Source organism: Coturnix japonica, chromosome 5 (assembly GCF_054131305.1).
Source record: "Coturnix japonica strain WE chromosome 5, WE-NBRP24, whole genome shotgun sequence".
Lineage (NCBI taxonomy): Eukaryota > Metazoa > Chordata > Aves > Galliformes > Phasianidae > Coturnix > Coturnix japonica.
Window position 1 is genome coordinate 47,485,096 of NC_140667.1, and position 140,730 is coordinate 47,625,825.

Genomic DNA, 140,730 nt, shown 5'->3' on the forward strand with positions numbered 1-140,730 from the left:
TTTACTTCCCTCACAAATGCTCCCTTAAGGAGTGGGGTAGTTGTTTCTATTGGACTTTTGGATAGATTTGCAGTAAATGATGTTATGAATGTAATGGCCTGCAGTTCAGTTGCCTGAATGCCTGTGGGTTTGCCTTTTCAGTTAGCCATTACAGAAGTATAAATTATCTGTGAAGATAGGCAGGTCTACTAATTACTTTGGTGAAAAATCTCTGGTCTTTAGTTTTTCCATTAACCAGGTCTATCCATATCCTATCCTTGCCTTCATGAATAAAGAGGTAAGGTCTTAATTAAAGACAATTAAGTGTAGAATGTGAGGTGCAGGTTTTATTCCTCTTACAGCCTTCCTTAGAGTAAAGTTTGGCATATATTGTGGCAACAAGGAGTCAGCAAAGATAGCTGCTGTATCCCTTGCCAAACTAGATAGATCACCCTGGATGGTTGATACTAAGTTACTCCAATTAAAAATAACCATGGCACTCTCCCAGAACAGAAGTGAACTTGTAATCTAGATGACTGGATTTTAATTAGTGGAAAGTGAAAGTTGAGTTGCAGTCATTATCTTCTGTGAATTACTAAAGCCAGAGCTTCTTTGATAACAATTAAAATATCCAGATAAATAAAACTATCTCCCTACATTGTTGAATGGCGATTTTTAGGTTTATCACAGGAGTAACTGTGGCTTTCTCATCACTCAAAATGAAGATAGGGAGAGTGGTTTGGGGTTCAGTTGCAGATAAGACTGGGGCATAGCGGAAGCCAGGTGAAGCTGCTGTTATGATGTGCTTGGTCTTTGAGGTTGTCTGACTCAAAGGCTGTTTTAATACATCTGTTAAAGCTGTTATATTAGCAATAAAGTTAAAATCCTACTCGATGATGGTAGGGGGAAAACTGTACAGGTAGTAAAGATCTGTTTGAGAAACTTTATATTCCAGTGAAATGTGAATTTAGAAATCAAATCTATTTGATTTATTTCAGTATAAATATCTAAGTAAGAAGCTGCTGATTTTGGTATTTTGTAGTGTTGTAGGTTCCCCCAGATTAAAAAAGAAATGGCCTTTCTATTTTTGGCCTCCAGAAATGACTAAAACATGCTGAGTTTTGTAGTCTGTGATTGCCTGCCAGAGATGTCAAATAGTGCACAACCAAACAGTGCTGGATGAAGCTGGATTAATCTTTCAGATATTATTCACTGTTTCTATCCAATATAGAATTAATCAGTGATTTATTTTTTTTTTCTCTGGTACATCTTTCTCGTGACCTTGGCTGAGATTCACTTACAGCAGATAGAGCTAAAGGAAGAAGTCTTAAATTTACAGTGCTTGTGCTTGAAAACGTTATGCTAAAAGATGTATCCAGAAATTCATCAATATCCGGTATTTAAGACTTGGAGGGAAGCTCCAGGGAAGTGCCCAGCAGGCTGCCTGCTGTGTGTGCCTGGGGAGGCAGCCGGGGCATGTCTGAAAGAATGAATTCATTTGTACTGCAGGGGGTGGAATGCAACTGCCAGCAAGAAACCCCACGATCCCCGGTTGTTAGAGGGGACAGAGCAGCCAGCTGATCACTGGAAGTGCAAAGTAGGGTGAGTGCTAGAATGACGGAGATTGTATTTGCTCAGCTCCCACGCTTGTCCTGCTAAATCTGTGCTCTGCCTCAACAGATGGACTGTGTAGTCTGTTCCCTCCATGAGCTGTGCCCAGCACTCCAAATTGGGAGTAAAAAACGTGAACCAGCAGATCTGCACTGAGTTCCACTGTGCTGCGGTGGAAGTCAAGTATTTTAAATTAGAGAGAGCACTGGAAGTGATTGGTGAAATGCTTTGAAATAATAGGTTTACAACTGTTAATTCACTTTATAATTACTGTAATAATAATAATAATGCCAACCTTCTTAAATATTAACGTTGATGCCAGAGGTACATGTGTAGGGGAGATCTCAGGCTTCAGTTCTAATTAGCTGCTTAACAGTATACTGTCAGCGTGAGATGTGCATTTAAAAGAACAACGGTAGGAATCTGAAGTATTTGTCTGTGCTGAGAACAGATAAATTGAAGAGCTGAATCCTGTTGCTCTTAAAACCTGCTGACTTCTTTTCATCCTGTTCTTTGCCTGGTGTAGGGAACTTTCTCCCATCCTCCGTGCATAACTGCCTGATTATATGGTGCCCATACAAAACATTGCTGGGAGGAAAACACAGGGCTCTGTGGGGGCTGTTCTGAGTGTTTTGTTTGTGACCTTTCTTTCGTTCCCATCTTGCTATTTTAATTGCTGTACACCAAGAGTTGAGGTCCAAGGAGGCAGCAGAGCTGCTCCTTCTCCTTATGCTCTGCTGTTTGTGTAAATGGAAGTTAATGCCAGTACAGTTTTGTGATACTTTTGATCTGATAAACCCTCGTCCATAGTCCTTTGCAGCACTTTTCACCAGTGTTGGCTGTTTGCAGTATCACAGCATGCAATGTGGTAGCATCTTAAACCTGATTTTAATGATAAACTTTTAAGATGGGAAGGGAAGTGTGTTTTTGTTTTGTTTGTTAATGAGCACAAGAGCCCACGTTTTCCCAGACAAGTTTTTCAAAGCATACTGAACAAGATGAGCCTAGCTTTCACTTCATTCATTCAGGCTCAGGCTCTGCTTCATTCAGTCCCTGAGTTCTGCTGTCATACCTGTAGGACCAGTTCTTATTAGGGCCTAAACACAGCCAGACAAGTAGGGAATGTTGGAACACTTTTCTTTCGTATTTTGCCCTGTATAAATCTACAGGGAAAGCTCTCACTAAAATGGATGTGAATATGAATTTGGGAACATTATTAGGAGGATCAGAGGTATCACCAAATGATATCTGTAGAGGCAGCTCTGCTTGTGTTCAGCCAAACAAAGATGCTTTTGGAAGCCATCCCAGGCAGGAGAGTTTGTAAAGTAACTGCATCTACTTTGTTTGAAGTGATAGCCAGGTGCCAAATGTTTCTTCCTGGCAGTGACTCATAAAGTTTTGACATGGATGCCACTTGGGGTAGGGATATGATTGTTTCAGGGGATGCTAAAGAGAATTATTCTGACCTACGGCAGGAAATATGTCCTCATAATAGGGCTTTTTAGGCTCTGCTACTGTCTTTGATAGGAAATGGTGGCAGTTCCATTCTGTGAGTCATTTAGCAGTGGATGAAGGAAAAGAACAATACTTGTAAGGATATCAAGGGGTGAGAACCACCCATCAAGCCATTTAATCTTCTCTTGCTTTGCTTGATGGTGTTTTTTGTTGTTTTTATGTGAATGGTATAATTCTGTTTTCCTTTCTAAATATCTGTGCCTTTTTCATCTATTTGGTAGATTAGAGTGCTGTTAGCAGAAGGAGCTTTTGAAGGTGCAGAATATGCGTGTCTCACATTGATGTCCATTTTGTCAGGCTCTAAGTGTTGGCTTCTATAATCCTTCCCAGGCTTTATCTTTCCACAAGTGAATGCTCATGTCTAGTATCAGCTTTTGTCGCCATCAGGCCTGAGCTATGTCATGTTACCCTTTATTTTTTATTTTCTGTTTTGCACCAAAGTGAGTCGTCCCATCATTTTCCATGTCTTCTTTGGGCAGTAGCAGTCTCTGAAGCAATTTGTCTTTACCTGTAAGTCAGGTAGAAGGTTTGCTACTGACAGACTTCCTGTCTTTGGAAGTGGTTTCCAAACACTCCTCAGAAAGGTGTAAACCTTGTTGGTGAGCAGAGTGGTGTGACTCATTAACCAGAAGTTCAGCTGACAGTCAGGCTAGCAGTTTACAGCAAGGGTGTGTGCTTGAGGATAGCGAGATGGTCAGGGCAAGTACATTCTACAGTAATAGAGGAGTGAGCAACAAAGCAGTGTTTTCCCATTGCAGAGATTAGGAAGCTAGGAAAGCAGCCTAAAATGCCACAATCATCATGCTAGAGCTTAATGTTTTGATAATGTTTTGAAAGGTTGTGGGTTCTCCATAGGTTCTAAGCTCAAGTCTTGCTCTCACAGCGCAGCTCACTAGCTGAACTAAAAGCCATTGGCTCAGCTGGCCAAGTGGGCTTGTCTCTTATAGAGACCAGCTAACAAAGGTCAGGCATCTCTGCCACACTACAGTTAATGCCATCAGGGATACTTGTGGTGCTTGTAACATCACATTATAAGAGCGAAGGTTCAGTGTGTGTCCCATTGCAAAGGGTGTCTCCTACAGAGTCACTGCATCAGTGTCAGATGTGTGTCTGAGTAAAACTTCATTGTAGCCTAAAAAAACAAATGGAACTTGGTAAGGCCGTAGTCTAACGCAGGGATGTGGTTGCATTCTTCTCTCTGCTTTTGTTTTAACAGGGAGCTTGCAGAAGATTTGTTTGGTATCTGAGCAACCAGCTTCTAAAGCATCAAATACCAAGCAGTAGGCAGGAAAGAGTTCTTTCGATTCTGGAACAAAAGACTTCCGAATCCCCTTGCAGCTCAATGCCCAAGCTTTGGCACAGTGCGCTACCATTTCTCCATGCATGAACTGCAAATGCTGAAAAGGTGAATGTGTGCAGATCCAGACTGCCAGCTGGGATCTGTCACCTCCTGAAGTGAATGTTCAGTGCTGCTTAGCATCCCCTAGAAAGCACAGCATTCTGCAAGCAACACTTTTCCCATGAGTCGGAGGTGGGCAGAGCCAAGTTCTGCATTACTCCTCCCTTTTGCCTGGCACTTTCTTGTAGAAAGTTACTGCCTCGCTGTCAGGGCAACAAAGCAATTTGCTCCTCCTTTCTTCACCTCCGTCATTCAACAGGCGTGGAAATAGAACTAGAATTTAGAGTCTTGCTAATAGAACAGAGCATGGAGAGTTGTGACTCTTTTCTGCCCCCATAGGCTAAGCCAGGCAATAGGGAAAGATGTTTGCATGACAGCTCTCTGACTTGTACAAGCAAAAATGTTTGTAGGGACAGCATAGACAAGACTCTTGCAGGACAAGGACAAGACTGCTGGCTTGTCTGTGTGCAAACCATCACTTGAGGAAAAAGCTCAAGCTGAGGAGCTGGGATTGTAACTGCTTTGTGTACTCAGTAAACTGGTAGGGGAGGAGATGTGATGGTTGGTAGCTGTGAAGGCATAGCTGATACCACGTGGTACCAAAAGATGAGGACCTCGGGTTCTCACAGCATTCATGTTGTGGTGCTCAGCCCCATGGTCTGCCTGGCTGTACAGAGCTCCAGCAGTACAGCTACTTCTCAAGTTCTCCATAGTGGAGGCAACCTGGACAGTAGGTGCCCAACCGCAGCTGAAGTTTTGTCCTTGAAATATTCTATCCAGTGAGTGAATCAGCAGCTGACTCACTGGTCTTGTCTCTCAATAACTCCTTACCTCATGTCTGTCTCAGAGGGTGTTTTTCTGCCCAGGCGTTCTTGGTATAACCACATCCCCAGTGCTGCTGCTGAGTCAAATCTTGGTCATCTGAAGAAGGCAAACCTGACAGCATGCTGCTCTTTTCCTGTTAGCATGTTTCCCTTTCTGGCATTGGGAGTTCAGTGATGGTTCTCGTCACACTGCTGGGGCCCAAGTGTTTGCTGTAGCTATTGCTGGCAGAGGTCTGTCCATCCATCTCACCAGTTCCCTGCTGTCGAGTGAAGCCCTGTGGTGTTGTCAGTACCTTTCCTTAGCTCTGTGGTTCTTAAGGTCCTCACATACCTCCTGCTGGGCAAGCTCGCAAATATCTGTGCTGTCCTGTCTCCTTGCAGATACAGTGGCTTCCCAGCTCTAAGGCAAGCAGCCACTCAAGTCACCTCTGTGAGTAGCTCAAGACTGTTCTGTCAGCCTGCTGTTGACTATAGTCCTGCCTGTACAGTCATTAACAACAAACTGAAATAAGTCTGAGCTTTTCCATCCTTCTGCCTTGTCACTTTGAGTCACTAACTCATAGCTTTCCTTGTTACAGGAGTGGGAGAAAGCATGGGAGCGCTAGCAGATGGTTTTGTAGGAAAGGACGTTCAGAACTCAGCTGCTCAAGGGACTCGATTCTCTCGCTTACAGTGAGTTAGAAATTACTTACAGTTTTAGGCTTTGTTCTAAAATTCTGCTTTGAATATTTGACGCTGCATTAAAAAATATAAATGTGAAATGCTATAACGTGTTTACTGTAACTTGCACCATTAGAAGAGTTAACAGCAGGATGACAAAAGAGCACTCCTACATTGAAACAGTAATTACTACCATGGCTGAAGGGGCAGAAGGGCAGTTTTGGACAGGGAAGCTGTGTGAACAGAGAGAGTGTGAGCATGCTCAGTCTTCCAAATTGAACCAGAGTCTGAGGATGCTGCCTGGTCGCTGGTGTGTGAGAAGAGATGGGAGGATGGGCACTTTGCCGTCTGAGCCATTGGGCTGCAGGAGTTGAGCTGTGGTGCTGGGGCTGAGTCAGAGCCCAGCGGCTCCCTGGCGTTCTCTTCAGAGCTGGAAGCTGCTGTCTGTCTTTGCAGAGATGTGCAGCCAAGCGCTTTCTGCCTAGAAGTAATGGCCTCTCTCTTTCTTTGGCCTCCTTCCATTGCTTTTAGCAGAGGAACCTAAGGGAAAGTTTGGCTGGCCTGGTTCCCTGCTCACCTCCCTCCTGGGGTCTGTGGAGCTTTCTGCCCTTGTGTTGGCCCTGAATAGGGAGCATAGGGAAGGGCAGGTGGGCCCATGGTCCTGCCTCATGTCCCAGCTATCTAGGTGTTTCACTGTGATTCAGGGTGAGTTGCATCAGGCCTGAATTTTGGGGCTGAAATGCTTCAACTGAATTTCTTTTCGTAGCAGTGAACAATCTCTGTTGTTTTGGGTTTATTTTTATGAGTGTGTGCTTTTTTGTTTCCTTGTTTGCAAACTGTTGTATTTCTGTTTCCTGCTGTGACTGATGAAATGTGTTTTGCAAGAGAGGTCTGCTCCTTCCGTTCCCGTGCTGCTCATCTGTGCATACCTGCTCAGTGGAAGGAACAGGAATAAACCAGTGCAAGCTGCAGCCTTGCAAAATTATAGATGTGCTTCTTGTATTTGACAGTATGTGATGATTTGATGTCATCCTAGCAAGGAACTGGCAATTTATTTCATACACAGAGGTGAAAGAGGGACCACTGGAGCCAGATGGGAATTATCAGGGATCAACCTCAGAGTGCTTCTGGCACCAACAAGTGATGGAAGTACTGCCACTAATCAAGGTGTTAGGTCTGCAAGGACCCAAGGAACATAAGAAGTTGGTCTGCAAGGATTTGCAGTTTAAAAATTAAGCACAAGGCTTGGGTGCCTTGTTTGTTTTGTTAGGGGCATTGATCTGAAGATGGGTGATGCAATGCCCAATAATCTGCTGATGTCAATAGGTCTGTTACATTGCAAGTCAAAAACCTGTACAACTTGAATGCTAGACATAGGATAAACAGGGATTAGGAAACAAACCTGGCACCACATCCCATTTCTTGTCACTGTCTTTACATGCCTTTGTAGTGGGTTTTTGTCCTTCCTACTTTCAGCTTCATTTTCAAAGCAGTCTGTAGCTGCAGCCCTGCCATAGCCACAGCCTCTGCATGCAGCTATCTGTGCTCAGCTTCCTGTTCTTAACTTGATGCCTGTCTGGTTCAGTTTGCAGGAATCGTCCACACGGAGGAGCCTGTTCATTAACAGCCCTCTTTCTCTCTGAAACTGTCTGAAATGCTCATCTATTTACAGCAGGTTCTCACTGTGCTGTGTTAAGTGGGTTTAGAGCGTGATATTCCATAGCTGTGCATCTTCATGAGGGGAGTTATTTTCAGGTGTGTAACACCTGTGTCTTCTGCTGAGTGGAAGGCGCTCCTACCTGCCTATGGCATAATCCTGCTTGTATGGCAGAATGGTACATCAGGGAGTTGTATTAAGGCAGATGTTACAGTAAGGGATATTTTTAAACTATTTAAACTGCCAAGTTTTGTGCTCAGATCAGTTTAAGTTCTTAGTAGGTTGGATAAAAGAAGACTACCTATGATTCTAAATCCACCTTCTAACCAAGTTGTACACAGTCAAAATAGATTTGAGCTCCTTTGGCAGGTGCTGGGCAGGCTAAATGTTGTGACTCCCGAAATATTTAAAGGAGTTGAGAGAGGACCAGAGAGGAGTTGGTTGCAAAGAGGAAAAAAGCAAATGTAACACACTGCTTCTCTCCCTTTGCTTTCAGAATCAGACTATTTCAGGCCTTCTTAGCAAATAAAATCAGTTTGTACTAAAAGGTGGGTAGCAGAGAAATGTTTTTTTTCCAAAATGTAACATGTGGGAATTATTTATTATCTTTCCTCGTTGTGTCATGATAGAAAGCCTTTCAGAGGAACTGGCTGTAACTGAGCTTTTCAGGAATGCTGGCTCTCTATACGGCTGTGTGTGCATTTGAGAGCATTTCCCACAGATGAGCAAGATGCCTTTTGTGCCTACACTGATCTGTGAGGTCACACAGAAGAGCTTATGTCCTTACCCATGGGCTCCTGTGGCGTTAGGACCTGGTGAATCTTCTTACCCACACTCTGTGGTCAGCTCTCTGACTCTGGCACTGGCCGAGCCCATCTGCAGAGATGTAACAACCATCCCAGTTAGCTTTATTAAGCTCGACAGTGGTGTTGCAACTGGCAGTAATTGGCAAAGGATGACAGCAGAATTGCCAAGAGACAAAGAACAGAATGGGCTGTGGAGCCTCATCCCAGGGTCCTGGTGGCTCAGGACCAGAGTGCTGGCAAGTCGCTGCGAGGAGAGCTGTTGCTGCTATTGCTTGCTCTGTGGCCAAACAGAGGACTTCTGTTTCCAAAGCTGAGAAGCCCCAGCCTCTTTCCAAGCTGTGACTGTTTGAAAACAAGCCTGGACCCAGCTGGGTAAGTGATCTGTGCAGTCACCGGTGTGGTTTGTCCACACTGCTATATGAAGCATACCAGACACATTGGCAAGGCACACATGGTGAGATCTGTCACTGACCTTCAGCAGAGTAATCCCAGCATGGGTTCAGCAAGGCAGTGACAGGCTTGACTTCTGTCCTAGATTAACAGGAGGGGCACAGCAATTAGCTGACTTTGGACCCATCGCACTATATTGAGGGGGGAACCCATTCTGTTTGCTAAAGTAAATTAGTCTACTAAAGTGAATTACATGAAAGCTGGTGGGAGGGATGCAGGGAGTCACAGGGGCAGGAAGCTTTGAGTTGTTCCATCAGTGGGCTCACAGTGAGCACAGGTAGGGCCAGCTCTACATTACTTACACAATAGGATTTTTTTCAATAGAATCCAGGTGGTGGTAAGGTCACATCCTGCCCTGCTGCTGTGCTGTTCTAATATGTAATTAACCTCCTGGCTAAGAATCCAGAGCATCTTTGAGCACTCAATTCAGCTAACCAACACCCTGTGTTTCAATGTCTCATGATGCCTTTGTCAGCAAGGTTGGTAAACCTTTCCCAGCCCCCCCATCCCTGCCTCCTCCCTGGCCTGCAGACACTTCCCATGTGCAAATTAGCACTTTTCATTGGTCTTGGTAGAATTCCACAGCATTATTCCAAAAGCACAGGAGAAAATGTACTCCAATGACAAATTGAACAGCATGGAATTTTTTTGTTTTCATTAAGCTGCTGAGAGAGGGATAAGTTCTTTGGATTTTTGTATTTTATATCAAGGTAGCTGAAGAGAGCGTAATTAGAGCTGTTATGTGCTTTCCAACGTGGGGCCTGAATCGCGTGGTTTCCCAAGGAACACTTGCTCTCCTAGGAAACATTTTCGGTGCCATCAGTTTAAGAATAGCAATCTTCTTCCTTACATCTCACCTTTCAGAAGTATGGCTAATCTTTTAGTGTGCATGCAGGATTGAAGGGGTTTTTTAAGATGAAATCCTGCTCTCCTGCTGAAGGAAGAATAACTTATAGCACCTTGCTCTGCAATTTATTTGTTAGAATAAATAAATATATGCTTTGAGTATGGCCTCGTAGCCCTCAGTGCATCAGTTCTGTGATGATTCTGAAGGGAACTGCGCTGCTAAAATAGTTCAAGTGGTGAATTGCTCCTTGGCTACAACTTGAAGCATCAAAACAAAACCCTACAGTTTCAGTGCTGCCTTCCAACAATAGAAACAGTGCTGCAACTTGGGGGCCTAGGAGATTTCCATCATGGAAATGGTAGAGCCAGCATAGCTCACTCCCGCAGAGCAGGCAGGGGCAGTGCCAGTTTTACAGGAGCCAAGCGGCGTTGCTGCCCAGGATTGTGTAAAGTTTGCAGAGCAACGAACTTAAGGCTGCACTCTTTGCTTGGGACATCATCTTTGCAGCTTTGCCTCTAGAGGGTTTTTCTATCTGGAGCACCTCCGAGGATGTTTTATGTACCTTGGAGCACCACATAAAGGATGAACCAAAGCCATTACCTCTTCCTGGAGGCAGGTACTGGGAGCTGGAATCTGCATGAAAAGCTGCCAGATTGCCACATCCAAGTAAATGCCTCTGACTGGGGCAGATATTGGCCCCCCTGCCTGCCCCATGCCAGCCTCCTCATTGCCCTGAAGCAATGGCACTTTGCCCTGCAGCTGGCACAGAGAGCTCTCTGGTCCTGGCTCCTGTGGGGGCAGGAGCAGCTCTGGGCAGCTTTGCTCTGCTCCTGCCCTCAGCATGGCTCTCCCCAAGGAACAGAAAGAACATTGCAAGGAAGCCAACCTCTATTTGTGCCTGTTTTAAGATACAATTGGCTCAGCTGCATATCCCTGCCAGCCTTGTTTAAGGAGGTTTTGATAGTATGTCTTCTTTCTGGTTTTGTGTACAAGATTAGGAAGTTTTCATCTGTGCCTTTAAAAAAAGCCCACATCCCTGCCAAGATGTATTAGGAGAGCTGCTAAAAAGGAGTCATCCTGTTCCAGGACTGCTCGGCTTATGTAACAGGGAAATCCTAACTAGCAGATACTCCCCCTGCGTGCTGTCAGCAGGCACGTGCCAGTTCCGAGTTTTCAGCTGCTTGACTGATACTTTGCTGGTTTATTTAGACATATTTACAAACGTATTCTCCCCCATATCCATTTGTACAGCCTGTGTAATGTTATTATAAAACACGGTACAGACCTCGCCTCACCACAAGGATCTTTAAATAAAACGTATTGTAAAGTGCCAGATAACAATTGTTTTAAAAAAGACAGTTCCAATTAAAGCAGGTACTTGGCTGCCGGGACATTTCCAGCACGAGTCTTTCCGCCAGGTGAGCAGGAGCTCCCCTTTAGCTCTCCAGCTTCAAGTCCAAAGGCTTTAGGAAGTGCGGCAGAGGCAGATCATCCAGAGCCTCAGGGAAGTGCTCAGGTGCAATGGTCCTGATCAAGACACGCATGGCTCCGACGAACAGCGATGGAGGAGCCAGGCCCACCAGGCACCGGAACCGGCTCTCCCCCAGCAAGTCCTGCCAGCGCTGCCGCTCGTCCAGCAGTTGTTGCTTCATGGAGAACCGCAGGTCCTGAGGCACGAAGAGGAAGAGGCAGTCGAGGCAGAGCAGCTTGGCACGTATGTTGGCCGCCGGCGCTTGGCCCACCTGCTGCAGCAGGGTGTCCATGGGGGTGTTCCCTGTGCTGTCACAAAGGCAGGGTGATGCGCCGTGCCCCAGCAGCAGCAGCAGGCACTCGGGCCGCACCATCTCGCAGGCCAGGTGCAGGGCCGTCTTGCCGCCTTCCACGCGGCTGCAGCCCCGACGGTCCAGGTGGGCGACGCGCTCGGCTGGTGGGAAGGCCTGCACAGCTTTGAGGATGCGGAAGAGGATGCGGACGCGGTTGTAGCGGACGGCCATGGCCAGGTGAGGGGCCGAGCCCTGGCAGCAGCTGAAGCTCTGGCTGGGTACAGCCAATGCGCTCTGTGGGAACTTAGCGAGCAGGTGCCGGGCGTAGGGCTGGTGGTCGTGCACCAGGGCGTACAGCAGCGCCTCGGAGGGCGAGTAGAGGCTCACCTTGCCCCCGTCCTCCCAGTGGAAGACCTCCATGGTCCGCATGTCCTCCAGGAACCAGACGGGCAGCAGGTCGCGCACGGCTTGGTAGAAGGCAAAGGACGATTTCTTGCACTGCTTCTGCGATTGGGCACTAAGGCCGCCGACCCACCGCACGCTCCAAGGCATAGCGGGGGGCTTCCTCCCGGCCCGGCCAGCAGAGACCGCATCGGCACCGACCTGCGGGAGCGGAACAGCGTGAGTAGCCGGGAGAGCGAAACACCCCCCTGCCCCCCACGTCCCCGGCGCTCGGGAACCCGGCTCCTTCTCAGCCCCCCTGGTTCCCTCCCCCCCGCCGCCGGTTCCCGGTTCCCGTCTCGGTGCCGCTCACCTCCCGCTCAGTTCCGTGCCGCCCAGTCGCGGAGGGGCCGGAGCGCGGCGCCGCCGGGGCCTTTTATCCGCACCCAGCGCCCCGGGCGGTGAAGGTCGGTCAGGACCCGGGAACTGTCCATCCGCAGACCATTGGTGGCCGCCCCGGACCCGCGAGCGCCCATTGGCTGCCGGCAGAGGACGGGGCGATGCAGCGCCCTGCGTCACGGCAGGACAAGTTCCAAGAAACTTGGGAGGACCGGGAGGGACGGGGAGGGGACAAGGGCGGGGATGGATGGAGAGCAGGGGGCGGGGATGGATGGAGAGCAGGGGGCGGGGATGGAGAGCAGGGGGCGGGGATGGATGGAGAGCAGGGGGCGGGGATGGAGAGCAGGGGGCAGGGCCGGCAGTGATAGAAATGACATCCCAGCGTGGTTCTGGTGTTACGGTGATGGGCTCGTTGCAGTCCCGCCTGGGTTTAAGCACTTTGGATTAAGTAACTGATCTTATTACTTATCTGGCTATGAGAAGGGCTTATCGCGGGATCCTTGGCACATGGGGAAAGCTCTGCAATGGGTGTTGTGCGTTACCTGCAGTTTTCACAAGGAACATATTGGCTGGTGACTTAATGGGCACAACTGTGGGTGTCATTAAGGGCAATATCAGAATAGCCAACGTGAACGACGGTGCTGAACGTACTTAATGTTTAGCACTGCTCTGGAGCAGGAGGCAAAGAAAGGGCGATTAATGCATCCCTCAGTTCGGAGCAGGCTGAACCATGCAGGTGTCAGGCTTACTGAGCTCGTCATGTTCACCAGTTTCCCCTGTTGCAGGCTGAGGACCAAAGGTCAGCAGCATTTGGACACAGCCCCCAGGCCGTGCTCCTGTGTGTTGCTCTGCTTCACGGCTCAGCTCAGTGTGGATCATTGCCACAGAGCCCTGAAGCCCCATAACCCTGGCCCAGTTGCTTTGTCTTTGGTAGGATGGGGTCAGCTCCTTCCTGACCCACAGTGTGATAGAAAACTTGTCACCTGTGATAAGTCAGCCACATTCATCGTTTCTGTAACCAGCACAAAAACGCAGCTGAGAATGAATTTAACCCTGTCTGCTACAGAAGGGGGGGCTTAAAAGCCTGCCTGTCCTTTAGAAGACCAAAGAGGCTGGGTGCCTTTTGGGTGAGCTCTGTTGTATAAGGGAGTGGGGTCCATGGGCTCCTGGCATCCACCAATGGCTCTGGCCTTCAGCTCGATACTGCTTGTTAAAAATATTGTCCCAGCTGTATTAATATGACCAGACTGGATTGCATCTGAGCTGAACATTGTGAGCCTAAGGCAGGACATAAATATAGAATCAAAACAGCCTGACATAAGAGTCATCTGTCCTCTTCTGTGCGAGAAGTGAAGGGGAAGGAGGACAAGAGCGTCCTGGGGTGGTTCTGGGGCACTTCCATGCATTGCCCTGAGCCTTGGTCAGCCCTGTGCAGGGTCCTGGGGCACAAACTACCCTGGCATGCCCCTGGTCAGTGTCTGTGCCACAGGACTGTGCACTCAGCACATTTTTATCCCGGGGTTACATTTGCCTAGACAAAGTCTGCAATCATGAATGACTATTTGTTTGATGTGTTTGCCTAACAGGATTACCCTTATCGTAATGATAGAGCAGCCCGGCCTTGGCACAGCTAAAGCCAAGGGCTGGGGGGAGGGATGGTCGAGCTCCTGCCTCTCCTGCTGATGCCCACTCCTTCTCCTGGCCGGGGACCTTCTTGCTTTCACCGCTGTTCTCCCTGCTTAAAGCCAGCCCGCCCGCACCAGGTCCAGCTGCTATTTGCAGAAGCAGAACCCACCGCCTACTTCTTGCTGGTTCCCAAACAAGCAGGATCCTCTATTTATAATGTGCTATAATTGGCTCAGATGTAAATTGTGGTTATCAGGCTGCCGGGGCCCTCAGGGATGCTGATGCTGCAGGGTATGGAGGTCTGCAGTGTGAGCTGTGTGCCCACAGACCCCAGCTTTCCGGAGCACCCTCTATTTGTCAGGGCTGTGTGGATCTGCTTTTCTAGATGAGTTTTGGTAGCACTGAGGCACTGCAGAGCCAGGAAGAGAGAGATCTTCCCACTGCTCCCTTGAGATGCTTTACACCAAACCCATCGTTTCTAAGCCAAGGCTTTTATAGCAGGGATGTGAGCTGGGCTCTGCGGCTCCAAAATGACCCACTCCATCACCAGGTTACTGAGTCGCTTGGGTTCACTACATTTGATGTAGCATCTGTTTGGTCTTGATGGGCGTGTGGCCATTTTCAGCCCACGAGGGATCAGGCTGTTGGGACTGCAATTGCCCCGACCTCATAGCTGGACACAGGATGAGGTGCTGGGGTCTGGGAAGAGGCTGTGGCTCTCCCACTTAGAAGCAAGTCCACGTGTTGTCATGCTCACCCCAGGCCTGCATTTGGGCTGCTGTTGCTGTCTAAATCCTTCTGCAGTTAAGAGCTGTAAAACATGATGGATATATGGCCAAGCAGGAGGATTTAAAAAGAAAATACTGGATGCTTTGCATATCTTTGAGGGCTTATTTTTATTCCCATTTGTTCGTTCTCTCAGCTCTTGGCTGCCATCGGGTTTGCAGAAATAACAAAGGGGGGGTGAGGGAAAGGCCAGCGCTCTGGGGGGCTCCTCCTGTTGGTGGAGGAGGCTGCAGGCAGCTCCAGCAGCACCTGTGGGCTCCATCATGCACATCGGAACAGGAAATCTGCTTGCTTCATGTTCGAAAAAGAGGATTGATTTATCAGCCCAAAGCCCTTTTGCTGTGAAGTGCTGCTCAAAAGGAATCTTCCTTCCCCTTTCATTCCATACAAACGCACTCAGAAGTCTCCTAGCAGTGCCTGGGGCTGCTCTGCTGCCAAGAAATCCCCCGGCTCTGTTGATTAAGCCTCCGTGATATTTCCGGTTTCTCTGTAATTGTTTTCTAATGAAATTTTCAAATCCGAGTATAATCAGGAGGTTGGAGCACAGTGAGCTCCCAGCAGGGCTCCTCATTTGGATGCTTCTCTTCCTAAATCAGTGCCTGTCTTCTGTGCAGAGATGAGAAGGTAATTTTCTGCGTGTAGAGACGTCCACAGTCCAGGTGGCAATGTCTTTTACCTGCAGGGTTCTGCACTAACACCGTTCTATGCAGCTCTCCATTGCTTTTGCCACTGAAATGATCATTGCTGTCTGATCAGATTTGCCTGTTCGTTCGTCTTTCTGTGGGTTACTGAATGGTTGAGGGATTACGGCGTGGTTCTCCCTGCCAGAATTCCCCAGTGCTTTTGCATATGCATGTTAGAGAGAGGCTGTTGTGGAATGCTGCGCTGTGCCCTGAATTTAGCCACGGGCTCACGCTCCCAGGTATTGCCTGCATTCCATGGCATCCTTTGCTTCCTGCTGTGCCTCCAGCCCAGAGAACAGAAACACAAGAGAGCTAAAATGGTTACGTAAAGAGGAGATGAAATGGGTGACAAAACCAAAATAGCTGTAAACAGGAGCCCGGTATAAATAGCGAGCTGAGAAACACCCGAGCCCGGCTGCTGCATGGCAGAAAGGTCGGCTGTGCTCCCTGCCCTGTCCTGTGACCCTGAGCAGTGCTGGGCACACGTGGGGGCTGTGGCACCTGGGCACAGTCTCAGGCTCCTTCCTTATGAATGTCACAGCAATGGGATGGGGCAGGAAAGGTTGTGATGCTGAGTTCTGTACAGCTCCAGGGGTGGAATTTTGTGCCAGCAATAGAACTTCCCAGAGTTTCATGTGGCTCATACAAAGGCAGGCCTTGCTCTTGCAACCCATGTGCTTTATGGAGCAGAAAAAACCTACAGCTTGGCCAGCATTCAAGCACCTTTCTCTGTTGTCCTTGTGATGTGTCAGATAAGGGTTCAAGGTCTTTGGTTGCTTGCATAGAATACAAGCAGCTTTTCTTAAGTTGCTGCTGGTATCTGTGAGCTCTGAGCACTGCTCTGTTGTTCTGACTCTGGTAAGTAAGACGAGAGAAGTGGGAGGGGGCCACTGTGTGTGTGCTGTGTAGTACGGCCCCCAGCAGATCCCAGCATGTGCCTGTGGCTGTGCCCACGCTGCTGTGCTCTGTGGGGTCGTGGCCGAGTGGGGAGATGGGGACAGCAGGCTGCAACTGTGGTCGTGCTCAGGGCGATGTCATGTTCTGGGGACTAAAATAGATGTTCTAATTTGCACTCTACTGCAAAATAATTTTAGTTATCCTACTCCGAATGCTGGATCTTTTTCTGCCTTTTTAATATGTGTAAGGTTCATCTTCTTTAGCTATTTGAAGCCAGGATAACCAGCAGCTCGCTTTCGTTAAATGGGGAGCGCGCTGTAACCAGCAGAGCTTCTTCCTGAGGTCTGCTCCGACCTGCCTTGCTGCAGGAGCAGCGCATCAGCAGCCGAAGGTTCCCCCCTGCAGTAAATGTGAGGCTACTGCAGGTGTAGCACGAGCCGGGCTGCATTCATTGCTGTGGATTTTCATGCTAAAGAAAAAACAAAGGCAGGAAAAGAGTGACTTGCTCCGCTAGAATGCAATGGCTCCTGTGCTGCCCTGCCTTGTCGCAGTCAGACTGCGTAATAATTTGGTCCTCCAACACATGCAGCCCCCTGACCACTCGGTGGGATGCTGGCACGGCCCAGTCTGTGTATTCTCATGCAAAATCCAACAAACTTGGCTTAATCAGGGTTTTCAATCTTCTCCTTCATTGCCTTCTAATATACCCTCCTAACAATTAACTCCGGGTGCTGGGAGAACGCCAAATGCAGGGTAAAAGACTTGGTTTTTCTTTCCCATAATTAAATGTCATGTTCACTGCTGTCTCTCCCACTTTATTAAGTATCCGGGCATGGTCTAACGCATCCGTTGGTGGATTTCCATAGGGTCTGTTTGGAGCCCACCTCCTGCTCATCTAACGTGGGGGCCCTAACAGGGAGGAAGCAGCTTTCTAATGCTGTTCTGGGAAAAACAAGCTTGCAAAACCTCTCCCCTGTCTGCGGATGTACTGTGACAAATACGTTTTGTGCCACCAGGTGCTGTGACAAGGCATGGTGGGAGGGGACAGCTGGTGGGGCGAGCTGAGATGGGACTGCTGCTCCCCAGCTCTCTGAGCCCAAAGGCACCTCATCTCCTATGGGACGACCTGCCTGGGGGATGTTCTGCCCCTGCCTTCCCCACCTCCCTCCACATCTCTCTTTGCTTTGGATAAACAGCCCTGAAAAGGGAGCCTTTGTTTCCAGCCGCATCAGGGGAATGGCTCCTAGTGGCACCGATAACCCTGTTTGCAAACAAGAGGACAGGCCTGACTACAAACAGGAGGCTCACAATGAATTGTTTCTCTTGTTTTCGGCACTTTGCGTGTGAGATGTGTGACCCACTGCACACAAGGAGCCTGAGCATTGGCCTGCCTGGGAGCTCAGCCCTTGGTGACAGAGGGGTCCTTCCAGTTTGTGCATATCTGTGTCTGGGCCACGGACACCCCTGCTATGTTTGTCCTCAGGTGGCCAGTAGATGTGGGTTTTCTTTGTCCTTGGGGTGCCTGCTGAGGACCTGAAAATCATAGAATCATAGGATCATGAAGGTTGGAAAAGACTTCTAAGCTCACTCAGTCCAACTATCCACCCATCCCACCATGCCCACTGACCACGTCCTTCAGTGTCACATCCCCACACACCTCTGGGCAGCCTGTGCCAATGCATCACCACTCCTTCTGAGAGGAGATTTCTCCCAGTATCCAACCTGTGGACAGAAGTGCCATGTGCATCTGCACAGCGGTGCTGGGACAGCTGACCCATATAGGGGTTGGCTAACAGGGGCTTCAGGCTTGTATAACATCTGTGAGAGGACAGTAAGTCCAGTGCAAGGGAAAGCAATGCTCAGCAAGCTCAGGCTGGGGTGTGTGTGCTTTTATTTCTACCTCTGGCTGAAAACTGTTGGCTAAAATGCAACTAAAAAGCACTGCTGGTATTTTTTAAGCCTGTTCAAACTGCCATGAAAAATACGACCATTCTGTTCTTTTATAACCTCTTATAAGCCCTCATTTTTAGCTCGCGCTCCCCAGATCCCATAAAATAAATGGGCAGAAACGCCATAAAAATGAACAAAATCCTCAAACGTGGCCAATTCATATTCCAAGCATCTTATTAAATACTTATTAAAACCAAACCAGTCCCACTCCTTACATAAATTTGTGATTGTTTAGAAATCTGTAATTAATTATAAACTATTGGAAACAGCTTCACAGTGGAACGACCCTATGGCTGCTCTGAATGTGAACTGCACCCATCTAGGCCAGGGCTGGAACCTGCCTTTGGGAGGAGAGCTGGAGAGCTGTAAGCACCAGTGCTATCTCACAGCAGCCTTCTCATTCTAGCATGGATTCTCCCAGCAGGATGATGGTGTATGAAACAGCTCCCAATGAGGTGAGCACAGAGCTGGGCTCTGCTTTTGGGTTCCAACCAACTCGGATAGAGAAGCAGCGTAATTTGCTGGGCAGTGCTCAGCTGGGGGGCACAGCTTTGGAGCCTATGGAACCAGTGGTGGGGGATGTTTCCCAAAGTTCAGTCCCCCAGGGGCAGTGCACAGAGGCTGTCACAGGATGTGTGACTCATACTTAATGGGACTGAGCTGTTTGTGTCATTGTTGCTGCCTCAAATGGCTTGGGAAAGTTTCCCTGGGAGAGACCCCACTGTTGCCAGCCCTCTTGCTGCTGTAGGGTTCAGGAGGTTCCTCCTGGGCAAGGCCTCCTAGTTTCCCCAACAGAGATAGCCATGGTGGCAAGAAACCAAGGAGAGCTTCTCTGCCTGTTTGCTGGGGAAGGAGACATCCTGGGCAGTGATGTGAAATTGGATCTGTGTTGTTCTATGGCACAGGTCTCACTTTACTTGCCTGTTTCCAACACACTGAGCAGGCAGCTGTGTCTCATACTGGGCTCGTCCCCGAAGCCAGCAGCTTTCATGCTGATCTGAGCGCAGGGATGGGTAACAGCCCCTGAGGCCCTGCAGGCACTTACCCCTTACACATCTCTTCTGTCCCTGGTGAAAGGGAACGTAAGGAAAGCGGCCACCCCCTGCTGTAAGGCAGCCCTTTGCCTGAGCAGCTCCTGTGGAAATGAAGTGTCATTCCTCTCTAGGAAAACAGCAGCGAGCTCACTGCAGAGCTTCAAGGTATGGGGAGAGAAGGAAATCAAGTGACAGCAATGACAGCATCCGTCACAAGCTGAGTCAATCAGCAGACGCCCTGCTTGCATTTCTTTACACTCAATAAGGGTTGAATTTTTCTTGTTCCACTCCTGTTGGGTGCTCACATCACATACAATGCTGCACAAATGCAGATTCCTGCCTCGTGTGTAAAAAGAGGCGAATGGTTTCAGCACAGCTGGTTCTTGTAAAGCTGTTCTGGCTTTAAGTATTCAAGGATCCTTTCTGAGCCCCAGGACCTCCGTTCCCAGTATTTAAAAGCTTGGCTTTCATTTTAAATTCTACTCCAGCTCTCAACTTTTAGCTTGTAATTTTGCCCCAGAAAACATAGAAATTAGAAGACATTCCCCCCAAAGAGTATTTTTTACATCACTTGTGGGGTTTTTTTTTGTTAACATCAGGGAACACCTCCCACAGTGTCAAGTGGGTGCTGGCTATTGCTTTCAGAAGGACTGTCTTGCTGCTTTAGGTGCATTGCTTTGAGGCTGATGTGCGGCTGATCTGGCCCTTCCAGCAACAGCTGAATGCTAACAGCTGAAGGCTTAACAGTAATATGCTTAGTGTAATAAGATTTATTATTTTAAATGCCTGATTAAGTGCCCTGGGGGCTGGAATCCTCCCTCTTGCCGAGGCACGGACAAGTGCCCTGATACAGGTGAGTTCATTCCTCCTCCAGTAGATATTGGTGTGTGTGTGCAGAAAGGTGCTTTGCTCTGTGCCCGTCACCCTCTGCTCTTGGTGCTGCTGTTGGTTGCACCACGGGCTCCACTGAGTTGTGCCCTTTGAGCTGCACAGCTGTGGTTGATTGATTCATCCAGCCTCACATTTGGGCTTTACCTGAGGGCAGCTGTAACGTAGAGCACCTGGGCACTGTGGGCATTATGCAGCCATCCTTATGCACCAGGTAAGTGCATGATGCCCTCAAGGTAAGGGAACGGGCCATTGCTCTCAGGTGGGAAGGAAAACACACTTCCAGCCCCTGTGAGTTCCCAGCCAAAATCTAAATGTCATCTTGATGATAAATACGCTGTACTTCATGCCTGCATCTGTGCGCTCAAACTGTACTGGAGAGCTGGAACAGAAATTGAGAAGGGAATTTAATATTCACATTCAACTGGTGATTCCCTTAAGGGAAATTTCCTCAACTTGTCTGATTCCCCGAGGAGATGGAATGCCCACAGAACTCATTCTGCGAGTAATGATCAGATGAAATGAGGTTCTATCCATGGCTTAGGAGACCTAAGTAGGCACTAGTTGAATTCATATAAAAGTTTTCATGAGCAATAATGGAAAAGTGCCTTTGGAAACTTTTAATTGGATAAAATGAATTGAAACAGAAAAGCGTTTTCCTTCTCAACTTGTGGAGTTGATAAATGATAGAATCATAGAATCATTAAGATTGGAAAAGGCCTCAGAAGTCACCCAGTCCAACCCATCCCACCATGCCCAATGACCACGTCACTTAGGGCCACATCTCCATGGATGGTGACCCCTCCACAACTCTGGGCAGCCTGTGCCAATGTGTTGCTACTCCTGACTGTGCCCTCTAAGGCTTGTACTGAAGGGAATGCTCCTCCTTTCCATGGTCTTTGCCCCTTCCTGTCAGATCTCCCACAGGAGCTGATTTAAGTTCTCACATCATAAGAGATGTAGGAAAGTTGCCTGTTGTCTTGGAAACGCAGGCAGCTACTTTGGGGAATGTGGATTATGAAGGGCAAGCAGGAAGGCAACCAAATTCAGATTCAGTGTCCCAAACAGTGTATGTTTGGGTCATGTAGGGATGACTTATTATTAGCATGTGATGGAAAATGCACTGATTTTTTCCAATGTGCTCTGCCCTGAGCAGCAGAAGAGCATGTGGAGTGTTGGAGTGGGTGAAGGAGATGGGCGAAGTTGGTCCTCATGTGGAAGTGGGTGCAAATCCCAGCAGGCTCCAGTCAGTGTCTGAGCCTGGATGAGTTTCCCCTCAGCAAATGCTCATGCTGGGTTACTCTGCGTTGCAGTCATCATTTGGTGACAGCCATGTCCAAAACCACACAGGAAAAGGTTTTTTTTGAACAGAATTGTTAAATGGCATCTGGGGGAAGGCCTGTAAGAGGCCTGTAGTCTTCTGGCTGGAGCCATCTCTCCAAAGCTAAATGGGATAATGCCCCCATCATTATCCCAGGGAGCGGTGCACTCAGCCCCCTGGCAGACTGGAGCAGTGAGCAGCAATTGCTTTGCTTCTAACCACCGCATTGGTTGCATAGCTGTAGTGTTTCCTTACCCCAAAGAATTTGCATTTTAGAGGTTGGTAACCATTCGCTTCAATTTCTCCTTGCTGAGAGGAGAGACGTCACTTGTTGCTTGCTGATATGAAATTCAGCAGCCTGTGGATAACACACATTTCAGCCCGAGATGCACAGAGCACTGAGCAGTGACAGGCACTTGGCTGCCTTGTTTTTTTTTCTTCCTTAATTTTTCCCAGTCATCATCGTTGCTTTTTTTTTGTTGTTGTTGTTAAAATTGATTTAATAATTTCAAATCCACTAGAGGGCAACGTGCTCTGGTGTGGGAGAGGGAGAAGCGAGGAAATGGCACAATGTGGGCTCATGGCCGTGGGGACGAGCAAAGGGCTGTGGGTGGGATGGGGATGGCAGTGGTGGGGCAGGAGCAGCTCCCTGGTGCTCTCTGGTTTGAGGTCCGCTGGTTTTCACTTTTTAGGGATGTAAGAGTTAGCAAATAGTCTGTGCTTAGCTGCAGCAGCTCGGGCAGAGCAGGACAGGAACAGCCCTGTTGGAGGTGGGGAGAGGTGAGGGTGGAGGTGGGCACTTATCAGTTAAGTACTCAGGGTTTTGCCAGCTGTGGGGTCAGAGCTAGTGAGCTGTGGTGTGGCTATAAGATGTGTAAGCTCTAAGATATGCTTCCTTGGCTCCAAGCTGAACCCTCTTGCTCTGCTGCGAGCACTTCCCCTTCCTCACAGTGTTGTCTTCCTGCAGCGATACTGTCCCGCACCTCGTATCCCAAACACTGCTGTGACTGAGCAATGTGACCTTTGTTCATAGGAGAAAACGTGAGCAGGAGGACAGCTGGAGCCTTTGTTTACTCCAGATGCAGTTTCCCCATTCACAGCCACCTCTCCACCCAGGTTTCATTGGGATGCACTGCTTTCCCACTGCACAGCTCTGCTCCTGGCCGGCACCTTGGCAATGATCTGAGGGGCTGGGAGACTCCTTCAGAAGGCTGCCAGGAGAGCCATGGTTCTTCTTGACAGTCTTCACAGTTAATTCCAGTTCAGTGCATTGTGCCGCTTTATTTTCCTTCTGTGGTTTGTTTTTCTTTACTTTCATCTCCTCCATATTTGGCTGCACAGAAATTTCTACTTCAACCCAACCTGTGGGCTTCTGACAGACAGGTTGATTTACGATCTACAGCTGGGAGGAGTAGTTAAGGTTCAGCTGCAAGCTCTGGAGCTAAGGTGAGAGCGCTGTATTTCAGCCTAGTCCTGTTTTATGATCTTGGGTATAGAGAGCTGTGAGCAGAAGGCACAGTGAACGCCCACAGCTCTGCAGTGCTTGGCTGATGTTCCCAAACCCACCTCCCCAACCACTTTTGTGCACCAGACGTGATCTGTTGAGTTCAAGGGGCTCAGCAGGGGATGCTGCAAACTACGTGCATCCCCCTGGGAGTGAGTTCCATGTTGGAGAAGGGAATGTTAGGTCTGACCTCTCCCTGGGCCTAAACTAAAGCTGTAAACTACTGCTGTGGAGCTTCTTGGAAACAGGCCCAGATGGAAATATGCCCAAATTTCTTAAAAATCAATGAAGCAAGAAGGTAGTGTGAGATCTTTAGAAGATAATAAGAAATGCTGTTTCCATTTCAGAGCGATGCAGTGACTCTTAGCTTGCAGGAGCCTTTGCACAGCCTTCTCTTGTCCTTCCCCTCTGCCTTTCTATAGGCTTTTGTGGGAAAAGTGGCCAAGGAAACTGCAAGCACTCCATGGAAAATTTAGAAACAGCTCTTTTTGAATGAAAACTGCACGTGTAGATGTTTAATGGCGGGGACAAACCTTGCTGTGTTCTCCAGGAAGACTTCACTTGGTTAACGTTTGTGAATGAATCATTGCCATTAAGAAGGAAGGGCTGCTGCTGCTGCTCCTGTCCCTCCTGCTTCCTCTTATGCCGCTGCCTCATCCCCAGAATATGCACCGCTGATCCCTGCAGCAGCTGCCGGCTGGAAATTCCCCCTTTTTGCCTGGCTGGGGCGGTTGTGCTGCTCATGAAGAAGCGCAGCTGAAACGTGCTGTGATGAGCGGAAGGGAAAGGGGAGGGGGGTGGAGCGCTGCTGTGCCTGAGGGCAGCAGAGCAGCTCAATGGGAGAGTCTGCTGGGGATGTAGGGGAAGAAATGCTCAGCTGCAACGCCAGCAAGGGAGAAGTGACCCACTGCTGGGCAGCAGGGGCTGCACGGGAGGTGGTTGGGAATGTGTGTGAGAGTTGCAGGGAAAACAGCATAGGAATACGCTTGGTTTTTAAGGGGGACTTGGGGCTATTCTTGAAGCCCTGATTTCCCAGGCAGTACTGGCTCTGATGGCTGACTGCCTTGTAGATTGCTCTGAGTGTGTTAATTGATTTCTTCTTTCTTGTGATTTCATTTTATGTATGTGCATTTTCACCAGACAGCTCTGAGGTCAGGGGGCCACGGCCCTTCCTTTCTGACCTTCATCATTTCAGGGTTCCGGACCACTCTCATTCCCTCCCTCCTGCCCCCAAAGAGTTAATACAGGAATTAATTGTAGGCTGAAGTAATTCTGCTGCCTGGGCTTGATTTAGCTTGAGGGGGGGGGGAAAAAAAGAAGAAATAGGAAGCCAAACAGAAGAATCCCAAACGTCATCCCCCGGCTGAATTCCATTTTCTCTTCTGGTTGAATAAAGAGGGATGCTTAGAGAAAAGTGAACCTTGGCAGAGAGTGTGCCAGCACAAGGAGGGCTGTGTGATATATGATAAACTGCGGCCATAGTGAGCCGGGCGGTTTAACTGTACTAGCAGGCAGATGCAGAGGGGTGAGAGGATGTGAAGCCACACGCTGTGTGCACTCACACACAGCCCTGCTGCCCATAGGGACACAGCTGCAGTGACATTGGGCCCCTCAGCTCCCAGCTCTGCTGCTTCCTGCCCACGGGGCCGTGCTGCAGTGCTGTCCTGGTGGGTGGTGAGGTGATGTGACCCCACTGTCACCTTGTCTGGGTGGGGACAGGTTTTCTGTCATGTCCACCTTATAGTGGTTTTTGTGCTGTCTCAGCATTGAGGTACTGGCTGTCACTGTGGGTGTCTGCCTGATGTCCATCTCCACAGCCAGTATGAGGTATGGAGCTGAAGGTCCATGAGCCATCTCAGCCCCAACCCCCATCTCTTTGGGATGGGGACAGTGTGAAGCCCATTTCTGCAGCTGGGCAGGGCTCACGCATTCTGAGCATCACTTCTATGAACAATGCTTGATATCATTGAGGAAAAATGCTTTATTTATCTTTCGCTCATTTTAACCCAATCTGAAGCAAAGGCTTTGCTTATGTTGCATGGTGAGGAAGTTGTCCAGCAAGGGCAGACACGGAGGCTGTTGGAGGATGTTTACTCAGATTGCTGGCGCGGAAGGGGAGTTTCCTAAAGAGGGATGTGGGTGCAGGGGACATCTCCAGCTGTCATTTGAATTTCCTCTGTGTAAATGATGGGTCTCTGCCTTTCAGGGACAACGCATGGATGCTGGACATGCATTTTGCAGTTGTGACAGAGTGCTGTGAACAAACTTGTGCCTCCAAACCTGCTCCTTGGACTCCCTCTTGGCTCTCATGCCACAGACTGGGAGGTGAGGTGACATCCCACCTGCCGTGGGGCTCCTCCATTTAACAAAAGGCAGGGAGGTGGCAGCATTGAGAGGGACTCCTATCACCTTCAGTGCTGCCTGCTGTGGTGTGTACCCTGTAAGAGATACAGGGTGGGCACTGCAGTTACCCTATGGCTTCTGGACATTCTCCCCTGTACCAACTTCTGTGGGCTCAGGGGTTACATCAAGCCTGTGCTTGTGCTTCCTCCTGCTTCCCCTTACTGACAGGCACCTGGTTTCCATCCATAGGTGTAGTTTTAATGTGTGCAGGGGCAACGTTAGGCTTGACTTTATGCTATTTTCAATTATTTCCATGCCAATCATTAGACCTCTTTCCACACTCTGGAAAAGAGAGATGGTCGTGAGACTCTTCATTACATTCTGTAGATTGCCCATACAGCATATGTTTACAATGAATTTATAGACCCCTGTAAAGGGGCTTGCATGCATTATGTTTAATTAATGCAGCAGAAATTATATCATTATAATAACTGCCTGGCCTTTAGATGTAAAAATCAGCGCCAAGGATTCCCAGATGAATCATCCCTGATAAGAACCAGAAATGACACAGGCCATATATTGTATGGCGAATTTGTTTGGATTGGTACCTTTAGGGTATTCAGCCTTGCCAACTCTCTGTGGTGCTGACACAGTTTATTACACATTTTCATTTATTAAGAGATTATTTGACTGCAGTTTGTTGTTTTATTGTACAGCAGGTGATAATTTTACACTAAATTAACTGTTACATCTCTTTTAGGAGAAGGCCGAAGAGGTTTCTTGCTACAAAGCTAAATACTAAGTAAAGGCTTTTATTCGCTGAGGGGGTAATTTGTCCTTGTGCATGGGGCTTGGCTAAGGCTCTCACCTCTGCTTGTTATTGGTCTATATGTGTTCATTGTTTGGGTTGGGGCTGACGGGTCTTCAGATTGCATCTATGTGCTCATGCTGAGTGGATCCCTGCTTGAGGGCTTGGTGAAGGTGGGCTGAGGCACCCAGCAGGTGACAGTGGGTCAGAAGAAAACACGAGCACTCCTGGCATGGTTTGTGCTTCAGGGAGAGAATAAAGGTGCTGTTTCTGCTCCTGGCTTAAATGTTTGTTATTCAAACAAATCCAGAAAATCATCTTGAAGCCTTCTTATGAAAACAAAGGAAATAAACACCTGCAGAGCCATCCCCCCTTTTCCACAGAGATGGATAACTTTGGAAGGAAAAATATTTATTGAAAAGCCCTCTTTGCCATTTGAAATAGATTACAGATGAAAGTAATTTGGCTGTCCCTTAATGAAGTCCATTACAGCAGGCTCGTTTCATAGCCTGTCTCACGCAGATACTGTCGAGCTAAGCTTTGTGGTGGGAGATGGGAATTCCACACCAAATTGAATCGGAGGCTGAAGCAGGAATAATTATTGCTGCAAATTATTAAAGCTTTGCCATATTGAAAATTCACAGCATGCTTATAATGTTAACTTACTGTTAAGGAGAAACATACTACAAAGCTAAAAATAGAGGAAAGATCAGAACCACGTTGCTTTGATCACAATTCCATATTTAAAGGAAGTTATCACTGGCAAAATAATCCCCTTCCCAACTGTGCCATGAATTACCTTTGGTTAATACCAACATTTCCTCTATGTGGAGCGCACCAAGGGGACAATTAGCAATTAAAATCCAGGGCTGGGTCGACTGATGGTAAATAATTTAGATGAGGGAACCCCCAGTCATACGTACACACTCACCTTCTTATTTATGCCTATTCTGAAAGCAAACCCTCACCTTCCCCGGTGCTGGTGTTCCTTTGGCTCAGTGGATGCCAGCACTAACAGGTCCTGCTGCACAGTGTGCTTGAGAATGAATCCCTTACTGCAGAGCTAAGGAAAGCTGCTGCTGTTCCTCCAGCCACCAGCAATAAAAGAGATGAGCAGAGTTAGGAATGAGTTCCAAGCGAATCCTTTGTGCATGTCTTTTGTGCACAGCTAAGGATTTCAATGCGTTCGATCCTCTGGATGGAGGTTTCCTTCAGTGCACGTGTAGGGGGATGCTGTCATGCACCTGGAGTGGACCCCACAGCTCCAGCAGCCCCTGACTGCTGCAGTCCGGTGTCATACTTTGCCCTAATTTTCAGCTATTTCATACCCAGAGCTGACACATGACAGTGCAATGTGAGCTCATGAAGCCCTGGGAGGCCCCAGTGGGGGCTGTGGGAAGGGCTGTTTGGTGCTACAGGCTGGGGGCCGCAGGCAGTGGGGTGGATACAGAAACCAGTCAGGTTATCTGAGATATGGGTGCATTCTGAGCTACCCCAAGCACCACACCAGGTAATTTCACTGTTCATAACAGCAAATTGCAGTCTCATTTTTAACATCCAGTGAAATAAATAGAGCCACTGCTGTTATCGTCAGCAAAGATGGAAAACCCTAAAAGGACACCCCGTACAACGTGATGCTTGCAGGTTGTGCCGGAGCATACGCTGTTATGTTACACTTCTTCCTATGTAGCATCCCTGCAGCCTGTTCAAGGAACTGTAAGTAAAACCTGAACTTCTGATAACCATTTTACATATGAAAAACTTGATTTTATTTGACAGCATAAGACTTGAAGATGAGGCAGGGGGAAGAACACAGAGCAAAGTATATTTTACTAGTAGAGTAAATGCGGCAGAGTCACTCCAATTTCTGGGAGAGTGTTGGGAGCAGCATGAAAAGGCTGGAGAGAAACAGCAGCTTAAATTCTGATTGTCTGTTTGGGGTGATAGTAAAGTCAAGTGTGCCATTTCCAGCCTAAAATCCCTGTATCCAACACTAAAGAGCATTAGAGCCTAAATGAGGATTTGAATACAAATGTCTTCAACTCCAGCTCATCACAAAATTGAAGGATCTGTTCCAGGACACACAGTATCTGCATGAAGAGACCCCCTCCCCCCCACCCCCTCCACATCCAGGCCTTTGAAGCTTGGGTATTAATTCAGGATTAAGGCAAAAAAAAAAAAAAAAAAGAGAAAGAAGTTGCAGGAGGCCCCGCTGAGGTCCGGCACTTTGCCCTGGACCTGGTCCTGTGCTGCTATAGCTGCCAGTGCAGGGTCTGGCACTTGGTGAGGGGCTGCTGCTCAGCAGGTACAGGTGGTGGTGCTTCACCTGCCTCCTCCTGCAGAAGATGTGTGTGCAGCCTCTGCGCCTCTTCCACCCGTAAAAATACTTAGAAAAACCTTCCCTTCTTCAAAGAAAGGACTCATTAAGTGCTGTGTTCCTCTGAGTCCGGGTGCTTCCCCGTTCCCAGAGGCACAGCACTGAGCCCAGCACTGAGCCTAATCACCAACCAGAACAACCGTGGCCTTTATTTTGGTGTAATGCTGCATGCAAAAAGAAAAAGAAAAAAAAAATAAAAGAAAGTCCCCTGTGTTTCCAGCTGTAACACTTGCACAACTGTAGGGAAAATGGAGGAGCCCATAGCTGGTTTCCAAACCTACATCTTCCTTTTTCCTGTAATGAATGCGATACATAATTTACACACAGGGAAAAAAAAAGAAAAGAAAGACTTATGAAGCTGAACATTTTTTTCTTTCTGTTTATTTTCATTTGATTGCAGAAGGGCTGGGGCTGCAGCGAGCTGAGATAAGAGCCCTACCCATGCCCTGCTGTAGCACTGTACTGTATGGAGGAAGGATGGAAGGGCCTATAGTGCTCGAGGTGCTGCTGTGGGGATGTGGCTGGGTCTAATAGCTCTCAGAGAGGCTTCTTTTGCCTGTTCTGACAAGGAAGAGCATGGCAAGGAGCTCTCTGTGCTGGGGGGCAGCAGCAGCCTTGTGACCAGGATCCCTGCCCACATACCAGGCTGCAGCCATAAAGTGCCTGCTGAAACCTATACTGTAAAAATTCCTCGCTGGGTGCTGTGGCAGCAGCACTTGGGCAATCTGTGGGCTTTGCCACCAAGGAGTCTGTTAAACAGCTTGTTAGCAGCAAGGACGGCAGCGGTAAAACTTGTACGCGTGATGAAAAGCAAACAGTCTTCTCTTTTAATCCGGTCTTTAAGGCCTGAGTTAAACAACTGTGTTTCAAGGGAATGCTAAGATAGAAAAGTCCATCCTTAGCAGAAGACAAATGTTTAGCTGTCTGAAAGTCTCAATTTGTTATAGTGAGATAACAGCTCCATTAATTAGATGATCAAGTATGACTTTATTAGTGAATTGTTGAATTGGTGTGGTGTGGCTCATGCTTGTTTACAAGATGTGCGAGCATCTTCTTTTGAGCATTTATAATGAACTTCTTCCAGTGATTTATTCACTATAATTGCTGTAGTTCTCTAATCTGGGTATTTGCATCGGGGTTGTTTATGACCTGGTTCGGTGCATTTATCTGTGCTGATTTTCAGCAACTAGAAACCAAGCAGGTCTCTGCACAGCATGGAGCGGGCCGCGTTTTGGGCCTCATCCCCTCCACTTCGCAGGGACTGCAGAGAAGCTACAATTGCTTTATCTGTAAGCCAGACTTCTAGCATGCAGTACCTCATGTTTATCTCAAGGCAGGACAGACATCAATTAGCGCTGCTCGCTAATGAGGGCACAGCCAGCGAACCTTGCAATGCGCAGTGCTGTGTGAGAGGTTGAGTGCTGCTGGCAACCGGGACCACACTGTGGGGGCATTTCTGAGCTCTTTGAGGAGGGTAATGCCCCTCCATTCCTCTAACCACCAGTTCCACCTGGATGAAAGCTGAATGTGAAACGAGCTGAGTTAGAAGCAGTAAGGGAAGGTGTTTGGGATGTGTTGGAGATGCTGGGCCTGCTGCATCCCCATACAGCACAGCATGGATGGCTCCTGGTGGTGCTCTTTCTGTGGGGACAGAATCACTTGCTGTAGAGCCATTGCTGTAGAGCCATCTAGTGAGGGTTTACTGCACATCAAATCAAAGGAGCCTTTTTTTTTTTTTTTTTACTGTTTCCAGGAGATATCAAAAGGACATATGAGCAAGCAATGGTATCTGCCTTTTCGCCTGCCTTCCCCACACAGACCTGCCCTCTGAACAGGCAAGAGCAAAAGTGAAGACACACGAGGCCTCAACAAGGGGCCCTAAACAGGGCTGCAGGGCTGGGCCGTCCTGCTGCAGGCAGCGGCCCTGGCTGGCCCTGTGACAGATATAATGTTCATAGTTTTATGCTCATTTTTGGTTTGGTGGGAGGTGTACTTTAGAGAATGATGGAGTTAAGGAGATGAAAATGCTGGCTTAGGTCTATGAGGGTCAGCATGCTGAAGAAACACCTACTTATTGCTCCTGAGCATTGAAAGCATGGCTACGTTGCAAATCTATACTGCGATGGATGTTGCAGCCTGTAGAGCACTGCAGAAGGCATTGTGCACAGTGAGTTAAAGATTAAGCACTCACAGCGCTGACAGCAGCTCTGCACTGCTGGCAGAAGGCTTAGGGAATACCCAAGTGGTCTCAGGATGGATCCCAGCGGCTGAAAGCGGGGTTGATTTCTCCCCAAGATCTGGAGCCTCACTCCAAAGCCGCCTCCTCCTCTTCCTCCTTTTCCTCCTCCTCCTCTGCCGGCCCCTTGTACTTTCTCAGGGGCTGGAAGTTGACAGGCACACAGGCAGCTCTGCATCACTCCCAGCGCTGTGTTGTGCTGCTGCTGGATCACCCCCCAGCTCCTGCCTTGCTGCTCCCCACGTTCTCCCAGCTCAGCTGCACTCCCCCAGGCCTGGCCAGAAGGGGCAGCCACGGGGCTGAAAAGAATCTGGCACAAGAGTGCACCCCCAGGGCAGGGAGCAGCTCCAGGCACTGGTTGCACGTCAGGACAGGGAAAGCAACCCAGCTGTTACAAACCAGCCTTGATTCTGCAAAACCCATGCACGAGAAAATGCTGTGAATTATGAATGTCTGTCATTTTACTGCAGCTATTCCTTGCCTTTTGTTTTGGAAATGCAATTTTTTACAGTAAGAAACTCCCCATTTTTGGTAGATTGAATGCATTTCACCATATTTATGATGAACATGTTTTGTGTAATAGCTGAAAGTAAAAGGTAAAGAGCAAATAAATAAATAAATAAATAAAGAGCAAAACAGAGACAAATGGGTTTGTTCTAATGGCTTCTGTATGGATTTGAAAAAGTTTGCTTTTTCTTGCAGTTTGTTGTCAGAAGGAATTGACTGAATTCAGTCAAAACGGTTTGTTCTTTGTCTGTGGTCACCATAGCTACCATTTCAATCTGTTAACATAAGTGGTATTATTTTGTTCCTTTCTCTTAAACTCTATTCACAGATGCTGTCGAGCTTTTCCTTTGTAAGTATCCAAAGGGTCTGGGCCAGGTCTGGCTCTGCTGCGTGAGCACCGGGCAGCGGACGCTCAGCATGGACCTGCAGGAGGGAGGAGATGCTGCTGCAGCACAGGGATGCTGCGGGGCGTGGGGCGGCTGCAGTGAGCCATGGAGCTGTGCCTGGAGAGGTGGGTGTTCGCCGGGTGTGCTCCCATAGATCCCCAGCTGCTGCACATCAGTACAAAGGCAGTGATGTCCGTGGAGGCGGTGTGTCTGCGGATGGTGTCGTCCTGTGAAGTTGCTCGTCACATGGGTTTTCCATAAGGAGGCATGAGATGAAGAAAAGCTACGCTGTTTAAATAAATAAGTAATAAGGTTTTATAGCCTCTACTCTCTCGCTTTTACCAGTGTTAGAATAGGCTCAGGTTGCCACTGAGTGTGGGTGTGTATCCACTCTGCACAACACGAGTGATTGGGATATTTACTGAACAGCAGATTATCCACGTTTCACATTTTAATTGGCACTGAATGGGGGAAAAAGTCAGTTCCTTTCTTTTTTTCTTTTTTCTTTTTGCTGGATGTGAAGATGACTGAGACAGCGTTGTTGTCTTTTCCAGAAGCAATGTAAGCAAATAAATGTATTGATGCGTATATGCGTGTCGTTTGGCTTACGGTGGGGAGGCCGTAAGAGGAATCAGACAGTAAAATGTACAGTTTTCATTCAAAAACAAAGCTCTCACATTAAAGAATAAAAGACTTGGTAAAGAATAAAGTTGAGTCGGTTTTTGATTGTAATTAATTATTTTTATTATGAAAGCCTTTGGTTAACGCTCTGCGGGTCTGATTTGCAGGGCACCCTGCTCTCTGCTGGCTTTTAGCTGGAGCTGTAGGTATTTGGCATTTCTGGCAGCCAGGGCCCTCTGCTAATGCCTGCAGAGAGTAGCTGGGGAAAGTGTGAGGAGCATTATTGTAATGAGGGGATAATTCTGTCTCTCCTTCCTGCCTTTCAGTGCAGATGAAAGAGCGCCTGGGAGTCACGTTCCATGCACTGAAAAAGGGAATTCTGATTTCCAGGCTCTGGCTCCCCAGGGGCAGGGATGCTCTCCTGTCAGAACCCACAGTAAGGCACATCCACATTCCCAGTGTAAGGCTTGTTTTTAAGGACTCCTAGCTCAGCTATAAAGATTCACTTAGCATGCATGACTAGGAACCAAATTGACAAGATAGACCAGAACTGCTGCAAGAGAGCCATTAGTTCCCCTTGTATGAAAAATCCACATTCAGAAAAAGAGAATATTGTTCATATTTATGCAACAGGCCGTGGCTGTTCCTTCTAGCACATGAGAGCCGCTATGGAAACAGTCATATCTAACATCACTCCTGACGCTGAGGGCACGGACAGTGGGGGCAGCTCCCTGTGCCTGGGGGTTAACCCAAAGGCAGCCGGTGCCTCTGAGCAGGTTTGGATCTGTATCCTCTAGGTTTACGCCCATGTAACTGAAGCCATGGCATTTTCTAAAACTGTTTTAGTTGCTGATTAATCCCCTCGCTTGCTGCCAAATTGAGGTTGCATTGATTTTCTTTTTACTTTTCCAGGTTTTCATGTGTTGAAGTGTTTCTTTATATAAATAGCAGTGAAGAATGAGCTCTGACTTCTTGCTCCTCCCCCCAGCGATCAGCAGCATTTGCAATATCCAGATTACATGTGGAATAAATGGAGGAGAATGTATCACATCAAAGGCTGGAGCTCAGAGTTTTTACTCTCTCTTGGAGAGGTTTGCTTGAAGCTATGGCTACATGTTAGGAGAGCAATCGCAGGTGAGTTTCTATTTCCCTTCCCGTGGGAATGTCAGGCTGCTCCTAAGGAAAGCTGCCTCCACGACTCCAAAAAATGTTGATTTAAATATTGAAGTGCATGAAATTGTATTGTTAAAAACAAAAAAAAAACCAAACATACAACCCCCCCAAAAATGAACTAATATTTACTATTAAGCCCCTGGCTCTATTACAGTACAGCATCCAATCTTTCTGTCGTCAGGTCTCGTTACTCAGAGCTCCCTGAAGGGGACTGCGTGGATTTCTAAACTCCAGTCACCCTGAAAATCATGGCAGCTGTCCCCCACAACACCATCTCCTGACATCTAACCACACCATCTGCCTCGCTGCTGAGATGATGGCGGAGAGAAACTGAAGAAGTTTATAGAAAGTGAGTGGTGTTGTCCGGACCAGCTCTGTGCTCGCTGCAGTCACTCCTGTGATGAAGCAGCTCCCAAGCAGAAATTTTTCTCTCCTCATTTTGCTAAGGAACGATGATTCTCTTTGCAACTTGTGCCCCTGTTCTGATATAGATCTTCTCTACTTGGGCACAGAACAGAATGGAGCAAAGCCATCGGCCATCCAAGGCTTTCTGCACTGATTTTGCTGAGTGCCTCCTCCTCAGGAAGGAAAAGGATGCCTGCCTGCCTTTCCTTGTAATACAGGGATCGGCTTCTATGAGGAGGCACCAGCTATGGGGGGGTTAATGCTCCTGTGTCACCCTGTCACCGCCGTCCCTTCCTACTTTCTTCAGGGGTGCAGGGTGGGGAGCAGACAGGAGGTGAATTTCCAAAGCCTTAAGGAAAGCAGCTCGCTTTTGGGCATCAAGGACAAACAGGGCTCTGCAGCAACATCACATTTAATTAGCAGAGAGCTGTTCCCAGGAGGAAGGAGAGCAGTGCGGGGTGCTGGGGAAGACCATATGCCCCGGGAACCCGATCCCTGCCTGAGGAAGCTCTCAGTGCACTGTTGTGTGACTCCTGTTCCCCTTGGTTTTCTGAGCTATGAGAAAGCTCGTAGTGACCAGACCAAAATGAAATAATGGGGGTTTTGTTTACACCTCACTGGGTTGAGATACTATGGGAAGCTCTTCACAACTCTGCCCACCACAGGGTACGTCTGCTCCATCCTCCTGGCATTGCCAGCCACTGCTCATGCAGGATTTCTCCTCCCCAGTGCCAGCCCACTGTGCCTTCCCCCTGGGGTCAGCCAGGAGCTGTGCCAGCCCCACACACTGTTCCACTGCTGCAGAACCCCGGGCTCTGCAGGCTGCCACATGGCCCTCCCTCCTCCTGCATCCTCTGGCCCCACCACCACTCTCCTTGTGGTTTCTTTGTTCCTGCCAGCCTCCCCCTTGCTGCAGGATACGAGCCTTTCTCTCAGGGAAATAAAACTTTGGATTAAGATTTGCCTTTATTGCTCTCTCTCCAAAATTAGGCTGAAAGGAAGAATGTTCAGGGGAGCGCAGGAGATTTAAGGACAGATTTTTAAGGTCTTTTAGTTACATTAAAATGAAATTAGGCGGCCCTTGGGATTTTTCAGCAGAGGTGTTATTTTTTGTTTTAATTTCCACACGGTAACTGTTCGTATCTTCAGGAATCCAAGTGCCTCCAGCCTTTATGCTATTGAACACCAAAGTCCCTCTGGAACCAAAGAGAGCTGGACATCAGCTCCTGTACATTCCTTCCAGATCCCAGCTGAAGTTGTTGTCAAACTAGGAGCAAGAAGTTCGAACCGTAAACCTGATTTCTGCTCTGCTTTAGCAGCACTTTAGCACCAGAAAAACACTGTTGGCTGCATGAACATCTTGTTCTAAGGGTCATGTTTTCCTGATTAACAGCCTTCCAGTATTAAAAACAGTCCAGAGGGTGATTAATTGTCCCTTCTGCTGCTAGTAACCAAACACGTCTGTATATACACACACATATGTACACACACGTATCTATATACAGCCATGTAAACACACACACGTTCTCACTGGGGTAAGCGTTTTCAGTGTGCCTTTTCTCAAGGAAAACACAGTTTGCAGGAGGTGAGAGCTGCAAAGGGGAGCAGTTTTCCTTTCTGTAACCCTTTGTGGCGATAGTGGCAGTGACATGGCAGTGCTGAGGGCAGTGCTGTCCTGCTGCAGGCAGGGTGCAAAGCAAGAAATAAGCAGGAAACACTTTGCTTTTTGTCTGGGGAGTGCGGTCTGTCCATTGCCAGGCATCCCTGCTGTGCTTCACTCCAGCTGTGCTCTACTTGTGGGACCGACGGGGTTAACGGCCATAACAGTTTTTTCATTTAGAAGTTGGCAAAGAGAGCAGCTTTTCCCTTGACAAAGATAACCGAATTTCAGTAAATTCTTTAAAAAGACAGTCCTGCCTGGTCCAACCTGTTTGGCTGCAGCGAACATACAGCAACAACACCGCGCTTCCCCCCCCTGTTTGATTTGACATGTGGGCAGATTAACCACTGAGTTACAGTTATGTCCAGAAGCCTCAGTGAAGCCCAGTGACTTCAGGTGACTCAGTGCTGATGTGGAGCTCCTTGCAGCCATCCCACATGCCTTAAGGAGCCGGGCAGGCCTCACACTGCACTGTTTTCAAAGAAGCACAAACAAACACGAGAGCTTTCTGAATGGTTCAAAACAAAAAGCTTCATCAGCATCAGAGTTCAGAGCTTCTGCAGAGAGGCTTGAGAGAAAGCCCACCACGCTGCAGGCAGTGCTGTTCAAAGACAGGTGCAAAGTGGCTGCATGGTGACAGCCCCAGGACTTCCTGCCCTGTGACACACACATATAAACACATCCCCATGCCCAAAGGAGATGGGTTGGGGTCTGCCCCATCCCTGGTCACTTCCCAACCCATTGCCCAAGGAGCAGTGAGGCTGGAGAGCAGCACTGTGCCCCTGTCCCAGCGATGGCTTTGCTGTGGGTGGCTCTTGTCACCATGCAGCCTGCTCCTATGGGAGCCTTCAGGGAGGCAAAGTACGAGGGATCCGTGCCGTGTGCTGCTGTTATCAATTCAAATGTTGCAGCTACATTTTGTGCAACGAATGCAGACTTTCATTCTGAAGCCTCGATGGGTGACAGCTATGAACAAAGGAGGAGGAAGTGAAGGAAGCCCAAAATTAGGCCTTGATTTGCAAAGCTGCGTGCACGTGTCTCAGTGTGAGTATGACTGCGGTCCAGGTTCAGGCCTGAACTGAAGGCTGAGATACACATTGGCCTGGGTCCGGGTGGGACCTGTAGGGCAGACTGAATCCTTGTCACACTCGTTATGAAATGAAAAATCAAACGTTCCCTTCCTGACCGTGCAGCTGTGGAGCAGAAATATCAGGGCACAGTGACTGAGAGCAACTATTCTGCCGTGCTTACACTGCTGTCTACCATAAAAACATATTCCACGTTGAAGACGTAATACACTTTGCACCAGGAAATGCTCGCAGCTGCCCGTGCCGGGGTTTAAGGGCATCACTATCCTGATATAATAGAACTGATATTTTTACAGGTAGTGGCATCCAGAGCTGCTGTCATAAAGCTCTGTGAGCTGGAAAAAGTTCTATCTGCAGAGTGTAAATAAACTTTGTGTGCGTGTGCAGTAGATAAATACCGTGTAGGTTTCATGTAGATGTGTCCATGTATTGTGCACTGAAGGAACCAGTTACGCATTTGTCAGCGTGCGCACAGTGAGCGCAGAAGGGAAAGTAAATATCGAGGTCAGCGCTCGATAACAAACTAACAGGCGTTTCAGGAGGCATCGCACACCTATTTGTTGCCCTGCTTTGCACGGTGAACGTAAAGCAGGGAGGGCAGAAATGGCCATACCCGGGAGCTGCTGCCAAGACACTGACATCGCACCGGGAGCTGCGCACGAAGATCCGAGCGGAGCCCAGCAGCTCGTGGCCGCTTCCCCCGCCCCCTGTGCAAATTCTCTTGGATTAAAATGGCAGAGGGAGGAGGGGAGCGGCCGGGGCAGTTTGTCTGATAGGAGATAACCGCTGCAGGCAGACTGCGGGCTGCATCGCGTGGGCCAATAAAATAAAGTCATAATAATAAAAACACACACAAAAAACCTTACAAACAAACAAAAAAAAACCCCACCAACTTGCCCCAGAAGTTAATACGGATCCAAATAAAAGACACGCCCCGCAAGCTGCTTTCCACGACTCGGCATTGTTCCCCCTCGCCCAGCGCTGCCAGCACAGCCCGCAGTTATAGCACAGCCCGCACTTATGGCCCAGCTCAGCCCGCAGTCTTTGCCCTCTATTTGGACAGCCCCGTTTCCCCGCAGCCCACTGTTGCTCCGTGCTCCTGGCGTAAAGGAGGACAAAGGGGTCTGGAGCTGCTCGCTGTGCTGCCTCGCGTGGGCTCGCTCCCGGTTTCTGGAGCATCCCGTGTACGGGCCGGCAGCAGCGCAGCCTCAGCCTCATCTGCCGCACCGGGACGGCGCCTCGAGGCAGCCCCGAGACCCCACGTCCCACCGGGCACAACGTTGGGGACACGAGGCGCGGGCCGTTGTGTCTCCGTTGGCCACGCATGCAGGCCGCGCTGCCGCCCCGTGTGGCTGTACCCGCCGCTCCCCGCCCCGCCGCCAGGGGGAGCCCTTGGCGCCGCCCCGCTCCGTCAGTGACCCCGGGCTCCGCCCTGGCGTCGCTCCCCACAAGTTGCTCGGTGCCCTCAGCCGCTCCCGGGGCTCCCCCGGCCCATAACGAATAACGAGTCGCTCCGTGTGACGGCACGACGGCCGTGCCCACGGGGCCACAGCGGAACCCCTGAACCCCTGCCCTCATCTGCCACTACTCCATCCCCGGCACGGGGGCTTTGTATGGAGCCCATTCAAACCACGCGTAACCTTCCGCCGCGGGGGGGGGGAGGGGGAAAGTAGTCCCTCCGCACCTTCCTCCCGGGCCGAGCCGGCTGCGGCCCCCCGGCCTGTGTTGTTCCCCGCGGGCCGGGCCGTGCTGTAAGCGGCTCGGCCGTACCCAGCCCCGATCCGTGCGGAGCCCCGAGCCCAGAGCGGGCTGCGGGCGGAGAGATCCCGCACCGAGCCCGGCACCGCGCTACGCCTCCACCTAACCTCACAAACGGAAGCGCCGGGCCTCGGCGATGGACGGCGGGCGACAGCCAATGAGAGAACGGGATGGCTTCCCAAAATGTAGGTTGGGCCAATGGGAGCGCGGGTGGGCGGGGCGAAGAGCCGGGCTAGCAACGCAGGTTGAACGGAGTCCCAGCGCAGGGCTGGGATGAGCCTCAAAGTTGGGGCAGCCGGCGCCGTGGGATGTAGCGCTGCTGCCGGCCCGGCTCCCTCCCGCCCGCTGCCGCCCGCCCCGCCCGCCCGCACGCGGCGCCTCCCCCCGGCCCGACCCGCCGCCCCCCGCAGTTTTTAAACTCCTCTCCCCCCCCCCCCCCGCGTTGTTCTCCTTCCCCCCACCCCAAATGCCAGCCATGATCGAGAAGGGCCCGGAGGTGTCGGGGAAGCGGCGGGGTAGGAATAACAATACCTCCGCCGGAGCGAATCATAACAATAACGGGAATAACAAAAGTTTGGCCGCTGCCCCCAACGGGAACAGCAGCAGCAACTCCTGGGAGGAGGGCAGCTCGGGTTCGTCCAGCGATGAAGAGCACGGTGAGCGGCGGGGCCGGCTGGGCGGCGGGCGGCGGGCGCGGCGCACGCGGTAACGCTTGTCTCTGCTCCGCAGCCGGCGGCGGCATGAGGGTCGGCCCGCAGTACCAGGCGGTGGTCCCCGAGTTCGACCCCGGTGAGTCGGTGGGGGCGGAACTTGGGGGAGGGCGGGCGGCTGAGTGGGTGGGTGCCCCCCCCCCCCTCCTCCCCTTCCCCCGCGATCACACCCCGCGTGGGTGACCCTCGGCCTTTATCGCGGTGCGGGGCACGGAGCCGCTGCCCGGAACGGAGCCCGATGCTTCCCGGAGCTGCCGGCCGGGAGATGGCAGTTGGCTTTACCCTCCACCTCACAACCCCCCCTTCTTTTTCTTCTCCCTTCCCAGACTCGTGTGTTCAACCAACTTATAAATGCCTTTGTACCAATCTCGGTCGGTATTATTGTGTTTCTTTTTTACTATTGTTATATATTTATTTCCCTCTTTCTTTCACCGAAGCCCTCCGACTTCCCCCCGAGAAATATTTCACATTCCAGCTATTCTGCTGCAGCGCTTTGTAAGCTAATTTAAAGTGGTAGGAGAGCAAATTTTGAGCAGACAAAGGAATTGTGGCTGTAGGGAAAGGCAGGTGCTGGCTGCACGGCACCGGCGATGCATCTCGGGTGTATCTGGGAGCATAAAGACAACCCGGTGACCTCCTTAGTTTGAAATGTAAGCGAATTTTGTTGCATTGTTCCTTTGTGACCTGGGCTGAGGCTTCCAAAGCCCTCCTCCCATCTGGAGACCTTGCGTTCCGAGTTGTCCCTCGCCTTCCCCAAACTTAAAGGAATCCGTCGTCCCTCTCCCTTAAAACAAAAAGAAGGATTTGGAAAGCTGTGGTGGCTCCTGATCGAGTGATCCTGACAGCAACTATTGTGTGCGTTTGGGAGGAGCGTTCCTCCTGGACGCCCTCGTGCTGCCTGCTAATACGTTGGATGCCCTTTTATTATTATGTGGCACATAGATGTCTATTTTAACTGTTCACACTCTCTGGAGGTGAACGTGGCTTTTGTTTCTTTTTCTTTCTCAACTTTGGCACTACTTATATTGATTTACCGTCTGCTTCTTCCCCCTTTCCTTTCCCTCTGCTTCTCACAAAACCCGATGCGAGCTCTTGGCACATGGGAGCTCCATGGCTGCTGGACCAGGAGGAGGAGGAGAAGCTGTGTGGGTGTTGGTAGTTAGCGGCAGTTGACACGGTTTTTCACTCTGTAGGTCAAATGCAGCATCACCGTAAGGCACCGCGCACATGGTGCTGGCTATCAGCCAGCTATTGCAACAATACTTGGGCTTTTTGGGCACCCCTGTCCATGATGTTCTTTTGTGCAATTCATTTCTCTAACATAATAGAAGAGGGGGGGGGGGGAGGTGTACAGTGTGCTGCTTCCTCTCTGCTATGCGTTCAGTTATACATTGCTCTGATTTTTTAACATACAGATGTGCTGTGACCTATAGATAGGTTATTATGTTATTCACTATGTGTAGTGGAAGGGCAGGGGAGTGTGTGATGTGGAGAAACCACCTTTTTTATTCAGAGTAGATGCACCTCAGCACAGCTTCAGCAGGCGTGCTGCTTTGGAGTGCACAGCAAGCCTTAAATACATCCACCCCAAGCACACAATCAGTTTTCTAGTGACCTGAGAGGGTGCTTTATTTCCCCTCCTCCCCCTTTTTTTCCTTTTTCTTTTTGTTATAAAATATACTTTTCACTTAGTTCCAGGTGAACTTTTGTCTGCTCGTGTACTGAAGCCAGTGTTGTTTTCCCGGCCTGTCAAATTACTCAGGATTAATTTCTCCTTGAATTATTCCCGGGAATTATTTCCCGGGAGTATTTAGTTCAGAGAGTTGAAGAGGAAATACTGGTTAAGAACAGCAGTGCTTGTAAGGATTACCTCATTGAAGCTATGAAGTATCATAGCATGAATTCTGTGACTTCTCAAAGCTAAATGGCTGTGCTGTGCTTATCAATGTGCCCCTTTCTCACTGTTTTTAGGAGAGCAGATCCTAAGTAAGCATGAAAGAAACCCTAAGTAAGTCTAAATACACTTCACCGAGACCTTTTCAATGAAACTGTAAAATCGTCCCATCTTGCCCATCATTTCAAAGTTAAATGAATGGAACAGTGTTATCAGAGCACAAAGACACTGTTTCTCAGTAGAAATGTTAGGGTCTGGTTGACAAAAAGATCCTAAAATATGAAGGTTACTTGGTGTGGAGTCCCAGTGGCTTTCACCTTCAGATTAGCTGGCTGATAAAATGCAGAGGGCTTGTGCTGCTCCAACTGTGTGTGAAGTGAAACATGGCATAGATTAAGCATGTGTGTGTCTCTCTCTATATAGATAGACACACGCTGAATTTAATGTTCAATTATAACTTTGGTTAGACTGAGGTATATTTGTAGTGCTGACTCTTACATCACCATTCTTACGTGGGTGTTCCTCTTGTCCCCATACATAAAGGTAGCGAAAGCATTTTGTTCTGTTTAACTTCTGAGCCTGGCAAAGAGCAGGAAGATGAGGAAAGCTTTCCTGAAATCTTTCTATGTGAGTCTGGGGAGTGCAGAGAAGCAGGCAAGGCTGTGGTTGGGGTCCAGAGAGGTGGGTGAGGCTGCAGTGCAATGCCAGTTTGGGCCTCATGGATTTAATAGCCGCAGTGCAAAAATACTGAGCTGGATGGGCTGAAAGTGGAGTGTTTCCACAGTTCTTGTCTGGGTTCACGCAGGAAAAGGAAGCTCAGGACCTCTTGGTGTGGAGGAAGACAGTGGTTGTCTCTTGCTGGAACAGAGTGCAGGGAAAATGATGAAGGGTTGTGTTTCTCTGTTGGCATAATTCTTAAACCCAGCAAGTTTTTAATGCTGTTTGGCCAGGGAAGGGCTGTGGGACGCATGAAGCTGGCAGCCTGGCTTGCTGCCCTTCAGCTGCCCCCTTTGAGGTTGAGCTTTCTTATGCCTCAAATAGCACAAGAAGTCCCTTCTCAAACCTGAGTGCTGTAGTAAACAAACAAGTCTTTGGTGCAGCCGAAGCCTGTGGCTTTCTTCCCTGCCTGGCACATGCAGTGTTTGGGGAGGTAATAGCTGTCTCATGCACTGACAAATGTATTAATGGCTGGGCTAGAATTAATACTAGGTAGAGGGAGTGCTTTGTTCTTCATAGCTGGTTCCTGCTGCTTAATGAGTTGCTCTTAAAACTCTTGTTTTCAGCCCTGGTTAGTTCTGTGACTTGGCCAAGAGAGGGCTTAGAGCTCCCTGTGATTAGTCATTATAATTAGCTCAGAAATCTTTGCCTCTGTGATCAAGGTGCACTGTATAATGCGGCTTACAGTGGGCTCTAGTTCTGTCACATACATTCAGTGTGCTATATCTCAGCTACGAGATATGGTTTAGTGGTAGTGGAAGGATGGTTGGACTAGATGATCTCGTAGGTCCTTTCCAACCTTGTGATTCTATGATAGATGACAATGCGTTGTTAGACATCTGTATGTGTGTTTGTGTATATGTGTATATATATATGTATGTATATAAGCTGTACTGCAATGTTAATAAACTTTACTGTGACCTGGGCAGGTAAACCTGAGTAATGGCTCCTCAGAACCATGGTACTTTGTGTTAGTCTCCCTCAGATACAACAACTTCTGGTTATGGCAGAGTCTCACCATGTCCACTGCAAGTCAAAGGCAGTAGTAAAGCCCTGACTGATCCCATTGGTGAGGCTGGAGACTGAAACAGACAACTTAGCGGCAGTAGAAAGAGCATGCTTACTTCCTAGGAAGTCTGTACCTCAGTGCACTGGGGGACCTTCTCTTTCGAGGCTCTGACTTGTCTGTGTGACATGATGAGCAGTGCCATGTTCTTAAGTGTTTAAGCTCAAAAGAAGAGTTCAAAACACAGAATATGTGAACTGTGGGTGATTCTTAACAATGCTTTCATAAGGAATCTTAAATTAGGTTTCTCTACACAAGCTTTAGTTTATAGTTCCACGTGAAAGATTTGACTGCTTTCTGCCTTTCGAAAGTGCAAGAGGATGTGCTGTGCAATGCCTTACTGAAGGCAGCATACTCTACAACTGGGTTGCTTTTGTGCTCCTGTTCTAGTTTGTTTTGAAATGGAACAGACTGATGTGACTGCTTTTAAGTATTGTAGTCAAACTTGCTAAAATTGCTTCACTTCTCACTAAAGGGTTTTAGACTAAACAAGTGTGTTTACCTTTCCAAGTATCTTCAGAAATACAGCTCTGTGCAGCAGCTCTTTGAACTTCATAAAGGAAGTATTGGTAAACGCTGCCTCTCTGGGGGGAGGAGGCTGCAGCAGTGTGATAAAATGGCAAAAATCCCCTCTTAGAAGGAAATTATTCTCTATGCTTCCCCCTTCAGCCCCATCTTTCACTTGTGCAGGTCGCTCTGGGGGCCATCAGCAGGGCTCCCCATGTACTCTGTGCATGTGTTTAACCATGTATCTCTAGAAGAATGCTCCCCCATCCATCAGAGACAGCAGGAAAAGCGGTTTTGGCCTCAAAGTTGATTCAACTTCCTTGCTGCCTGCCTTGTTTCTGTACTCTTCAGCTGAATGGATTTTGTGAATAAATCTCTCAATCATCAGTAGAGAGCCTAAGGCTTGTGGTATAGCTTTCTAATGGGAAGGACTGAGCTGTGCAGCTGTCTGTCGCAGACTGGGTATCTGTGCTAGCCCATCATGTGCACTTTTAGACAAGTAGATGTCTCATCAGATTGGGCTTTATCTTATGTAACTACTTCCATTTGAAAGTTGGGTATCAAAAATAATTACCAGTGTATGTGACTTGGAATTGGTGTCCTTTCAGACTGCTAAACCATCATGTGAAAGCACTGCTTGACAAATGTGGAATCGTATCTTTGGCTTCTGGGTTCAGAATCCCCAGCTAACATGTACGAAACTGATACTTGCTTAATGTCCAGCCTCCCATTAGCTGTTTCATGATGAGAGCCCCAGTAGAGGGGTTGCGAATGGCCAGAGGCTCTGTAGAACTACTGCTATGTCAGAAATGGTCTTTCCTTTTTGACTGGGAAGCCTGGACTGGGAAAGTCTGGTTTACATAACAGCATTGTTTTAGAAGTAGCTTTTTACCCAGAGCTTGCATTGAAATGGGGAGCATTTCTGTTTCTTCTCCATCCTTTTTGCTGAGGGTTCAAATTTATCCCTCTGTTCTTGTTAACAGCATCGCTTTGAGTTTTGAGCGTGTAGTGGGGGGGAGGATTTTACCTCTCCCTCTCCCCATTTTAGTTGTGTTAAGAGCTATCTTTCCCACATACCGTATAGCCTTTTGCTAGAGTTGCATTGTGCTTTGGTTGCTAACAGCTGTGTAAGAAGCTGAAAGTGCTGGATCTGTAATCCCAGCTTGTGGTGCCGCTCAGCACACATGATCTGGAGGTGCCAGCAGGCGTCTGTTCCCCTCCTGACAGCTCTGCATCCCTGGCAGGATGTGCCAGGTGTAGCTTAGCACTGCTTTGGTGCTGTTCCCTGTCTGTGAATCCCAAAGGTGCCCCGGTGAGACCCTCTGCAGCCACCAGGCGCTGTGCACAGCAGTAGCCATGGGAACACAGGGAGGATGACACAAGTTTAAAACTTGGACCTGTTGCTAGGCAGACCCGGCTCGATGTGGGGATTAAGCAGTACTAACAGCAACAATAAACCACCTCTGGTATTCCACCTCCTGTGGAGGGAAGGCAGCTCGATGCTCCCCACGTTCTGTCTTCATCTTTGGATGGGCGAGGGAAGGGTCCTCTGGCACCAGCCAGCCCTATAGGAAACCTGTCCTGGACATCTGTTAACAGAGACGCAGTGGCTTGCTGAGAAGAAAGAAGGGATGGGCAGAGTTTTAGCAGGTCAGTTTTTGTCCAGTGTTTCCTTAAAAAAGCCAAGTGCTGCAAGGTAGAGCAATGTGTCATCCCATGCAAAACTGTTGCATGGCTCGTATAGTCTAAAAGTTGTGGCCTGCATTAAAATAGATACTGCTAAAAGTGACGTGTGCTCTAAACAAAGGTCACAGGCTTAAAATATCACAAGATCACTTCTAAACTCTGGCTGTAAAACCTTAAAATTATGGCCAAGGCGAAGCAAACACCTTATAAACTCAAAATACTGTTGCAGACTGTGTTAGCCCAGGTGCCAGCATGTGTTGGGTGAGCTGGGTTAGACCTTTTAGCTTGGGCACTTCTGATAACTCACTTTGTCCCAGATTTGTGTTTTGGCTCATCCCATTTAATAAACAAGGGCAGCATTCCCTTGCGTTATTTTTGTAGTTACTGCTTGACAAAGGATGTATGGTAAATTATAGGGGCCTGAAAGGGACTGCAGACCCAGCCTCTAAGGAGAGCTGGGCCTTGTGCTCCTTGAGGACTGAACTGCAGCGTGCCTTTGTCTCTGCAGCTGTTGGCTCCCTGTACCAGAGCAGTAATTGGTTCTGCTCTGGCCACTGGTTTAAATGGATCTTTTTATTTTATAAACATTTGCTGTGCAGTAACTATCAGTCCTGTTGGAATAAGGCCATCTATAGAGGTGCTCCTAATTACCACCTGCTCTTTTTCTTAGGAAAATACACTCTTACCTAATTTAACCTCCCCCAGCAACTGCTTTGAAGTTGTTTTCCCTGTTCACACTGTGGCTCACTACTACCTGTTTTCCTTCTGACCACTTGAACAAACTGCAATTGTCCTTGCTTGTCCTTCCAGAAATTACTCGCATTTGAGGCTGAAAAATGGTTGCCTGGTTTGTGCCCAAATATTTTTGTAGTCAACTCATTTAGAAGGTTTCTTCCCTTTAATACATCCCAGCCTTTTTTCATCCCCAAGTTGCTGTTTGTGGTTCTCCCGCTTTCATTACAACCTGTAGATCCTATCTGTCCAGCTTGCCAGCCCAGCCTTACTCTGATTTCTGCTCTCTGTGCTCCCAACTCCTCTTTCCCTGTACTCTGTCACTTCCTGAGAGGCACCTTCTCTGTACTGGAGTTGTTCTCTGAAGTTCCCTTTTATCACTTGGGTGCATAACTGAGCCTTGGTGTGGTGGGAGAGCACCATCCCAAGAGCCCAGGGTTGTGGCAGGATGGGCAAGTGCTCTGCAGTACTTTGTGCTATAGGCTTGGTTGCAGGCTCAGCTTTGGATGTGCTGAGCTTGGTGGTGCTGGGGGAGGAGAACAGCTGGATCTCATCTGGTGTTCCCATTGCCTCCCTTCTCCTGGTGAGCTCTGTGCAAATACTGAATGACTCGGGGGAGAGGCTTTGCTGGTGGGAGCTTGGTGGTAGAGGGAGGGTTTTTCAGAGCTGTCCTCTGGCTTCCAGCCTGAGATCTGAGTTGCTTGGCAAATTGCTTCCTTCTGTGTGTGTGCTGGCTCTGAGCAGCGGGGCTGCTCTCTGGGAAACTGCAGCATTGTGCTCCAGCTCCTTCTGTATTTTGGGTGGGTTTCTGGTTTGGTAGATTTAGTTCTTAAGGTGCCCTCCTCTGAAGTTTGTAGAGGGAATGCATGGGATTGCTTTATTTTCTCAGGCACCTTCAAGTGCAGCAGGAAGCTGTCCTGCACATGCAGTACAGATAGTGCCCTTAAAGTGCACCAGGACAGGCACAAATTCAGCCATCCTGCCAAAGTCCTGCAACCTGGCAAGTGTGTTTGACTGTGTATTTGGGTGACAAATGACTTTTTTCCTTTGGCACTGAAGCAGAGGTGGCTGGAGCTGGTGCTGTAGGTGTGCATAGCTGGTGCTGTGGTGCAGGTAGTGGCCAAACAGCATAATGTGCCGGTCTGGGAGCAGAGCTTTGGTTGCCTGAGATGGGCTGTTGTTGTTCAAGAGAGCAGGTGTGTGCTGGAGGAGCTGGGTGAAAGTGCACGTGCAAGTAGTGAAGTCAGGCAAATGGGTGTCTTTTATTGCAGGAGTCTTGTTAAGGTTATTTTGGAATATGAGGAAGAAATAAATGTGAAACTTGGTAAACCCCTAATAAAAATATTTTAGATTTCAAGGAAATCAATAAATTTTGGGGGAATTAGGCTTGGCAACAGTCCTCATTGCCCTTAAACTTGCAGGGAAGGCAACTGTTTCACATCCTCTTTCCTAAGTCCTTGCAAGAAGGCTGTGGGACCAGACTCCAGCCTCCTCTTCAAACCAAAGTCTCCTGCTCAGCTGGGAGGAATGCAGCCCTGTCTGGTTATCGCTTGTGCCTGCGGCTGCCTTGTTGCCCAGAGCAATGCCTGCTGAGCTGCAGCGTGTCCCTTTGTGGCAGCTGGAGACAAGGAAACTACTGGGTGCAGCAGCACTGCTTGCTAAATGATTTTGGTGTCTGCTAGGGCAGGGGGTGGCAGTAGGTGTAATGGAGCTCCTGTGGAAGAGCTGGGCAGGAGAAACCTTTCCAGTGACTATATAGTGCCTATATAGAACAAAGCAGCATACTTAATTTGTGTTGCTGGAGCTTGGATCAAGCATGGGGCAGATGCGCACCCAGACCTTGCTTAAGCCGGGTAGACGCCTGCTGAATTGTTTGTCAAACATGAGAATAAAAGGAAAAGGGCTGCATTGAACCTTTTTCGAGGATGTGTTTTAAAAATAGCTTGCATTTCTGAAGTGAGCAGCAGTTGTAACCAGGGTTTGAAACATTGGCTCTGTGCTTAGAAGCCATAGTGGGAAACACCTGTGCTGCGATACACCCTGCAGTATCAAGGGATAAAATGGTTGGGTGCTGCTCGCTTACTGTGCTGTTTGTTGGCTGCCGAGGGGCTTCTCCTTATGCTCTAGGTTTGCCTTAGTGCTCCTATTGCTGCTCAGTTCCTGCTTTTTTTTAATCAGGAGGAAAAAAAAATCATGGCATCATAGAATGGGTTGGGTTGGAAGGGACCTTTAAGCTCATGTAGTTCCAAACACCTGCTGTAGTCAGGGGCAGCTCCCACTAGACCAGGTTGCTCACAGCCCATCCAGCTTGGCCTTGAGCCCCCCCAGGGGAGGGGGCATCCACAGCCTCGCTGGGGCAGCCTGTTCCAGTGTCTCACCACACTCACAGTAAAGAATTTCTTCCTAATATCTAGTCTAAACTGGCTTGATATCTGTATTTCACTGCTGTTCAAGTGATGCTGAGCCTCTGGAGTAGGAAAGAATGTATCTAGTTTGTCTTAGCTCAGTTTTAGCCACTAGAGCTGTGGCATGCAGTTGAGACACCGATGCTGTCTTCAGACTAAGGAAGACACTACTGCACTAATGTGCTAATTTTATACTCTCGCTTGGCAGGTTGCCTTTGTAATCAAAGGGCTGGAAATTTTTCAGTTTGAACAAAATGTTCTAAGTAGCTGTTCTCGTGGTGGAAATGGGTTTGGTATGGGGTGCTACCTTCAAAAGAAATCCATCTTTCCATATCTTCTTGAGTCCAGTATTTTTAACTATTGTTCCATTTCCTGACTAAGAGAAATTGTGGTTGTGATCTGGCTGAGACTTACCTGTGAGGTTTCTTGAGCAGAGTTGGATCTCATTGATCTCTAACCCTCTGATGGGAATGGAAAGAGGGCTGATTTTAGGAATGTTGGTTCTAGCACATTGCAGTGGGATCGCCCTGTTATGTCATTTCCACCCCTGGTTGGTTAATAACTCTGTAGAGCCTTGGTTTGGTCAGAATACAAAAGCTCGTTCTGAGCATTTGCTGTATTCTGGTGAGTTGTACATACCTGGCGTGTGGGGAATTATGCAGCTGAGAGTTGATGTCTGCTTCTCATCAACAGTGTAATAGTAATTAAAAACATCTCTTAATTCCTTAGGGATTTTTGTCCTTGGTTTTAGGGTACCAGTGAGCACTGACTAGAGAACATATGTATCCAGATATTTTTTTTTTCCCAGCTGAAATATCCATGAGTGCAGAACAGTCACAGCGCAATCGCGTTTTTAAAGTGGTTTGAAATGAAATGTTAACTCAAAGGCCATGTTCTGTTACTAGAAAGCTTTAAGCAAATGGCAGAATTGCTTCCAGGTTGTACGAAAGTTTTGTCCTTCTGTTGCCTTTTTTAAAAGTATCTCCCAGTATTCTTCAAGCTATATAAATACTATAATGAGAGCTGGCTGCTAAACTTTGTTGCTTTGAGTTTGAGATGAAACAAAGCTCTGTGTGCCATATGTTAAAAGGACAAGCAGATTTGACAACAAGAACGTGTTCCATCTCCTTGCATTTTGGCAAGTCTCTGTAGCCTTGGAGGGTGGCTGTAAGAAGGGGGGAATCAGGGAAGATGCAAGAGGGACACAGCTTCCAGCTCTGCCAACCTTACAGGTGTTTTAGGAGGGGGCAAGAAGAGGAGAACCAGCACAGAAGGGTGGAAAGGTGGCAGTGGAAAAATCCTTTTAAATAAAATCTCATGCTCTTAACGTTCTCTTGAAAAGGTATTTTGGGTTCTTGTTCTTTCATTGTTTGGTAGATTAAATAGGTAGTTGCCAGCTCAGGTGGGTGTAAATCTAACCTTCTTGTTCTTTGGAGAATATGATCTTGAGATGTATTTCTGAGATAGGGGATGTGAACTGGAGAGGTGGGAGTGGTGGAAGGGAAGTTATGTTCGCGTCAGCATCTCACTAGCCAAAGGCTGCTGTAGTCTGACCTTGCTGAAGTGTGCTGGCTGCAGAGTGGACTCTCACTTGGTGCAGAGCTGGGCTTGGCAGATTGTGATCACCATAGAAGTGATGACTGCCTTGCCATGACCTGTGATAAAGGTGTGCAGGGGATTGCACGTGAGCGGTTCAGCCGTCCTGGCAGCCTGTGTTTCTCTGCTGTTCTGAAGCCAGCAGTGTTCCTTTGTACCTCTGCTGGGGTGCAGGGACCTTGTATGTAGTTCCTTGTGCTGCAGCAGGGCGTGAGGGAGCCAGATGGCTGCTGGCTCTGCAGAGCACATGGCAGCCAGCTGCAGGCAGAGCCGAGCAATGAGCACCGTGCAGGCTGGCCCTTGGCACAGCACTGGGCTGAGCAGAGGTGCAAGGCCTGTGCTCTGCAGGGTCAGGTGTCTGAATTCACCTTTGAATGGATCTCCTCCAGTCTTGTTACTTCAGATGAATAGTACAGGTCTTGTTCTTCTGTCTTTCTGTATTTTAGTCCATACAGCTTCTTGGCTGAATATTTGTTTGGCTTAAGGGGATCCCTGTGGCTTTCTCTCTTTCCACCTCCGAAATCTTCTTTCTCCAGGCTCCTTTGCCTGTCGGTATATTACAGCTGCTGCCTCATCCCTGAGTTGCACAGAGCACTGTATCTCTTTCAGATAAGAAAGACTGTGGAAACAGTCTGTACCTGTACTGCTGTAGCTCTCTGAAGCTGGGATGGGGCCTGCCTAACTGCAGTCACCTAGGTCATGCCAATTCCTGTGCCTCATTCCATGCATCGACTTAGCCTTCTGCTCTCAAAAATGGGTGACACAGCAATCACTCATATGCCATAATAGTGTGGTGCATTCACTGCATGAGCCTCCCCTGCTCCTTGGTGTTCTTTCTGCAGCAGGTGGTTATGCTGGTGCTTAATTTGGCTAGGCATACCCAGGGCACTCTTAAAGAGTAGGCCCTTTATGCTGGTATTGTTAGGCACAAGATCCCTGTTCTACTCGGATCACAGTACTGTTACGCTCTGTTATTTTGCAGATGTGTCCATGTCAAACAACTACGGTGACAAAGATCATGTCAAAGCAAGTGTTCAAGTGGCTGTTTAGCTTTCATTGCAGTGAACCATCGCCATGTAACCACAACTGGGTAAAGCAGAAGTGCCGATGAGCTTTGGAGGTGGTAGGAATAGAGCCTCTGAATAGCACAAAGTCTTTGGCTGTAGCCAAGCTGAGCTAGCGGGTTAGTGAAGCGAGCAAGGGGATGAAATAATGGTCATGGACAGACCCTGAAAAGGACTGGATGGGGGAAGCTGCCAGCTCACCAGAAATGGCTGTTCTGTGTGGTTGTCTGACTAATTGGCAGCGATGGGGGAAAGAGCACGTAGGACACTGGGATTTCGTGCCAGTGTCTGAAGGGCTCGGGGGCTTGTTTGACCATTGGAGATGGTTTGTGAAGCTGGCTGGCCTTTTCCTTCCAGTGCTTAGAAATGTAATAAAGGGAGAAGATGGGACATGGAGGGGAGAAAAATAATTTGCTTTCCCTTTTTCAGTAGTTTAAGGCTTTGGACTGTAGGATTATAAACTTGTGTTGGGATTAGGGAAAATGGACTCTCTTGCCTTCAGAGTTCATGACTCTTGGTACCTCACTCCTCATAGGGAATCATGAGATGCTCATGTGCAATGAAGAAAGTAGCCACTATTGATAGATAGGGCAGGTCTTTCAGTACACAGTTAATGCAGATATTAAGGTGAGTAATAAACAGCTCTGCTCTGCATGTGTGTTCTATGTAGCTGCTGAGCCTTAATTGAGTTCTTGTGGATCTTCTTCTGATAGCCCCCATCTGGGTCAACACTCTTATGCAGTGTAGGTTGGGCTTAGATGAATGAGAAGCTAGTTGAGATAGTCTCAGCTTGGTATGCAGATGTGGTGTTATTTCCTCCCCCTTCTTGTCCTTGTTCTGAAAAGCATTCTTCATTTGATTTTTTTAATTTATTTTGGAAAATGGAGAAATATCAAGGCTCCTTTTAATAAGGGCAGGTAAGCTTGGGTTAGGTTACTTTGCCCCACAGCGAGGAACACTGACATCGGAAGGTAAGGTGGGGAGGGAGGAGAAAACTCAAAAAAAGGGCTTGGTTTCTTTAAGCAAAGTCACCCAGAATGTTGACATCTGAGGATCATTTCCACTTGGCATAGACTGTGACAGGTGTTTCACCATAGGAAACTCATTACTTGACTTCCAGTGTGACCTTGGGCAGAAAAGTTGAACCTTTTAGTTTTCTGTTTTCTGTTAAAGCTAACTGTTGTTCAGCATGTGGGTGGAGCGGAGAAGCAGGCTAAAGCACTGCAAAATAAAGCAGACAATGTTTTACAAAGCAGGGCTGGAATCCCCCATATAATTTGGTGGCAAGTAAGATGAGGGAGAGGAGATGCCAGTGTTTGTGGTCTGTCTTGTTAACAGAATTGATGTATCTGAAGTTTGATCTGACCACAGTGGATTAATTCATGTTCTAAAAGTAAGACGGGAAGATATTTTCCATCGTAGTCTATGCTGTGAAAGTCAAAAGCATTTCTTACGGCAGAATATCTAAGGTGTATTAGCTATTCCACTGTGAATTACTGGTAGAGACAGCGTGCTATAGCTTTACTGCAAAGCAGGTGCTGGGCTTGTCTAGCAATTGCAGGGAGCTGCCTATAGGTATGTGCTAGGAATTGGGAAGGGAGAGAGAGATCTCAGCAGGGAAAGCAGGAGCTAGATTTGCACCTTCCCTTTCAGGCTGCTTGGAAGGAAGAGGGATACACAGCAAATAAATGTGTGTTGGGGTTAAACTCTGTGCTGGACCAGTGCTATGCATTATGAATAGCACTGACTGCTCTCAAAGTTTAATCCTGTCCCTCTGCTCTTAATGGAGTAATAAGGGGCTGGAAGGCTTCCTAGGCTGTCCAGCTCGGCCTGTATAAGGGCATGTTTCTTCAGGTTACCTGAACAGGTTGACGGTGCTGCCTCTCATGCTTGTTTGTGTAAGAGAAGCTGTTCCTGGGACCACGAGATGAGAAAACCTTCCACCGTGCTTTTGCTTTGTCCTGTGCTTTTAGAATATTGCTTCTGCAGGGGATGCCTGGCATGGTGGAGCAACTGTAGTGCTGGAGCTTGTTAGAAGAGAAACCTTCTTCCACCTTAAGCAGAGGGTTTGGAGGATGTGACTTGGCAGTTTCTCTTCCACACTTCCTTCTGTGACTGCTTCACCAGAGGGTTTCTGAGAATCTGAAGGCTCATCCTCTGAAAATATTAAAGGGGAACTCAGAATGTCTGAGAAAATAAGAAAACTCTTGAGGCATTGTGTTCTGGCATACTGGAGTCAAGCATGTGCCTGGAGCCCTAAATTTCCTATGCTGAGGCCTCATCTACAGCTAGAGCTGCAGAAGTGATGCTAACAGGAGTGTATTCACTTCTTCTGGACTCTTCTTTAGCTGCCTGCCTAAATAACACCCTCTGCATTGCTCACACCTCTGTCTCGTGCCTCTGAGCTAAGCTAATTTTTCCCTGTGATGGTGTAAAACGGGGAACGAATTCCAAATCTGTATTAAATGACAACTCTGGCACTATCCCCTGCTAAGAGATGAGAGGACAGCTGGTCTGCGGAGACACCGCAGCATTTGTTATTGCCGTGTGTAAGGTAGCCAGAGGGTGCTGAGTGCCTGCAGTATCCTGTGGAAGTCCTTGGTAACGTCAGTGTGTGGCACTGATTCCTTCAGCCACTCCACATAAGGTATGTACCCGTAATTTGGGAATCTTAACAGAGCTTATGTTCAGTCAGCCCTTGGAAAGGAGAGGGTAAAATAGGTCTTAAAAGTTTCTGCTGTCATCTCTGAAAACCACTGTCTGTTAGATAGTGGAATTATCTTGCGCTCAGTTATGATGGTGCCTCAGAGCACCCTGAAGGGCATAAAATCCTTGGTTACTCTGATACAGGGGCATGATGCAAAGACGCCAACTTGGGGTTCAAGACCTACTGACGACTTGCTTTACCATGAAGAGGTGCTATCACTATATGGGTAAGCAAGACCTGGTCCAAGGCTATGACCAAGTGCACCTTGCTGCTGTAGCTTGGCACATGTGTTAGGTGAGCATACTGGTGAGCAGAGAGGAGGGCAGGAGATCAGAGCAGCAATGAAGTTTCTGCTGTATCTAGCAGTTGAGCAACCATTGTCCTGAGCAGCATGCTGTGGGAAAGGTGTGCTAAGAGAAGAATAAAACCAGCACTGGCTTGGCAACCTACTTGTTAGCATGCACGCAAGTGTCTTGGAAATGGTTCATTAAGGTATATTGCTAGCTTTACAGAACATCTTGTATCTCAGAGGGATTGGTCTGCAGTGGTACCTCGGTTGTTGTATGACTTTTTGTAGTGTGATAGATATACCCTAATAGAAATCATCCAGCTGTCATATCTAGCAACAAAAATCCACGCTACTTTTTCCTGTGAACTTGCTGCTGAATGGTCACAATGTGAACGCCTTGGTGGACTAAGCCTGAAATGCATGCAGCTGGCTTAGCCCTTGCTTGGTGTGGGGGGGCCCAGGCACAGGTTGGGAGGCTGGCTGCCTGTCTGCAGCTTGTGTCTTTTCAGCACTGGATCATAGAATGTCTTGGGTTGGATGGGACCTTAATGTTTATCCAGTTGCAGCCCCCCCCTCCACTATGGACAAGGAGTTCACCTACCAGGTCAGGCTGTCCAGGGCCCCATCCATCCTGGCCTTCAGTACCTCACACGCAGACTGGGAGAAAAACTCATTGAGAGCAGCCCTGCTGAAAAGGACTTGGGGAAATCTGGGATCACCAAGACCCAGTGTGGCTCTTTGACCTTGTTGAAGCTTGTTAGGGGCCCACTTTTCAAGCTTGTCCATGTCCATCTGTATGGCATTGATTCCTTCTTCAATGACTATTGTACCACTCCACTTGGTGTCATTCTTAAACTTGGTGAGGGTGCATTCAGTCCCACTGTCTGGGTCATCGATAAAGATGTTCAGTAGCACTAGTCCTAAAACAGACCCTTTGGGGGCACCACTCATTGCTGGCCTCCATTTAGATATATTATAATAGACCAAGTCCTCTTCCTTATGATTTTCAGTGAGTGATCTTTGTCAGAATCTGGCTCAGAGGTATGGAAGACAGAGGTGTGCATCACCACGTTGTGGCTGTAGTTCTGCATGTAGCAGAGCAGAAGGTGATGTTACTGGAGTTGTGAGAGCGGTCCTTGAGATTAATGTCATTAGTCACATTGTGACTGGCTCTGCTTGAGGGCTTGCAGCATGGTGCTGCTGCTGGCCTGCAGAGCTGTTTCTACTCTACTTGGCTTTATCAATCAGTTAAAAACGAATTTAGAATTTCTGCATTGGCTGTTTGCTCAGCATTGAGGTGGAGGTGGAGGTTGGCTGCTGGCAGGCAGAAATCCCTTATCTGGCTAGCAAAACCCACCTTTCTACTGACAAAACTTGCTGGGAGATAGTACAAAGCACAGCTCTGCCAGCATAGCAGGATATATAGTAGGAATGCTCTGGGGATGGTTTTGTACTTAACCGCTATGAAGTAAAACCATGAATATCAGAGCATCAGTACCGTGAACCAAAGTGTGGTGAGATCAGAAGAACAGGACCCCTAGGGTCAGAGGACTGTAGGCTGTGCCTGCACCTTTCTGCTTACTCTCCCAGATTCTGGTGTGACAATATTTTTTCCCATCTTGCTTTTATTATTATTATTTTTTAATGTAGCTGTGAGATTAAACCCACAGTATTACCTAATAATATCACCTATGATCCTCCAAAATTACAGATTTGGAAGATACTTGATTAGAACACAGCAGCGTATTAAAAAGTGCCTTCTAAGTAGTCTTGGAGCTTTTATAAGAATAGAGTAAGATTGCAAATGGCAATGAAATATTTCCTGTTGTGTTTTTTTAATGGCTATCTTTAGTGATCTTTTCCAGGTGGCTCACCTGGTGATGGGGTAAGACTTGCTGCTCTGAGCTTCACTGATGGATAGTTGCTTGCTTCTGTTTCCTTCATTTTCCCATACATTAGTCTTTGGTATACTTATTGCTGGAAGAGGATGATAGGCACAGGTACAGTATTCTCTGTTCTGTGGTTTAGCAGTGATAGATCGTTAGCTTTGCTAACTAACTTACCCTCCTTAACTACTGCTTTTTCTTCCTGGGTTTTCCAGAAGACCTTGATTCAAGACTTGCATCAAAACAGGAAGTTTGCAGTGCTGTAAATAACTGGGTGATTCAGTCTGATTTATTTTCTTTTCATCCAACATTTTACTGGTCACATTAAAATTCCTTCTAATGGCTCCAGTTGTTCTGAGCTAGGTGTATAGGCTACCTCGCGACACACAATAACCTATCAAGTGTCATTGTAGAGGTATTTGTGGGAGAGTAGGGTTGGACCTGCCTTGAATCTCCATAGTGTTTTGGTGATATTCCTTGCAAAGGTGCAGTGTTTGAAGTAACAGCACAATGTCAGGGCATCCTTGGATGCAGCCCAAAGGTTGCAGTTTGTCTTACCTGACTGGAGGAAGTGGAGGCTCAGTCTGGCAGCCTTTGAGGAGGAGTACACTGGGTGGACACAGGATTTTGGGTTCTTCATAAAGTTCTGTGGCTGTATTGACTCAGTGGTACCAGTATGACCACAAAGCAACTTCCTTCCACCACAAGAGTGGATGTAAAATGTGGTCTGACTGCTTTTTCCACTGAGTAAAACCGCTCCGTTTGTTCTCGTTTTCCATACCTGTACAGGGATTTGAATTATGTTGTGACTGTTCTTGATTGGAGTAGCAGCTATAGGTAGGCATACTGTATGCTGCGAGGAAACCTCTGGATGTAAAAATGTGAGGGATGCTTCTCTATAGCTCAGATATAAAGGTATCATCTTCTTGCAGTGTTGTTTTAAGTAAAGTTTAAGGTGTGTAGCACAACTCCATCAGCAGATCTGCAGAGGCGTAGGGTTCTGACTTGTTCTTTGTCTTTGCTAAAAAGCTTTTCCTGTGTGAGCTGAGCTAAGGTGTAAATTTAATCTGCTTGGCCTAAGGCTGTGTAACTGTTGTGGAGAAACTCCAGCCAGTTGTGAATGGCTTACTTTTCCCCATCCTTTATTCTCCTTCCTTTGGAGTCTCCTGTTTAGGAAGGGATCTACTGATATCTTAAAAACTGTTACCGTTCCTAGGTAGGCAAGGCATCTCGTGTACCAGTGTAAAGCTATGAAGCTCAAGTCACCTTTCATGGTGCCACTGGACTAAAAAGTTTCTGTCCCCTCAGGCCAGGAACCATTTTAGGGAGACCTGAGATCTGGGTCACTGGAATGGCTGATGTGAAGCAGGAGTCCTGTATGACCTGTCCAGGTAACTGGCCTGACACCAGTGTCTTCTCCCACCACCTGCACTGGAACTGGATGGACAAGTTGCATTTGCTGTTGGTGTCTGTACTGGAAAAGTTATGAAATAATTAAGGGTGTGACTACAAAGCTGCTCTGCTGTGGAACCTTTTTTTTTAAACCTCCTCCACAGGCAGGTGTGGTGATCTTGTCTTGGCAAGCACAAGAGAGATGTGTTCAATGGAAGCCTATTGCCACCGTTACCTCCAGGAGCTCATCACTTCCCTCTGACTTTCTTCTCGGCTTGTATTGCTTTGTGGTGAATATGATCCCAATGACTGTCAGTGCCCATCCTGCATGAATGTGGCAGTGTTTTCTGCCATGGAGCCTGGTATGCTGTGTTGATCTTGTTCAGGCTTTCTGGCACTGTGCTTGTGTCTGCAAAGTGCTGAGTGTTATTGCAAGTTTGAGGGAAAGCGGAGGAAAATTGAGGCACGAAGGAAGATGGTTCTGCCCAGGGAGCAAAGCCTGATTTCCTGCAGTGCATCCCTGTGCCATGTATAGCACTTCCATGAATAGTTTTGCAGAGTATCTCGAGTCCTTTTATTTCTTGTCCTCAATCACTTTCTGGGGTAGTTGGAAATAAATCCATTTTCATACAGCTTATTCTTCAGAACTGCAGTGCATATGCTATATAGCAGACAATCTTAGCTTTTGTTGTAAGTGTGCACAAGAGAAGACATCGGTCTCTTTTACAGCTCCTGGCTGTATAAAGGTAAGGTCTTCATAAATCAGTAATGAAATGCAGGGATTCCCATTCCAAGGAACAGATCGTTAAGGTCTACAGGAAGAAAATAGTTCCTTCTGTTCATTTTAATAAATAAAGAGGTGATTCTCCTGCTATATTTAGTGTTGGTGCAACCTCACCTTGAACACGGAGTGCATTTCTGGGCTCCACTCTATGAAAAGGTTGTTAAGGTTGTTGAAAGCCTGCAGAGGAGGGCACCTAAGCTAATGACACGGCTGGAAGGCATGTCCTGTGAGGAAAGGCCAAGGGCATTGGATGTGCAGGCTGGGGAAGAGAAGGCTGGATGTTAGGGTCAAAAATATATATATATACATATATATATTTGTCTTACTTTATTGTAAGAGTGGTGAGACACTGGCACAGGATTCCTGGTGAGGTACCTGATGCCCTGTGGCTGTCAGCATTCAAGAGGCATTTGGACAGTGCCCTCAATAATAATGTGCTTTATCTACTGGCTAGTCCTTAAGCGATCAGGCAGTTGGACTTGATGATCTTTGTAGGTCCTTTCCAACTGAATTACTCTTAAGTGTTTTTATGGATGTCTTGTGAATTCTGGGCTTGAAGTCAGAACCCACACAGACGCTAAAAACCAAGTGGATGATACATTTGACTCGTTCATCAGTGCTAGCATTGTGTTCCAAGAAGGCCAGATAGTTCTGTAGGGAAAGATGCAGTACATGAGACAACATTTAGTCTCAGTGGAAAGGTCATGGGTGTAATGTACTAAATGTGAGGACTTGAAAACAGGGAAAAAAGAGAGTAATTTGTGCTCAAAATCTGCTTTCTTCTCCCCAAATCCAGCGTGGAAAAAAACAGAAAGAGTTAGAGATGAGAAGCTTTAAAAGGAGATCACTGCTGCACCTGAGCTGTTCAGAGGATTTCTTGTAATTAATTAATTAAAATGCTTGCTTTGTTGAAAACAACAATGGAAGAAGGAACCAACAGTATATGAAGTGTTAGTGGTGATATGCAGTCAGACTTACCTTTAGTCCTTGCAGTTACCATGTCACAGCAAAAGATGTTTTTATTTAGACTGGTATATTGCACTTGTTTCTTTACCCTTGCCTTAGGTCTTTGTGTACTGGTTCAGAGCCCCCAGTATATATAACTTTCTGTTTGAGTTAACAATATGGATACTTTCTATTTCTGACACTTTTTCCTCCTGCTTTGTCTCATTTTAGAGAGATACCAACTGGCAACAAATACACTTGTTACCTTACTGTGCTGTGACGTGCTCGTCTCACTTCAGAATAGCAGCAAATGTACCTTGCATTGAAGAGCTTTATTTGAAAGCATATCTGATGAAAACTGATGTGCTAACTCAGTTATGCGTGACGTGTTTCTAATTCCCAGGCTGGTAAATGAAGTTCATGTTCCTACAGCTAATTTCTTAGCAAAGTTCTGGGAAAGAGCAGGTAGAAAAAAACCAAACACACTTTCCCTGCTTCCATGCCTTGCGTATGTGCCCCATACTACCAAGGATTTGGATGTCTGGGACAGTTCCCTTTCTGATTCACAAGTGTTGTTTTTAGAGGCAAGGCATTGTTGAGAATGTTGATTTCAAGGCCATGTACGATAACACAAAGAAAAGGGAAGAACAGAGGAAACTCCCCATATTTTTGAATGGTGATAGAAGTGATAGAGTTTTGTGGTTACAAGGGAGATCTGTACAAAAGAACTAAGCTTATGTAGGAGGAGATTGCTGGTATAGCTGAATTGTGAACTCGGGGATGATAATTGCTGCTTCTATTTCAAATAAATAATCTTTTGTGTTATAGCTTTTAGTGGCCAAAACTGATGGTTCTGTAGGAACAGCAGAAGGGATCTCTGTCAAAAATATCCCTTCTTAGCAGTGTTAATAGCTCATCCTTGACCTTCACATCTGACTTGCAACCTCAGTTTAGGAAGGTTCACAGTATGAAGGTAGATGTGAACAATTCTAAACCTGGTGAGAGGACAGGTGACTGCCTAAAGGGGGCTGTGTCATGGCATTGTAGTGGTCTGGGTGACTGTGACACATATGCATATAGCGTGTAAGGGGGATAGCTCTGCAGCATATTTCCTTCAGGAGAAGGCTGCAGGAGACAAATACTTACATTTTGTCTCTATGTACCATAGCCCAGTATGACGTTCCCTGTCCCATTTGTCTCTCTTCTGCTCCTACAGGGGAAATTCCTCCTTGCAGGTGGTGCAATACAGCAAAGGCACGGTGCCCTTGCGTTATGTGGAGTGTTACTGCAGGGCACAAGCTCAGCCTGCTGGCACGTGACCTGTTTGAAGAATGGAGAGGCAACCTAGAAGCTGTGTGTGAAAGCTTTATCTTTCCAACAGCATCACCCTCAGCTAAGCAAGGATTGGAAGAAAAAGGGTGGCTACTCTGTTCCCACATAGACTGCTTGGGTGGGATCTTCAGAAGGGCTTTGATCTTGGCTGGGAAGTGGGGGAGGGAAGTTACATTGCTGATGTTGAATGGGAACAAGTCTTCCAGCCCTTCTGACTGCAGGCAAAGAACTATCCAAGGGCAGTGAATGGGAGGTGTGGAAACTGCGGTGCTCTGGTGTCACCTTTCCTAGAAATTGCTGCAGAGTTCTCTACTGGAGATAGCACTGATATTTAAACATGCTGTGAAGAGGGAGTGCTGTGTTCTTGGTGCACTGCTATAGTCAAGGTTGCGAGGATTCTCAAATACAGTGCACATCTTACATGGTGTTGCTTAATTATTGTGCCTTCTTGTGCAGGAATAACTTAAAACCTGCTCTCCCAGCATCTGTGCTAGTCTCATATGACTCTTCTACACACTGACTCGCTATTGCATAAGGAGGAGATCCTCGGGGGATCTCATCAATGTCTGTAAATACCTGAAGGGAGGAACCAGAGAGGGTGGATCTAGGCTCTTCTAAAGGGTGCCCTGTGCTAGGACCAGAAGCAGCGGGCCCAAACTGAACCACAGAAAGTCCTGTCTGTCCATCAGGCAGCTCAGTGTGCGCGAGGAGCACTGGCACAGGTTGCCCTGTGGGCTGGAGAGAGTGGGGTCTCTTCCAGAGCCATCTGGATGTGCTCCTGGGCAGCCTGCTCTGAGCGTCCCTGCTTGAGCAGGGATTGAAGCAGATGGACCCAGAGGTCCCTGCCAACCTCAGCCAGTCTGTGAGGTGCTGAGGTGGAGGGGGGAGTATGGTGGGGCTCTGGGCCTCACCCTAGAACTGCTGTTGGACTGATGTCTTTGGATGAACCTGTTCATACTGGTGGCTGAAATATTGCGTCTTATTGGGAAGGGAAAATGAGGGCTTTTGGATGGGATTGTGTTTGCAAGTTAAGACCAAAATCAGCAAGCAACTGGCATCTAAACTTTCTTGCATGTAAACTGATGCCTCTGATTCAGGACAGCATCAGGTGCAATGGGATCATCTTGTTGAACAAGCTTGGGACAGCTGGTAATGGGTGTGGAACACCGCAATGAGAAAGCGGATTTGTGAAGTGTTTTTTCAAGAAAAGAAGCTTCTGTCTTCACTTCTCTGTGATCGTTTGGGGGAAAATGTAAAGCCCCGTGAAGTCAGGACCCTGGCAGTCTGACTTACTGTGTGCATAAGCTGGCTGCAGCTCGGGTCTCGGTTGCAGGTTGGCTCAGCTGCACTAGGAGTGGTGATGGCTGGTCACAGCCCTTCTCTTATTGCCTTAAAGAATAGACTACACACTTCTCTTGAAGCAAGAGGCTGTGAAATCCAGATGTCAGGGAAAACCATCTTTCTGTAAATGCAAAACTTTGTGCTGGCAGTGCTACAGAAAAGGTGCAGGCCAGGGTGGAAACAAAGAGGGCACTGCGTTTCTGATGAGTGCAGCCCCTCTTTGCAGGTGAATGCTGCACACACCCTGGCCTGCCGTGCCCTGTGTTCTTCGACAGCCAGCTTTCCTCTCTGGTGCCAGGGTGTCACAGCTTTTCTCTGCTCCAGCCCACATCTTTACCCGTGAGGCTGTTCTGTTCTCCAGGGAGCTCTGTACAGATATATATATATTTCTTTTTCTTTCCCTGAAGGCCCCAGCAACCTTAGCAGAGTTTAGAGACCGAGAAGCTAATAACTCAGCTTTTCTAAATACTGTCCCTCCCCTGAGGCTCTCTGTCCTCTTTCTGTCCCTGTGTGTTTTGTTTCCCTCGCTGCCCTGTTCTTGTTGTTGCTCTTTTCTCTTCATTTTTTTCCCCCTCTGCATGGATGTGTATAACACCCCATTAAGCACTTTTCTAGAAGCTGGGTGAATTGAAGTTTGGTACTGAAGAGGCAGAACAAGAGAATCTGCATGGGTCACCGATGCTGAGAAGGTGATGGTGTGGGGAAACTGCTGTGGTGGTCAGGGTGGTAACACAGGATGTGGGGTGGAGAGAGCTGCAGAATGCTTCATAAAGTGGATGGAGCTCAGCATGGTGCCCTGAGGAGAGCAGCCTGTCGCTTTTAGGGAGTTATCCAGTGGTCACGGGGTGAGGATAATAAGCTTAGCAGTCACGTTTTGAATTTGTCCGGTACAATGTGGGGCAGCTTAATTGATGTATGAAGAGACACAGCTGTATTCCTATCACACAGCTGCTGGAGGCTGGACACTGAGTTTTTCCATTATGTAATTTGTGGGAAAGGAAAACGAGACCTCTCGGCTCTTGCATAGGCAGAGATGCTCTGGCTGCTCTGGCTAAGATGATGGGCTTTGGAATGAAGGAGAGGGATTCATTTGCTCTGAGTGTGAATTAAATCCAAAAGGAATTTTCTGCAAACTCAAGAAAACTGCGGAATTTTCCGCCTCAAAGATATGTTTAAGTCCTGAATTGGATTTTAGTTCTCAGATTGGAGAGAGTAATGGCCTTGAACACAGTAAAATTAAGTTAATTTCGTGGCTGTGTATCAGTGTGTGCGTGAGGGCCGTACTACAGCACGTGATGCCAGAGACGTGCTGCGGGGCAGGTAGGTGTGCTGCAGGCTCCTTTCCTGCTCTGCAGGGCAGCTGCTCCTCCTCCACTGCTGGGGCACCAGACCAGGTTCCACCCTCGGCTTCCCACCAAACCGCACTCTCCTCCTTCCAGCAGGGCTTGGCTGCGTTTATCTGCATTGCCAGGCTGGCACTTGGCTGCTTTCTCCTTATCTGCCTCTCCCCCCCTGTTCCCTCCATGCTCCCTGCTGTGCAGTGATGGCTGCAGAGCAGGGCTTGGTCTTCCCGTCCCCCTTCCCCTGGCACACTGCTTTTTACCCCCTCTGCTCCCTTGCTGTTCTTTGTGCGAGTGCTGCTCCAGCGCTCACCACGTGGCTGCTGCATGTCAGAAGCTGTATGTACATGAACTTCTCTCTGTGAACTGGGATGGGGAAAGGGACCATGCCTCAAGTGTGAGTGTGTGGGTACGTTTTCCCTGCTTTACTTTTCCCTGAAGCAGTGCAGTGTGCTCTGAGTGCTGTGGGACTCTTTGTGCTTGCCTTCTTGCACATGTCCTAATTGATTTCTTTGTAAATATGCTGTGGTATGCAAACGCTGCCAATGCGGAAGGACCACTTGTAATCCCAAAGCAAAGGCAGCTCAGGAGAATCCAGCATCCTTTTGGGGCTGTGCCCACATTTGCTCCTCTGTCTGCCAGTGCTCCTGCTGCTTCCCATAGCCGACATCTCATCTCCCCCAGCCGTGGCTCCATGGCACTCTTTAGGATCACTTATGCTTCAACATGAAGTGAGAGGATGGGCAGAACACAGTGCAAAGTGAGTGCGAGAAGCAGTGAAGAATGAGGTGTTGGGGCTCTCATAGTTATCATGCTCTGAAGTTATTAATGTGGGTGCAAGACAAACTCGTTCTGAGAGTCTTTTGGAGGCTGGGGGAGGAGGAAAGAATCCAGCATGCTTGTGTTGGAAAGTCATCTAGTGAAAGTTGAATGTTAGAGACAAAGTTATAAGATCTGTCATGTTTGCTAGCTGCATTTAAATATAGTGCTTACTACTTCTCCAAGTTTGGCAAAAAGGAGGGGAAAAACTGCCTGACTTGTGAAATCCGTAGGAAAAATGTGATCTAGTAGCTTACAGGAGCTGCCTGCATTTCAAGGACACATTAAACCCAGTTTTGTGTTTTTGGATATTTATCCTTCCAGCACCCAGAGTGGTGTGCAGGCAGAAGGAGAGGCACTGCCTGTGCCTTGGGGAGCCTGAGAGCTAATGAATACAGCAGTCATCTCCAGGGAGAACCGGGAGCAGATTGAGGCTTTACAATCTGATTTTGAAATACTGAATGTGTTATTTATGGGCTCCTATTTGATTTCAGCATTTCTGAGGGTGGGATGATGAGGAAGGATGAGCCATAGAGAGGGCTCTAATGCAGGACCTAGGAAACCTGGCTCAGCTCCTGCGTGCCTGGCTCAGCTGTTTGTGTGCTGGTAAAGGCTCCTGTATGACGGCAGGGGTGCTTTGAGGATAAGGACCTGGGAGACCGTCATGGAAGGGGGTGAGAGGAGGATATGTAGCCGTCACAGATGTTTAGAAGTCGGATTTGTGTGGGTTAAACTGGGCATGCTCTCAGCCTGGTGACTGCAGTTGCACGCCACGTTGATGCGTGACTCAGATTGCAGGGTGGGATTTGATATATAAGCTGCTCTTACGTTTGCCTTGGCCTGAGGACAGGTGTCTTCCTGGAGATAGCTGCATCAGTATAGCAAGTTGGGGCCTCCTTGCAGAAGCTGCAATCTCTGCTGCTGCCAGCCGAGGCACTCATGTAACCCATGGAGAACCAGCTGGAGGTAGAATTAGCTGCATTAATTGTAGTAGAGCTGAGTTGGCCAGCCCAGCCAGCGTCCTTTGGGATGGCTGCACTGCTTCTTGTCCTCCTTGCTGCCCACAGTGGACAGTAATACTTCGAGTTAGGCAAGAATCTGCATTTTATAGCACTGCTTTCTAGGCACTGGTTACTTTCACTAATCGGTGTGAGCTATCTTAAGAGGATGCTGTAGTGTGAACTTTGGATGGGTGGGAAGGGAAGGGGTGTTACTGAAGACATGGAAAAGTAATCTCTTTGCTAACATGACTCTGACTCGCATGCATTGGGCAATAGAAACCGTCCAGATGGTCCTTAACATGTGGGAAAGCTGAGTAAAATGGTGCTTGATTGGGTTGCAGATACTTGTGTGTGCTGTGAAGTTTGAATCTTCACAAGGGAAGCTGGGCCTGGTTTTTGAATAAGGAATTTCAGGGCTTACAGAGGCTGTGGTTGTGAGTGTGTCTCTTTTAAGCACAGACAAAAGTCCCATTCACTTCTGCCCTGATTTATCCCCTAAAAGTGCTGGGGAATGAGGAAGGGTGGCTGAAGCTGGGAGGTGGGATATGCTTGTATCAGTGATGTGAATCCCTGCCTTCATGGGGAGGGGGTGAGAAACCCAAATGACACTTGTTTGTTGCTGTTTTTTCCCCTCCCCTTTCTTATTTTCACTGTTAACAGCTGGATTGTCCCTTTATCAGTATGTAAAGGCAGTATATGAAGAAGAAGGGAGTGGTTGGGGGACTGTGGATATTTACTTTCAGAGTGGAGAATGGGCAACTTGTTCAGTTTTGTGTTAGCTTGGCAATAAAAATGACAGGTGAAACTTGTTGTTTAGTGCTAAACAATATTTATATGGGGGCGGGGGGAAAGGGGGTGAGTGAGTGGAGAAGTCCTTAACTGTATGTATACAATATTGGTCTCTAAATTATCTGCTGCATTTCTAGATAGAGATCTTGGGAGTCATAGTGGGTTTTTTCATCAGCTCAATGGTAATGGTGAAAATGCAAGTGTATTGTTAAAAGCTGTTATGAAAGCATCTGAGAACAAAACAGAACCCAATTATGGCATGCTTTATAAATCTGTGGTGTACCCTTTTCTCGAACAGTGTGTGCAGTTCTGGTTGTGCCCCATTTTCATCCCTCCCTCGTGCATACAAGCTTCTCAGAGCTGTGAGATAACAAGATAAACTGCAGAAACCGTTCTCCTTCTCATTGTGAGGGAGAGGCAGCACCCAGGCTGTCCTGCCTGGAGAACAGATGACCCAGAGGAGTGTGGTAGAGGGTCTGTGAAACGGTATGAGACAAGGAAGAGGTGGGCAGGGCACAGTTAACTTCTGCTTCTTGTGAGTCAGGAAGTGGGGCCACCAAATGAAATGTCTGGGTGGCAGCTTCAGAGCTGAGAAGGGAGTGTGTGCATGGGTTTCCTTTGTTCTTCTTCAGACAGTAAACATATAATTAAATTGTAGCACTCTACCACAGGATGTTGTAGATGCCAAAATTATAAATGGGTTAAAAAAGAATTAGACAATTTGATGGACTTTTTTTTTCCCCCTCCTTCCATGAAAAGCCATTAAATCCTGTGATGCAGACGCAGTGCCAGGCTCAGGAAGTCTCTGCTCTTGCCCTGCTCTCATACGTTATCCCTAAGTGCTGTGAGTGAATAATCTGAGCAGTTCTTTGTGCTGGGGTGAGGGAGCATGGTGGAGGAGCTGGGCTGTAGCTGGGAAGAGCTGGGTGCTGGCTGTGCAGAGAAGTGGGAGGCCGGGTGGGTGCAGAGCTGTGTGTAGGAGTCTCTGATTGCCAAGGAACAGAGGAGGCTGCAGAATTACAATCTATGATAGAAAAAGGAAGATGTTCGTCTTAGCTTTTCTTTCTTGTCAGTTCAGCTTTCAATAGGTTTGGCAGAACCTAAATATTTGTCAGCACTGTAAACCTGGCGCTTAAGGGAATCGTGCAAGAATTGTTCCTTCTTATAATTCTTTCAGTGTCGGTTTCTGTATTTGGATCATTCTTGCATGCACGTAGGCATGGCTTGGTCACTGAAATGAAAATGGAAGGGAAACAGCGTGGAGGAGGGAAGGAAGGAATCCTCTTGTCAGGTCAGCGTTCAAGGAGACTGAACAGGAACCAGCAGCAGTTGTCTCACTGGGGCTGTGGCTCAGCTGTCAGAACTACCAGTGTGTGCATTTACCTGCTCTTGGCAGGCTTGGTGCTTTGGGTCAATAGCATGGGGCAGCACATCAACAGAGGGGCAGGGATCCTGCAGGAGCTGCAGCCTGGTGTGCGTGAGCATTGCTCCAGTTCTGTGCTCAGGATTGCATTATATACAGATACCAGCCCTCCTCCTTCTGATTTAAAAAAACAAGCCAAAAAACAGTTCAACATTGCAAATCTTTACATTTTAAAAGGCTTGCGAGATCTCTGGTAAAATCTCATCCAAACATGCATTTTCTCCTCTTAATTCAGTAGTTCAGCTCTTTCTTTAAAGAAACTCTGCCCCTTTCCCTCTCCATACCAAACCCAGCCATGTCTAGACAAAAGCCTGCTGTGATTAGCAGAGGTGTGATTCTCAGTGCTGCGTATGGGGGGTGTATCCATACTTCTGATGTTATGCTAATGGATTTCCTGCTCCTCCAAGGGTTGCAGGACTTGTGTATGCAGAACTCATGGCAACGCCTGGATTGGAATTGCATGCATATAGAAAAATAATTTTACACTCTTAAAGTGTATAGCGAAAGGCTGTTTGCTTGTATAGTTATTCAGACTTCATCTCTGGCTGCACATTGGTGCCACCTGCTTGCAGGAAAGAATGAGCGGACTCGTCTCATTCAGGAAAAATATGAAGGCGAGGCCTCGACATCTGCTCGGCTTTGTTCGGCCTGGGCTGCGAGCACAACATGGGCTGCAGCTCCTGCTTGATTGCTGGCTCTTAAACTAGCAAGGCAGCTTGGGCTGGGTATGTTCTTGAGGAAGTTCTTATATATATGTTTTAATCCTGAGATGTGAGGCACAGACTCAGTATTTGAACTCGGTTACTTGAAAAAAAGGGAAATTATTGCTTTCCATGCTTTTTCTCGTTTTCTCTTCCAGCCTTTCTAATGGTGATAGTTTTTTATCACTGCAGTGTGACCTTTGTAATCACTGCTGGATGATTAATCTTTAACAGGGTGCTTCTTTAAAGCAGTATATACATGTATATACATTTTTAACGCTGTTGTGAGGTGTGAGATACTGTGGGTTTTGCAGCACAGTTACTCCAAAGCAATAGGCCCTTCAGTCTGCACGGCTCTGTATCCAAGCCCGAATGGTGGCCTTTGTTTCCCCAGGCAGATTCAGAAATGCCCTCAGAACTTTATTTGCATATAGATTGCAGTGCCAGTCGGGTGTAGTCAAGTATAGGAAGAGCTAACTGCTGCTTAATTTATAACTTCTTAATTAAAAAACCTTCCTTAAGTTGCAGGATTCCCGTTTAGAATATTCTGCTACATGTAAAGCTGTGCTGTAGCGTGTACAAATATAGCACTGCTAGGAGGCACGGGCTGCTAAAGCCAGGCAGTTCTCAGAAGGCAGAGCGAAGGGGATTGCAGCATTGTGTGCTGAGCTGGAAAGTCACATGCAGGAGGAAGGAGCTGGGCAGCAGAGTTCTCCACGTGGCGTCGAGCTGTTGCTCCTGACACCAATGCCAGCAGCAGGGAAAGAAGGTGGGGATGGCTTTTCTCCCAGCTCTTAATTTTCCTTTAATTCTTTTGTGCCCCGTAAGTATTTCATTGCTGTAAATGCTTTGTACTTACAAGGGTAATGCTATGAGCCCAGGCAATATCAGTGATCCTGTAAGAAATGGCTTTTCAGACTGTGGGAACTATGTCTCCTTTGTCTTGCTTTGCTTCATGAGTACTGTAAACAGGGGTTTTACCCTACGCAGTGATACAAGGTCAGTATCAATAAAGAAAATGCAGAATTTGAGAATTGAAGCGTTTGTTTAGTCTCATTTCACTAGAAGTAAATACATTTAGACCCAGTCCAAAACTGCTCTGAACAGCATTCAGCAGCGAAGTTATTCCATGTCAGCTCCAGCTCTACCCCCAAACAGTAAAACCTTACGTTCACCTCTGTATGCTGCAGTGCTTGTTCTATAGATGGTGTCAAGGATTATGTCTTAAAAGTAAGACGGTGCTGCTTAGACATTTCTAGAACTTGCAGTATGTGATTTAATGATGAATTAATGCCATTTACTGGGAGGGAGGAGGAATTGGAAAGTGCCGTTAGTAACACAGGAACCTTTTTAGGTGGGTGTTCTGCTGTCCTGGGATTTTAGTCTTGGTGTAAACTTCAATAACTCCTAATGAAATACTTTGTTTAGATCTGGATACCTTTTCTTACCTGGTGCCTAACAAAAGACCAGTCAGTACCTGAAGAATTCCCTGTTCTATGGGAAGCATATATATATATATATATATATATATATATATATATATATATATATTGAGCTGTGTTGATTTGCTCTTTCTTTCCTGCCAAAAAAGACAGAACAGTGTGTATCTGTGTCAAGCACCTGGCTGTGCTTTCTCTGAGTTACCTTTTGCTGTCTTAGTTAATAGAGGAATTCAGTAGCAGCAGATGCCTCCTCTTCGTGGCCTGTGTTGTAATGCTCTCACACTGATGTGTTACAGTGTGTTTTTTCTCCTTTGAAACACAGGGCTCCCATAGCTCTGAAATGCCTTATGCAGGCAGTGAAAGGAAAACAGAAAACAAAAGAAAACCCACTACAGACTACTGGAAGGGATACAGAGGAGGGGTGAGGGCTGGGAATCTTCCCTTGCAGACCTTCATCCTGACTTGGGCACGGTGGAGCAGTGTGCCTTGGCATCTGCAGGAGACAATTGTACCTCTGAAAGGTCAGGAGAGGTGCCAGAACCAGCAGGGCATGCTCCTGAATGATGCAGCCATGGTGGGAGCATGCAGCATCCTTGGGCAGAGCTTCAAGGTGGAGTAGCTCCCTTAAGTACAGAAACCCAGGTGTGAGCTGGCGCTGCTGCTCTGTGCAGAAGCAGAAGATAGGTGATGGTGGTGGGTGGCTTCCTGAGGAGCCTTGGCTCCCTCTGAGTTTATTCTGGCACATTAAGCTTCTAGCTAGGAGAAGGAAAATGAAGTGGGATGTAACAGGCTAGAACTGCACAGCTCTATGCTCTGGGTTGGCTGGGGCTCTAGGTGTCCTGCCTGCCCTCTGTTCATGTGGGGATTGCACACACAGTACAAAGCTGTGCTGTGCTGGAGGGAGAGCTCCTGCCTGTTCCCTCATTTGTTTCTGCCCAGAGAGGTTCCAGCTATGGCTTGTGGCAGTGGGATGAAGTTCTACATGAAGGCAGAGCCTCCCATGTGAGCCTGCTGCTCCCTGTGCACCCGCTGCGCTGTTTGTTTGATCTCACAGCCAACTGATTTGATTTAATAACTCAGGGAGAATGCTGTTTGCTTTTTATTTTGCCAGGTTAGTTTTAGTGAAGCCGCTTGGCTCAAATGGATAAATGCCAGAGCCAAAAGGAGGAAGCAAGCATGTGTGAGGAGAGCAGGGTGATGCTGGCTGGGCAGGGCCCCTCTTCCTGCAGTAGCACCAAAGTGTTGGATGGGTTCCTGCTGATAGATACTGCCTTTACCCTTTGGCCTTCTGACTCAGGTGCTCCAAGGTTCTTGGCTCACTCTGCTGAATGGAGGTCTGGCTGGGATGAGGAGTGGTGATCTGCAGCCTTCTTTCTGGGCTGATGACTGCAGCTGCTTTATGGCTCACTTGGACTGGGAAGAGGTTTTGGTTAGGTTGGAAGGAACCACAGATGTCCTTGTTTAGTTCCAACCCCCTGAGGAAGGCACTGTGACCTGCAGGGGGGACTTCACACCTCTGACACTGCTCAGCACTGTAGTACTGGCCTTTAGTAGTTTCTGTTTGAGAACACCTCTATTTCCCTCCTCTAAAAGAAGTCTTGACCACAACACCCTGTTACAGGCTGGGAGAGAAACACACTTCTTGCTCGTGGTCCTGCTGTGTTGGCAGAGTTTGTGCATATGGAGCAGCATGGTGGCTGAGGAGCCTGCAGGGCTTGTGTCCTTGCTCTCTCTGGAGAAACCCCCAGTACAGATCTGTGGTTTCATGTTAACATGGGTGTATTCATGATGACAAACTGAGCAGCATGTTCAGCTTATTCATACAGTCTTAATTTTAGCACTAACACAATTTAAGTTTGCATGGAAGAAATAAGAATTTACAACATATGCAGGAAGCCCTTTATGACACACGGATACATGTATGTCAGGCTGCTGGTGAGGTTGTGGGTGTTACTCAGGGATTGCGGGGCTGAAGGCTGTGCTCCTTGGTCTGAGGAGCAGTTCCAGGCATCAGGGATGAATTGATACACATATCATGGAATTTGCAAGGATGTTTTGAACTCAGTGACCGGGAGTTACTTGTAAGTATCTCCACATTTCTGCTCTGTTTCTTCAGAGGGTCCTGGCAGGACAGAAGTTCTGCTTCCTCCTTGGAGTGAATGCAGTGCAGTGTGTGGCTTGAGGAGGAAGGGGAGGGCTTTTAGAGTCCCTTTTGTATTGACACTTTCCTTTTTGTTTTCTACCTGGTTACTGAGCTGGGATCTATCACGTGGGGTCTGAGCTAGGCTTACCTCTGAGGCTTTAAACTGTGTTTGGGTGCTGGTGGGAGAGTGGGGATGACGTGTCTGTATCTGAATGCAGATTGAGCAGACATGCTTGTGAGCAAGGCTGTCCCTTGCAGCAACCTTCACAGCAGGGGAAAGATGCTTTAAAGACTCAGAGATGAGACATATTTTGTTTTAAATCAACCTAACGCCTCTTGGAGTCTGACTGATGCTGCTGAATGAAACCTCCCTCTTGTGGTTCCTGTTCTTTTTGTAGCTTTTTTTTTTTCTTCCCTTCTTTGTGGAAATTGTTGCAACAGGTTTCCAAAAGCTTGAGAAGAACTGTAGCTGCTCCTGGGATTAGGGAACAACAGCTTACAAGCAGAGGAATGGTAACTCAAAGAGCAGCGTTGGCTCTCTGCTTTGCAAATGCACTGTGGTCAGCTGCACGCTGCTTAGATGTGTTCTCCCAGCTCAAAAAAGGAAAAAAAAACACTGCTGCTTTTAGGATAATGTTGGCTTATGGGCAGCTTGTCATGCCTCATTTTTTCCCCTTGTACTGCTTGAGCTGTTTGTGGACTTGTGCTGTTAACCAGATCTGTAAACAGGACTGACTTTAAAAATAACCTTTTCTTCACAGGAAGAGCTTTAACCTGGATTTGGCCATCTTTTATTTCTTTGTACAGTCTTTGATAGACTTGTATGTGCCCCTAAGGATACAGGGCAGGGGTATGTTTTGGGGATGAAGGAAGAGGGATGGGGATGGCTATTGAAAAGAGCCATGATCCTGTGCCTGATCAGAGGAGCTGGGCTGCCCATCTCTGCTTGGTGAAGGCAGTGAGAACTCAAGTCCCTTGTGAAGTTTGGCCCTGAAACAAAGCTAAGGAGGTACTGTTTAGAACAGGCCTCATGCCTTGTTCTCTGAGGTGAGTAGTGTGGATGAAAGAGCAGAATTAACTGAAATGTCGGGTGGTCTTGTCTGCCAGTGTACAGCTTCCTTAAATGCAGATTGCCCAGCTGTAACTGCACTTGCAAAGCAAAGTGATCCTTAATTGTTATCATAATAGAGTAAACCTTGCCTGTCTTAAGTGACTATTTTTATGTAAAATATATAACGGATCACATGTGTTTACCTTTTCGGTTTTGCAGCTAAAGTGTAGGTTTGAATTCACCCTTTGTGTAGAAGAAGGGATGGGAAAAGGAATTCCCTCATGTTTGTGCTCCTCGTGCTTTGTCCCTCTCAGGAGGGGATCCTGAGAGCTGCACGGTGCCCCCTCTTGGACTTGATCCCGTGGATCCCTTCCAGCTCAGGATAGTCTGTGATGGTGGGGGGTTTCTGCAACTCTGGGGATGGGTTGTGGATGTGGAAAGCTGAGTTGGGACTGGAAGGGTTTGACTTTAAGAGACCCTACTGGTTTCTGTAGGTATTTTTAGGGGATATGAAAGTGCTTTTCAGTGTGATACAAAGTGAGGAGAAAGCCTGCTTTCCTCTCCACATTTCAAACCCTTCACTGAACTAAATAGCAGGACAGATTGTGATGTAGGGAGAGTGAGGAGCAGAATTTGATAAAGCAGAGGCTTTTAAGGTTGCCTTCTTTGCATTCCTGGCCTGGACTTGATATGGAGGAAAAAGTAAAATTTAATCCTAAAAGTTGCAAGACCTTTTGTAAAGTTCAAGCTGTGTAGTTTTAAACTCAGACACCTTTTGTGTTCAATGTGTGGATGCATTCCACCGAGGCTGTTTTTGTATTTCTCACTCCTGGTTTTCTGCCTAGCATAGATAGTAAAGCACACATACTGTGTACAAAATACCTTGTGTGTGCAGTTGCTATCCGTGGATTGAAAAAAATAGCATAAAAGAAAAAAAAGTGGTATAAAAGTTCTGTATCTACTGCCAGGCTTGCTACAAAAACTGAGAAAATGGTGGTGAAAATAAACTTTATTTTCTGGCAAGGCTTAAGAAATAAGGTAGGATGATGTCTGGGTAATTCAAAGTAAAATTTTAGTTCCTTGTTAGTATGTTACTGGTCTTTCCTCTTCCAGTACGTGTTATATTTGCTTTAAACTTGATGTTGAACTATTCTTGTCATCTAATCCTGCATGTTCTTAGCTGAGCGGATTTGGTGTTGAGAACAAGTTGCCCAGAGAGGTGGTGGGTGCTCCATCCCTGCAGACAGCCAAGGTCAGTCTGGTTGGGGCTCTGAGCACCTGATGGAGCTATGGGTGTCCCTGTTTATTGCAGGGAGTTGGACTGGGTGTCCTGTGAGAGTCCCTTCCAACTCAAACAGTTTTGTGAATCTAACAGTAGTCAGACCATGAATATTCATGGTACTGTAACTGCTGAACCTCCTGACCTGTTGAGGTGGTCAGGAGCTCCTGCTGGTGCGCTGGAGATGGAGGAGCAGATAGTGCTCTGATTTCATGGCGTGATGAGATGTCAGGGCCCTGGCACTGCATCTTCCACGTCGCTAGTATTCTGACATATTGTTTTTCCATGTATTACCAAATGGTGGTGCAAAGAATATAGCGCTGTGTTGAAATGTTGCATAAAGCTGCAGTGTGACGTGGAGCTCTGCAGTAGCAGGAGTGCTGTGGGCACCCAACAGGAGCTGCCGGTTGCTCTGGGCCGGGGCGGGTGGCTGAGCTGGCTGTGCTGCTGACTCACAGGGCAAGTTTCCTTCTCTCCTCCTCCTCTTCTGATTGCTCAGCACCCAAGAACAGTAGCTTCATGAGAACATGCTGTTGAAACTTAACCTTTAACTTGAGGTTGCTTTCTTCCTAAGTACATGCAGCTGTGGTTCTTTGCTTAAGACGTTCTGGTGCTCTTGCTCTCAGCCGGTGCAAAGTTGGCTGACACCAGGCTGCTTCTCACAAGTGTGATGCACCAAAGCTTCTCTGAACTGGCTGAGCAGAAGGGCTGATGTGAGGATGGAGCCATAGGAGGGCTTTGGGGACAGGGAGGAGGTTCTCAGAATTGAAATCTGGGAGGTTCATGTGCACACATACTGAAGTGTTATCTAAATGACATGAAGGCTTGGGGCCTGCAGCCTGAGCACTGCTCCTCCCTTTTCATTTAGCGATGGCTGGAAGAAAAATAATCAAGTATGCCGGAAGAGAAACATTAATTAACTTTTAATTTAGGTCTAATGTGTGCTGCTTAGTGCAGTGCGTGAAAGAGCGAGTTTGTGCTGTCATGTTATATAGGGAGTGATGCATTGGAAAGAAAAGAAACACGAGGAAAAGCCTCAGGTCTAACTGGGAAGATAGGGTTTTTGACTGCACAGATGTGTTTCGTAGCTCGATTGAAAGCTGCAGATGTGTGGTAAGTTGCTTTAGTATCCATTTTGCATCTGAAATGACTTTATAACGTGGTTTGTATCTCTTTTTCTCTGAAGCCAAACTCGCCCGACGAAGTCAGGAGAGGGAGAACCTCGGCATGCTGGTCTGGTCGCCTAATCAGAATCTCTCTGAAGCAAAATGTAAGTCTCTTCAAATTCTACTTTCTCTTCTTTTTCTTAAACTTATAACTTAAAGAATATGAAGTTGCCACTTTCAATACAGAGGTTATGACTGTGACATTTTCATTATGCTTTGAAATTAATTTGAGCATTGGAAAAAAGAAAAGCCTGCAAAGCAGTCCTGAAAAGAACTTTGTTCCCCACTGGGCAGCTGCTCAGTTTGTTGAATCCATGGAAGTGGGGGAAGCAGGAGGAATGTGACACTTTCTTCCTTCGTATGAATTCAAGATGCTTATCTGTAGGCCTACACGATATTCTTGTTTGCTTCTGGTGCTGTAGAAGATGATGAATAACTGCTGAGAGCTAAATGAAAGGTATTTAGGAGGTGGGGGGTGGCAGAAATCTCTGGTGATTTGTTGTCCCTTTCTCTGATAAAGACACAAAATTCACATCTGGAGCTCATGGAGGTTTAAATGCCAGAACAATTGCAGTGCCTTGGAATTCCACGTGAGGGCAATTATCAGCTGTGTGTGTGTGTGTCTGGGAACAGGTCTCAGTGCTGTTGCCAGATGGCAGAACTAGTGCTTGAAAGGCTTGTCGAGCCACAGCTCTCCTCATGAACAAGCAGAACTCTCTTGATTAAAGGGCTGCTGTTCGAATAGAGTAACTAAACCTGAGGAGGCAGATGAAAGGAGCTATTTTTGATTTTATGCTTATACCTTTTTAGCTTTCTGACTCTAAGACCAAGAATAAGAATCTTTACATGCCTGCCTTCTGCAGTTGTTTGTGGTGACAGTATGAAACTGATCACTGTTTTTTCCCTAAATCCAAGAACCAAGATCCATCACAGCATGTTTATAGGGCTTTTGCTAATTAAAGCAGCAGGGACTGCACTTAAATTGTGCCAGGCAGTCACTGAGGTCTGCCCTGGTGCATTTGGTTTGCTGAGGAAGTTGCCCCTTAAATTATAAAAGGATTATACTGTGATCTGAAGATGAAAAGGGCTTTGCAAAGATGATGTCTGCCTTCTCCCTTTCCAGTGGGTGTCTTGTCTGCTCCCTGCTGGCTATTGGATGCTGAACTAAGTAAGACTGATGAGAAGTGGGATAGACTTGACAGTTACGTATGGTTATTATATACCTTTTCAGAGGTTTCTAGTAAAACACTTTTGCCTTCACCAGAAGGAAAGACTGCATGGGTCATCTGTGACAGAGGATTTCTGTAGCTGCCTCTCAAGTCTGAGAGTCTTGTGAATCTCAGTTGTGCTTGGGAACATTCAATTTCTGTCTGATAGGAAATGGGTTTTTTGGAGACAGAGTGGAGGTGGAAGTAAAATAATGATGCATGGAATTGAGAAAAGTGATCTGTGACACAGAAGTATGGGAGTATCAGCTGAGATATCACAAACCTAAGAAACAATTAAAAATATGACTTGAGCTTTAACTGCTGTGCATCCCAGCTAGCACATCTGTTCTTAACATGTGTTCAGGCTGAAGTGTGGAAGAATAAACATTTCCAATCAGCAACGTGTTGTTACCTGTATCTACTTGTTCCATTTGTTCTCCAAAACCTTTGATCCATCCTGTGCCTGTTTTTGTGGTAAACTCTGTAGGAGTCACAGGACTTTTCTCTGTTTGTGTGGCTGGGGCTGCATGTGAAGGTGGATGTTTGTGTGTCAGCCAGGTGAGTGTCTGCTCCAGCTTTGTACAGTCAGTTAAAACTTGCTGTGGTCCCACGTGCCTTACATACTAAAGCAGTTTTGTAATTACACTGGAACAACCTGTTGCCTGGATGCTGTGAAATAATGGATATGGTGGGGAAGATTTTAGACAAACAACTCCCACAATCCCCCACCCCAAAACCAAAAACCACAAAACAACAAGAAAAAAATCTCCTCAACAAAGATTTCTGTCTGCACCCTTCCAGCAAATAACATGTTGGCACATTGACTGCTTAGCTTTTTTTGTATCATGTGCCTTGTTAACCACTCACTAATCCTGGTACAAATCACTTTCTCCCTTGCCCCATATTAGCCTGAAAGCTCTGTGTCTACTGCCAGGCTTTTGCATTTGAGGGATCATTTGCCTGGTAGTTGCCAGCACTGGTGAGTTCACAAAGTTAGCCTGAAGTGAGAAGTCTGCTTTCAAGAAAGGTCATTGTGCAGGGTCTGAACATTGGCCTTAAAATAACCACCCCCCTTCCAGCTGTGCTCCAAGTACCCCACGTCCTGTGGCTGGTGTCCCACTTCCAACAAAGGTTGCTCTCAGTGACACTCCTGAAGACTTGGTGCAGCTGAGGACAACTGCTGGGGAGGGCAGGGAAGGGCACAAAGAGATGTGCGAGGTGACACTGAGGAGCAGGAACAGTGAGGTGGAAGGTGGGCATCTGCTGTCTGCGTGGCACGTGGGCAATGAGGAAGGAGAGGGAGGTGGTGAGAAATGCATCGTAATGATGCTGTGGAAACTGTGCAGGATAGAGATGGGCCAGCATGAAGCTATTTATAAAGCAGCAGTGTCTGTCTCTATGCCAAGTACTCCAATGGGTGGAACATAAAAATGACATTGGGTTGGTTTAGAAATAAGTAAGTGCTGGCACTCTGCAGCTGCCCAGGAGGAAGGAATGGAAACCAGGCAGGAGAATGGGAGGCGATGATTTCCTTCATGAGTCTGTAGTTCAAAGGTGAACTGCAGGAGGAGAAAGATGTATTGTTTAGCTTGAGATAAACTCAGTTTTGAAAGTGGTTTGCCTGCTCTGATGGAATGTGTGTGCCTGTAGCTGTTAAGTTTTGGGTTCTTCCCTTTACCAGGTATGGGGGTGTTCAGGTGGGTGTGACCAGTGGACTTACTGCTGCTGGGGTGTTAGTGAAGAGACAGGCACTGTCCCTGATACCCACAGGAGGGCAGGTCATGGCAGCTGGCCCCTCTGTCTGACCTGGTGGCTCTCCAGTCCTGTTACTCTGTGGCATCTCCTCCTGCCAGATTGCTACTGGCTGCCAGCTGTATGCTGTGCCCACACTGGGGGTCTGAGTAGGCTGTAGACAGCCCCCCTTTTCCCTGGGGGGAGGGAAGGTGGGTGAGCCTGGGGGGTGTAGGGTCAGAGGAATGCTGGAGTTGCAGGAAGCAGTGAATGCTCTAACATCCTCATTGGGGGGCGGGGGGGGAAGGTTCTAAAATGTGCTGCAAAAAAGAATCCTGGGAAAGCAGCAGCGTGCCAGCTGAGGCTCTGATGGAGTGCTGGTTGCTATGGTTACTGAGGATGTTAACCCTGTGGGGTGCGTTTGGGCAAGGTTTGGACTGAAGTGCCACCCACTCGTGATGGTTGGAGTTGTGGGGTTGGGGGGTGTAGGGCAGTGGTGCTCCACCCTGAAGCTATGAGCTCAGTCCTGTGTCCCATCCAAGTCTGGAGCATGTGCAGGGTGTTATTGTGCCTGCTGCCCTCCTTGGGATGAGAGAGTTCTGGTAGCTGTACCTGGGTGTGCTGCCTAATACAACATCAGTCCCAAAATTTTCTGAGAGCTGGTTGCCTTCAAGTGACTAGAGAGTATCTCTGTAGTTTGTGGGCTTATCTTTGCATAGAACAGGCTAGGGTTATGCTTCCATTTCTTTTTTAAGGAGATGTTACATTAGCTTGAAAATTCTTTGTCTGAATTTTCTAACCTAAAATGACTGACAGTATAAAATGCGTGTCTTCTCACGTTGCTGAGTGTGCCTTTGAAAGGACTTGACACAGTGTGTGCAGGGTTCCTGTTTTCAGCATGTAACTGAGCAGGTTGTTTTAAGAAGGGCTTCTGTGTGGATGGACCCTCTCACCCTAGGCTCACTTATCTTGGCTTCTAAATTCTGCGTGGGCATATGATGCTATAAGCAATTATCATCACTTCTCATTTTCTTGGGGTATAGGGTTTCTAGGACTAAATAAATGTGAGTGGAAAGCCCCAAATGGGAAAGACTAGACTGGGAAAAGAGGTCATAAAATCACTTCTAAAAAATGAAGCCTCTATTTAGCAGGATGTGTTTGAAATGGAAGGGATTATTGCTTCAGAGATACCCGAGAACCATTCCAACCCATGCTCCATGCAGCAGCAAGAGAGGGGAGGATGCAGTCAGATGTATGTCAGCTGCTCTAAGTCCCTTCTCTCCAACATGCTGCAAACAGCATCCTTGAAATAGAGATGAGCCCTCAAAAAACCCAACCAAAGCAAAGAGAGCAAAAAAGAAAAGAAAAACCAAACAAAGAAAACCAAATGCAGCCAATGCATCACTTCTGATCTTTCTATCTTTCTGTCCTCCTTCTCTAGAAATAACACTTTGGCTGTCCCAGTGACAGCAAAAAGGATTAATGGAAGAGCAGAATTGGGTTTGTGTTTATCCCTAATCCAAATTTCATATTCTGCAGCAAACCTGGCAGCTGTGAAGCTTGGATGCAAATACAGTAACTGAAAAATACAACTCCATGAATCCAGAAATGAGATAACTGCTGTTTAATTTAAGATTCTACTTGAGTGTAGCTGTAGAAATAATGCAGTCATGGCCACTTCTACCAGCAGCTGCAGTTGCTGTGCTTAGACAAATGCTCAGAAGATGAAGGGATACAGTATTTCATGTTAGCTGAAGCAATGGGTAATGCTTGAAGTAGCAATATTACAAACAGCAGAAAAGATACCAGGCTTCAAAGGCTGTGGGTGTCTCCCAGAAATGGCTGGGCTGCCTCAAACTTTGCTGCAGTTCTCCTTTGTTCATTGAGTGCTGTGCTCTCGTTGCTGTTGCAGTGCTGTGTGGAAGTCTCCGAGCCCGGCTCTTTCATCATTCTTGCTGCAGGTTGTTGTTTCTGGATCCTGGATGCATATTTAAATGAAGATGAAGCTTTTAACTCTTTCATAGTGGCTTGTATTAAAGCTGGGGAAGCAATCTAGTTTGTGTGTGTCATCCAAGGTATGGTGGATTTGCTTAGAAATATATATAATAATAAAACAGCCCCTCAGGAAAAAAAAAATCCCTCAGGAAGAGATTGTGCTTATGAGTATCCAGGAGCAGGATGCCTTGTGATGCCTTGTCTATGGTAGCTGTGCAGTTCTGGAGGAATTTTGTGCTGCTGTGCTGGGAGGGCTGGCAGTCCCCAGTTTCCTCATGTGCCTTGTTCTCTCCTGCCACTTGTTCCTCATTCTCACTGCAGTATGAAACAGGCCTCTGAACGTGCAGAGATGACCCAGTTTGGAGGTGCCAGCTGCCACTACTGTCGCTACTGCAGGGATTGAAGCAGGGCTGGCACTAGGAAGGGGCGTTTTTACAAGAGAAGTTTGGAGGTGAGATGATGTGGATGTAATGGAGTGATGATGGCAGTGTTAAGAGTCACCCTGGCAGCAAGCCTTGAGCTGAGTTGCCGTTTGAGAGCAGTCCTAGCCAGTCTGATAGGTGCTGTGCAAGCTGTAGGGCCAGTAGGACGAGAACTGGCAGGCTGCAGCTACATCCTGCTGCTCTGGCACAGCCCTGGAGCAGGCTGAGCATGCCCCTGCCTTGCTGGCTTCAGTGGGAATGGCAGGCTCTGAGGGTTTCAGAGGCTTCTTTCTGACCTCTCTTATTGTAGCTTTCAGGGAAGAATAAGAAAGGTCAGCATCTGAAGGGTAGCTTTTGTTCTTTTTTCAGTCCTAGAGTGGGTTAGTCAGCAAAAGCACCAGTGAGTGCATGTGGGGATATGCTGGGCGCTGTGTGCAGGAAGGAGGAGCTCTTATGTATGTCCTTCATTGAGGAAGTCGTGGCCTTAAGTTGGCTGTGATGAGTTAGTACTGCTGAGCATGGCTTTTACGGAGGTGCTGGCTCAGGAGGCAGAGGGTGTGTGCCAGAACTTCCCTCACAGGAATGCCTATGCTGTAGCATTATTTGTTTTAACTAGGAACTGCTCCTGCTAATTATTTTCCCATACTCTTTTTTAACTCTCTATATTCAAGTTATTTTCAGATCATGTGCTTCTCATGCACATACATGCAATGGTAGAGGTAGCCATGAATTTTCTAGCACTGCAAGTATCAGAAACGATGTGTATGACTCCTAGGGAAGGACTGGGCTTGTAAGTCAGGTTAAAGGAGTTGACCACCTACCATTGATAGTTCAGGATCTCTTAGTTAATTAGTTGGCTTATTGTAGGTTTTTAACATTGGCCTTGAAGAGAGGACATTGTATGTAACCCTTGTGTCAGCATGTGTAATGTGGATCTGTAGGCTGGCTTTTTCTAAACTGACTTAATTTCATATACTTTTTTAGTACCTTAATACCCATCAATACAATGTACTTTGGTTTCCAGGCTACTTGTCCAGGATCAGACTGTGTGTAAGCCTACTATCTTTCTGTAAGGACTTACTGGACAGGATAAAAACACTTGTGAGACTCATTGGTTTTAAACCTGTTGAGAGTGGAGCTAAAAAACAAACAAGTATAGGATTTGATGTATTGACTGTTTATGGTTCCTGAGTGCCAGCCTGTTTGTGGTAGGACAGTCTGAATGATTGTCCAAATGCAACTTCTGATCTCATGTAGAGATGTTGTTTTTAATCTTTGCCTGTCTTATTTCTTATGCTCTCCTGTTGTCTGGGAGTAAGGTACCAGGAATTCTGTTGTTCGTTGTCTTCGTTCTTGGCCTGCCATGTTCCATGGTGAAGCAGCTGACCTGTTCTTGCAGCAAGGAGGAGCAGAAATGCTCAGTAGATTGATGGGGGCAGACAGCTGGAGGTCAGAGGCACAGCCACCCTTGGGATAAGTCATTCCCTATAAGCTATGCAGTACTCTGTGAGCTGAGTTTGTCTTGTCTCTGTTGTTCTGCTCCCCTCTAACTTTCTGGCACCCAGGGGATAATAGAGCCTTTCAGGAAAGTCTGAGAAGTAAGTTTTGGTTCTCAGCATCCAGATGCAGTAGTGCAGAGAGTGCTGTTGTGAGAAGATGCTTGTCTTCTCAGGAGGGGCCAGCTCCAAACATCTGAAAATGAGTTCTGAGCTGTAAATCTAGGAGTTCTCAGCAATACTTCAGAAGCTACAACTGAAGGGTTAGTTTTCATCCAACATCAAGCTGCTTTCACTTAGTCCCTATCTTTTTTGATCTCATTTCTCAACTTTATGTTCGCTCAAGTGCAGAGAGGCCTTCTGGGTGTCTGAGAACTGTCATCTGCTCCAGACCCTTCTTTCTCCTCTATCTGGGCTTGGGAATGAAGGGGGCCAGCAGCAAGGAAAAACTACAATGATAAGCTTTGCCTTTGTGACTAAACCTCTTGCCATCCAGGAGCAGAGGCATCTCCTCTTCCAGCTGCAGCAAACTGGGGGTGGATGACCACAAATTCCTGCTTCTAGCAGCCATGGGCAGCTCCTCAGCATGGCTCTGACTCTTCATCTTGCTGTCTGCTGTCTTGCCTGATGTGTCCTATCCAACTAAGTGACATTCCTTAGGGAAGTGGCTAAGGGACAAATTATTCCGTTTCCTTTGCCTTTGTATGCATTATAAAGGGGGTCAGCATGGCTTCTACTCTCTTGTGACAGGTTTTATTATCAGTAGCAATAATAATGAGCTGTAATAATGGCTATTCTGCTCCCGCACACCCCTTCTGTGTGTGTGCCCTCATGCTGCACGAAAACCCTGGGCTGTGGCATAGTGGAATTGCCCATGCTTTTTGGAAAGCTTGGCTCTGATACAGTGTTCTTTTTTATGAGTTTTTATTCCTCCTACAATAGAGGATGTAACGGTTCTGATTTTAGGCAAGAGCTCTCAAAATCTTGTTGAGTGTGGGAAATGGACCTTGTGAAAGGGTTTGCCCTATTCAGGGGGCTTTGAGTCCAGGTATTTGTTGGTGGCTTCTGAGACTGGATGACAGCGGGCTGCTTGATCAGTCCTTTTAGTAGTCCCTGCTGAGCCAGAGTGAGTGCTCAGTGTATTTATGGTTTTGGGTTTTTTTTGTTTGTTTGTTTGTTTGTTTTTTTTGTGTGTGTGTGTATGAGGCTGTTTCTGTCATGAGTTACTTTACTCACTCATTCAGAAAATGGTTTTCATGGTGTTTTGTTGTTTGGTGTAATACAAAACAATAATACCCAGCCATTTTGCAGACCACAAACTTCAGTGTATGCAGAATGACTCTGGATGTAAAGAACTGGAGAATGTTCCTAGGTATGAGACCAAGGATGAACCTTACATGAAACAGCTGGTAGTCTGAACCTATGGCTTCCCATTCTGACTCTGTCATTACTGTGTGACACACTTCATTTTTTCCCAAAGTAAATGAATCTGTGGCTTTTGGAAATGATGAACTGGATTGGCTGTTATTTAGGAGTGCAAAAATGAGTAATTTACATAATAAAATCTTGATGAACGAGTCTTCTAATCTGCATTAATGTCTCTTGCATTGAACCATCTGATCAAATGTATATATTTTTTTTTAATCTTCCACCTATTGTCACAAGCGTATTGATTACGTTACTTGCATTGCATGGGCGTGCTCCTGCCTTCAAGTATATAATCTGTGACTGTATAGTCTTCCCATAGAGTTACCTCAAGACATGGTTTGACAGCAGAATAAATCTGGCTTTAGGGCTCTTCGTACTGAATTGAGAGCACTGTATTGAATAATGCAGAGAGCTGTTCTGTAAACTTGCTTTGTTGTTCAGGCACGTGCCCCATTCGATTATTCTGTCTGTTAATTTCTTACCTGTGTCTTGGAAGGTCATACATGGGATGGAGTGTTCCCTTCCTTCCAGCAGGTACTGTGTAGTAGTTTGTGTTCTTACGTGGCTCCAAATCCAATACCATGTGCTCTAGTTAATTATGCTTAATAAAATCAAGTGCCTCTGTCTGATTTAGGACCAAATTTGCACTGCTGAATGAACAAACCTTGCTTTGATCCCATATGCTTATCATGGATTATGTTCCCAAAGTGATTTGATGCGACTCTGCCTATTCTTTGCTGAGTCCCAAGGGTACCGTTTCCTCTTGGCTGTCAGATCTTCCTCACCCTTTGGTGGTATGTATGGAGGCACCTGGGGGACTCTGCAGGTACAGAAAGTGTGCTGTTCCTCCAGTACAGCAGCACTTGCTGCCAGAACAGAGACAATTTCTAGCTGAAATGTGTTGCATATGCAAGAAGAGTCCTCCATGTGTGTCCTTATCATGACCTTTGAGGCAGAGCGGTAGCAGTGTTAGAGAGCAAGGGAGGTAAGTGTATATAGCTGGCTGGCTTTCCTTCTTTATGGTTGTCCTCATTAACACCCTCCTCCGCCATCACACACAAGTGTATCTGTATCAAAAGCAGCAGCTGAGCTTTCCTTACCCCTCAACTGAGGGGGCAACTTTAGGAACAAACCTGTATCAGTAAAAGCTTTAAAAGAAAAATGCGTGTTAGCAAAAGGCCTTTCCTGGTAAATAGCTTGAAATAGTTCTGACAAGATGCAGTGTGCTGGATTTCAGTACAGCCTTCTTGCTGATGCAGCAGAGCCGAAAGGCAGGTGAGTGAGGTCCTTAGCCATCACTAGAGCTTCAGCTCTGGGCTTCTCCTGATGTGCTGGCCATGCAAGGAGAGGGATCAAGAATGGGAAAAAAAAAAGATGGGAAATAGGCTAGCACAGAAACACACCTACATGGCTTGCTGAAGTCAAATAAGGGGGAAAGCTTGCCCAGTTGGCAGCGTGTAGGATTGTCTCTTCTAACACCATCTACTCATGAGGGCATCTCACTATCTTTGACTAACACTACTCAGGGCTTGTATGACTTCACTGCAGCTTGGGTTAGAGTGCTAGCACAGCAGGAACTGGTTATTTTTTGTGTGGATCATGTTCCCAGCCCAGTTCCCTGGAGACTGAGGCAGATGTCTGTGCTCCCAGGTGGGATGAGGTGGCTGGGGTGGCTGTGATGTACAAGTGAAATCTGAGCTATGGGGAGCTAAGGAGGGTTGGAGTGTAAAGCCTGCTATGCAGTCCCTTGGCTCAGTACTGTGCCCTGCTGCAGGGTATTTCATCTTGTTCCTGCTCTGGCAGGGTCTGTTTTTCCTTGCCTTGAGGTCGCAGCAGTCTCTTGGCACACAGGCCTTAGCTCAGTTCTATCTTCAGCACAATTCCTTGCACACCTTTGCATTAAGTGTGTAAGCAGCCTTTGTGTCACAGTCACTGGTGCTCTGTATTCCTAAAGCCAGTCTAGGAGGAGGCGAGGGACAACAACATGGCTCTGTGCTGGCTCCCCTCTCCTGCCTGTGACACACTTTGTCTTGCCAAGAAGATGAAGCAGGTTTTCTGAGGCATACGAGCTTTTTAAAGTAGATGGGTTTTGTTTGCTTTTGTTAAGTGATTCTGCCCAGGAAAGCGGTCAAGCCCATCTTTGCTTTGATCTCTGCCTGCTCCCTGCTGCCTCCTGTTGCAGCTCACTTCAGTGAGGCTCTTGGCTGAATTCCTCGCTTTTTTGTGCCTTTCTCCCTGCGCTGTGGCCACGAGATGGCAGGAGTGTTCCACCGAAGTCATGAGACAGCAATGCAGCTGCGGCTGTTAGAGCCGAGGTAGTAACTGTGGTTAGTTGTTTGTGTGCTGTCATAACTGTGTTTTGAAATTTGAAACAATTTTGCATGTATATGTCTAATCCGTGCTCCTTATTTCCCTTATATAACACTGATTTATACTGGGTCTTGACTTTTTTTTTCTGCTCTGAATGGAGACGGAGAAGAGGGGCAGATGTACAGCCACATCCGAAATTCCTCACAGGTTTCAGCATTGATCAAACCCCGTGAAGCACATTACTGAGGCTGTGAAGGCTTTTGTCCTTATTTCACCCCGTTCCGTCAGGGTATTGCATCACGTAATATGCAAAGTGTTCAGAGCTCCTGCAGTACCCCAGTAATAGGGGTGAACTGAGGTTGCAGCAACAGCTCTACCTCTGCATTCCTGTTGCGTTCTGTGGGCTTTAGCTCTACTGCTTCTGCTGCAAACACTGTTTGGGGTCACTGAGTCCACTGAACATGGTGTGATGCTTGTGGGGTCTTTAAAAACCAAATTGGGTGTGGGGCACGAGGAGGGAGAGTTCTCCCAAAGGACCCAAAGCAATCTTGGTGTGATTGCTTCATCTGATGAAATGGTGATGAGGGAAGTCATCGCTTTCAGGCATTTCTTTTCTCGGAGTTCTCCCACCCTGAAATTAATGCTCTTGTTTTACATCTCTGAATTCAGCGCTCTAGGATGCAGGACTGAAAATCAGCAATGCAGTTGTTTGCTCATGTCAGCCAGGAGCGGCCCCTTTCTTTTGCCTCTAGTGAAAGATTCTTGTAAGAAGGTGGTTAGTGGGGAAAAAAAGGCTGTGTGAGAGTATCAGCTAGAAATAATCACAGCATTCAGGGGGCTGAGGGCACTGTTTCAGTCACACGCTCTTCTCTTTCTACATGGCAGAGGGGAAGCATCTTTCTTTGCTTCTTTTCACATTCCCTTACATCTCCCTTCCATGTATTAATGCTACACTCAGGATCTTTAGTCGTCTTATTTTTGGTCGTCTCCCTTCTTGTGCTGGGAAGAGGGGATTTTTTAAGCATCCAAGCACTGTGCTGTGATGCTGCATGCAAAGCTCTGTGTTCCCATTGTGTCCCACCTTTTGTGCTACTCTTGCCCTCCTGAGCACAGCTGTAGGAAGGAGCTCTCTGCATTAGTGCTTGCTATGGGATGGGCGGGGGTGTCCTGCTCATGTCTGCACTGCTAAAATGTGTATAAGAGAAGCAATGCAGCCAAACTGGTAAAGAAATACCAGTTTATTACTCTCTTCTCTATCCTTCTCCCCTCATCTGGTTTCTAGTAGCAACAAGAGCCTGCACAGGAGCAGTGCATTTCCTGTGTCGCACGACTGTCTCTATCCAAATGTTGTCTTTGTGGCCTGGTCTGTGCATGAATATCTTCTCAGAATTGAGAAATGGGTTGGATGGGAGTTTGGATAATCCTCAGTTTGGATAAAGTTTTGCTGGTAGAAGAGCTTGTGGCAGCATAGCTGATGCTGGGGAGCATGGGACAAGATTGCACTGCTGCTCTTGCTCCTCTGGAAAGCAGCTAAGAGCCATGCTGGCATGCCGTCTCTTCTGGTGCAAGCAGGGATCTGCTCCAGGCTCCTTTGGCCCTGAGCTCTGGTGTCTAAACAGATTGGTGTGTTGCACGCTGAGCATGACTGAATGCCACTGAAATGCAGTGGAGCAGAATTTCACGTGCCTGCTGCCCTGGGCTTGCTGGAAGTGCATTGGGAAGACAGAGATGGAAGAGAGCACTTATTTATCTAGCGTGGCATGTGAAGCATTAAGCTTGTGGCAATTCCAGGCTCTACTGGTATGAGAGACTAAAGGGATCCTGTGACTCAGTTGGTGCCCTGCTCTTTCTTGTTCACTTCTTGTGTAGGGGGATGGTAAAGAGGAGTAATCAGAGGGATTGCTCAAGAGACTGTCAGACATCTCAGATGGTGCAAGCGTCAAAGTGAATGAGCCCGCGATTAGCTGAGAAATGACAAGCAAAATGGGCTAAATCGGCTCATTGCCTGCCTGTGTACCACAGTAAAGTACAGTGGTATATTCCTTGTTTTTTCCTTATTTTTTCTTTGCCTGCAAGTGCTTCTAGAAGGAGCTTTCCTGTGTTCTTGTGGTTGGTTAATGACCTTGTTGTCTTTCTCTCTTCCTCCCATGTAACGGTGAGGTGTAATGTGGCCCCACCATGTCAAGAAAAGCATCCTGTCTCCTTTCACCATGTCAGATAACTGATAGGCTGTTTGGCCCTGTGGCATTGTGACTTGTATGCTGAATCCTTGTTAATGTCCTTGAGGGTTAGGAGAGGAAAAGACCATCAGGATTTTGAGGAGTGGGAAGCATGGGGAGGAAGAAGTAAGTTTTCATTTCGTATCATGATCTGGCATAAGCAAGGAAATATGCTGAAGGGGAGAACGACCTCATCTCTTTTCTGCATATGTTAAAGGATAAGACGCTGAAGTCAAATCAGGAACTGTGGATCTTTCTACAGTGAAAATGAGCTGGTTAATGCAGCAGTACTTAGCATTCAGGGGCTTAACTCAGCCTTGGACTTCAGAGAATTCGGCTCCTTTCCCTCCTCCTTCCTTCACCTCCCCCTCAGACAAAATATATAGCACTGCATGTGGAATACCTGTCCTAAGGAAGCCAAGAGTACTTAGCTGAAGTACTGGGAAATGCCGCACTTAGGATTTCCTGGCAGCTTTTGCTTTTAGTATGGTTATGAAGTCTGGGAGCATCAGAAGTTGCACATCTGCCCACATCCTGCTGATGTTCCCTTTGTTGCTCAGCGTGTGAGGAGGAGGCTGTTCCCTTTGCTGTCCCCATGCAATCCTCCTGGATCCTCTTGTCCCCCATGGTGTGGGTTTGCAAGCTTCTTCTTTCCTATAGCAAAGCTGGCTTCAGAGGTTCCTACCCTTCTGTAATTCACAAGATGTTCAATTAAGCAATGCAGCAATTTCAGTCAGCTTCTGTCACCTCCACAGTCTGTGCAACTGTTTTATGTTTGCATAATGCAAGAAGGGATAGTTATTGTCCCTTAGAAGCAATTTGCTGACTTGGAGAGACAGATGTGTTTGTGCTGCAGGGGTGCAAATGAATGGCTGTGGCTACACCTTTCCTCAAAGGGCTATTAAAACTTTGACTGAACCCCTCCAGAGCATGATCCAACAGCACTTCTGTCAGCCTCTGGGAGTGCCCTTTGTGCTCAGGTGAGTGGGGAAAGCATGTGGGAGCTTGGGAGAGCTGGAGCTCAGTAGGGTGTCCTTACTGACGTGCTGCTACACCCATGCTGACTGTGCCTGTATGTCATGCATGCTTTTCTCCTGCCGCAACATGTGGCTCCATTAGTGTTCTCAACGGACTTTTCTATGGCACTTAAAAACCCTTTTTTTGCAACACCTTTGTGTGAAAATTAGTTAATGCATCTTGTTGCCAGATGAAGGACTGGTGTTGATATCAAGTGCTCTATTGCCTAATAAGGCAGGGTGTCTACTTTAACTACCTAAGTTTTATTTGTTTCTAATGATGACAGGCTGAGAAGAGGCTGTGCCTTTTCTAATCTGTCCTCTCTGTTTTGCCCCATAATTACTGAACTCACTGCTTAGGTCTCCCAGTTGAAAAAGAATCGAGGAGTGCCCCAGTGCGAAGAAATGACTTTAAGAAATGCCATGGACTCACTGTGAATTCTCAGAAAGGCAAAGGAAAAACAAAGTGGGAGAAGCACATGCGAGAGCTGAAGTTAATCATGAGGCACAAACTGTGGGAATTGTGGCTTCCTCAGCTGCAGTGCTCACAGCCCCATTTCCTTCCTTGGGTGCTGCGCGTGCTCTCCATGTCATGTAGGGTGCTCAGCACAGGAATTTCACTGCATCCCTCCCTGAGTATCTGCAGAGAAACAAAGGAAGGGGATTTCTGAGCTTGTTATTAAGTGACTCGCCTTAAAGTTCAAAATTAGTAGGTGAGTGAATTCTGGCTGTCTGTACCTATTTGAAGCCTTCCGGGGGACTTGTACATCAGGGGTCTTACAGTCAATGGCTCCTTCCAGCACACTCCACTCCATCAGGGGAAGTGGAAGTCTCAGATTCTGTCTGTTTTTGAAGGTCGGTATCTTTTCAGTGTGTCAAATAATGACCAAGCACGAGGCCGTGGATTTCAGAACAGCACTGAGTGGTGACTTTGATCTAGTCCTCAGATGGGTGCAGTTGGATGTAAAGTAGGCTCAGTCACTCATACTAAAATAGACATTTGGGTTTTAGTCCCATCCATACAAAATATAACTCCTCAGGGCATCCTCACATTATAAAGGTTAAAAGCTCACAGGGGCCTCATAATTCATAGAAGGTGGGGTTTGATCCAAGATGAGAATTGCTGAGGCATAGGACCTGACTAATTTGCCAAGATATCTGCAGTGAAAGTGCAGTGCTAGGATTCTGGTGGTATTGGAAGGTATAGATTGTGCTTGAGTGTCCAAACAACTGCTTTGGGGTGGGGGATTAAAGAGAAAAAGGAGAAAGGCTTGTGCTTTCTCCTTTTATTTTCTCCTATCTGTAGTTTTGAAACATTATATATGATGTTTCATGTTAGTGGCTTGAGTATCATGTATCATTTAAGCTTGTTATGGAGCTAGGTGTCTGATGTTTTCCTTTCATTTCCTTCCTTTCCTGAATTGTTGGATTCAGTAGCTCTTCACCAGAGTTCTATGTGGAGGATATGGTGACCATGACTGAAGTCAGAGCTGCAGGGCTGGGTTTTAGCCTGGGGAGAGGAGATGAGATCACTGTATGAAATGCCCTTATTTCTTCTCTTTGTTTTTCAGTGGATGAATATATTGCCATTGCTAAAGAGAAGCATGGATACAACATGGAGCAGGTAATAAACCTTTGAATACTTATTTAAAAAGTTGTTTTCAGCAGGTGTTGAAACTTGTCTTAAAGTGACTGCCTACGAGCACCTCTTTCTTCCCTTTTGTACTGCATGTGTTTTCTCCTCTTCTGCTTCTCCCTGAATTGGCCGTTTGCAATGGTGAGCTCTGGGAGTGTAAAGCTCACCTTGAACTTGGTGTAAGAAGTCAAGAGAAGAAAAACATAACTTACATCATAATTTCTAGCAGAGTTAGGCCGCAGGTACTATGCTTCCTGTGATGACCACCCCTTGAACACTTTTGGAACCCCCAAATGCCATTAAAAAGGCTTGTTAGTGGGGATGGCTCGTCTTTGGACAGTTGCCTGTTTGTGTTGCATTTTCTGATTGATTGCTCCAGCTCTGCTTCATGGATGTCTTGGCAGTTACTAATGAGCTGTTGAACCATCACACAGCAATATCCAGGGCTTTTTACTTTTAAATTATATTGCAAACTGTATTGCAGTTCACAGATAACAGCTCAGGAGTCCAGCTATCCCTGAGGCTAGCTAATGCCTTTAGCTTAGAGATTGAAATCCTGTTTTGTGGAGGCAGACCTCTCCTTTACTTGGTCTAGGGTTGTGTACTAATGTTCTCTGTAACTAACATCGATTTCAACACTTGTCAAGGGAGATGAGTTGTGACTGGGAAGTTTTTCTGAGCTCTTTCTGGAGTTCCCTTATTAACTAATACTTTTCCGGAGGTGTAAGGCAGGGAATCGCATGATCTGCTGTATGAGCAAATTACATACTGTTTCTGCAGTGAGATTCTCAGAAAACTTGTAAATTCATGAAATTGTTCGGGCACAGGCCATTAGCATAGAAGCCAGTGGTTTGGTCAGGCAGGGATTCTATTTAAATGACTCTGCTGTCATCTTTGAGTCAGGCTTTCAGTGGTTGATACTCATCCTCAAAAAGATTTCTTGTGGGATGTGAGGATTGAGATTGAGTTAACCAGAAAAACTTTCAGCAAAATCAGGGATGATCAGAGTGGATATTTATAGTTTCCAAGAGCAGAAAATTGCAATAAAAGGAAGGAAAAAAGCGCTAAAAGCCTGCAGACTTAAATCCAGAAAAATCCCTGGATGGCTCACGTCAATTTAGTTGGGTATATCCCAGTACTGGAAACAGTGGGTAATATTTGCTAAAAGAGATTGCCTTAAGGTTTTGTGATTTCAGTGCAGAAGTGTCCACCGAGTAGACTGATCCAGGAGATGGGTGAAAATGAAGCTTGTGATTTTTAAACAAACTGGATTCTTCTGTTTTAGGAAACTTTATTTGGCTAACACAGATTTGTGTTCCTGTAAATGCTGCAAATAGATACCTCCCACCCTTCCCTCAAGCACCTCTTCCCCATCTGTCTTCCCCCTGGCCCCAGTCTATTGAATACAGTAGTGGAAGTTAGGAGGCTTTGAATCAGGACATAGAGTAGCTGAGCTGTATGTGTAAGTGCCCTTCCAAACTCTCCTCATTCCTTCCCCAGCACTTGTGTAATGCTCTGGAGATGTGTCCCAGGTCCTTTGGGATGTGCATGTACCCAGGATCGTTTAGGATTTTCTAGGCAGCTAAGCTAGGCACTTCTAGGAAATAGCTGGGAAGGATCTGTCTTCTGTCTGCAAAGCACATTCTCACTTTGTGTCAGAGGGACTAGCGTCAGGGCTTTCAAATCAGGATGATTTGTGTCACCAAGGAACACTTCCTCTTCAGCAGGTATCAGTCACTGTTGGCTGGGTAGCTCTGGAAGAGCCCATATGGACTCCCTGGAAGCCAGTCAGAATGAGCTTTAGGATTTGGCCACCGTTTGGGCTTTGCTGGCTGGTGTATTCCTTCCCACACACACCTCCCCAGACGGCCATTCTCCTCAGGCCACTGTGCAGGTGACTTGGCAAACACCATAACACAGATTCCCATTCCTCCATCCGTGTCCCCTGCCCAAAGCCCACCGTTGCTGATGAAGACATGCCGGCTTGTTGAAGCGAATGGTGAGCAGCCTGGCTGGTGTCCGGGGCACGCGCCCAGCTCTGCCCAGCAGCTCTCCCATCCAACTGGCTACATCCATGCTGCGAGTGGCTCCCTTACCATTGTCCCTCCTCTACCCATGGCCCAGAGCCACACCGTAGGCTCCACTGCCAGCAGGTGAGTGGTGGGGGCTTGGGGCTGCACTGCTAGTGCTCCCCTCAGCCTTGGCAGCTCTGGGCAGGCGAAGGGCAGCCTTCAGCAGGGCGGCCTGCTTTGCCTGGTGTTGGCAGACTGTTGTGCTGAGCGCTGGGAGCACTGCGATGCCTCTGCCAGCCTGGATCATGCATCCTGGGACAAAGGAGGCTGGAAAAGCTGCGTGTGAGAGTCCAGAGAGCTCTCCTCAGTCAGGATGGTGATGGAAGAGTGTATACAAATATGGTTGGTGCTTAGGCTTATCGTACACAGCTGACAACACTATCATCTTTGGTGTCTGTGTTTTGTTTTTTTTAATGCATATTGGCTTCTTGTAGCAGTACATAAAGCCTTCCTGTTTTCCCTTTGCTTTCTATAAGCAACTCAGTAGTGACTAGCAGTATTTAGCACCCAAGTGGCTCATTCCACATTGAGGTTGGTGGGAATGATGAGGCAGAAAACTTGGTCCTTGATGCCTGCAAAGGAGTTTCTTCTACTCCATGCTTGCTGAAGTGGATGTATAGCATGGGATTTGTGGCTTCTGGGACACCTTGAGTGACTGTGACCAAGATTCTTTCTTGTTCTGACTCTTGGCAAAAAGGGGCTTCTGAGTGGGGGAAAGGAAGATGCTCTGAGCACTGAAAGACCAGCAGGGTCAGGGCAAAATCTTGGGTAAGGTTAATATTTGTGGTCCTGCCCCTCTGCACAGTTTTAGTGAAGCAAGAACCCAAAAAGGAACTGCTTTTTGCATAGCAAAGCATAATGGGGAAGCCCCAATTTTGAAGTAATTTTGTATCTCTGAGTAGAATGGATGAAACTACTAGGTGGGGATTACTGAGGCTGTGAAACCCAAACTGAGTTTGCATATGACGAGCAGGTTACTCTGGTGTTTTACTCAGCATGTTAGGGGTTGTTTTCTCTTTGCAGCCCTTGTGCAAGGCTGGTTTCCAGCTCTGCAGAGTCAGGCCTTCCCAGAATGACTCGCAGTGGTCACTGTTGTACCAGATGCAGCAATGTGTCATAAATCATGTGAGCTGTGCGCCCTTGGGAGAGGGGTGGCTTTGGATGCTCGTCTGGGGGATGCAGAAGGGGGCTGTTTGCAGGTGGTGAAGCACAGTGTGCACACTTGTCTGATTTTTCAGTTCCACAGACTCCTGCAGCAAATTGAGAGATAGGCAATGGAAACAAATGAGCTGCCCCTAAATGAATGAGATTATTTTCTACTATTGGATGGAGACACCTTAGCAACAAGTCAGGGTTGCACACACTGTTTGCCCTGTGCTTCTCCTTTGTTTTCACCCACCCTTTCACCTTTTCTTGCCCTCTCCTCCCCTCCTCCCCCCCCAAAAAAAACCCCTAAACAATCAAGCCCACCTAATTGCATAGGAAATAGTGATGGTTCAGCAATGGCAAAAAGCTTCTCGAGTTCTTTCTGGCTTTTAGGTGGCCTTCTCATGGCTTTGCTTAGCTTTTTTGTGCATATAATGATCAGTAAAGTTTTTTAAAGGTTTCCTTCTCCTGTCTCTCAGCTGTTAGCCATTTCTAACTTTACTATCTCCATCGTTGGACTAAATTCTAGTGTGCTCAGTGTGTAACAATGCGGGTCCAATTCCAGGTTACTTGCACACACACGGGTTTGACATAGCTGAGAATTAAAAATGATGGTTAACCTGGTGCCTGAGAAAAGTGCAGAAGCTGTCTCTTTGCACGTGGTAATGCTACTTGTGGTTACAGTTGTCCCTGTGGTGTCCTTGTTATTTCTAGGCTCTTGGGATGCTCTTTTGGCACAAGCACAACATTGAAAAATCTTTGGCGGATCTGCCGAACTTCACTCCGTTCCCAGATGAGTGGACAGTGGAAGACAAGGTCTTGTTTGAACAGGCTTTCAGTTTCCATGGGAAAACCTTTCACAGGATCCAGCAGATGGTAAGTAGTGTCAGAGAAAAGCAGAACAGGCAATTGGACAGTCTTCAGTGCCGAGCTGCTGTGTGATGCTTCTGAGAGAAAGCAGGCGAAGGGGATATTGGAGGAAAAGTACTACTGTGACTAGATAAAAACAGCGCTGCTTCTGGAGTCCCTACAGAAGTGTTTTCCTGAAGTGCTTTGCCAGCTAAGGATAAATTCTGACTGTGCAATTTTTATTGGTTGGAAATTACGGTTTTCAGTCCCCTGTGTGCTGCAGTAGTGTTTGTCTCAGCTGGAGTTCAAGCATGGTCTGTACGCACATGCCCACCCACACATGGAGTAAAGATTATCTCTGTGCAAAGTTGACTTCTTTCTTGCAGCCTGCTTTTTAGGAATTCATTTTGAGCGTGAAGTCTGTGCTTAATGTGATTTGGGACTGTCAGTGGATGTGTGGTGAAGGTTTGTATATCATTTCAGTCCTTTCCTTTCAATTTCTAGCAATACTTTTAAGACTGTTATTGGAAGCTTTGAGGGTAGGCTTTTGCCTGAAAGGGAACTGCTGGGGGTGTGTGTGGGTGAGAGGGCAGGGTGTCAAAAACCCAGCTTCAGGCAAAAGGCGTTGAGAGGCTGCCTGTTGAAATTCGGAGAGGATAGAATGTAGATTTTTATTTTTTGAGTCTTTCTTTGACTGGTTTGACACTAGAGTGGGAACCAAACTCATCTCCATGCTCCTTCGACCATACTGTTGTGACTGATGTGGTTGCTGTTTGTTAATCTTCAAGGTGCAGTTGAAGGCCTGCATTGCTGATCCTATTGAAGGTGAACAGTAACCTACCTCCCAGGTGTGAAGGAAAGGTTCCTGAAGTGTCAGGTCCCTTTTATCAAAAAGGTGGCAGGAAGAGGCTTGTTTTCCTCATGTCCTTGAATGTCCCTTCACTGTTCTCAGAGTCCCGTAGCACCCAGCTGCATTGGTTCAAGGCTTGTGTCTGCTCTGGGTAGCTGATGCAGGTAGTCTGGAGAGCTGTGAACTCCTGAAGGTTGAAGCAATTTTCTTCTTTGTTCCTCTGTTCTTAATTTACTGCTCAAGGGGGAAAAAGTGTAGGGGGGGAAATGTCCTATGGGGGTGGAAGGAATATGACCTGTTGCTTAGTTTAACACCAGAGCAAAAAAATTACAACTCAGTTTATGTGCAGAAACATGACGCTGTCCCTGGGTGAAGTGCATTCCAATACAGGGATGCCAAGCTCGTACACTGTTCCCTAGGTAATGATATATTTTCTTTTACTGTTGCTCCCAGAAAAACCATCCTGCATAAAAGGAATTAAATGGCACGAAGCTTTGTGTTTAGCAGGGGACAGGAATCAATGGCTCTGGAGTGTGTTAGTTGTTAGTTTATATCTGTTGGCCCATTAGCACCAGTGCGGCTTGGAACCGACGAGAGAGTTGCTGAAGCCAAAGAATGGAAGATGAGTTACGTTATTTATCAGAGCTGATTCTGATGTTTTGGCACACTCAGCGTGTGCTTATAGCCAAGCTGATGTTTGTGACAAACAGCCTTGTCCCTGAGTTTGTTCTGTGGAACTCTTTCGTTCCAATGTACCAGCCTGCTACGTGCCTATTGGCAGACCGACATCCAGATAGCTCACTGTGCAGGCACAGTGTGTGTTTTGGCCTGAACAGATGGATTTATGCCTGCGTGTTGTTGTGGGCCAGGGTGGTAGTTTGTTGTGATCCATTAGGACTTAAAGTCAATGCGCAGTCTGAGAACCAGCTTATTTCAAGTGAAGATTTAAGCTCTCGTATCTTAGTAATTTGGCTGCTGCTCAGTTTTGCTCAGCTTTGTTTTCTTCCCACTCATGTAGCCCTCTGAGCTGAATCACAGGCTCACCTCAAACATGTTTTATTCAGCAAAAGGCTGGACTTTTACCTTGTAGAAATCCTGTGTAAGAATGTGAATGCTGAATACCTGCCAAACAGAGAGTTATTCTTAATGTAGCTTTAGTCTTTTCTGAGGCAGACTACTTATTCATAACCACGGGGCAATGACGTTGGTGGAAGAGGACAAAAAAAATGTCTGACTTGTGGTTTTCCTATATCCTTAATTAACCATACAACAATGTTTCACCTTCTGAAAACATCTTTTGTTGAGACCTTTGAATATGCTTCGTTACATGAATGATGTTAGCGGGGCTTTTTAACCCAATAACAAAGATTTGTATGGGATATAGCCTGCAATTCAACAATTCCTACATTTGCTTCCACATGCCTGTGTCAGCTTTTAAACTGTTTGCTCCCCCTCAAGATCCTGTTTTGGATTTGCTTTTTCTATCTTCTCTTGATCTGAAGAGAAACGGCTACCTGGCTTGGTTGGTTGGAGGCTTGATGAGATGTGCTTTAGAGATTCTAATGTCACAAATAGTCAGGCTTTAGCCTAAAATGGTGTTCATTTAGCAAGGCTGCAGAACTGCCTTTCTGGAAATTCTGGGAGAATTCATAGTGGAGAGATCAGATGTTCCTTGATGAAAACAGACCAATTGTATGTGTACTCCTGGGGATACTCTACATATAAGCGTATAAAAGGATACATGTTTAATTTACAGCTTCCTGACAAATCAATAGCCAGCCTGGTGAAATTTTACTACTCCTGGAAGAAGACAAGGACTAAAACTAGCGTGATGGACCGTCATGCTCGTAAACAAAAAAGGGAACGTGAGGAAAGGTAGGTTTGCAAGCGGAAGGGCTGTGTATTGACACACACTGATTTCTTTAGACTATCTCACATGTTACTGTTATCTGGTAAGAAACTAGCTGTAGGATTTTCCCTTATGTTTCCTGGTACCATGCCTTTTTCCCGACCCCTCCTCCCTGCTATGTGTGTTTTGCTTTGCTTAAAGCCAAAAAGAATGTGTCAGCAATTAGGCGTGCTCCCTTCACCAGCACTGCGCAATTCCTGGTTGCCCTCTAGTGCAATGGTCACCATCCCTGCCTGCCAGGTGTTTGGTTTTTTCCTGATACTGCAAGGGGGTGGAGAAAATGAAATTAAAACTGTTGTTTACAAGCTGTTTGACAGTGGTGTCAGCAGGGCCAGAAAATGAGTAGCACAATATAAGTAATAAAAGAACTAGCAACCTGCCTTTATTTCCTCTATGTGATACTCAGTATAATGCAACACACACTCAGTGGGGCATAGGTTGCAGTGCAGCACCTCTGTGCCAGTGTGTGCACCCACACCCCCTTCCCTCTGCCTTTCACGTGGAAACCTGTGTGTGAGATTTTCAGGCCGAGCTGCATTCCATGAGACAAACAAAGTCAGGCCATTTTTTGTTTGAGTCACTGAGAAGTGGTCTCAGGGAAGCTTAGGATAAGCCCTCTGGCAGGGGTGGCAGTGCTGGTTATATTGAGATCTGAGGGTGGTGGTAGTCAGAAGCTTGCTAGCTAGTGAGCTTACAACTTCTGCAGGTACAGCTTTCTCTGCAAGTTCACTTTCCCTGGTACCCCTGTGTGCTGGTTACAGAGGTGGCTCAGCCAGTGGTCTTATGTGTATTGCTGGAGATAACTGCAAAGTTACTGCCACTTGGTGACTTTGCTTCATTCTGGAGCTCTATGGCCTTAGAAATACGGTCATCTCAGATGTTTGGGAGGGAAAAATCATCCCTTTGAACAGCAGTAAGTCTGCTTAATGTAAGTGCCTTCTCAACCTGTGCTAAAATGCTGCTCACGTCTTTGCAAACCAAACTCGCCCTATCTTGAAGTGTGTCTGACTTAGGAAGACTCCTAAGTTGGGTAAAGTTCTGTCAAAGCCTTTCCCTCCAAGCAGTTGCTGCTCCAGCTGTGTGCTGGCTCCAGGGCTGGATGACGGAGCCCTGTTTGGGAGGGGGGAAAGAGAGACATTTCCAGGGTTGAGACGTACTACACTGAGTCACTCAACCTCTCCCATCTTTCCACTAGATCAACAGTGCTTGTTTAACAGGCAAAACTGGGGAGGAAACTACCAGGCAGCTCATTCTTTTTTCTCATTGGCTTCCTCACTGTGTTCTTCACTGCAATGGTTGTCTTGATTTTCTTCTTCCCATCCTGCTTGTTTATTTCCTACGAATTTGTAAGGAGGAGTATCAGTTATAAGGAACGTGTGTTTCTCTAGTACTTTGTGGTTTAGGCTTATTTCCTATACTAGCTGGGTTGGAAATGCATGAATTTGCTTTACATCTACAGCCTGATGTTAGGCTTCCCTTCTTCCCCTCTGTTGTGTCAAATAGTCAAGCCCCTACAAATCCAAGTGTTTGTCAGCGTAACCACGTGGAGTGTGGGAGCAAAGCTGGGCGAGCTCACGATACTACATCAAATGTAGTAGTACTGAGCCATTGGGTGTTGGCTAAATCTCAAACATGTCCTTCAATTAATAATGATCATTGTCTAAAACAGCAACAATGAGCGAGTGGGTTTTGATCTAGCTCATGTCTGGAGAACTTGCTGGAATTTGAGAGGAAACTGCCAGCGCAGTGAAGCCTGTGGGGTTTGGCTTCTGCAGAAAGGTTGACAGCTGAGCTCAGGTGAGAACACAAGGCAGCTCTGCTGGGGACGAGGTTAAGGGAAGAGGCAGCCTGAGGTGTCGTGCTCAGGTACTGTGCTTTCTCTTCTGTGGCTAAGCAGAAGAAAGGGAAATTCCCCTGTTCTTCAGGTTGTCATGAGAACAGCTCCCTGCGCATTTGGGACCAGGTTTTTCAGGAGCTCTTGCTGGTTGTGTGTCAGGGGTCTCATGTATGCAAATCTGAGATGTCCTTGAGAATTTTATTCCTTGGAATTGTGACTGTACAAATGAAATATCCTGTGGATCAACAGGGGGTTTGCAGGAATGGCTTGTAAAGTGACAGTCCTTGTGGTGGTGGATGCCAAGTGACCCAGCAGCAAATTCCTTAGGTGACATCTGTACAGCTGCAAGGAGGCAGCTGTGAGTCCACTTGTGAATACTCCTTAGCACCTGCCTTACCTATGGCACACACCGGCCTGTTGTCCCCTGCTACTCCAGCACAGCTCCACTTGGGTTCTCCTGCCCAGTGCGGTGCTGCTGTGACATACCTCTTCCAGCTGAAGTTCCTCCTCCAGGCTGTGAAGTTTGACATGACAAAATAGACTTTCTTTTTTAATATAGTAATTTAAAAAACGCTTTGATTAGATCAGCTTATTTCTTCAGTTTCTGGGCATCATCCCAAATGGTGCAATTAACTTTAGTTGTGTACAGTACAAAAAACTCTAAACGGTGAAAATACATTCGATTTAATGTCTGATTAAAATTCCAATGAAGCCAAACTGTCCAGGTGTGCCAAGGTCACTTTCAATACGGCCCCAATCTTGTGCTTTTTATTATTCTGTAACTGATCCTTCTTTTTCTTTTCCAAGGAAGAATGAAATTGGAGATTGTGACTTAAGAAAGAAACCACACCACATTTTAATGCTTTTTCTTGAGGGAGTTCATCCTTTGTTTATCTTTCTGGCTAAATCTTACAGTTGTATGAAATCTGTGTTAGAACTACTTGCTGCTATTCTAAATCTTTGTTTCTGTCTGGGTTTGCCTAAAGTTAGAATTCTCGATGTCTAATATTCTTTAAAAGGTAACTTGTTAGCTATTTAATGTATCCAATCCCTATCCAAGTGGACTTATTTTGCCTAAGTACACCACTCAAGCCTTCTCTAAAAAACAGTCTCCACTATATTTACAACTAAGAATTACTTGTCTTAAGAAACAAATAAATGGAGGGGGAAAAAAAACCCAAACCAACATTGCAGACCCCCAAAGAGCCCACCCACCCTGGTGAAAAGACATAAGGAAAGCTGCTGAATTTACTATTTCATCCATGTATTATTTTTTTTTTTAGTGTGTTATTTGCAAGAAACAGAGCCTCACAAAGTAATGCAGTACTATTTACTCTTGTCTTTCAGTGAGGATGAAATGGAGGAAGCAAATGGAAATAACCCTATTGATATTGAAGTTGAACAAAACAAGGAGAGCAAAAAGGAGGTATAACTTTTCTTACTACCATACAGATGAAAGTGTTTACTTACCAACTGCTTGATGTAGATGCTGACAGTATCTAATTTTCTTTATTTGTGCTTTGTATGGTTGTCATACAAGAAAAGAATTGTCTTCACAATTGTTCTTAGATCAAGACAAGTATAGATAAATGAGGATGAAAGAGGAAAATCTGAAGACTTTACTAGCATGTGCTAGTGTGTTTCATGGATGTTTGGAGTAGACAGAATTGGCTGTGTTAGCCTGAACCACCCTCAGTGGTGGTTGAAGGCAACCTAACTATTTGCTGGGATGGAATAGGAGCACTTCTGTCCCTCTGTGGATAGCTTGGTGGAAGGGAAAGAAATCTTTTAAACTGTTCTAGATAGACTAACAGGAGTGTATTTATCTATGATATAAACTCTAAGGCAAATTCTTGATCTAGTGAAATCCTGAGGGTTTCAGTGATGCCTGGATTGCAGCTATATTTGTGAATGATAAAGGAGATGCTTTTGTATGGACAGTTTTTGTCTGGCAGAGAGGCCTTGTCATTATGTGCAGAATATTATACTTAAAACATACTACTTGAACCTCACTTAAGGTACTTTAAGTTGGCATACAGTTCTGGATGAAGACACGTGGGTACACATATGCTTCTGAAAATCTAACTTTGTGATGCTCATCTAGAAAGCGTGTCCTTTATTTTCAGGCATGTAACTTGTGGGTGATTTGGCACCAAACAAAAGAACCTTGCAATTTAGCAGCAGTATGGGTTGTATGTACGTATGAGTGAGTGCTATAGGAAGGCGTTTACCCTAAGGCCTTCTCCTTGAAGTGACTCCATCCGCTGGCTTCTTGCAGCCTGCTTTCTCTCAGTGATGATAGTCTTTGTCATCTGATTTATTTTTTTAAATAATCTTTAATAGAAGCTATTTATAGGGAGAGATCACTAAAATGATTTAAAACTGTGATTGCACAACAGGCAAGAGCATGGACCCAGAGCAGTGCTTTTGGTCAGTCACTGTCAATGAGATTAATTCTTCTAACAAATTATTCTGAAGGGAAGTAACTGAAAAAAGTCATATCATTCTGGTCTGTTCTCTACCCTTGTGGAGTGCATTACCTAGGAGCAGGGTTGCTGTGAAGCCACTCATTGATTCCTACAAGAAGCTGAGCTGTTGAAAGCCTTGACAACACCCAGGCTTGAAGGATCCTTCCTTGGCTAAGTATCAGTGGCATAGTGTGGCTGTCCAGAATGCCTTGTGAAATATTATTAATATCATCTCATTCCCCCCAGCCCCCTTTTTTTAAAAATAAAAACATTTCTAGTTAGTATTTTACACTTTGTTTTCTGAAAGATTGCTTTTAATCCCTTTTATTACTGCTTCCTTCTCTGACACTCTGGCTTGCTGTGAAGTTGCTGCAGAAGGGGGAACAGTAGCTCTTCGCCAGCTTTCTGCCTCTGCTTTAAGGCCAAAGCAGAGCAGATGGCAAATAGCTGCCATCAAGACATTTGCAAAAAGTCTTGTATGGGAGTTGAATGCCCCCCTTTGGTACTGCCCCAGACCACAGTGTGCTCTAACCTGACTCAAAGGTCATTTGAACTCACCAACTGTGTGCAGTCACACTTGCTGCGGGGGCAGGTGGCCTTCTGGGGTCTGTTCTGGACAGTGGCTGGTTGTTCTGCTAGCCAGAACAAAGCTGACAACCAGCTTTGACTGATTGGAGTTAATGCAGTTTTGCAGTACTTCAGTCTGGAGCTGATTAAAAATGCCTCGAGAGAGCAGGTATTTGGGAAGAGGGGCTGTTCCTGGTAGCTGCATTTAATGACTTGGTCAGCCACGCACCAGCAGCCCCAGACTGTTACCGTAAAGACCCTCCCTGTCTCAGCCCCATGGAGACAGTTTTTCAGCTCTAAGATGTGTCACTTACTGTATGAGTTGTCAAGAAATAGTGGGACTTCTCAGAGTATCTGAAATCTCTCATCTGTGTTTCCTCTTTTGGGGATCATTGGAGGGGGAATCTTCCCTTTTCTTAGTACTTTCAGTATTACTACAGCTGCTCAGGTTCCCTCAGATAGTGACTCCATAATATAGATGTCAGGGCTACTTTCTTAACATCTCTTCCTGAGGCAGTTGTTCCTAGAAATTCCTCCCATTTCATCCCATGTTTTTACATGGATTGAGCTTGGTCTTGGAGGTCTTTTCCAACTGTGGTGATTCCATGATTCTGCCAGTGTTCTGGCTTTTCATCCACAACAGGGACGAGCTTCATTTTTTCATTTCATTTTTTCTTCACAGTGTAAAACAATTGTCTGAAACTTGCTTTCATTTTTACTTAAAGTTGAAGCTACTGAGATACTTGCAGTGCCAGCATTGCCTGTTGATCACCTTATGGCTTGAACTTGTTGGAGACATTATTGCACAGTCCTGTGAAATTCTGTATGCAGATGAAATATGAATAAATCTGAAACATCTAACCACGTTGAATAATTTACCTGGCTCGGTTATCAAAGTGCTTGCTTCTGAAGCAGAGTGCAGAGCTTACCTCATTTGTTTGTAGCTAAGCCAGCCTGGTTTCTCCTGCTCCCTACTCTCCACTGCAAAAAAGAAATCTGGTCTATCTCCCACAACAACAATAGTTACTTCTTGCTTCTGGGCTTGCCTTAGGCATCATCTCTCACAGTTCTTCATGCTAGAAGAGGCAAGAAAGAAGAACAGACAATTGTCCACATTACTGCTCCAATATGTCTCCTGAGCCTGTGCAGAGTGTGCAGGATATTGTTTGCTGCAGCTGCTCTGGGCTTCTCCAGGCTCTGGGAGGCAGAGCCAAGTGCTTACAGGGGGCTTTGTGCAACCTCGTGTGGGTTTTAGTGCTTGCTAATGAGCAAATGCCGTGGATTGGGTAGAAACTGCATGTAGCTGCAAATTAGGAGGGGAACAATAGTGCTAACTGAGGCCAGTGTTTTAAAACTGGCAGTGATCGAGTGGAGGATTTCAGATGTGTGGCCTCTCCACCCTTCTTTCTCTCTTCCTGCCCGTCTTCTGTTCTGTGTTCTGGGCAATGTTCCAGCCACTGGATAATAAATCTTGGGTGTGTGTTGCTTATTGAGAGGAACTTCTGGAAGAGATGTTTAGTATTAGGGAATCACATATGCTCTTTGAAGGATCTTTACTATTGCATCTTACCTAGCATGCCTGTTAGTAGCGTGTGGCCAATGCTTTGCTTTAGCCAGAATGCATACAAATTAGTGGTGTGTGAAGTATTCCCTTTTCCAAAAGAGGTTGAAATTTTGTTTGTGGGCAAACGACATTACTTTAATTGAACATTATATACCGGTGCTAGGCAGGAAAACTTCCAAGCTTCCAAGAAACTGCTTAATGATCTAAGAACTGCTTTGCAGTCACCCCACTCCTTCATCCGTTGCTTTTAAATTAGTTTGCTGTATCCTTTTCCTGTCTGACATACAGAAAAGGTAAATCTTTGCTAGCTGTGTTCTTCTCCTGTCTCCACCTTCCACTTTGTTTTCTTCTGCTGTTCAGTTAAACTAATGTATTGAGACCTGATGTCAAAAGCAGGGAAGAGAGGTTTTGGAGTCTTTGCAAGTATCCAGAATATTTAAATGACTGAAAATTCCCAAAACGGGAATGTGCTGAGAAAGCACCCAGCTTCTCCTGTGAATGTTGAAAGCTGGCTAGAAGATGATGTGTATAAGACAGTGTATGTATGACGTGCTACTTAAAACAAAACAAAATCTTCCCAATTTCAAGCTACTTTGTACATTCTGCAAACTGAGGATGACTGTAAATGAGCACCTGAAGCATCTTGCTAATCTGACGGCATAAATCCTTGTTGGAAAAGTGACTTGTGTCTAGACTTGTGTTTTTTGTGTGATCACAAGAGCGAGCATCCACAGCTTGTGTGAATATTTCTTTGGTCACTTCAGACATTGCGTGTGTTTTGTATAATCTTTCCTAGGTGCCTCCCGCTGAAACTGTTCCTCAGGTGAAGAAGGAGAAGCACAGTACACAGGCCAAGAACAGAGCGAAGAGGAAACCTCCCAAAGGAATGTTCCTTTCTCAAGAAGACGTGGAGGCCGTTTCTGCCAATGCTACAGCTGCTACCACTGTACTCAGACAACTGGACATGGAATTAGTCTCAATCAAGCGACAGGTACGGGTGATGTAGTTGAGGAATAACTGCTAGTTTTGATGGTAGTGCCTGTCACATCTGCACAATCCCCGGTAATTTGTAGCTAGATGATGACTATGCACATCATTATGTGGCTTAATTGACAAGCTGCTGGCCTTATGCTTTAAATTAACGCAGCCATGTGCTTTCCTCTCTTATGCTTTTGTTCTATGAGATGCCTACTTTGTATCAAAAGTGAAGCAAAGGAAAATCCATAGCACTGACCTGAAGGAACTTCTTTTGGCTCTCGGTGTTTCTTACAGTTCAAAGTTCCTTCCTTTTAACTATGAATTTCCATCAGATATCATTGATCTCACAAGTTTGATTTCAATCTGCAGAAGTCAATTTCCTTTATCTTTTCCCATGGTACTTTTGGAACAGACCATTGTAGTGTTTTGGTTTTTTTTCTCCTTCTTCTTCTTTCCTAGACAGGCATCATACATATTTTCCTACACACCTTTTGTTAATCTGATGGATCTGTCTTTTAAATGGTTACGGACAAATGTTACGAACAAATGTTTTTTTCAAGTATCTATTAGTATAGACAGGTTTACTACATGAGTCTGTTTCCTGGATGAGAACATTTTCAGTGTTTTTGAAGTAGAGATCTGGCTCAAGCTCTTTATTAAACTTAATAGAATTGGTATTTTGGCCTGAAGCCTTCTTGGCGCTCTGGGAGAAGCAGAGCTCTCTAGCAGTTTTTGATTCATTACTTGCCGTGAACAGGGCTTTCATCTTATACTGGGCTCCATATAGACCTGAAGGTTGGAGCAGTTATTGCTCCAAATGAGTTGCAGGTAGGATAGAATAAAATAAACAGGGTCTCCTAATATTGTAGTTGCACTTACATTCCTTTATTCCAAATAGTTTTTTTTAATCAGAAAAGATAGGTGGTGAGAAGCAGGATGCTGAGGTGGTGTGGCTCCCCCTGAGGCTGCTGGAAGCTGGCCTGCCAAAGGTTTTTATCCTTGTTAAAGGGATGAAACTTTCTTTACAGATTCAAAATATCAAACAGACAAACAGCGCTCTCAAAGAAAAACTTGAAGGTGGGATAGAGCAGTACAGACTTCCGGAGGTAGGATCATTTTCTGACCCTTGTTTCTTGTGGAGATAAAAGCTAATCTGTATCACCATATCAGGGCTGCTCATCTGGTCGGTAAGCTAGGACCAGTGCCTTGTTATCAGAGTGAATCAAGACCTTTACCGTGTTCACTGTTGTTGTGTAATGGAAGTGGGAATGAGAGGGAAGAAAGAGCAATGCTTTATGTGTGCAAACGGTTTGTAGCAGAAGTACTAGTATCCCAGATTTTTTTTTCAGTGTTGTATCCCCATGCACCTGTGAGATGTGGTTGCTTTTCTCTACATGCTGAGAAACAAGGAGGTACATTAACAGCCTGTCCTTTCTCTTGGCACTCAGTGCTTTTGCTGTTTTTCTTCCAACTCTGGCACCTCATGATGGAAATAATTTGACCAAGATTACAGAGGGTGCCTGTGATAAAGACAAGTAGGTGCTTCTGAAGAGTTTGTGGCTCTTGGTTATCTGCTGAAACTGTTCCCTATCTTTTTATATCATCCGGTGACTTACAGGTGCCGTGTGTGTCACAGTTAACTGAATAGATGCCACACGCTGTTCTTTGTTGAAAACAATGCTGCTACTAAAATGAGTGATAGTTTGACTAACAGTGAATTAATTGCTGTGTTTTTGTGAGGTTTTTATGAGCTTGGTTACAAGTGGAAATTGCCGGTTATGTTAATGTAAGCTATCTGATTTTTATTTATTTTTTGCCATCTAGGTTGTTCAGAAATTTAATGCACGTTGGACCACAGATGAGCAGCTTCTTGCTGTGCAAGGTATGGCACTACAAGTGTATTTGTACTTCAGGAGGTTATAATAAAATCTCTTGCATTTCACAGCTGTTTCAGTGCAGCAGCTAATGAAGGATTTTGTTGTTGTTGTTCTGGTTTTTTATGCATTAACAAACAAGGAACCTGTTGTCAGCCCCTCCCCCAGCTGTATGCATTGGTAAATATGAGCGCTTCATATGATTTTTGCTTGTCCCAACTTTCTGAAAGGGAAACCCTGCTGGGGTCACAGCTTTGCTCTTTGCATGTGTGACTTCTCAAGCAATACAGGCAGATTTACACAGGTCTTCTAGATTTTGCTCTGCCTGCTGCAGCTCCTTTTCTTCTGTGGGGCTAGTCTTAATTGTGCCTCATGCACAACTGAGACTGTTTCCTGCTGGTTTAATCAGAGAAGGACTTGAAAACCAGGCAGAAGTTCAGCTTCGGATCCTTTTGCTGTGACTCGAGCCTGATTTGTGGTCTTTGTGGAAATAACACTTTACTTTTGTTTTTCTTCTTGTTGCTTTTAGCAATCAGGAAATACGGACGAGACTTTCAGGCAATCTCTGATGTGATCGGTAACAAATCTGTGGTGCAAGTGAAAAACTTTTTTGTAAATTACCGACGTCGTTTCAACATAGATGAAGTTCTACAGGAGTGGGAGGCAGAACACGGCAAAGAGGAGACAAATGGAACCAATAGCCAGAAGCCTGTAAAATCCCCCGATAATTCCACTAAAATGTCTGAAGAGGAAGATGAGGTAAATTCCATTGAAAAGTGACAAAGCTTCCAATCTGAGCTCAGCTCATATACATATAGAGGGGTGTGTGTGTGTGTATCTTCAATGAGTCAGTTTTTAATTCTAAAATAAAGTGCAGCTGAGCATATTTTGATTCAGATACACAGATCCCAACATTGATTTTGGGAGTGCTGGATGTATGTGAAGGTGGAAAGAGAGCACTTAGTCTGCAGCCTTCTGATGGTGTCTCATCGGTACACAGACGTTTTAATGATTCTTGCTGCTGAAACCCGATAGGTATTTATATGACTTGGACGTTTTCCCTGCACACAGTTCTCCAAGCAGTTGTTCTAGGTTTGGCTCTGTGAGATTCTCATAGATTTCAGAGGCAAAGCTGTCTTTCACTTTGATTATGGAATGGTTTCACTTAAGGGAAGGGAAGAAGTCTATGAACAATGAAGTGTGTGATTCTGTTTGTTCTGGAATTACCTGGCAGCAGGACTTCCTTGAATTTACAGCAGTTTCTGTGAAGGCATTACTAGAAACAGCCTTTCTGCTCTCCTCACTAAGGTTCTGTTTCTCAAAAGACAGCGTGTGCTTAAAGTTAACTAAGAGATCGAGTATTTAAGTCCCAGAGTTGGCTATGACAATGTAATACTGACATGTTATTGCAAAAGAAACCCACACTTAGGGGTTTGTATGTTAAAAAAATAAGAAATATATGATCAGGGGCTTCTCTGGGGCTTGTTTTACAAGACAGCTTGGTGTAAAAGCTGCATCTTCTCAAATGCAGTCAACAGTACAAGGCAAATTTAGGTCTGGCATGGGCTGAATAAAAATAATTGTAAGATTTCTCCATCTACTGGATATTTTTTTCCTAAGTTGATTGTGGTTGGTTCACTTGTAGCTTGCTTGTTGTTCAGACGCTCGGAGATCAGAACTTCATTGCTTCACAAATCCTAGTAGTGTGCTCTCCAAAGATGCTTATATTTGGGGTCTGGGTCCAAAGGTGTGAACAGAACCAAATTCAGAAATACTTGCATTCCTTGGAGGTGAATGAAATTGCCTCGTTTCTCCAGAATTGAAGGAGGAGCAGAGAGGCTGGTGTAACTAATCCATAGGCAACTTTGAAACAGCCAATGTCATTGCCTTTTCCTGTGACCAGTAGAGCTGTATCTCGTCAGTGCTGAACTTCTGAGCCCTTGGATTTGCTGTCTTCAAATGCACTCTTGCTCTTCAAAGTTAAAATCCAGGAAGAGTGTCTCATTTGAGGTAGAAAGCAAATGTCTGTTAACGGCAGGAACTGGTGTTTGTTGCTGCAGCCAAGTGTTTGGATCCTGGAGTGAGGTGAATTCCAAACAAGTTGGCTTAGGAGGAGGAAGGAGACAGGAGGCATGACTGCAAGGTCTGGTGTTAGAGCTGTGGGACAGGAGTTAGTGCTCACGCTAATGATGGAAAGCACCCGGGCTGGATTTGAGCACGTGCTGAGTGGTAGAAAGAGGAGCAAAACAAGTCTGGTGGGAATAGTTGCAAAGCCCAGATAAAAGGAAGATACTGTGAGAGTGAAACAGCTCGCTGTGCCTGCAGTACAGGAAGGGATAGGGACAGCTTGTCTGCACCAGGCTGACGCAGGGTGGCAGGAGCTGCCAGCCGTGACATACCGTGTGTGCTATAAACCAGCACCATGTGATGTGGCTTGTGGTTCTCAATGAATCCTCTTCTGGATGGTAGGAACTGCTGTGTTGTTGCTGGGAGGAGGGAAGTGCTGGCAATGTAGAGAGGATTTTAATTACTGAACCCTCAGCTTTCTGTAGCAGCGCCAGAGTAAGGGGCACACGGGTATCCCATGGTGAAGTTGTAATGCCCACTGAGCTCACATCAGACATAAATTTTGCCTCTCAGCGTAGAGCTCCTGCCTTGAGAAGTAAAGCACAGTGCTGCAAGGAGCTGGCTCAGTGGTGCCTGCCAGAGTGGTTCTGGGCATGAGGAGTGTGACTTGGATTATCACGTAAATGATCTCTTTGGGTTAGGAGGGGCATTCCTGGCCTGCTCTCAAGAGCTCTTCTTTCACAAGCTGCTTGGGTGGGCAGGAGATGATGTTGCTGGCCTAAGGCTGCAGCGCCTCCGGTACTGTCTCCTCTGGCATGTGTTGTCTGCCTGGCCCCAGCTTAACAAAAGCTTCGTCAGCCCTCTGACTTTTCTGGGCTTTCCCCTTTGGTGTGTTTTCATTGCAAGTTCCTCTTTTGTTTTTTCCTTCTCCCCCCACTTTGATGTGGGGAGGTGAGACACTCTCAGGTCTGGTCTTAATCCTGGTGTGGTAGAGAACAGGGGAAGCTGCTGTGATTTTCCCCATGTGCCAGGTTTGGCCGTCTCGTTGCTTTCAGTATTTGGGGTAAAGTTTGAAGATAAAAGAAAAAGCCTGTGTGTATTCATTTGTGAACTAAACATCTTTTTTTTTTCCCCTTCCTCCTTCCTTCCAGGCTACTTCTGTTCTTGATGTCAGATATGCATCTGCTTCGTGAGAAGGTGCTGTAGCCTAGAACAATTTGTGTTGACTACTGTGTTATCCAGGATATCAGGTATTAGCAAACCTCAGACAGCCATCTGCATCATATCTGTGGACAAGCAGCTATTACCAAAAAAAGGCAAACGCTTCCAGTCCTGTGCTACATCTGCCTTAATCTCCCCTCATTCCTTCATACTGCCTCCACTTTCTTTCAAATGCACCCAGATAGCTCAGCTCTCCATCGCATCGACGTCCTGCTTGAGCATGGGGATTTCTAGAACCAGTAACACCTGTCTGTAATTTCGACCAACCTGCAAAACAAAAGGAGCTCCTTAGCAGCCCCACAGTAACTCTACGTGTTAGGAGTTCTTATAATACTTGGTCCATAGGGTATAAGTACATATTGCTGCATGGCCTTGTGGTCTCTGCTTCCTGTGTATTCTTACGATGACACTATTATTAGCGAGCTTTCTATAAAGGAGAGGCCTGTGCACATGCCAGTGGTGTCAAGTTTGTTCTGAAATGACGGGGCATGTTAACAAGCGATCTTGAATAATGCAAAGTGATAGGAAATGTTATCTCGAAGGTTTGGTCAGTCCAAGGTTGTGGAAGTAATTCATTACACTGCTGGTTTGTGCAATTCTTTCCACTGTATTTGTGTGTTCTTGCTTCATAGAAAGCTCCCTAAATGAGCATTTTATTCCTGTATATTTTAATGGCTTTTATTTAGTGCAAAAGGGAATACGTAACCTGAAACTGTTTGATATGCTTTTTAACCCCTGGCATTCAGCATTTGCATTGCAACTTGTTAAATGAGTGCTACACAACTTTCTTTTTCCTGATCCTCTGCGGGATTAAGTCAAAACAACTTTCTCTGGTGCCTCTCCTTTTTGGAATATGTGCCTTTTTACATTTGGCTATCACAGGTCACTTCCAGTCCCAGTGTCTCATCCCTCTTCAGGGCGCTGTTTGCCAAAGACATCGAACTACTTCTCTCACTGGAAGTCTGGGCAAGGGTTGGAGAACAAAATTCACCCTTTGGTCTCTTGGAAGTTTCTTGGTGAAGAGTCGGGTTAATTTCATTGGCCATTTTAACCCCTCTGAAGCACACGTCGCTTTCATGTTCTGAACCAAAATATGCAATTTAAAATCTAAGAGGTGCTTTTCCAAATACTTGGTGCACGCAGCTTTCAGACCCCCAGCCCTCTGTGCGGCAGATCTGTGCTGTGATCTGTCTAGCTGGCTTGAGCTGGAGCTGTTCTTGGAAGTCCTGCATTAGGACTTTGCACCTTGAGCGAGGCAGTTGCTGGCTGCTGAGCAGACAGTATTTAGAGGAGCTAGGAGGAGCAGTATTACTTCTCGCCTGGTGGAAAGCTGCAAAATAACACTAGTCACAAAGCATTTAAAAAATGGTTAATTTAATGATGTTGGAAGAAACCAACAGGTGTCTTTGCAGGTGGAGAAATGGACCTTTGCCTCTCTTCCTCTATAGAAGATTAGGGTCAGGACAGCACACAGCATTGTGCAGCACCAGCTTCCTAATGCAACCTGGAGTGAGCTCCTCTTGCCCTGCCATGCAGCTGAAGTGCGGTGCTCTGTGTCTAGCCCCTAACTTGATGCTGATGCTTGAGTCGCTGTGCTGTGCTGGCTCAGATCTTTGTATGTAAAGCAGCTAGGTCAGTGACTGCCAGAGAGCTGCAGTTACACCTCTCTGTGGTCACAACCCAAGGAAAGGCAGGGAGGTGGCCTCGAATACCTCTGCGGTCATCTCTTCCTCATGTGGGGAAAGTGATTAATCATCAAATACTGAGCAGTGACACACTGGTGAAGGAGCAGGTGGGCATTTCTTAGGCTGTGCTGCAGTGTTTATTCCAAAGTTGGCCTTTTTAGCCACTTGTGCAGCTATTTCTGAGTGTATTTGTTCTGGTAGCTCCAGAGAGATCCTTAGAGTTGATGAGGGACTGGAAGGGAACCTCTCCCCGTCCTCTCTGTTGGAAACTTATCTCTTATGTGTCCCAAGTCCGTGGCAGTATCCTTAGAGCTGTCTCTGTGGAGTGGCAGCTCTGAAGGTGGACCTGTGTGTGTCCCTTTGGTCCCACTGCTGCTGGGTAGGAGACGAGTCTTTAGCCAGCGAGAGGTAGGACTAAAGGTGGGCAAACAGCACTGTGAATTGAGCTGACAGTTGTGCAAAGCAGTGCTGCTCGTTAGAAGTACCCTAATGCTAAACTTCCTGCTGGCATCAGTGTGCAGAGAGATCTGTGCCAGTGTGAGGGGACTGTGCAATCTCACATCCTGGCTGGTGGAGCTCTTCAGTCCGGGCTTCTGCTGGCCACTGAGCTACCTGTGAGGACTTCTTGGTTTTTGCCCTCAAATCTGTCCATCTTATGATCAGAAAAGTTGTGTTTTGGCTTCATCCCCAAGGGGTAGGGGGAAACGTGTATAATTCATGATATTAGGAAGAAAAAAGTTGTTCAATTACTTTTTCAGTTGACAGCTATCTTATTGTAGTTGAGACGTACAATATAATAGCACTGTATTTTAAACGCTTAGGTTGTTTTGGTTTTTTTTTACATTCTCTTTAACTATGTTTTTAAATGCGATAAAATCATTTTAGCTTTTGAAAGTTCAAATGGTTTGGTCTTGTTTAGGTGAAGACCCTCTTTTCCTTATTTTAAATGGATCAAGCATTAGCTACATCAACTGGTTGCATTCTGATTAGAAGGGTCCACAAAGATAACTGCGTAAGATAGAATATTCACTTAAATTTTGTTTCTTAAACTATCAATGTGAATGTCATAATTATATATATTTTGTGGAAAATGGGAAATAATTTCTCCTAAGTATAAGTTATTGTGCAAAATATGGTATGGTTAAAGAAAACGATAGTTTAAGTTTTAGTTTTAGAAATCTTAAAGATATAAAAGTGTATTGCATATGCATAAACAAATTTCATTTGTTCTATTTAATTTCTACGTAGTGGTGTAAAGTGCTAGGTAACTTCTTTTCTCTGCTTATCCATTAAACAACCTTGTTACTTGAATATGTGTGTTTAACTGGTTTGAAACGGTGATCAATATTTTGTAATATAATCTTACAACCAAGGGAAAAAAAAAACCAACAAACCACACGCCTCAGTTGTGCTTAACAGTATAGCAACAATGTACAATCAGATGCTTAAGACCATAGTAGCCATAGCTGGTAGTGCAACCACAGTGGTTGTCGTGATACACTTAATGCCGGTGGGGGATAGTGGAATCCTAATATATTTTTATGAATTTGCAACCAGGATGTCCCCATAAATATTCACTAGAACACTTTTTTTAGTAGTTACTCTAAGAGTGAAACTCTTATTCTCTCAAAGCAATGTCCTGACAAACATTTTTCTTTCCTGTACAGAGTCATCTGAAACGTTACGTAATAAAATATGCTCACTGTCACTTTAAATTTCAGTTTGTATTCTCTAAATGGCTGAAATGCTGTCGGTATTCTTGCACACCAAATATGAGCCAAGCAGTGCATTACAGTAACTCGAACACTGGGTTTGCAAACATCCATCCCCAAGTCAGCGAAGCGCAAAAGGAGCCCTAAGAGATATCTCTAATTGCGCTCCTGTTCTCCAGCCTGTACAGAACTGTGCATACCCTGTTTGACGACGGATGGCCCGATACCTATCTGAAAAAAAGGGGGGGAAAAAAAAGGAAAAATAGAAAAAAAAAAAAAAACCGAAAAAAAAAAGGAAGAAAAAAACGTTGTTAGCTCCAGCTTGTCTTCAGCAAGTCAAAATCTAGCGATCTTGTGCAATGCCCCTAAAGCAAATACTTTCTGCCACTCCCTGGATTAATGCAGCTTTTCCTGTTGATAGTAAAGCACAATTGCAGTGAAAGTTACAGTTCAGAAGATGGAAGGTCAGTATAGTCTATGCATGTTGTATAATAATGAGTGTTTACATTCATATTCTCCTAAAATAAAATTTATACTGGAGTGTATAGTATTCCATTATGTAGATTTTATCAATTTTGTTAACTGCTTATAGATTGCTTAAAAGAAGTTTTTTCAAGATTTTAAAAGATGTATAAGGTTAAGTTTGCAAATATAATGGAAATGCTGTATAGCTTTTGAAGTGATAAAATACTCGTCGGGATTTTAAAGAAAGTATGTTGTAATAATGCTGTTGTAAGTAATATTTTAAATGTCTTTTTTGCCTGTTTTCTATTATTCAGCACACTTACTGTGATGAATGTTCATAGCATTATAAAATTGCTTAGCCACTGAAAAGTAACATTTGGTTTTGAATTATTTTACTGTACGAGGAATTATAGTGGGGTAAATTCCTTTGTGAAATTCTACATGATCCATTTTTCTATGATTTCCAATGTTTGCTGACATCAAATAAAAATTTTTTCAAGCCATTGATGTAATAAAACACGTAGTAAAAATGTGATTGATGTAAGACGCCGTTCTGAAACCCATCACCCACCTCTCAGTGTTTGGCTGTGGGGATCGCCTGGGGGCTCGCCCCATCCTTACCTGTGGGTTTCCAATGGCAGTAATGTATGAGGTCAGCAATTAGTCACGTCTTTATGTATGGAAAGCACAGGCAGGTTTAAGAGTTGAGTGTTCTACTGAAGAGCGTCTCTGTAAGACTCCTGCTGGTGGAGAGCGCTGTCCCAGCCCTATAAGGAGGTAACTGCTGCTTCAGTGAGGTTCTTTGACGTGGATCCTGCAGCCCTTAACCTTCAAAACAAACACGCTTTCACCAGCCCCAAGCAAAGCCAAGAGGAGCAATCAGTGATGAGAAACCCGGAGCTTACTGTGCCCAGACGCTTACTTGGGGAACTGCCTAAAGCAGAAGGTAAAGCAAACTTGTGTTCCCCAAGCATGTGTGGGTTTTGTTCCATAAAGAGGCTGTGAATCAGTGTCCTCTTAGAGGGAAAACTGAGCATCAAACCTACTGTCTTGTTCCTTTCCAAACCATGCTCTGGCTTGGCTGCTACACTGTCTGTGAACCAGTAAGAAATGTCCTTTCTGATGTTGCCTTAAGTAAATGGCAAACAAGGTGTGTGTTTCTAAAACCCAAGCAAAAAGGGCTGCTGACATTTGTAGGAGAATTATTTGCTTTTGCTGCAGGACTGGGGAGGGAATTACTACAAAAATACGAAGGGAACTTGTTGCAGTCATCAAGAAGGGAAAGTCTTGAGGGTAGTGATGTGCAGAAGGTCACAACTTTACCGAGAATGGAGAAATCACCTGGAAGTTTCCCTTTACTGAAACAGGGAAAGTTTGCATGGAAGTTTGGGCACCCAGCTTATAGAAAGTGGCAGCAAAGAACAGCAACTTACAGCATTGCTCAGCATTGGGAAGATCGGGAAACAGGAGTGAGAAGAAAGCTGACAAAATTTGTTATCTAGCTGATGCTGGGGTTCAACCAGAGCTGACTTGAGGGAGAGATGAAGAGCTGCTCTCATTTCGAATGGGCGTTTTGCTGTAGTTTTCTCTAAGGTAGTTTGGAAGACAGCGTGCGAGTTAATGGAAGTAAAATGAACTTGTAAGAAATGTCCATCTGCATGCTTTGGGAGAAATACCTTGTCAGACCTAGCACATGGAGCTGTATGGCTTAGCAGGACTTGAATATGCTTTTACAGCGGAAGATGATACAGCATGTCTGACAAAAGTGAGCTGATATCCGAAAGGAAGAGATGAATAGGAGATCCAGGCAGCTGCAGTCTTCTTTATTACCTTGTGCATGCAAGGTTTAGAATTCTCCTGATTGAAAGGAGGCCGAGGTGGATTAATAAAATAGAAGAGTGGGCACGCTGGGTTTGGCAGAGAAAGGCTTGTTCCAGACTAGTCCATCTCTCATTAGCAGGCGTGGTTCTTGCTGCCGAGCTAGTTGTCTGGGATCCCTTAGAGAGAAATAAGCTTTTCTAGGTAGTAATTAATTTAATCTTAAATTATATTTTGAAAGCTGATCTCATGTATTACATTCTGAAAGTGCTCATTTCCCACCTGGGGTTCTGCCTCAGCTGTGGGTGCTGGGCATGGCTGTGCTCCCAGGTGGGGATGGTGATGTGATAGACCTGTGCATGGCAGCACATTGTGTTGTGCCTCTTGCTGGAGGGTTTTTTTTGGTTTGCCTTCACGTAAGATGAGATAATTCACTTGAGGAAGGGTTGGTTTGGATGAATTTGTTCGTTTTCAGTATTTACAAAGTGTTGAGTTTCCTCAAACTACAGCCTAGCATGTCTCATAGGCTTGCCTATCTCCAACACTGATAACTGAATTTCTTGTCCTGCTCTCCTTTAGAGGGGGTCCCACCTTGGCCCCAAGTGGTGAGGCATTGGCACAGGCTGCTCAGGGAGGTGGGAGAGTCAGCATCCCACAGTCAAGAACTGGGGAGATGTGGCACTTAGGGGCATGGTTAGCAGGGAGTATTGGTGGTGGGTGGATGTGTTGGACTAAGTGATCGCGGGGGGCATTTCCAGCCTTAGTGATTCTATGATTGTCCTCCTGTCCTGTGCTATTCCTCATGGAGGAGGATTAAGTCTGCTTCCTGCCACAAGGCAGGGGGGGAAGTGTGGGCCAGCACTGAGAACTCGTACAGTTTCTAGACAAGGGTGTCCTCAGGAGGGTCCCAGATCTTAACAGGGCTGGCACTCCTGTGACTTGGTTCATCAGCTCTGGAAATATACCTGTGTTATGGGAGAAAAGCCTCACTGAATCCACTTTATATTCTATTGGCCCATCTGTCCTGCTTCTCCTGAAGAAACACCTCCAATCAGGACTGCCCAAACTCACTAAGGATAGAATGTTATTTGTATCAATCTTCCATTATCTTTGGCCTTTCTAATACAACTGTAGGAACAGCTTTTCTGATGCCGAAGTAACTCTGTGCCTCTGATGAGTATACCGTGCCATGAAATTTGTTTGGGTTTCAGAATGTTCTTTTATCACTCTGTTATTAATGTAGCTGAGAAAGAAAAGCAGTTAATTGGATATTCTCCTTCGAGCTAATTTCCCTTTGTTGCATCTTCTCCCTGTGTGATCAGGTCTTGCTGGCACAAATATTCCTAGAAGACACCTTTTAAGCTTAATCAAATTCTCCTTTAAAACGATTTGTGTAGAGATCCTGCTTTCGCAATTAATCAGGCGAGGTTCAGCAGTGCCACACTTGGATGTGAACTATCCCCAGGCTGTGCTCCATCACAGCTGTGCTCAGTTTGACTTCCAGTGAGTGACCTGGGACCACGCTGGGACTTAGCAGCAGAAAAATAGTTTGAGAGACTTGTGATACTGGCATAAGGAAGATAAACTAGTCAAGCGACTTGTTACCGGCGCTGCCTCTGGCCCAAGGCATGGATGGATGACTTCTCTTCCTCCAGGAGGAACTTCTGTCTTATTTTTGTGCATCATTAGCAGCTGAGCGCTGGGCTCTGCCCACAGCTCCAGGTTTGTGGTTCAATCCAGCACCAATGAAAAGGAAGTCTAATAAATAACCGTGAGCTGCCTTGTGTCGTTAGTTTATTGCAGTAATGTGAGAGTCACTGTCCTCTTCTGCCCGTCTGGCTCCCAGTGCTTAGAAAATTTCCTGAAATAGGAGGTGAAAACTTGATATATACAAATTAATTAATTGCTCTTTAGTTTCTGCTGAGTTTCCTCTGATATTTTTTGTTTAGTGCTTTTAATTTGCAAGTCTTCCCGCACTGGGTTGCCTGTGCTTACACTAAATAGTACAGAACCTAATTAGAGCCTTTTTAGCAGCTTTGCCCTTATCTGCAGTAAGACTTGGACTGGGGAAAGCGAACAACTTCACATCTTTAGAGAGCAAATGCAGTTTTAAATGATTACCTGCCAGCATCTTGTTAGTGTCTGGGTCAAGCAGAAACCTGACAAGGAAACTGTGCCCTGCCAGCAAAGGGATGAAGCAGTGAAATTCCAGTGATGCTTTGTCAAGTGGAGAGGGCGTCTGGTGCCTCTTCTTGTGCCTGTTGGTTGGTGAACCTTTTGGGAGGTCTTTGAGGAGGGAATTCATGCAGTCAGCTCCTTGCCCTCTGGAGGTGGTCGTTTCCTGCATCATAGCAGTCACAGGCATAGACTGATGGTTGAACTCGATGATCTTAGTTCTCTTTCCAATCTTAATGACTCTATGAGATTGTGGTGGAGTCATTGCTTCATTTCTTTTTTTCTTGCTAAGGTACATCTGTGGGGTTTTTTTTGTTTAGTAACTCAGCCTTGTTCCTCCAGCCTCCTGGGATGGGGAGGTCACAGTGCTGCATAAATGAAAGCCAAGTAATTGAGATGGTTTTAAATGTCTTTGCACTTTACTAAAAACTGTAATGTTTACTTAATGCCCGTAAACACTCAGGAGAATAAGCCCTTGTTTAGAAATTCAGAACCTGGTAAAGGCTGTGCGCTTGGGGGGACTCGCAGCACTGCTGAGAATCATTAATGTGTTCGTGGAGGAGGAGCAAACTATAATTCCTGCTTATTTCTGCTAGAATTAAGCTGACATGAACTCACCTGTGAGCTCAGAGCGGAGAGCAGCAGTGGAAGCAGTGCAGTCTGCTCTGGGTGTCTGCGTTAGGTGTGTCCTTCCACTGAGGAAGGCCTCAAACAATGCCCAGGTACGGCTTGGATTGCCAACCTGTGCAGTGCCAACTTAGTCAATGTTGCACAGTTGTAGAGGAGCAATGATATATGTAAGGAAGATATATATGTAAGGAAGAAAGCATTTCCTAATAAATAGTTGTTATCCGCCAAAAGACTTCTGGAGGGAGATGTCAGCATGGGCTTGCTGCTGAGAGATGATGTTTCCTGATGCTCAGAGGGTCTTGCCCTTGGTGTTGCCTCGCTTCTTGATGTTTATGGCAGACTTGGCTGTAAATAGACTTGGACCAAGGGCCTCTGCCTTGGTCCCATCTCTGTGACTGTTCCCAAATAGCAGCTGGTGGCTCTGTTTGCCACTCTGGGTCTGGTTACACACCTCAAGATTTGTTTTTCATGACAAATTTTATGGCGAGTTGTTTCCTTAGAACAGCTGGAGCTCTGGAGAAGGCTGTCCAAACGTCTTCAGCGTGTGACCATTTTGATTCTAAATTAGTTGTTTTGTTGGTAGACCCCAAGGGCTGCTTGCCTGGGTGGCTCTAGCTTGTTTTGTTTTATTTTTCATCTATTAATTATTCCTATGAGATTCAGTTTGTGATTTCTGTTCAGCTGTTTAGGTGTCTCAGTTGTGAAGACAAAATAACATGTCATTTAAGTAAATTAGCATGTGAAAATTGAGTGTCCTTAAGCTCTTGATTAATGTTTGCAGAAGTCTTTGGAAGCCACGTATTTGCAGTTGGGAGCCGGGCAGTGTGTGCTGCTCTCTTAAATACTGCCTACAGCAGAAGCTTGGGGAGAAGTTGTAGACCCTACAGGAAGAAGAGGCGTGGATGTGTCCTTACATTTCCTCTGTGCTTCCTCCAGCACAAAGAAACTGCTTCATGTGCTCCTCTTGATGCTAGTCCAGATTTCCCCAGCCAACTGATGATACCGAAATCTACTAGTAAAACACCCATCCCTTGTCCAGTTGGGAAGCTGTGGTTTCAGAAGGGCGATGGCAGGAATGGGGAGTTGTCGGAAGAAAATTGTACAGGTTCTTGACACATGGGAAAGAAACATATGGTGTATATTGCAGAGCTGAAGGACTTCTGTGGGACACGGCTGCTGGTCACAGAGGGTGCACAGGTGGGAGCTTCAGCCCAGGCTGCTGTAAGGTTAGAAAGGAGTAGACAGGAGTTCTTGACAAAGGAAGTCCCGGAAATGAGGTGACAAAGGCAATTAATCATTAGCAGAGCTGAGTGACAGATGTGTCACTTCTGTACTGCCGTGAAACTTTGAGTTCGAATGTCTTCCTGCACAACCTGTTCCCTGACAGCTTGTGTTCAGTGCAGGGCTGCCAGGTGGCACTTCCAGCCTGTGCCTCACCAGAGTCCACACAGCTCTGAGGAGAAGGAGATGGGGAAGGTGTTCCCAGTGGCTCCTAAAGCTATTAATCTTGTCGGATGACAATCCAAGCAACGCATAGCCCAATGGGTTGGGAAATGCTTGAATAAGTTACAAATCACAAGTGATTTATTTTGGGGTTTTCTCTGAAGAGAAATGTAGATGAGTATAATTTGAGGAGGAGGCACGATCTGTGCTGGAAAGCGTGAAGGACCCACACCTCTGGCGATAAATGATCAAGTGGGATGAATTTGTATAGGTTTTGAAAGCCAGTGAGGCCCATAGCAATGATTTGTGAGTGTTAACCCACCCTGTCACCGCTCAGATGTTAATAGCCTTAATCCTTCTCTCAGAATCTGCCTGAGACCTTCTGCACAGGAGCTCCTCCCTGGCCCCCAGGCCGGCCTGGGTCACTCCTCCAGGCTGTCTGTGTCCCTAACCCACATACCTGTCCATCCAGGGAAGGGTTTTAACACTGCAGCTGTCTTCCCACTGACTGTGGTGATTTCCATGTGGTTGACTTCACTTGGACTTCCACAGCTGCCAGTGACAGCAGCTGGCCCAAGCCCATGAAGCAGGCACATGTGTGCAGTGATCAGGGAGCTGGTGGGAGCAGATGGCACACAGAGCATGGGTTCTTCACATTGCATCAGTGTGAGGTGGTTCCTCCATTTGGGCAGTTTGGTATTTCACTCATGGGCCTCCCCAGGCTTCCTGAGCCCAGTGGTGCTCAGAGGACAAACCACCTATAGAGACACTGCTGAGAGCTTGCCTTAATCCTCCTTCCTCCCTTCCCCACACACTTCAGCAGTTGCACTGGATGAGGAATGCCAATTTATTCGTAATGACTTCTGCTTGATGTGACTCTTTTTCCTGGCCTTCATCATATCTCTGTGCTTCCAGAACATCCGCTCTGTCACACCTGTAATTTATTCTTGAGCTGTAGCTCTTGGAAAGGTGCCCAGCTTTGACTTCAAGCAACAGTGAATTCACAAGGTCCCCAAGCAAGTTTCTTCTACACTAAGTTGCCTTTGCAGCCTTATGTTATTATTATCCTTTTTTGGTGGCTCTCATTGAATCTCCTTATAGGTTAAAGGCCATCGCCAGGCTCCTCCTCCCAAATGGGCACCTCCAGATGAGAACCTGGCTGCATCTTAGACTCATTCTGAGTAAAGTTCAGGTTGGATATTTGGAAATATTTCTTCTCAGAAAGAGTAGTGATGCAGTGGCACAGCTGTGCAGGGAGTCACTGCCCCTGGGGGTGATTGTGAGCCATGGAGACGTGGCACTGAGGGACGTAATCAGTGGGCAAGGACTGGGGTTGGACTGGGTGATCATAGTGGTCCTTCCCAACCTTAATGATTCTGTGATATGTGGGTGGTTTTCCTTTTTCCCTGCTTTTTCTGTTCTCATGAAAAAGCAGCTCTACAGAGCCAAAATCACTCTTGTCACCTTCCAGTCAATACCGCGGTGCTTGGTATTGATCAACACATAACAGTGTTAACCTGTGTTTTCTGGGATGAATTATCTGGTAGTTGTATTATCAGATAGCTTCCTGATTTGTAGTTACACTGGAAATGCAAGCAGTGGGGTTGGAACAAGGCAGTGTTTGAAGTCTCTTCCAACGCAAGCTATTCTGTGATTCTCTGACTTGGTAAGTTTAACACAATCTAATTTACAAGGCTTTTTTCTTACAAAACTGATTTCCTTTCTTTGTACCCATCTTTGTTTTGGCCACAACTTGCATGGGAAATAAATGCATGTGTGTGGCTGTTGTGCCCATAGGAACATGCCAAAAGCCCATCTCCCTGCATGGTGGAGGATACTGCGAACAGACAGTGATGAAATATTTGCCTAGCAAGCAGAGCAGTGTATTTAACTGCCTGGAGGAAAAGCAGGCTAGCGGGGCTGCAGCTAAACTCCTTCATTTTCTGATCCCTGAACTCATCTAACTGAAAAAAAAACCAACAACCTGAAGTACGAAATGAGAGCATTTCTGCAGCCTCTGCAACTATGCCTCTATTTGGCAGTGCTGAGAAAAGAGGCTTCAGGTGCTAAAAGCACAGTCCCTATAGCAAAGGGTGAAGGGGGGAGGGGGAACCAGGACCTGGGATGCTCCTGGGACAAGGAAGAGGCTCCCACATCCCTTTGCTGGGATGCCCGAGGTGGTGAAGAGCACAACAGACTGGGCTGTGTGAGGAAGAGCTGCAGAAGAAGCAACGCTAACGTATGGTGTTCCTGCAGCGCTGTGTTTTCGCCACCATAGGGAGGTTTGGGAACCGACTGCCGCCAGGCAGCGAGGCATTGCGCCGAGGCAGCTCATCAGTATGCCAAGCAGGTTGGCTTCCGCGCAGAACTGCTCCTCCTCCCCCCATTATCTCCTGTACCCACCTGTTGCAGTGCCATCCAAAAAGGGGGGGGCAGGAAGCCGAGTGCCAGAGCCCCTGCGAGTGAATGCTGAGTTCTGGGGGATAATTACTAAGAGCCCTGTGTGGACTTGTTAGCAGGAAATGCCAGGCACACAGAGCCGAGCACAGCACTGAGGACACTTGTCAATGTGTAGTCACTGTAGTAACAGACTGCACAAAAATAAACACGTTCTGGAAGCGTTGCTAAATTGCTCATAAATCTCTACCCCGGCCGACAACACGGCCTGTTCTGTACCAACTCAACCCAAGGACAATGGGTTGAAACAGGAAAAGGGCAGCGGGGTGCTGGGTTTCCATCAGAGCTGGTTCATGTTGGAACCTTCACAAAGGTGAATTCCTGGCTGGGATGGTGGAACTGTGGCATGGTCTTCCTGGAGCATCGCTGCGTTGATGGATACGTCTCCAGAGCCTGAAATAATTGGGAGCTATGAAGGAGGCTAAAGGAGCAATAGATGAAACTATGGAAATCTCCCCCCACTAGTGCTGCTGTGGAAGCATGAGTAGAGCTATGGCTGGTTGGTGAGGAGGAATCACGATGTAGATGCTTGGCTCCGGCCAAGTGGGATTTATTGGAGTCAGCCGGCTGCCATCCGTGAACAACAGACAGGAATTATGTTCTGCACTGGGAGAGAAATTTGCAAACCCTGGTACAAAAATGAGTAATAAGGGTAAATCAATTTGAGATGCACCGTGCTTATTCTGGGAACAGCAGAATGTGCAGCGCAGCATTCAGTTCAATTGGCGGCGTTAGATAAAACGCTGCGTTTCATACACAGCCATTTACTGGTACTTCCTTTATTTTTAGAAATCAGTTTGGCTTTTATAAATGTTTTGGTGCTGCAAGAGAGTGACTGGGAAGAGGACCAGAGGGGTGGGTGCTGAGTTCCTCCTTGTGCACCATCCCTGTGTTTCTCTGTGCCATGTTGTGCACCACGTACCCCCACCCTGCACCTCACTGTGCCATGGGATCCATCCTCACTGTGGAGCAGCCTCTGCAGAGGATGAATTAAAACCATCGTGCCTTTATTTCTTCCCCTCTAACAGAGAACTGTAATTAAATGCCCCTTTCCTTAATGCTTCCTATGGTAATTTGAGACAACTTATTAAAGGCTCAATTACTGCTGCTACTGTACAGCACTGCCTAACTGTGCCCCGCACCCCGAGCAAGGTCAGGGCTGTGCTAATGCACATTGGGATGCATCTGGGCTTTAATGACCTCGTTCCCAGCACAGAGCTGCATCCGTGAACCCCTGGAGGAGGACTTATTTTAGAAATCCTTGCTGAAAAATGGGAACAAGAAGAATACCTTATTTCTCTGATTGCTTTTAAAGAGAAAGAGTAAATTGCTGGAGATGTTGTGGAGAACTTTGCTAGTCTGTGCTCAGGCTCTGTTGGTGGGATGGACCAAAGAGAACAAGGTTTGTTTAGGAAAACAGTGTTGCTTGATTGGAAATTTCCTATAAGAAAATCTAACCAAGTGAGGGCAACACTAAGGTCCAGCTGTGGAAAGGAAAATGTACAGCAGCTCTGAGAAGAAAATGAATAGAAATCCGTCATGCTTTTACATGCACGCTTTGCTAGGGCTGTCACCATTCAGTCAAGCTTCATAGAATCATTAGGGCTGGAACAGGTCTCTAAGACCATCTAGTCCACCAGCATCCAACTATCTGGCTTGCCTGCACTGCACTGACTTGAGGAGAGAGAAGTTGTCCTGGGCCACATCAATGAAGCTTGCTCCGAATGTAGTGCCTCCTATTTTATGGTGTTGACCCTGAACATCAGAGGTGGAACCGTCTCACAGACATTCCAGGACAGATTTCTGTAGAGGTTTCTGATGAAATGTTACTCTTCCTTGCATTCCCCTTATATATATATATATATATATGTATAAATAAAAAAAAAGAAGAAAATTAGTGGTCAATTAAAAATCAGTTGTTCCACGTGCACGAGTTCAGGGGACCGGGATGGTTTTTTTAAACGTTTGCTTGGTGCACTTACACTAATTGAAATGCTAGTTACATTGAATGAGCCTTTAGAAATGCCCCAGCTATGCTACATCCCAGCAAATGTCACAGGAAAGGGACATTTAATTATAGCCTGCATCAGGAAAAAGAAAAAAAGAAAAAGATTAAATTAATGCTAATGTCTATTTGAAAAATATAATAAATGTTAGACTAGGTGAGGAAGCATGAACGATCAGCAGAAGCTTTGCAGGATACTGCTGCTTGCAAATGGATGGGAAATTACAACCTATTAGCATCTCAAACACCTCGTCCATGGAGCAGCCTTAGCAGAAGCCGCAGCGATCCCTGGGGGTATTCAGAGCTGGTCTTGCTCTTGTGCTTTCCAAGCATCTCTGCACCAGCCATGGAGAGAAGGACTTGAAGGTTGTGGTGGATGTAAAGCCCAACATGAGCCAGCAGCGTGTGCTTGTAGCCCAGAAGGCCACCTGCCTCCTGGGCTGCACTGGGAGAGGGGTGGGGATTGGGACTCAAAGGCTTTCTTCCCAGTTGCTTCTAATTTTTCCTTATGAAACATTTGAGCTTGTTGCAAGCTGTGGTTGGGTAGCAGCTGTTTCCATAGCTGTTATGCTTCAGCATAACAGACAGACAGACTTTTAAATAGGTTACTGGTTTGCAATCTATAATAATGTTATATTTTGATTCTAAGAACAATCAATGCATTTTTTTTCCCCAGTATAAGCAGGCTGTGCCAAGCTTGAATGGAGTCTCTGTCTTCCTTCAGTATGTTCAGAAACATTCGCTTTATTTACTTATTTATTTCAGTTCCATGTCTCTGAACTGAGGTACTGCTTTCTCTATTGCCCTCACCTACTATTGGGAATTGGCCTTTTCTTTTGTTTTTATTCCCTGCCTTAGGTGTGGTGTTTTTTTTTGCTTGTTCCTCAGATGCAGCCTCACATCCAGCATGGTGAGCTAAACCTCAGCACAGTTTCAGATGCCGATGGCCAACCATCTCACACAGGTATCTGATCTGAGTTCACCTGTTCAGCTCTGGTTACGTCTTCTTTTCAACCCATTCCCTAAAGCTTCAGATAACCCACCCTCACATGATTCCTTGATTTCTGGGGCATCCTGAGGTTCTGCTGTTTCTTGAACATGGAGATGTGGCACTGAGGGACCTGGTTAGTGGGCAGTGTTGGTGATGAGTGAACAGTTGGACTGGCTGATCCTAGGGATCTTTCCCAACCTTGTTTCTATAATTCTCCTCCCATCCTGTGCTGCATGAAGGAGAATTAAATCTGTATCTGCTGGGCTGTGGGTTTAATATAAATCTGCTATTTCAGACCTTGGCAGGTTCTGTCTTTGTACAAAACCGATATCCCTTGATTTTTTTGGTTGTAAAACTGCAGTGTTCTTCTATTTCTTTCCTCTTGTAGTCTGATAACCAGCTTGTTCTTCCCACTTGACTGTAGACTATCGAGCAAAACTAATCTTTTTGACCGTGAAAAATTATATTTATTTTAAAGCCATGCTTTGCTTGTCTTCCTTTTGAGCACATCTTCATAAAAACAAGATCTTGCATGAAGCCTATTTTGATGGTATTCCTGTTGCTGGGTTCTCGCTGTCTCACCGCTTCCAAATTCTTGCAGGCAAGAGACAGGCATTACAATCCATTAATTAACTGCACATCTCATTTCTCCTTCACCTCTTCTGTTTTTATCCACTCCTTTCCCTGGGTTCTTACAGCTTTGTGTGTCCGTGGCCAACTTTCCTTCAATAAGGGGGAGTGATTCCCCTTTTTGAGGAGTATGTTGTGGCTGTGCTGCTCCCCTGCCTGATCACCCATCGTGGCTTATAAGTCTTTTTCTTCCCTCCCCTATTACATGCAGTGAAAAAAACAAGGGATTATTTGGAGCAGATATTTCCAGCTCTCCTAATCCATGGGAAAAAGATGCTGTAGTATTTATTGGCCTGTCAATAAGGTTGCCTGGAGAGAAAAAAGGGAGTTCTGCAATACAGACGCGGAAAACAAATGTGTGTATGTGTATATATAAATAAACAGAAGGACAAAAAAATGTTTGTGTTTATGATATCCATCTAAAGTTTGCTTTTGCATATGTGTACATACACCATATGTAGTGCCACGTGCCTGTGTTCTGTAAAGCGGAGGGGAAGCAAAGCAGTGTGCCCACTGCCTATCAGCAGGCATCTGCATCACAAGAGCCTTATCTCTTAAGCCCTCCCCAAAGCTGCAAATCAACATTTTCAGAGCTGAGCCAATATAAGAGGGGCACCTCTGCATTCCATTTCAGAATTAATTCATACATAAGCAAAAAAAAAAAAAAAAGAAAGAAAGAAAGAAAAAAGTTGTGTATGCCAAAATCTTGACAAGTCTCCAGCCATTCCTGCTCTTGTGCAGCATTAGCAGCCTGGGTAAGGTGAGGAGTTTCTAGGGGCTGTGAGTTGCAGTTAGGGGTCATGATGTGTCCCTGTCCTCGAGGGCACACTGCTGGAAGAGCATCTCGGGCTGTGGCAAGCACAGAGCTCCAGGTCCAGGATGGTAAATTGAGTTATTCCTTGGAATCTGAACATCCCAAGTTCATTTCTTCCTCAGGGCAGATGATCCTCCAGCATTAACTGGAGCATTAGTCATCAGAGCAATGGCATCAGCCCCGACCCTGGCTGGTTTCCCTCTGCAGAGGGAGACTACAGGACAGTGTGCAGCATGACCCACACCAGAAGGCTGTCAGCTGTGACTTGAGGAGCTGTCGTCTGTCACTATTGCCAATGAGAGAGACTGTGACCTGTACCCAATGCTTGATTCACAGGTCCCCAGCACGCCTGTGTCAGCTGCAGGCTGTTCTTTACTATCTCCTGGGCGACTTGGCAATACGCGGGTCAGCTCCTGCCAAACTATGATCTACAGCTTATTGCAATGTGTGCGGAACTGAATGCTATTGGCTGGACACGGCCTTTAAAGGGAACGCAAATATGGATGTTTCAAATGAACTCTCTGTGTTCAACTCACACAGCCCAATTCCTTCAGGTACAGAACGTAGGTGTGCAGTGTGAAGTACAGGGACTGGGTATCTGTGTTATCCTATTTCATATCGTGGGGAGGATTCTGTGCATGTAACCAGTAATAGCACCGCATCCACCCAGACCAGGACTGGCAACACGAGGCACCATTTACTCTTTGGGGTTCTTCAGATACTGCAAGAGAAAGCAGACAGTAGGAAAAAGATAATCAAACTTTTATAATCCATCAGCTTGGAATGCATAATAGAGATACTGATTCCCCCTCATAACCACAAACAATTTAGCTAAGCTACTGTTTCCATGTCTACAGGGTGTCTGCAGCTCTGGGCTGCTCTTTTCCCCTGTGTAAGGTAAGTTACAAGTGATTTGAAGAGAGGAAGCTTGCTAAAGAAATGCTAAACCACCGCTCCGGCTGACTACGTTTCATTTGGGTGTCTTTCATTCCCCGTTCTGGACCAGCAGCCAGCTGTGACTCGGGCTCCAGATAAGGCACTAAACACAAGCAGCTATTGTGAGCAGCCTGCCCTCTGCCTTTTGGCAGCTCTAGGAGCAGATGGCCCCAAGAAATGCATTTAATAACCGTGCACATTAAGGTGCAGCAATCCAAGAGCTCTGCTCTTTGGGCCAAGCTGGAACACCTGTCTGTCACTGCTGACCAAAGCCTTGAAGTTGCTGTGGATGTCTTTGACGTGGAGATCTGCGTTACTGTGCTGTGTGTGTAACTCACAGGTAGGGATCAGCCCAGGAGTTGGACTCTGTGGTTCTTTTGGGTCACTTCCACTATGATCTGAGGTGGGACAGGAGTGCAGTGACACTTCTCAGCGGTCACCACATGACATTTAAAAAGCAAAGGGCCAAACAGGAGGCAGGAGAAGTTGCCTGAGAACAGAAAACCAACCACCCTGCTCCCTGTTTGTGGGGAAGGGGAACAATGCCTGTGCTGAAATCCTGCAGTTTGAAGGCAGCATTCAATGTTTAAAACCAAAGGTAGCTTCATTAGAGCTGTTATATTTAGCCAGTTCTGTAAAGACTCATATTTCTATGGAATATTACATAGAAACTGTTACTATGTACAACACACCAGAAAAATGTGCTTTCTGTCCCACAGAGCTCACAATATGCCTCTGCAAATTAACTTTGCCGGCAAAGGTTAAATGGCAAAAAGGTTGAATATTTAAATATGTGAATTATCAAAAACATGGATGGTGACCTCAGGGGAGAAGATCTGGCTGGGAGACTGCATCTCCTGTGCTTCTGTGGTCATACTTCAGAGGTGGTGGAGGCTCCCAAGGAGCAGAGCTGGGCTGAGCTCTGCACTGGACATCAGTTTAATGCAGAAAAGGAGGCAGAGGGTAAGGGTAGGTGTGAAGAGAAGCTGGGTATGAAGAGAAACTTCTCTGAAAGAGTGGTGGTGCATTGGCACAGGCTGCCCAGGGAGGTGGTGGAGTCCCTGTCTCTGGAGGTGTTGAAGAACCATGGAGATGTGGCACTGAGGGACGTGGCCGGTGGGCACAGTGGGGATGGGTTAGGTAGGACATGGATGGTCTTAGGACACTACACAAGACCTCGTTCAGCCAGGTGGAAGCGCATGCTGCCCTGTTGCTCCCCCTGCTCCCTCCTCCTCCTGCTGCTTGGGGTTATACCTGGTGCATTGAAGACCCCCTGTAGATCTTGAGGAACCTGCCTCAACCTCCCAGAATGCTGAGGAGGCAGCAATAAGCTGACAGAAGGAGGCTGCAGGATTTATTGTGAGAAATGTGTGCTTCAAAACTGCCACCGAAACTGCCTGTGTTCCCTGGGGAAGGCCTGCAGCTGCGCTTCCCCTTGCTGAGCCTCCACCCAGCACCCAGAGCTGCTCCCTGAGGTGAGTCCTGAGCCCTGGGGGGGGATGCAGGATGGTCTCAAGGCTGGTGCAGGGCCAGCCCACAGATAGATAGGTGGTTCTGCTGCTGACCTGTCTGTTAGCCAGGAGAGATTCCTTTGAAAGCAGCATGCCCTGAGGTAGCTTTGGTGAGCTGGAGATGCTGAAGCAGTCATCCATCCCCAAGGATGTACTTTCAACAGCACATCACTTCTTGGCCCAAGCACTTTTGGAAGGTGGATACAGAGGAACTGTTCAAGGTGTCAGGTGATGGCAATGAGCAAATAAATACTGCAGGGAAATGGTTAACCTCAGCTGTAAATACTCAGTTAAATTACCATAAACTGGGTGCTGTAATAGCTTAAGATGCTGCAAACAGATACTCAGTAGTTCAGCTCCCAACTGCAACCAACATAAAAATGCTCTACCTCCAGCAGCTGGGCTGCATCTCATCATTCTTCTGTTTGGAGCAATATCACCGCACTGGAATGTGCTTCACCAGCTTTTTAGCTGCGGACCATAATCAAGCACAGCCTTTTTCAGTGTTCAGGGAGAAGTGGCTGTGTTGTCAGCAGCAGGGTCTGAGACCTGGGGAGGGGAATTCCTATGGGGACAGCAGAGCAAGCGAGTTTCAGGTCTGATTGCTGGAAAGAAGGGATTTGGAGAACCAGCAGCACATCATGTTCTGCCTGGGCCTTCCTGTTACGAGGTAATGTGATCTGTCATGATGGGAGGAGGAAAGCGGTGTGAGGAGAGCCTTGAGGGCTTTCATTTGAGTAGATGGAGCTGTGCATCCGGTGGCAGAGCAGCAGCACATCAAGCTGTCGCTGGTGCTGTGCATATCCAGCAGTGAGAGATGCTGGTAACCTCAAGTCTGGGTGCATGATTTCCTTCACTCTCTCAAAAATCTTTCTCTTTTCAAGCCTCTCCTAAAATCTGTCAGCTTTTGGTCACTGATGCTGGAACATGCTATGGATTGGCAGTGCTCTTCTTGCTTCAGCTTAATGCTTGAAGTTTTCCTTGCTGTGGCTGTGTGATCACAAGTCTCAAGTCTCCCCTCTTAGCTGAGGGAACTGGAGTTTTTCAGTCTGGAGGAGGCTCAGGAGAAACCTTATTGCACTCTAAAAGTCCCTGAAAGGAGGATGTGATGAGGTGGGGGCTGGCCTGTGCTCCCAGGTAACAGTGATAGGATGAGAGAGAACGGCTTCAAGTTGAGCAAGGGGAGGTTAGGGTTGATATTAGGAAGAAGAGTGGTAATGCACTGGAATGGGCTGCCCAGGGAGGTGAAGTGACCATCTCTGGAGGTGATCAACAGAAGGGTGGATGTCACACTGAGGGATGAGGTCTAGAACAGTCACAGGCATAGGCTGATGGTTGGAATAGATGATCTTATTGGTCTTTCCAACCTTGATGATGCTGTTATTACATGGAAAATCTTCGATTTCCTGCCGTGTATTTATTTACTCCACAACTAGATTTGCATAGAATTAGAGTGGGATGACTGCTTGACACATTTCCTACTGAGAAGCTTCTTTTCTAAGAAGAACCTGGTCCAGTTCATTTCCAGCAAGGATCTGAATGCACCCAGGTTTGAGTAGGTCTTGATTTATGTGTGCCGGTACTTGGTTAGCTGGCAGCCCAGGGCTCTGCATGGAGAAAAGCCTCATCCTGAAAATGATTGTTTTAATTTCATTCTCACACTAAAGGTAGAGGACATTAGAAACCAAAGTCTTAATGGATCGCGATAAAATATGGAATAACAACTTCCCATTACATTTGTTATTGTCTCTTTCTTCTGTAAATCAATATAATTGAATTTCTCCTAACTTCTCCAGTATTGCATGCAGCCGCGTGCAATCACAGGGGACACTGCACAAAGATGAATAAGCACAACACCGTTTTAAATGAGAAAAGCGTGCAGTAGCCTCTATGTGAGATTTGCTTTGCAGCACACTCACGTCCTCCTGAGCCGCCCTGGCTCTGTCCTAGGGGGAGGATGCCTTTCCCTGCAGCAGCTGGGACTTTTTACATTATTTAAGGTAAAATATGAACTTCTGTCTGACAGCATTGTCCCAGTCTCAGTAGTTGATGAGGCATTCTACTGAGGGTGTCAGTGAATGAGCTCCCAACTAAGGCTTGATTCTGCCTGGCTTTCTCCATCTGTGTCAGACATATCGCCTGGCTGTTTATTTCTTGTCCTTTGCCCAGAATTACTGCTTCCCTTTCCTCCTTTCCAAGTCTGGCTCAGAATGGTGCCTACCAGCCTGTTTTACAGAGTGGTTTTACAGAAACTGAGGAACAGAGTGAGGGGTCTTGTGCAGGATCACTGGGAGGCAAAGGTGGTACTGGAGGCAGAGAGTGTTTCCTGAGCTCTGTGCTCTCACCTCTGGGCTGCTTCTAGCTCAGATGCCTTTTACCAGTGTCTGTGTAGTCTAGAGGGTAAGGAGTTAGAGCTGCAGATTTCTTCCTATCAGGAAAGTATACCTCTTCCTTAAATAACAGCATCTAGAGGCTGAATCAGCCTCTGATCCTGAGCTGATCTTAGCTGAGATGCAGGACAAATCTCTTCAGATTTGCAGCACCAATCCTCTCTCCAGCATTGTAAACCACCCGGATCATCTCTGACGTTGCAGCGTGTAGCTGAGGCTCACCTCTAATCACTGCAATGACAGAAAGTGGACTTTGGCATAGGATGACCACCACTCAGGTAGGTAGGACGGTACTCCAGTGCCCCTCTGCTGCAGTGGCCTGGCTGGGGAGCTGGCAGCATGTCACCATAGGAAAAGCAGCCATCACTTCAGAATGCACTGGTAGAAGCCAGCATTGCAGAACATCAGCTGAGGTTGGCAGGCTGCATCCACCCTGTATTTCTGTGGGATTAGCTGTGCTCCTGAGACATGTTCCTCAGCACGTGTGGCCAGTGATGCTGTCACCTCCTGATGCTGCTGAGCAGTGGAGCACTCCAGCAGGCACATCCACTGGCTGGGAGCTGTGAGGCACAGTACCCTATGGGAAAGGGCTACAGCAGTGTTTGCTCACTCAGCGCAAGGGCACAAGCTGCACTTTGTCCTCCTGACTCGCTGCAAAGCCAGCCAGAGTGCTTATCAATCATTTGCACTCTCCCCCACCACCAAGAAACCCCCTAAAAATCCCAAACCACCATAAAAATGTGTTGGCAGAATACGAGCGAGTCACGCAGGGAGATCTGGAAAACAAGATCTTGTTTTCAAAATAGATTAATGATGGCTTTGGTGCCGGGCAGTCTGCTCCTCCCACCCCCCCTTGGAAAAGCATTACAGGCAGGTCTGCAGGCTGGCACTATAACTTCCTAAAAAATAAATAAAATGCTGCCTAATAATAACAGCACCGCTACTACTGCTGCTAATAGCGCACTTCTGGCTGGCAGCAACTGCGCTTTTATGAGTCTGCTCTGAATGAGAGGAGCCGGAGAATGTGGAGGTCACGAGCCCAATTAACTGGGCTCCACCCTGGCAGGGGCAGCAGCGTTTGCTGATGGGAATTGATGGAGAGGTCAGAGTGATGCCCTGCTGGATCCTAATGCAGCTCATCTGGGGAAGCGAAGGCTGCTCCCCGCATCCTGCTCGAGGCTCCAGCCACATTCTGGTGCTGGCTGGAGCACAGGGCTGGGGCTGCGTTCCGAGGGCTCAGTGCGGCAGCGGGGGGGACCAGCAGTCACATGCTGCTGCTGCTGCAGGGCTGGAGGAGAATCCTAACGCTTGCTGCAGGATTCCCACACCCTTGCAGCACAGACCAGCACTGCATCCTGGGGGCCTCTGATTCAGCTCTTTCTCCCCTTGGTGTAGATTGCAGCAATATGTTTCAATCAGGTGTGGTGGGCTATAAAGTGATTTTCTTAAAAGCTGCTATTCAGAGTGATCTCCCCCCACCCAGTGCTATTATTTAATGAAATCAATACATTATATTGTTACGTGTTACGTTGTTTGTAAGCTATACCCTTTCAAGCTCAGGATTGTGTCAACATTACTCAAAGCCTTTTGAATTCATTATTCCTGCCAGCTGATATGTTGATTGTGGTGTTTTGCCCAGATAGCATCCACTTGCTGAACCATAGGAAGGAAGAAATCTGGATATGCTGACAAGAAGGATGAGAGTCAGCATTATCTGCAGAGATGTGGCTGTGTGTGCTTTGGTTTTGGTGCGTTGCTTGATTTGCTCACGTACACGTGGAGCTGAAGCACAGGCTGTCAGACTGCAGCACACATTGCTGGCTGCAGTAACAACCCAGAGGTGGGTCTGCAGAGGGGCTGGTAGTGGCTCTCAGGCTCAGCTGAGGGTCCCCAGGTGTTCTGCCGGGTGCTGTGGCACCATCAGGGTGCCCTAATCCCATGACACCTGTGCCTATACAGCAAGGTGTGTAAGAAGGCACTGCCGCTGCCAAGCCAGGCGTGCTGCTTCCCCTTCCTGAGGTGGTTTTTGTTTTGCAGTTGCATTAGCGCACAGCTCAGCACTGAGCTGCTCTTCTTCATGTGGGAAAGGAGAGGGCAAGTGAGCTCTGCTTAATAATGCTATTGACTAAATGGTCCCAACTCATCCATGAAGTTCATTGCTCATTACGATGAACAGGCTGCAGCAATGTGTTTGGTCGCTTGCTGCTTCCAGCAGCGCTCCATAGCTGAAGCAGCAGTACTGCAGCTATCACAGAGAAAACATTACCTTTTTTTTTTTCCCCCATGCAGAATCATTCAAGCCGTTTTCCTTTTAAACAAAAGGTTTGTGGCTTGAAACAAGAATAGTGGCAATGCTGCTGAGTTATGGGCTCAGTGAAGTGCTGAAGTGACCCATAGCACACAGCCCTCACCTCCTGCAGCCCTTTGTGTTGGCTCCCACACATCACTCGGGCTGTACCCATCCCTCCCCATCCTGAGCAGAGCTGGAGCTGTGTGAGAGCAGCACTGGGAGAAAGTGGGGATCAAGAAGGGGGGCATAGGAGAAAAGAGGTGCCCTGTGCTTCTGTTTTCCAGGCTAGTTATATCTGCTGGAGCAGGGGCTTTTTGCCTTTCTCTTGCCAAAAAATAGTTGTGCTGGCAAACATCCCTGTGCTGATGCAGTTGTATCACTCACAAAGGACTTTGCTGGCACTGTTTGCTCTCTCTCAAGAACCAGGCCGAGGTGCTCCGATGGGCTGTATTTCTATGCAGGGTTTTGCTGGGAGATGCTGCCTGTAGCTGGGGAAGGTGGGATGTTGAGAAGGGAAAAGATTTTATTTTTACAACGCTGTCTGTTATCAGAAGAGTCAAGAAACAAATCTTGGGGCACTGCACAATGTGCTTTTTAAATCCCTACCGTAACTGTGTGAGCCAGCCTGAAACCCATTTGTTTATCAGAGCACCCAAGCCTTTGCAGGATGTTACTGCTTGTGTAGCAGCAGATGGGAGACTCTGTCTCAGCTGCTCCAGCTCAGAGCACTGCTGGGAGCCCAAAACATCTGCACAGAGCCAGGTCCAGATGTGCTCCAGAGAGGGCAGCTCACTACTGAGCGGGGTTTCTTTTGATCTCAGGAAGAATCACTCCTTGTGATCTTGGTTGGACAAGCAGTGGATGGTGTGGAAGCACCATCTCAGGGCTCCTGGAAAGAAGGAGAAGGTGGGGAAGGAGTGGGTGACTCTTTCCACATGGTCCCAGAGAGGCAAAGGGAAGGGCTCACCCTGAGGATGCTGGCATAGGCAGTCCTGTTGGCATGAGCTCTTTGAGTGGTAGTTCTAGGGGGCTGTCATTGAGTGAAATAGAAGCTTAGACTGAAAATGCAATTATATAACCATGGAAGTGTTCAGTGTAGAGAGAAAGGTTGGCTGCAGCAAGTGAAATTACCCGTATTTTCTGACACTTTCTCCATATCAGACTGAAAATGTTCCATGAAGCTCATGGGCATCTTAAAAGAAAATCTTCCGCAGCCTGAAGACGTTCTTGCCTTGACTCATATTTCAGTTAGGTCAGAGAATGCATTTTTTGCACTGTTGATACTAATTGTTCCCTATGAAACAAAACCCTTATGACGTAATGCTGGGTTTTTCTCTTCCTTTGGGCTGCCTTCTGTGGTGAGCATCATGTTTGCCTCTACTGCAGCAATGCTGTCCTGTGGCTCTAAAGGTACTGTTTGTGGTGATGTATTATCCCACTTAGATAATTATAAACATGCTGTTGAGCAACACTTTGAAATAGTCAATAAGGAAAGGTGAAAACTTGAATTATCTTTGCTTTCACACATTTTGGGATGCTGATAGAAAATTCAAGTGGCAGCATGAAGAGAAACATGCATCCAGCTCTCAGGAGTACAGCCTTAGTTGGGTTTGGTGGATCCCCCAGAAGGAGTCATGAAACCAAATCTTGTGCTCATCCATTGGATGGCACTGCATGTACTCCTAACAGAAGCTGTTAGGATTGCCTTAGATAAGTGAGCACTTTGAGGCCTGAACTTTGATGCTACTCCTGAAGTTGCTGAGTGCTGCCAAGCAGATCCTTGTGTAGGAGCTGAAGGAAGGCACAACACTACGAGGTGCACTGCACACATCCACCATTAGCCAGGGGACAGGATGAATTCCTGGTCTTACTGATGTTGGTAGGGGTTTTATCATCAGCTTCAGTGTATTTTGCTCTGACTGCCTGGTTCTTTATGTCCAAAACACAGATTTTTATTGCTTGAACGGAAAGAGAGCTCCTGTGGCTGTCGGTAGTAAGAAGTCTCTTCAAGTCAGTCACCAGGGAGCAGCTTCACTCATCTAGGAACACAAAGCCGATGCAATGCAGGATGTCAGAAAGTGGCTGTGGCCAGCACCTGTGGGCACACCAAAGCAGTCAGCTCTCTTTGACTCTGAAAAGGCAGTTCTTCATTGGCTTCCAAAGAGTTTTCTTTGCATGAGAACAGTGGGGTTTGGCCTGGAATATCTTAGAGCAAGGTAAAGGGAAAAACTGCAGATCATAGATGGGGAGTGTCTGTCAGGATGTGCCATCCTTCCTTTTCCAACCCAGAAGAATTGCTCGGACTGGAAAGCAACCAAAAGGTGGAGTATGGGATGGATTTAAGCTTCAAGTGTATCTTAAAGGTGACAGCGATCCTTCTTTCTTTTTTTGGAACAATTGAGCGTGGTGGCTTTGTAAGAAAATTAAGCCCAGAATTTTGTTCTGCACTTTTGAATGATAACTGAAGTAATGTTGCTGGCAGTGACGGAGCTGCTACTGAGTCAAAAGGCAGCAGAGATTCCTGTGCTTGCCAGCAAAGCTTGCAGTGGGCTGAGTCTGGCTGGCAAAAACAGTTGCATGTGTTCCCATATAACTATATGTATATATGCGCTCCCATGTGTATGTGTACATATATGTAAACAGGAGAAGTTTCTTAAATGAAAAACGAAAGCTGGGAAAATGAAGCATCCCAGCCCAAAAGGTTTTGCTCATTTAAAATTGTTGTATTTTATAATATTTGTAGTACTTAAGAAGTATTGTCCATGAGATCTAGATTCTAAAGCACTGTGCTAACAGACTGTGTCTTTGCTGGGTGTGTGGAATGGCATGTATGGTCAGGTTAAGTCACCAGAAATAGCATTAAGCTACATTAATATCATGGCAAGTATCTGAAGAGTATACTGAATTTTATGCTGGGTTCATGGTCTGGTGAAGGGTAGTTCCAGTATATTTTCCCTCACTATGTGTTGAATTGAAAGTGGCTGCTCCTTTACCATTACTTAAATATGGGGCAGAGAGAACTCTATGAGTATTATCTGTGAGTGGAGATGAATTTGGGTCTCTGAACGGGTAATTTTTTTCTAGCAGATGATGTAAGAGAGAAGTGAAGATGAGTTTGTTGACTTTGTGCACTTTGGCCCTTTTGTACATCCTAGTTAAAGTAGTTTGATGATGGTTCGAAGGTAGTATTAGGCTCATCTGTTAGTCACACTTTGAGTTAATTAACCAGCCAGCCCACTCACACTCTAGGGGCCCGTGTATGAGCATGAGTCACCCACTTGGGTAACTGATATTTGTTTATTTTTAGGCAGACTACGAGGCACCCAGACACTGTGGCAATGGGTTCCAGATCAGTACTTTAAATATATGAAATATATGGGTGATTTGGACCTTGCAGATGAGAGCAGAGTCTGTTTGCTCACAACTGCTCCCGTTGTAGATGATGAGGTCAGGCTCATCACATGAAGACAAATTCCTTATCCTAAGTATAGTTAAGGCTCATTCCCAAAATATACATAAAGCATTATTTTGGGATGGATCTGTGTGTGCTCTTTCAGCACTTGATTGGCCCTATACTCACAAGTGAAAAGATTGGTCTTACTGGTTTAAGATTATAAATATGTGTGGCATTACATTAATAGTTTCTAACTTTGTGTTACACCTTTGTCCTTTACTCTTGAAGCGTGGTGCTGCTGAATACATGAAAGCACTACGGGTCGGCAAGAGGAAGCTCAGCAAGATCAGTGGGATTTGGGAATGGGTGTGGGGGTCTCTGGGACTGTTGGAACATGTTCCCTGTCTTTGTGGGTGATCACACCACATAATCCCTTTAATGGATGCATCAGGCTCCATTTCACACTGAATTAAGTTTCTGCCCCTTGCTGCTCCAGAACTGCACCTTTTGCTTCCACTTTAAGTGCATTCACGGCCACTTCAGACCCGTTTGTTCTTGTGCCAGTGCTGACTCTGCTTCAGTAGCTTTTGTCATAGGGCATGTTCCAATTTGTTTCATGAGGAGCAGGAGGAATATTACTCTCATCCACATTTTTGTTTGGGGAAATCAAAAACTGAGGAGAGGCTTTGTCCAGGTGGAAGTCAGTGCCTCCTCCTCAAACTCAATGAAGTAATTTTCTTTGTTGCTCCTTCCTTTCCGCAATGTTTGCCACCTCACTCCCTTCCCCTATGCCGTGTTTCTCCCAGTAGTCCCTAGCTTTGTTGTTCTTGGCCTCTAGCTCACACATTCCCTGTCATTTCTGTCCTTATTTTACTCCCTTTTCTTTCCAGTGCCCCATCCCTCCTGGAGACTGGCTCTTTCACCCTGGTTCTTTGGGTTCCTCGTTCAGCTCAGCTCAGCTTCTTCTCTCCCAGCCTGGGTGCTGATCCACCTGGGCCCAGGCATTGCTTATAGAGGTGCCTGAGGATTTCTGCTGGTGGCTTGAGCCAGTGGTCAGCACTTAACAACAGTGAGACAACACTTAGGGCACCTCTGCTTCAATGAAACTGCTGCACCTTCAGACCTGTCTCACCCCTTCTCTCATGTTTCTCTTTGTAGGGCCTCCCCTGGTGCTATTGGATAGCATCTCCCAGAGGTGGCCTCAAGTGCAGTGGGGAGAGGAATGAGGGGCAGTTCTGTGGGATAAAACAGTTGCCCACATTTTCTGCAGGGAAAAGTTTCCGTTGCTTGTTATTTGCACTTGGTTTGGGGGCAAAACACGAGCTAGGAAGGTGTAAATGTGATCAGTTTCCCTGCAGGAGTGGATTTGGACTGTGGAGAGTGCTGGGAACAGAGACAGCTGTAGTTAAATACAGCCCCGGTAGCTTGTTCATATTTTTGGATGTCTCGCATCCCATATATTTAATTTAGCTGCGAGTGTGAAATATGGAGCACTATTTAAACCATGCAAATAAATCAGTTGTTTATTCTTACTCCATGGCCCACTATGCAGGAAGAAAATATCCGAAGAATAAGGAATCTTTTTGGAAAAGGGAGGTTCTTGCAAGAATTGCATTAAGGAAAATGTTGATTTAGTTCTGAATTTGGGTCTTATGGGTTTCCATCTTAATATTTTAATTTTAATGTCATTGGTTCTTTTGGCTGTACTTTGTGTAAGCAGCCCCTTAATTGGCACTGACTTCATTTCATTACTACCAAGTTGATTTCTGCATTTTCTTTGTTGTTTTTTCTTTATGATTAGCATTGTAATAGCGGAATCGCATTATTCCCTTCAGCTTCCAGACCAAAACCTCTTAGTTTTCATTTTCCTGAAACAGAATATTTTAAGATTTTCTTTGAAATTGTTTTGCTGTGTGCATTTTGGGTTGGGGCACTTCTGCAATTAAATTTGTATGAGCTTTCATTACAACAGTTTCCAGAGCAATAGTACTGCAGCCTGAATCCTTTTGCAAATGCAATGAGACCTTTCCTTGGACTCTTACTGTGCTATGGTCATGGTAGGATCTGGCAAACAAATTTTGACAGTGATGGTGAAATTAAAGATGCACCCCATGTGCGTTTGCTCCAGAGTTTAAACCAATTTGGCTTCTGAGACAACTTATGGCTGTTTCAGTTTCATCCCAATTGGTGGTGCTGGTTGGGGGGAGATATTAAAGAGGTTTTGTACTCTGATCAGAAAGGGATTTTCTGCAAGCTGTGGAGGCCTGGCAATGGCAGCACAATGGGGGAAGCTTTTCTGCATCCCTTCTGGTTCTTGGCTCAAGCCGATAGCACAGATCTCTCGCTATTGCAAACATTCAATTAAGTCACCACTTTATTTAATAAACAATTTAAAAATATCGGTTGTAGCAAAACAAATATGGAGATGACAGAACCAGTTGCGTTTTTAGAGGTGGTGGAGAACAGAATGTCCTTTTCTTGGAAGCGCCGTGCTTCCAAGAGGAAAGCTGCTCCTTCACAGCATGTGCATCTCAGCTTCTCAAGGTGTTGCTTTCCAAATCCCAGGCAGCCTGTCCTGCTGACACCTACGTGCCAGTGTTTGTAGGAGCGTGTGCTGTCACTCTCCCTGGGAGTTTGGATCTGGCTCCTGTCCAATTGAAAATCAGTCTTGCAAAGAATGACTTGGTAAAAGCCTAGGAAATAAGTGATTTGGATAGAGAAAAATAAGTGTTTTTCTGGTTTACGCATTGCTGTCTATTTTGGAAAAACCAAGCAAAACAAAAGAAAAAGAAACCTCAAACCCAGGCTTTGTTTTGCAAAGTCTATTGTTACAAACTGACCAACAAGAAGTAGGAAGTCGCTATGCCTTTCACCTGGACAGCAGCACATTTTGTGCTCATCCAACAGGTATTGAGGTACTGCTGTCTGCCGTCACCTGTTGGTGTGCTGGTAGAAATGCTGATTCAATTAGAGATGCCTACAGCTGTGATCCTGAGGGGATCACTTAACATGCAGCATGGATCCAGCAATTCTGGAAAGCTGCCTTAACTTGCATGGGTACTGTTTTCCCAGTACGTGTTGCAAGAATTTACAACAAGCAGAGAAATTATTCGATGCCTCACTGTATTTGTTTCTGTTCCTTATTCCCTTCTATGTCTGGCTCAAGCAGCTCTTTTGGGGGGACAAATGTTCCCTGCTGGAGTCATCCTCCAGGAAAGCTTTACAGCCCTTTCATCCTGGCTTAGCTACTAAACGCCTTGCAGTCTGGGAGAGCCCAGATGCTTCTACCTCTGCAAAGCAGATCTGATCCTCCCGAATGGGCTGGGTATCTTGATGGATTAGATCTCCTCCCGAGGGACCTTTATTTTGGCATCATATTCCTCAAAGGGATCCTCCGAGTGCTGGGAACTGGACTACTACCTGAGTGAGTGGGGACAAAGAGGCTTAAAATGGGTATTTCCATTGGAGGGTAAAAAATTACCTTATGGATCCCATTGACCTTCTGTGAGTGCTGGCAGTTAAACTCCCAGCATCACATGTCTTCCCTGGGGAGCTTGGGGGGTATCTAGGCTGTCCAGAGCACTTCAGTTTCTGTATAAAACATTGAATTCTTGGACCTATATCCTAACAAATGCATTCCAAGCCTATCAAAAGATTGCTTTCTATTTCAGTAATGATTAATTCCTGTGAAGGATTGCTGGTTTTGTTCCTGGGCCAGTGTGCTCTCGGGCTACCTGCGCTCCCCAGCATTCATGCTCCTTCAGCTCTTGAGGTTTGTCTCAAAGCAACACCTGGACTATTTTTAAAAGTTGCCAGCCCCAGGGCAAAAGAAAATAACAAATCAATGCAGTGTGTGAAAGTTTATGGGGTTAAATATCTATTTAGCTCTTTTTCAGCTTTGCTGGCATAAAATGAAGATGCATAAAATGTCCTGCCAGCAGCATCCTCAGTTCTCAGCAGCCTGGTCAGGGC

At 46.5% G+C, this 140,730-nt stretch overlaps 2 protein-coding genes and 1 long non-coding RNA gene across 4 annotated transcripts; 2 read left to right on the plus strand and 1 right to left on the minus strand.

Annotated features, from left to right (window-relative positions):
* Positions 1-5,880: 5,880 nt before the first annotated feature.
* LOC107315328 (uncharacterized) lies at positions 5,881-31,953 on the plus strand. Its single transcript, XR_014946801.1, has 2 exons — positions 5,881-6,000; positions 31,580-31,953. It is a non-coding gene; the product is annotated as an uncharacterized LOC107315328 (long non-coding RNA).
* Positions 10,930-12,304, minus strand: ANKRD9 (ankyrin repeat domain 9). Its single transcript, XM_015865599.3, has 2 exons — positions 12,266-12,304; positions 10,930-12,114 (listed from the first exon to the last, which is right to left on the minus strand). The coding sequence occupies exon 2, from the start codon at positions 12,061-12,063 to the stop codon at positions 11,185-11,187; it is 879 nt and encodes a 292-aa protein (XP_015721085.2). The 5' UTR covers positions 12,064-12,114; positions 12,266-12,304; the 3' UTR covers positions 10,930-11,184.
* A 6,586-nt stretch (positions 31,954-38,539) lies between the features above and the next one.
* RCOR1 (REST corepressor 1) lies at positions 38,540-113,791 on the plus strand. 2 transcript variants are annotated; one of them, XM_015865601.2, is made up of 12 exons: positions 38,540-38,998; positions 39,072-39,131; positions 74,570-74,653; positions 89,946-89,998; positions 93,943-94,104; positions 96,684-96,802; positions 100,021-100,099; positions 104,069-104,263; positions 105,279-105,356; positions 106,075-106,132; positions 106,654-106,883; positions 109,343-113,791. In XM_015865601.2, exons 1-12 carry the CDS (start codon positions 38,809-38,811, stop codon positions 109,382-109,384), a joined length of 1,350 nt encoding a protein of 449 aa, XP_015721087.2. In that variant the 5' UTR covers positions 38,540-38,808; the 3' UTR covers positions 109,385-113,791. The 2 variants fall into 2 exon arrangements, 1 of the variants encoding a protein (XP_015721087.2); XR_014946794.1 differs by lacking the exon at positions 109,343-113,791 and adding an exon at positions 105,600-105,662 and having other exon boundaries at positions 38,589-38,998; positions 106,654-106,771.
* Positions 113,792-140,730: the final 26,939 nt, after the last annotated feature.

Bases quoted from the DNA above. Each gene is read 5' to 3' on its own strand.
- ANKRD9 (XM_015865599.3), bottom strand. From the start codon at position 12,063: ATGCCTTGGAGCGTGCGGTGGGTCGGCGGCCTTAGTGCCCAATCGCAG.
- RCOR1 (XM_015865601.2), top strand. From the start codon at position 38,809: ATGCCAGCCATGATCGAGAAGGGCCCGGAGGTGTCGGGGAAGCGGCGG. The intron at 94,105-96,683 runs GTAAGTAGTGTC...TTTAATTTACAG, and splicing joins TTCACAGGATCCAGCAGATG to CTTCCTGACAAATCAATAGC. The intron at 100,100-104,068 runs GTATAACTTTTC...AATCTTTCCTAG, and splicing joins ACAAGGAGAGCAAAAAGGAG to GTGCCTCCCGCTGAAACTGT.